The sequence below is a fragment of the Paroedura picta genome, chromosome 4 (assembly GCF_049243985.1).
Source record: "Paroedura picta isolate Pp20150507F chromosome 4, Ppicta_v3.0, whole genome shotgun sequence".
Lineage (NCBI taxonomy): Eukaryota > Metazoa > Chordata > Lepidosauria > Squamata > Gekkonidae > Paroedura > Paroedura picta.
This window is the reverse complement of record NC_135372.1, coordinates 30,727,864-30,864,289: the sequence shown is the minus strand read 5'-3', so window position 1 is coordinate 30,864,289 and position 136,426 is coordinate 30,727,864. Positions and strand designations below refer to the sequence as shown.

Genomic DNA, 136,426 nt, shown 5'->3' with positions numbered 1-136,426 from the left:
GGGCGTGTCCTTTCCCGCAAGGCTCCGCCCTTTTCTTCAGAGGGGACAGTGGCTCGGAATGAGGGTCGCCCCTGGCCGCCTGCCATAGGGTTGCCAGATCCAGCCTGGGGGGGACTCTTGGAGATTGGGGGGAGGGACACACACCAGGAGAGGGCTGGGACCTCAGTGTGGACCAATGCCACAGAGTCCCCCCTCCAAAGCGGCCATTTTCCTCTCTGTAGTCTGGAGAGGAGCTGTAATTCCAGGGGATCCCCAGGGCCCACCAGGAGGACCCCAGATCTAACGCAAGGGAACGATTTTTGCAGGGGCAGAAATGGCACGTCTGAGCCCCTCTAGCCCTGACCTGGAATGGGGGAGGGTAGAGTTGGCAGATCCAGTTTGGGGAATTTCAGGGGATGGGGGGGGGGAGCCTGGGGAGGACAGGACCTCAGTGGGGTAGGCTATCAGTCCATCTCCCATTCCCAATTGATCTCTGTTGTCTGGAGATGCGCTGTAATTCTGGGGGATCTCCAGGCCCTGCCTGGAGGCTGGCATCCCAACTCGAAATCGTGGCGGCAGAAGGGTGCGCGTCTCTCTCTCGTCTGCGAGCGGTCGGGACTTTTTGGCTTTCTGGCTCTGGGCCGCCTTCACACCTGCTTTGGACCCCCCCCCCTCCACCCCCATGGCACCAAGCGTCGGGGCGTCCAGAGGAGCAGGTGGGAAGGCCGGCGGGGTTGCCCGTTCAAAATGCACGAGTCCCTTTTGGCAAGGCAGCCTCCTGCAGCGAGCCTTCCCAGGGTTTCTGGAAGCCAGGGGACAGAGAAGGACGTGCGAACCGGGAACTTCCCCATAAACTCTTTGAAATCTTTGCCTGGCTACAGAGATCTCGTTTACACGGGCAGACGTAGGAAACATTGCCCGGATCCCAGGAGGTTTTGCACTTTAAACAATACACACACACACACACCGGATGAACAACCCCCGCCCCCAACAAACGCAGGAGAGGTTCCCGTTTAAGCTTTTGCAGGTGGCGAGCGAGGCGAGGTCGAGAGAACACGCGAGCAATGGAGGACACGTGGGAACGCGAGCTCGTCGGACGCTCTGACCACAGGCAAGAGGCAGGCTGTGGCGTGTTGCTTTTGGACCCCTTTCATGAAACCCAGTTTCTTTTGAGTCCAGAACCGCTGCTCGGGGACCCCCCAGAAGCAGATGACACATAGCCACGCCCCCCGACCCCCGCCCCGAAAAAATCCCGGTTCCAACGTGCCTCTGATCTGAGCAGGGTCCGTGGCTTGGGAGTTAGCTTGGTGTAGTGGTTAAAAGTGGCACACTCTGATCTGGAAATCCCCGCTCCTCCACTGGCAGCCAGCTGGGGCCAGCCAGTCACAGTTCTCTGAGAACTCCCTCAGCCTCACCTCCCTCCCAGCATGTCTGTTGTGGGGAGAGGAAGAGAGGGCGATTGGAAGCTGCTTTGAGCCTCCTTCAGGCAATGAAAAGCGGGGGTATAGAAAGCAACCAACACCCCCCCCCTTCTTCTTCTTCAATTCCCTTGAGAGCCCTCAGGCAGGGAGGCAATCATAAAAGAGACAGAAACCAAAACTGCATGTGGTCAAAACCTGGCAAACATGAAACACTTGACATTTGCGGGACTTGCAAATAGGTCCAGATCCAGGAGACGGAGAGGATGGCAAAGGGGTCGCAGTCAGTTGTAGCAAAACCCCAAAAAAACTCTTGGTAAAAACCAACATTTCAAAATGCAACCATTTTGAACTGGAAAATGCATTTGCTGCAATTGGGAGGAATTTCTTCCCGTGGTGCTCTTAGCATCTAGAACGCCAGTGCAAATTACTGAACAATAATTTCAGCTCTGGCTGTATTTTTTTTGGGGGGGGGGGGTGGAGTTGTCTTCCAGAAACTGATCCCTTTTCGAGCACTGGAAAGGGGATCTTGCCTCTTGCTCATTTATTAACCCAGTGTTAAAATGTTAACATCCGGGGATTACAAATGGCTCCGTTCTTTTGAACCCTTAGATAAACTGTGGGTTCCCTCCAAAGGGAGGGAGAGATAGGCTTTGCTAGGACAGCAAAGAATTACAAAGATAGGAGGAGCTTTGAAGAAGCCTATTAAAATAATTTGCCCTACAGAATTATGAATCCAGCCAGAAGAGGTTTTATACCCCACTTTTCATTACCCAAGGGAGCCCCAAAGTGGCTTGCAATCATCATTCCATTCTTGTTTCCCAACACTTCTCCCCACTACAGACACCCTATGAAGTAAGTGGGGCTGAGAGAGCTCTAAGAGAACTGCTCTGCTAGAACAGCTCTAAAAGAACTGTGACTGGCCCAGGGACACCCATGTAGTGGAGTGGGTACTCAAACCCTGTTCTCCAGATGAGAGTCTGCCACTCTTTAACCATGGCACCACCCAGCAAGCCTTCAGATATTGTTCTTATACAAAAGAGCATGTCACCTAATATATTGACCACTGAGGAAGACCCCTGTGGGTCGTAACGCATCTGGGCTATTCTGTCATGTGCAGTTAGATATGTGCTGTTTTTACTTGGTTTTTAATATATTATCGGTGTACTTTGTTTAATAAATATTTGTAATGTTTTTTTAATTTTTGTAGTTCAGCTTTTGGGTTCCTGGCCACTCTCTCCACCACAACACGCCTCTTAGGGAGAAAAGTTGAGTCTAAACGAAGCATTGAAGTAACATAAAGAATGCACCAAGTGACCACGAGACCCAAGAAGGTGATAATATGTCAATTCCAGTGTTTGCTTTTTGTTTTCTCCAATGAGAAGAAGGTTAAAGTCGAGCCCCATTTCTGAAAAATCAGTTTCTTCCATGATATGGCTTGCTAACTTGGTGGCCCAGGTTGGGGAAGATCTAGTTGACTCCATGGCATGCTTTGTTTTACTGTGAAATGGTGCTTTGTTGTTGTTAGGTGTGAAGTCGTGTCCGACCCATCACCACCCCGTGGACAATGATCCTCCAGACCCTCCTGTCCTCTACCCTTCCCCGGAGTCCATTTAAGTTTGCACCTACTGCTTCAGTGACTCCATCCAGCCGCCTCATTCTCTGTCGTCCCCTTCTTCTTTTGCCCTCGATCGCTCCCAGCATTAGGCTCTTCTCCAGGGAGTCCTTCCTTCTCATGAGGTGGCCAAAGTATTTGAGTTTCATCTTCAGGATCTGGCCTTCTAAAGAGCAGTCAGGGCTGATATCCTCTAGGACTTACCAGTTTGTTCGCCTTGCAGTCCAAGGGACTCGCAAGAGTCTTCTCCAGCACCAGAGTTCAAAAGCCTCAATTCTTTGACGCTCGGCCTTCCTTATGGTCCAACTTTCACAGCCATACAGTGCAACTGGGAAGACCATAGGTGCTACCTTTTGGGATTTCTGAAGAGAGCGCATATTGTTAAAAAGGCTTCCTGCCATCCCATTTCCCCTTGACTGGTTCCTTTTGCAACCAGAGTGTTAAACGAGTATATCTTATGCACAAACATATGAATGTGGCACATGTGTGGTATGGGATGAAGATTAAAAGAACAAGAAAAGATAACTTGCCTGCACATCATAGGATTACCTCTCTAATCCCCAAATGGTGAGAGGGTGGGGAAGGAGACACATACTTTTTGAGAAACAAGTTAATTGAATAAGAAACAGGCTGTTATGAGCATGAAATGCCAATCACTGCCCAGCCTAAACAGAGTCACAGCCTTATAAACCCATAGATTTCCATGAAGGTACCAATCTGGCCTCTTGTGGCGCAGAGTGGTAAGGCAGCCGTCTGAAAGCTTTGCCCATGAGGCTGGGAGTTCAATCCCAGCAGCCGGCTCAAGGTTGACTCAGCCTTCCATCCTTCAGAGGTCAGTAAAATGAGTACCCAGCTTGCTGGGGGGTAAACGGTCATGACTGGGGAAGGCACTGGCAAACCACCCCGTATTGAGTCTTCCATGAAAACGCTGGAGGGCATCACCCCAAGGGTCAGACATGACCCGGTGCTTGCACAGGGGATACCTTTACCTTTACCTTACCAATCTGGCATGCCCTTATGACTTTTTTTGGTGGATTGCTCCTGTTTTAACTCACTTACCCCCCTCCTGCATCAAAAGACAATCAAGTTCCCTCTCTGTTGACGGGTAGAGATCAGAGGACTACACTGGCAGTGGCTAAGTATCTCTCTGCCCTATTTTCCTCAAAGAAATAGACTCCTTATTTGCTGCTCTCTGGATCCAAGGGACTGAAAAAAGGGAAAGGAAAAGGAAAGGTATAAGTCTGCTCAGGTCACAGCTCTGGGTGGGTTCCTTTCCAACTGGCCTCCCCTGAGGGTAAGCACTGTGATTCTGCTGTTTTGTGAGTGAATTATGGTTCAATTCCCCCCCAGTCTTTTTTCAGCTTTTTTATTACTGAAAAAATATGGCAGCATGGCAGAGTTCGTTGTCCTTTGAGCATGCTTGTTGCATCTTTTAGATGTTTGAGGCTGATCCTGCATTGAGTAGAAGGTGGGCCTGTATGGCCCCTTCCCTCTCTAGGATTCTATCTCAGCCCAGGGGTATCCACAGGGTTGCCCCCTTGGAATCCTACAGGGTCTATTTTTCATGACACATAAACTGCCAACAAGTCAGCAAGAGGTCCAATGTGATTTCTGGGTGACCCTGCTCCCCACTAAAATTATTTCTGCAGAGGCTCTTGTCTCAACATGGGTTAGCCTAGGATGGACAAAGTATTGGGGGGGGGGGTCTATGCAGGAAGGAGGCTCAATCAAGGCTGCAACTCCATTACTATGAAGCAGTATTTATTTCATCTATTTGTGTCAAAAACAGACCGTGCAATTGTAGGTATAAATGGAAATCATGGGACTGGAATGGGAGGTAGTGTGTTACCAGTTTGTACTCAAGCAAATCCATGGGGGGGGGGCTCCCTATGGAAGCTTGCACATCTGGAAGGACGTACTCTAAATGTACTCTAAAGGAACATTTGGGATGTTAGAAAAGGTGCCTCCAATTTTAATTCCCAAAGAGTGCCCTGTGGGATTAGAAGTTTGGGAAACACCTATTAAACACATGATTCAATCTGTCCCGTTTCAACCAGTGTAATGTGTATAATTTTGGTGGAGTTGCACTGTTGTTCAAAATCAGGCAAATCGATTTCATTGTTGGACGGTATTTTAAAAAGCACAGTAGCGAGCGACTCTGTCTCATTTCCCAGGGCCTTCAGCACCAAGGACAGCGCCCATGAAATCAGCTGCCCCCTCTGCCTTCCTGCCACTTCAGTATTTTCTTTCAGGGTTCTTTCTTTGCCCTCTCAGGGACCGGGTGAGTTTGTAAAAGGTGTCAAGGTGAAATATGAGTCCAGCGAGATGTTGGCCTCTTCAGGGCAGGGGAGAGAAATCTGGGTCAGTTTCACCACACTTATATGGGATAAAGATTTAGGAAAGAAGAAGAAGAAGAAGAAGAAGAAGAAGAAGAAGAAGAAGAAGAAGAAGAAGAAGAAGAAGAAGAAGAAGAAGAAGAAGTCGGTTTGTATATCTCGCTTTTCACTGCCTGAAGGAGCCTCAAAGCGGCAATCACCTTCCCTTCCTCTCCCCACAACATAAAATAAATCTTTGTTGGTCTTAAAGGTGCTACTGGACTATGTTTTTGTTGTGCTACTTCAGACCAACACGGCTACCCACTTGAATCTCCCCACAACAGACACTCTCTGAGGTAGGTGAGGCTGAGAGAGCTCTGACAGAACAGCTCTGTGGAATAGGACTGTGACTAGCCCAAGGTCGCCCAACTGGCTGCATGTGGAAGAGAGGGGAATCAAACTCAGGTCGCTAAATTAGAAGCTGCCGCTCTTAACACCTCATTTGTTCTTTGTTATGCTGCATATTTATTGGATATCTTCATGATGCTGTTTTCTGATTTACTGCTAATTTACTCTCTCCTTATAGCTGCACTCTGATGATTCCTATTTCACTGTTTGAGGAAGTGTGCATGCCCGTGAAAGCTCACGTCTTGAATAAAACTTCGTTGGTCTTTAAAATGCCTTTAGACTCCAGTTTTGCTCTGCTCCTTCAGACCAACACAATACACATGAAACATTCCTTCCTGTTAACCAAAACATCAAGAATACAAATTTGGCCTGAAAGACCTTGGACGGGAGGAAAGAGCAGAACAATTTCACAAAGACAAAACTCTTTGAATATGCAAAATCTACCGTGCATGTAGACAAAGAACTGAATGGGAAATCCTGCAGGGGCAGTAGAGGGGGCGGCTAGATAGATTAGCAAGGTTAGGGACCTCGCTCTGTTTGAAATTGTTCCCCTTCTTGCCTGTGATTGGCTCATTCCATTTCCCCCTTGTTCTTCTGAGAACAGTTAGTTAGTTTTCTCTCCAGCTAGAGCAGGCAGACAGGCCCCTATCTCTTCTCCTTCCTATACAGTTTGTTGTCTTATTCAGTCAATCTATTTTGTTCTTCATCAGCCTGTGCTCAGCTTCTAGGCATATTTAGACTCTGCAGGCAAACTCCCCTAAAGCAGATAAATTGTGCACACTGCCTACAGAAGGGACTAGAAACTATGACTAGCTATCTAAACCCTAATATTCCACCTAAAACCAATTAATGTGAGCCAGGTTGGTGAAAGGGAAGGCAATTGTAAGCCACTTTGAGATGCCTTCTGGTAGAGAAAAGTGGTATATAAGTACCAGCTCTTCTCCTTCTTCAATGCTAGTTCTGGGAAGCCTGAATGGTTATGACAGGATGGCAATCTCTCATATCTTTATTCAGCTGGATGCTCCTTATCCATACTCAGTGGTCTGCTTGCCTCCACTGGGTTCTATGCTGCTTCAATATAGCCGTGTGCAACATAAACACACACACACACACACAAACGTTGAGCCAGCTTTCGTCATTTCCCGGCTTATCTGTAATAGGACTGGCTCATGGACAAGTCATCAAGTGCCAACTTTTTGGAGGCCTTTGAGAGTGACAAGTCTCCTAGTGGTAGGAAAAGGGATAGTCCCCAATATGAGATGGATTGAGAAGAAGAAGAAGAAGAAGAAGAAGAAGAAGAAGAAGAAGAAGAAGAAGAAGAAGAAGAAGAAGAAGAAGAAGAAGAAGAAGAAGAAGAAGAAGAAGAGTCATTTGTATACCCCACTTTTCACTGCCTGAAAAGAGAGCAAGTTTGGTGTAGTGGTTAGGAGTGCGGACTTCTAATCTGGCATGCTGGGTTCGATTCTGCACTCCCCCACATGCAACCAGCTGGGTGACCTTGGGCTCGCCACGGCACTGATAAAATTGTTCTGACCGGGCAGTGATATCAGCGCTCTCTCAGCCTCACCCACCCCACAGGGTGTCTGTTGTGGGGAGAGGAATGGGAAGGTGACTGTAAGCTGCTTTGAGCCTCCTTCAGGTAGGGAAAAGCGGCATATAAGAACCAACTCTTCTTCTTCTTCTTCTTCTTCTTCTTCTTCTTCTTCTTCTTCTTCTTCTTCAAATGCCCCTTTCAAAGCGGCTTCCAATCACCTTCCCTTCCTCAGTTCTCTCAGAGCTCTTTCAGGCCCACCTACCTCACAGGTGCCTTTTTTGGGGAGAGGAAGGGAAGGTGATGTAAGTCACTTAGAAACTCATGAGGCCTGCTAGGTAACTTTGGACCACGGTAAACTGCTTGGTGATTACTTTCGGTAGTAAAAAGCAGGGTACAAAAAATCCAGCTCTCTCTTCTTTATACCCCACTTTATCTTTCCAACAAGGTCACAAAGCAGCTTACAACACCATTCTTCCTTCTGTTTTTATCCTCCTAACAACCCTGCGAGGTAGGTCAGGGTGAGCGTGTGTATCTGGCCTAAGGTCATCCTGCCAGCATCTGTGGCCAAAGGGGCATTCGAAACTGGGGCTCCAAAATCCTGGGGAGACACTCTAACCCCAACACCATGCAGCCTCTCAGTCTGTGGCTGCAGGTCCCGTGGAGCTAGGGCACCCTCATCCGTGGGGTAACAGTGCCAGGAAAAACCGGATGGAAGCTCAAAGTGGACTTCAGAAGGTCACGTTGTCCACGCAACCCCTGATGACCAACCAAATTTTATTCAAGGTATGAGCTTTTGAGTGCATGGACATTTCTTCACACATACTATTTCCCAAAAGGAAAGAGCCTCGGTTTTGAATCTCTATGGTGCCAGGGTGGTGTGCCCATGTGGGTCAGAGAGAATGTGTGTATAGGACTGTCTCTCCAAGTATGTCCTAAGTAAAGGTAAAGGCATCCCCTGTGCAAGCACCGAGTCATGTCTGACCCTTGGGATGACACCCTCTAGCGTTTTCATGGCAGACTCAATACGGGGTGGTTTGCCAGTACCTTCCCCAGTCATTACCGTTTACCCCCCAGCAAGCTGGGCACTCATTTTAGCGACCTCGGAAGGATGGAAGGCTGAGTCAACCTTGAGCCGGCTGCTGGGATTGAACTCCCAGCCTTATGGGCAAAGCTTTCAGACGGCTGCCTTACCACTCTGCGCCACAAGAGGCAAGAGCCAATGTGGGCAGGCTAGTCCAGGCTAGTCCAGAGAAATTCAGCTGGCCTAGACCTTTCTGGTGCTGCCCCCTGCCTGGTGGAACAAGCTGCCAGGAAACGTCAGGCCGCTGTTGGAGTGTACTGAGTTCCGCAGGGCCTGCAAAACAGGGCTCTCCCACAGTTGTGAGGCCAGCAGAATATCAAAATATCAACGTGTAGTTGGCCTCCCTCCTGTGATTTTAAAGTACTGTTGGTAATACGTTGTTCACCTGCCCTGAGTCTGTTGAGGTGGAGAAATGCCTAAATAAAACTGTAGCCAGGAGACCCCAGGATTGTCTGACAGCCAGGCAAGAGCTGGCCTCAGAAGGACAGTTTAGAAATGCAATGAGTAGCAGCAGCAGCAGTAGTGGTAGTGGTAGTAGTAGCAGCAAATTATCAATTCTCAATTCTCGATTATCAATTGTCGATTGTTGATTATTGATCGTTAATTATTGATTGTTAATTGTTAATTATACAGAGGTGGTTTGCCATTGCTTGCTTCTGTGTCATGGCCTCTAGTGCTCCCTGGAAGAACTACCTCCAAAATCCTTGGAGGTCTCCCATCCAAATACTCACCATGGTTATCCCTACTCAGCTGCCAAGATCGAGCTTGCCTGGCCTATTTAGGTCAGGGATAATGACTGAAGTGCCAACCTAGGATCTGGAAGATCCAGGTTAAAATCCACACTGAATCCTGGATGCTTGCTGGGGAATTGTGGGGCAGTGATGCTTTCTCTGCCTTGCCTATCTTATTGGGCTGTTGTGAGGATACAATGGAAGAGGGAAGAATGGTGCTGTAAGTTGCTTTGGGTCACCATTGGGGAGAAAAACAAGTGGACAGCCAGAGTGTAGTTGTGGTCAAGAGTGGTAGCTTCTAATCTGGAGAGCTGGGATTCCTCATTCCTCCTTCATATGCAGCCAGCTAGGTGTCCTTGGCCCAGTCATAGTTCTCTCAGAATCTCTCACCTCCACCTACCTCATAGGGCGTCTTTGGTGAGGAGAGGAAGGGAAGATGATTGTAAGCTGATTTGAGTTTCACAAGGCCTGCTGGGTGACCTTGGGCCAGTCACATTTCTCCCAGAGCTCTCTCAGTTCCACCTATATCACCGGGTGTCTGTTGTGGGGAGATGAAGGGAAGGCGAATATAAGCCACTTTAAGACTCATGAGGCCTGCTGGGTGACCTTTGGCTAGTCTCAGTTCTCTCTCTCAGAGCTCTCTCAGCCCCACCTACTTCACAAGGTGTCTGTTGTGAGGAAAAGACAGAAAGGTGATTGTAAGCTGCTTGGAGACTCATGAGACCTCCTGGGTGACCTTGGGCCAATCACAGTTGCCTCAAGAGCTCTCTCAGTCCCCTCCTACCTCACAGAGTGTTGTAGGGAGAGGGAAGGTAAGAGATTATAAGCTGCTTTGAGGCTCATGAGGCCTGCTGGGTGACCTTGGGCCAGTCTCAGTTCTCTCAGAGCTCTCTCAGCCCCACCTACCTCACAGGGTGTCTGTTGTGGGCAAAGGAAGGGTAAGATATTATAAGCCTCCTTCAGGTAAAGAAAAGTGGGGTATAAGACCCAACTCTTTTTTTTCTAAACAAAATAAAGTTGGTGCAGCTCAGAAGCTGCATGAAAACACATGGGATCGGGGATTATGCACAGGCAGAACTGAAGAGCAATTGGGTGCAGAAGCAGGGTGGAGGGGGGCAGTGAAGGAAAGAGCACCCTGCCCTTCTTATGGGCTGGATCTTCCTAGATTTTCTTTTGCCCTAGGGAGGGATGAATAAAGCGCTGGCTTCCCATATTTCTCCCTTTGCTGCTGGTGCTTTACCGCGGTGACTAATATGGACCAGGGCAGAGGGTCTATATCAATCTAGCAAAGCAGAAAAATGAATGAAAATTGAATTCCTTGGGGAGGTGGAGGGGGAGGGAGCGTGGCGCTCCAGACAGAAAGATAAATCAAAAGGATGCTGAGGACGAAGGAAGAATGATGAACCAGCCCCCGGTTGCAATGGAATAATTAGGGGAACAGGTTGGAAAGGCAAAAAAAGAGGGGGGAGGGGGGGCTGGAGCCAGGGGGGATGAAGCCAGGTCTATAGGTCACTGCCTAGCAGGAATGCTGGAACAAATCCTTATTGGAGCAGAGGAGGGCTACCCCAAAACCACGAGAATAGGATGTCCAAGCAAGAAGGGAAGGACACCGTGGCACAGTGCCAGATGGTGGTGTACCCTCCCCCCAATCTTATTATGGAGATGAAATGGAAAGCAAAATATGATCCCTACCTGATGATCATTTTTCCTGTGGTGGTCCCAGAGAAGAAAGGTCTTCCCGGGCAATCTTTGTTCTCGTGGAAGGCAAACGTGCTTTGGGTGACAGGCACTTTCCAGTGCCTTCATCCAAGGCCTCTTAACTGTGGCTTTCAAATCATATTTTCCCAGGGATCAAACTCTGGCCAAGCCGCTATGGGTGTTCTTTCCCATATTGCCCATGAGGCATCTTCCTATTGGCCCACTCTGGTGATGAGCCTTACCCCAGGCCCGGTTGAAGGATGCACCAGAGCCAGTTGAAGGATTTGCAGTCTAGCAACCCACATCTGGTGTTGTTAGTCATACAGTGGGGTTCTACATTGTTATTGTTTCTTGAACTTTGATGGGATGTGCCAGCACAAGATTTAAGGGGGCTTTCTCACTTACGTGGCTTTTTGTCTGCCAGCATACTCAAGGAGTGCTGTGCATGCTCGTTTACTAACTGAGTGTGCCTATTGACCTTCTCCCCATTCTTGTTGGTCCATAAACTGCATAAGTAGAAAGACCCCCTAACAATCATAGTGTGAAGGGCCCTCACAGTTCCAACACTTCTGGAACTGCAGGGCCCATAGCACATGCTATATGTACTACTAGGATAAATTGCTTCTGCCTTATCCCACTCCCACGTATAGCACTTGTGATTCTTCCTGTCTACAGCAGGCTTTCTCAACCACAGTTTCATGATGGTCCTGGAAGGGCTTCCCAAATGGATCGGAGTTAATGAATCTTTTATATATATATATATTGTTGAATTATTAAACATTTATTGGACGAGATGACCATCTATGATCATGTTGACCCGCCCCTGCCCCCCAAATGGCCAATGATGGGCCTGGAGGACGTGGATAGGGAAGGGGCCCTGGGTAGGCACGTGCACAGCTCTGCTTCCCAATCATATTCTGCATGATCAAGCTACTTCTGGGGTTTCTCGAAGCCTGAGGAATATTTCAGGGATTTCTCAATGGTAAAAATGTTGAGAAAGCCTGATCTACAGCAATGTTCTAACTATGAAATGAGAGGCTACCAGGCTGACATCTCCCAAAGCAGAGGGCTCTTGCAGCCTCCATATCCCACTTTGTTCTTCTGACTGAGAGACGAAGAAACCCCTGCCAAAACACAAGGAAAGCCTTCTGTTTCCAAACAGTCCTTGATGGGAGGTGGAACGGGAAGTTTAACAAGGAGCATGGGGCTAGGCAAAATACCATGATGGATTTTTTAAACATCTGTTCATTTGTGGAACTCATGGCTGCAAGATAGTATTGGCCTTTTGCTTAAGCGGTATTGATGGATTTGACAATTGCCTGCTCGGGAGCCAGTTTGGTGTTGTGGTGGTGAAGAGCAGCAGCCTCTAATCTGGAGAACTGGGTTTGATTCCCTTCTCTTCCACAGGCAGCCAGCTGTCTGAACTTGGGTCAGTCACAGTTCTCTCACAGATTTCACAGTCCCACTCTTCTATTTCTACAGCAAAACAACCCTATGTGGTAAGCCCTCAAATGTGCCTTCTTCCCAACAACCCTGTCCATTCTACAAAGCAGCCATTTCCACCCAGGGAGCTGAATAGTCAGGGATACATAATGGGCCTTTAAAATATGGAGAAAGGGGATTAGTTGCCTGCATTGATTGACAGGCGGAAGCATAATGCGTAGAAGGCAGGTTGCTCTCTTCCGCCATGTCCAGCAGCAGTTGTGGAGGGTGAGATGTGCGGAAAGGTGCAGACAAAAGTGGGACAGTAGAAAAAGTGAGGAGGAGCTTGGAAGCGAGAAAAAATTTAGCGCTTTGCCATTCAGCCGGCATAACACTTTTTAAACTGATGTGCAGAAATACCCTCTCTCACTCACCACCCAGCTGTGTCCTGGATGGCCCCAGCAAGCCCAATCCCATCAGATGTTGTAAGCTAAGCAGAGTCAACCCTGGTGAGCACTTGGAAGGGTGACCTCCAAGGAATACCAGGATCGTGATATGAGGACAGACAATGGCCAACCCCCTCCAAAGGGGGGAAGAAGGGATAGAGAGGGGGGTAACAGTCTTGGGATCCTCTGCCAGACAGTCTTGGGATCCTCTGGCCAGATTATACCCATGCTGTATGATCAATAAAATAAATAGTATGCATTTAACCAACTGGAGTTGCACATAATTTTCTGCCCCTCCTGGCTCAATGAACACCAAGCTTCTTGGTCCACATCTTCAGAGCTGATTTGAGTCCCACCAGTTCTCCTCTCCTTGGTGCCCCAGAAGAACTTGCATACACCCTTGCATTGTCACCGGCAGTCATGCCAGCCCTTTGTTTAAAGTGACCCGTGTTGCCATTTAATCAGCCCAAACCTTCCCCAGCCTTGGGGGATAAGATTACTGCCAGGCTCACGGAGACGTGTCAATGTGGTCAGCATGGGATGCGATCATTCCTGCCTCCTCTCAGTGGAATGAGAAGGTACATGCCAGGCTTGGAGAAGTTCACCCCATCTCCACCTCCACACCGGAACACAAAAATCGGGAAATCAGCACCTCTTGCGAGAACATCAATCAACGGAGAAGAGCAATGCCACACACCGCCCTCCACATAATCAGTATGAAATGTGGGAATCCTGTAGCACAGCCTCCATCTTTCAAGGTAAGGAAGGAGTCTTTTAAAAAGTATAATCACAGGCTCAGGTATCTAGCAACGAAAAAGAGCTGTTTTTTTTACTCCGCTTTTCACTACCTAAAGGAGTCCCCAAGCAGCTGACAAACAAACATCTTTCCCTTCCTCTCCCCACAACAGACACTGGGTGAGCTACATGGGACTGAGAGAGCTCTAGGAGAACTGATCTGTGAGGTCAGCTATGAGAGACCTGTGATTATCCCAAGGTGACCCAGCTGGCAGCATGTGCCAGAGTGGGGAATCAAACCCGGTTCTCTGGATTACAGGCTCTTAACCGCTACACCACGCTGCCTCTCAATGGGAGAGGTGACTCTCACAATCTTATCCACCTGCCCCAAATCTTGTGGGCTTCTAAAGTGCTTCTGGGTTCAAATCTAGCTGCCCACCAGGAGGCCAACACAGCTACCCTCTGCAATGATCTTGTGAATCACAATCTCTTGGGAACATTTCCCACTGTAACAGAAGGGAGCTTCTCCAAACGGCTGCTGTTTCGAGCTCCTATTTGGGGAGGTTTTGAGGTGGAGAACCTCTTCCTTGTAGGGTCGCCAACCTCCAGGTGGGGCCTGGTGTTCTTCCAGAATTGCAGCTCATCTCCAAAACCACAGAGATCAGTTCCCCTGGAGAAAACGGCTGCTTGGGAGAGTGGCCTCCATAGCATTAGACTCCACCAAGGTCTCTCCCTGCCCCAAATTCTGCCCACTCCTGACTCCACCCCCAAAGTCTCCAGGTCTTTCCCAACCCAGAGGTGGCAACCCTAGCTCTCTGACATCACACCTCTGCTCAACGTCCTCCCCAGGCATTACTCCTCAGTCTCCAGGAATTTCCCAAGTTACAGTTGCGAGCCCTGGACCTGCAAATATCTGCAAAGAGGTAGCTGTACTTACCGGAAGGAGGACAAGGCCCATGTGCTTCTCATTTCGGGACAGGCAGAGGAAGTCCAGCCTAACCTGAACCTGAGGTCACCCCCTGGCTGCCTCTCCGGCTCCCTCCTTCCCTCAACAGGGCCCGTTTTCCTTTGCTGGGAGGGAGGGGGAAGGCAGAGGTCTGAATAGAGGTTCGGACGTTGAAAGGGAAGAAGCAACCCCTGAAAGAGCCAAGGATGGGAAAGGCTGCCGGGTTCCCTTGCAGAGAAGGTGCAGCGATGCGGGCTGAGAGGGTCAGGGGAGGAGGGGCAGTGTGTGTGTGTGTGTGTGTGGGTGTGTGTGTGTGGAAAATAACCTCGGAGAAAATTAAATTGCACTTGAGGGCAAATTCTATTAGGGAACAAGGCCTGTCTCTCAACAGCGTCCCTCCATTTAGGTAATTAGCTGCAGGCCAGGCATCCCTTCCAGGAGAGGATCTCCTGCCTTCGCACAGGTTTCGGGCAGCCTGAGAAGAAACCGGTTATGTCCCTGCCTTCTGCCTGGCTCTTGAGGAGCAGATCCTGCACTGCCCCCCCCCTCTCTATCCCTTCTTCCCCCTTCTCTTTGCTCACCTAAGTTGTGTGTCCTTACAGTGGGACCTGAAAAGGGGGCAGAAGTCATCACTCTTATATATGCTGACAAGGCCCAGACGATTGATGGCAACCCCAGGAGGCTTTCAAGGTGAGGGACCTCAACATCATGAGCTGGGTATCCCTTGGTGGTCTCCCATCCAGATATTGACCAGGGGTGGCCGTGCTTAGCTTCTGAGCTCAGATGAGGTAGGGTAGCCTGGGCACCCAGGCCAAGGCTCTTTCAAGAAGAAGGAAAAAAGAAGATGTTAGAGTGGAGAGGAGGAAAAAGAGAGGAGGAGGAGGAGGAGGAAAAGAAGAGGAGAAGGAGAGGAGGAGGTAAGGAGAAGGAGAAGGAGAAGAGGATGAGGAGGAAAAGAAGAGGAGGAGGAGATGCAGAGGAGAAGAGGAGAAGAAGAAAAAGAAAAGGGGGAGAAGAGAAAGAAGAGAGGAGGAGGAGAGGAGGAGAAGAAAAGGAAGAGGGGAGAGGAGGAAGAGAGGAAGAGCAGAGGAGGTTGTGAGGAGAAGAGGAGGAGGAGGAAAGGAAGGGGATGAGGAGGAGAAGAGGAGGAAAGGGGGAGAGGAGGAGGAGGAGAGGAATAGGAGAAGAGGGGGAGAAGGAGGAGAGGAGGAGGAGGAGAAGAAAAGGAGAAGGAGGAGCTGGGTTTTTGTACTCCATGTTTAACTACCTGAAGAAGTCCCAAAGCACCTTACAATTGCCTTCTTTTCATCTCCCCACAACAGAATCACTGTGAAGAAGGTTAGGATGAGAGAGCTCTGTGAAAACTGTGTCTGACCGAAGGTCACCCAGATGGCTGCATGTGGGGTAGGGTAGGGAATCAAACCCAGGTCTCCAGATTAGAGTCCACAGATCTAAACCACAACACCAGGCTCACTGTGGCTCTGTAACCTGATAGGCTGTTCAGCTTTAGCCCTCCCGAGCTGTGGATAAAAGAATTCCAGCCCAGACCCACAGCTTGAATAGCCCATTCTTCTGGTCAGTAGGGCAGCTGGCACTTGAGCCAGCCACCTTACCTGTGCCTGTGATGTTCAGAGATGAATTTGTATCCCAGCACATGTCAAAGCTCACATCATTTTTTTGTTTCAAAAATCCATTGAAAATTTCTTTAATAATATAAAAGTTTGGAGAGGGAAGGAGAGTCAATAAAAAGAAGAAAAGATGAATGCAGATAAAGTAGAAGGACATTGGCTAAGTTTTCACATTTCTCGGAGACAGAAACTAATACAGCAATTAATGCAAAATAATATGTCCTAGAAGAGAGACTTGCTTCTCTAAGATTATCTCAAACTTATAACCTGAAAGTCTTTCTTTTTGAATCTCTAATGATCTATTATAGACCAAGCCAGTCTAGGAGAACATCTGGTTCATTCCCTTAGTCCTCAAAACCACGTATCATCAAGTAACTTTTTTTTCTCCCTCTCGTACCGCAAGTCAGTCAGGGGTTTCCAATCTGCAAGGAACAAAAGTTACTGCCTTTTCTCTAACCCAGGGGTAGTCAAACGGCAGCCCTCCAGATGTCCGTGGACTACAGCGTCTGCTGGCAGGGGCTCATGGGAATTGTAGTCCATGGACATCTGGAGGGCTGCAGTTTGACTACCTCTGCTCTAACCCAAGAAGGAAGCTTAGCCTTCTCTGCAAATTCCAACACCTCTATGGTAGAGTTCCCTCTCTCAGATGCATTGGGATGTCTGTCTGTGTGTCTCTCTCTCAGGCCAAAGCTTCTAAATTCCTGACTAGAGCGGAGGGGGGGGGGAATCAAATGATTCTACAAAGCCAGGCCTGTTCAAAACCAGTTCTAATATTAGACGGACAACGCAGGATTCCTGTAAAACCCAAAGCAAGACGAGCGGGTGCAAACTGAAGTTACAGAAGGACATGCACCTATAGCGAGTTTGAATCCTGGGCACCCTTTCCGATTTCAGCAGGGATAGCTTTCCCTACCCCTGTATGGCCGAGGGTCTTTCTTGCAATTCCCCTCTTGCAACCAGCTGTCAAAGGATTGGGAGCCTTCTTGACATCTGGGCATGCTAGGGAGAAAAGTCTCTTCCTTCCTGGTCACTTCCTGGTCTCAGATCTCAACCTCTTTCTCTCCCCCCCCCGAATTGCTTCAAGGGGGCACCAAGGTCTGGATGCAAATATCCAGCCAGATGAGCAACTGGGGGAAGGATTCCGGAGAGAACAGTTGGTCGGGAAGGGCCGCAGTCCTGGACAGAGATTGATTGGGGTTAAGCTGCAGGACAGCTGGGGGGAGGGGGGGCGCAGGACTCAGGAGGACATGGCGCTGACCCACAAACTGTCGGGCAGGTGGCTGGCTTTAGAGAAGGATCTGATTGTTAGGGTGAAGAGAGCAGGGGGGGGGCTGAGGGCAGCACACAAAAGCCCATCATGAATGCAGAGAATGGCAAGTCAGGGAAGGAGAGGCGGCCCAATACAGACATCAGGTTGCTGGCGAGGTGTGGCAAATTGACACGTTTGGCGGAGGATGCCTGTTGGGTCTCTGCACGAGTGGCTGTGCAAGGCTTGCCTTTTTCGAATTAAAAAGAGAAGAGCTGTTGCTGTTTTTTTTAAATACCCCGCTTTTGACTGCCTGAAGGAGTCCTGAAGCAGCTTGCAAACACTTTCCCCTTCTTCTCCCCACAACGGACATCCTGTGAGGTAGGTGGGGCGGAGAGAGCTCAGATAGAACTGCTCTGTGAGAATAAATCTAAGAGAACGGTGACTGGGCCAAGGTCAGTTGGCCAGCTGCACATGGAGGAGCAGGGAATCAAACCCAGTTCTCCGGATTAGAGTCTGCCGCTCTTAACCACTGTACCATGCTTCCGTCCCCGGATTCATGACTCGGGAAGAAACTCAGCCAGTGGTACTGCACAAGGACATCTGTGGCTGGACTGTTTCACTTCGGAGTCCCCAGAGGTGATCAAATATCCACACAAAATATCCTCACCAAAACTGTCACATACACAAAAGGTGTCGGCTTCCCACGTGCAAATAATGTGTGTGTTTTGGAAGATGGGTGAGTCTTTGAGCATTTCTTTCATCTACCACCTGCACCCTAAAGGGCTTTGATCCTGCGACACAGGTGCAGCCCAAAGAGCTGGGTTTCTTTCGTTTCATATGTATTGTTCGGGTTAAAGCCAAATGAAACTGAAGCTTGTTTTCAACCATCTATTCCCAAGGATTCGGTAGCTTTGGCTTTCTCAGCCAGGGTTTTAGGAAACCCTGGGATTTCTTTATGGCACTGGAAAGGTTTTCTGAATGGGTGGGAGTTAATTAGTTTTTAATATATTTTTTAAATCTGTTAAACATTTATCAGGTGATAGGACTATATATGGTCATGTCGACCCACCCTCCCCTCCCAAAATGCCCAGTGATGGTCCTGGAAGGGCTGGGAAGGGGAGGAGCCTTCAGTGGGCATGTACCTAGCTGTGCTTCCCAACCATATTCTGCACGATTGTACCACTTCCAGGGTTTCTTGAAGTCTAAGGAATGTTTCAGGGGCTTCTGAACGACAAAAAGTTGAAAAAGGATGCAGTAGCAGATCTGTTCTGATAAGACTTAGGTGCCCGTCGTTAGACATGACTATCTCACAATATAACGAAAATGATCGTTACCCACGCAAGAAACTTCCAGAGCTGCTCTGATGACTTATCTTCTTCCTCCTCCATTTATAGCTTGCATTGTCAAGTTTACAATATATGGGCAACCAAGGCTGTGCACGAGGGGTGGGGGTTGAACCTCCTCAAAAAAAGATTAAATAAAACAAGTAATACAAAAAGCTACTCATTGAATCAATGAAAACCTATCGACAATAGTACAAAATAGAAAAATAATGGGGAAACAGTTTCAAAATCCAAGAAAAAGAACTAATTAAGTTTCATGAAGATTCTAGAATGTATTGTAACCCCTCCCTCTTCTAAAAATTCAGTGGATGGGCATATTCTAAACTGAAGTGTTGTTGTTATTTATGTTGTGTTATACATTGTTACCGGATTGTTGTGATGTTGTATTGAAACTTGTATGTTATAGATTAGATTAGATTATTATTATAATGTTCCATGTAAAATTACATAATGTTCCATGTAAACCGCCCAGAGCTGTAAAGAATAGGCAGTATAAAAATCCAAATGAATGAATGAAATGAATGAAATGAGGCAGGGACAATTGGTGCTCGCAAGTGAAAAAATCTTCAATATTTGTGAAACCCCAATGCGTTCCACATCAAGTATCCCTGGCCCTTCTGTATTAAACTATTTTCTTCCCCGCCCAACCATCACAGCCAGTCCCATCCATGGGACCCACTCCCACACATTTAAGATTATGCCTCCTGGGACATGCAAAGAAAATTGGAGAAAATATGCTGAATTCATCCATATGATTGCATATCCTTGCTTTAGGATGCTTAGGGCTGATCCTGTGTTGAGCAGGGGGTTGGACTAGATGACCTGTATGGCCCCTTCCAACTCTATGATTCTATGATTCTATACACATATGCCAGGGATTTCCAGCCAGGTTTCCCAGTAACCCTGGGGTTCTGTGAGAGTTCCCCAGGGGTTCTACAACCTTCCCCAGACATTCGGGTGGCTGCTAGATGTCTCTGGAGCCCCCTTCTCCTGTTGCTCTACAGGCCTAGTCTCTTTCCCCACGATGGAAACAATAAATGATTGATGGATTGATGGACTGATTGATCGATCGGCTGGCTCCTGTATATTACTTCTGTGTCCACCTTTCTGAAGCAGCATGTCACCAATTCTGGAGTTCGCATAAGCCTGAAAAATATTTTGAGGGTTCCGCCCAAGTTTGAAAAAGACTGGCAGATGCAGACTGCTCATTCCGTAGGCTAGAAGCCATGATTAGCAAATTAAGTTTTCTTGAATCACGTGGCTGCCTCAGAAATATGAGGGTTATAACGGATTAGGCTAGCGCAATCTTCTCAGATCTTGGAAGCTAAGCAGGGTCGGCCCTGGTTGTTATTTAGATGGGAGACTGCCAAGAATGTCGGGAGTTGCTGTGTAGAGGCAGGCAATGGCAAACTACCTCCGAACATCTCTTAGCCTGAAAACCCTCCAGAGTCACCATGAGTCGGCTGCAACTTGATGGCCCTTTACACACACATGCACATCATCCTTTGCATGCTTTATAATAAATCCCCACGGAGTGAGTTTTACTCCAGAGTTAACATGCCTCGGCTCTTTTTTGGGTTGGCTTCTGGCAATTAAGGTGAAAGTACAGATTGGTCTTTGAGACTTTAATCTCTCTGTTTTATCCCTCTTTTGTAGCCTTAATGGTTCCCCTGATTTAAGGAAAAAACAAAACAAAACGGTGTTGTTCTCAAGGAATCTGGGAGCTGGCTGCAGTCCACGAAAGCTGAGGCTAGAACAAAAACCCAGTGGCATTTAAGATGCCATCAAATTCCTGTTTGTTTGATTTGGATGCAGAGTCATTGTGAAAACATTCGAACTGCTGAAAACCATGCACAGCTCTGCTTTAGACAGCACTTTTAAGAGGGCTATCCTTTCCTGATCTTTTGGAGAAAACTAGATGACACATTTATAAGAATCCTCCTTCAATAAGGCCAGATAGCCCTTAACAGCACTTCACATAAAAAAGTAACTTTAAGCGTAGATTAAATGCAAATATTCATGTCGGAGCCTCCAACGATAGCTGACCACATTCCCTGTGCCGACCACATCAGCAACACAGGATGGCCTATTCAACAGCTTTTGAAGGCAGTAAAGAAGTGGAAAATCAATAGATTTCAACCAGTGTTATCAATAGGAAACTGTGAACCCATGAAACTTCCAAACCAGAGTTTAAAGTGCAAGGGGAAAAAAATTAAAGTGCATGCTATTTTTTTAAAAGAATTAAAGTGCATGCCATTTAATAAAATTAAAGTGCATGCCATTTTAACTAAAAACACCTTGGATTATCTTTGCATATGTCCTTATTTCCAGAGCGATATTTTCTTAACATATTTCACACTGCTGCGAGACATAATAAATGTCCATGGTTTCATAACCTCTGCTCACCATTTTATATATATATATATATATATATTAGTGTTTTGATTTTGCAGATTCTGCAGAAAAAGACTTCCCTGGGAGGATTGCTCCTGGTTGCATCATTACTTAGGGTGTTGGGGGAAGCAGAGGAAGCTGCAATGCTCGGATGTCCCGTCTTTTGATGGAGAGCTGGAAGAAGGGGGAGGAAAGGGGGGACCCAGCTTGTTGAAATGAAGATGGGAGGGTGGGCGTGTCAAATCTTCACATTATTATCACTATTGCCGACGTGTGCCCAGGGGAAATCAAGGTGAAAGGCAGCCGTGGCAGCTCTGCTAATGACGGGGGGCGGGAAGAGAGACACATCCACACACAAGCATGCACACACATGTGCTATTTATCAATCTGCGGGTTAAAGAGGGGACAGGATGGGCCAGAGATGCTAAGAAGTCCAGTGCATTGTGAACTTTCCCAAAGGTACAGGGCACTTGGTACACACCTGGCAATAAGGGTTTGGACAGTCCAGGCTAAGCCTTACCAAGGGAGGAAGCACATATAGTAACTATTTATTTATCGTATGGCAGAGTTACACCCAGGAAGCATATCATAATATAACACGTGTAGCCAAGTAGTCATGACAGTTATGAAGATAGATTGGATACTCCTCCTAAATACAAATATCTAGGTTCTCAATCCACTCAATTGGGGGAAAGTGCATAGAGCTCAATCACATCTCCCTGGAAACTACGATGCTCACATTCTTGTGTCAGAGGGGAAATAGTTTGAAGGGCTGCACCACAATTACATTCAGGACCTGATGTTTGTCCCCATTTCAGAGAAAAGTGGCATATAAGAACCAACTCTTCTTCTTCTTCAGTAATATCAGGGCTCTCTCAGCCTCACCTCCCTCACAGGGTGTCTGTTGTGGGGAGAGGAAAGGGAAGGTGAAGGTAAGCCGCTTTGAGACTCCTTCGGGTAGAGAAAAGCGGCATATAAGAACCAACTTGTTGTCTTTTTCTTCCCCAAATGTCCATGGACTACTATTACCATGAGGCCCTGCTGGTTGGCCATGCTAGTAGTATGTGAACATCTGGAGAGCCACAGTTTGGCCCCCCTGGTCTAAACTCTCATGTCCCATCTTAATTCCCCACCTCTCCTTCCTGGGAGCGTTTCTAGACATTTCTCCGAGTGCAGTTTTGGGTAGAGAAAAGTGGCATGTAAGAACCAATTCTTCTTCTTCTTCTTCTTCTTCTTCTTCTTCTTCTTCTTCTTCTTCTTCTTCTTCTTCTTCTTCTTCTTCTTCTTCTTCTTCTTCCCCTCATTTCCTGACAGGTCTTTCTGTTGCGTCCCTAAGGGGATCCCTTACCACAGCACAATTCCAAACAATTCCCTCCTCTGATCTGCGGGGCAGGTTTAGAAACATTCCACTGGACCTCCGGCTCTGTCCACGTGGTCTCCAGGAGAAGGAAGATCTTACTCATTACGTGCGGCGTGGTCTGATTTATGATGCCATCCATAGTAAGCTGAGTCAGGTTATATCAAGCCTTCCTGACTCAGATGAGGCATGCATCGATTTCCTTTTAGCTGATGCCTGCCCACCTATTGCTATCATAGCTGCCACGTTTAGACGTTTCTCAATTAAATTTAAGAAAGAGATTTGTTGAAGGAAATGTCAAGGGAATTTTATTTGTTTTTTTCCTGTATTTTCTGCCACTCGCTCTACACAGGCCTAATCTTAGCCTTGATCCGGAAACTCCAATCGGTCCAGAACGCTGCAGCCAGGGTTCTCACCAACACACCATGGAGATCCCACATCCGGCCTACACTTCAACAACTCAGCTGGCTCCCAATCGAATTCCGGATCAGGCTTAAGGTTTTGGTTCTTACCTTCAAGGCCATACGCGGTCTGGGCCCAGTGTACCTGAGAGACCGTCTCTCTGCCTATACCCCCAAAAGAGCACTATTCTCTGCCACCGCCAACCAGCTGGTGATCCCTGGCCCCAAAGAAGAATGTCAGTCCTCAAAAAGGGGCAGAGCCTTCTCTTTCCTGGCCCCCACCTGGTGGAACGAGCTCCCGGAAGAGATCAGGGCCCTGCCTGAACTCCCACAATTCTGCAGGGCCTGCAAAAGGGAGCTACTCCACCAGGCATTTGCTTGAGTCTGACCGACCCAATAACATCCACAGGTCCCCCTCAGACACCTCCTCCATGACCTCTCTGACCTCTCTGAAAGTTGTTGGTCTGGTCATATTATTGTTTATCAAATCCACCGAAATTATGTTAATTTAGAACCTCTGTTGGATTATTGTTGGTGTTATTCTATGTTATATGCTTAGGTCGTTCCATGTACTACCCTGCAACGTTATATGTAAACCACCCTGAGCCGGATGGGAGGGCGGTATAAAAATCAAATAAATAAATAAATAAATAAAAACAATAAATTGAGTTTTTATGGTTTGGACTTTTATGTTTTTTGTTGGTATTTATTGTGTCTATTTACTTTATTGTATATTCTTTCTGATGTTTTTTGTTGTTGTGCTCATTGTTCTTTTAGTTTCCTTTTTGATTTTATAATAACGTTAAGGCTTATGGCTGCAACATCTAATAAATACCTCTCAAGGTTGTTGTGAGGACAGAATGGAGAGGAAGAGGAAAGAAAGTGAGCTACTTTGAATCCTCGATGGGGAGAAAAGTGTTGTACAGATGAAATAAATATTAAAAAATAATATCACAAACGCAGCCTTGCTTGAGTCCTACTGGGTTGCACAATTAACAGCAAATGTCTTATACCCTCCTTACCGGTCTTCACAACAACCCTGAGAGGTGGGTCAGGATCAGATATAATGGCCAGCATACTCAATTCCCCAGCATAATGGGATCACCAAGTCCAACATTCTCAGCCAGTGTTCCCTCTGTGTCTGCACGGCGTTTATTAGAAAGTCAGACAGGAAAAACACTTCCTAATGGACTTGCTAATGAACTCCAACCAAACATAGGAAAGGTCCACTAAACCATGCTCCCTCTGTTTCCACCCCCTCCTGAGGAGAGCAAGTCACACCCTGAGCAGAATAGAACAGCTGTAATCCTAAAAGGGGAATGGGCTGTGTAAAAACCTGTGTGGCTCCAGATGGTCACTAAGCAGGCATCCCTGTGTTAAAGGGGGGGGGAAAGAGCTGGGTTTTTTTGTACGCTGTCAGTCTGATAGCGGCTTACAAACACCTTTAAATTCTTCTCCTCACGACAGACAGCCTGTGAAGTAGGTGAGGCTGAGAGAGCTCTGAGAGAACTGTGACTAGCCCAAGGTCACCCAGCAGGCTTCATGAGTCTCAAAGGGGCTTACAGGTGCCTTCCCTTCCTCTCCGCCCAACAGACACCTCGTGAGGGAGGTGAGGCTGAGAGAGCCCTGAGAGAACTGTGACTGGTCCAAGGTCACCCAGGTGGCTGCAGGTGGAGGAGGAGTGGGGAATCAAGCCCGGTTCTCCAGATTAGAGACTGTTGCTCTTAACCACGACACCATGCTGGCTCCCGCCCAGGTTAGAGGCAAAGCTGCCTCTGAAACGTTTCCTGGCACCCACTTCCTTGTTCCCCAGAGAAGCTCATCCCCAAATTAAAGAACCAGGCCTGGCTTCCCTCCACTGTGTCGTAGTGGGAGGTGATCCAGACGTCCACCAGGGGCACAACCTTTGCCCTAGCAAGACGAACCCATTTGGGGATCCCCTGGAATGACAGCTCCTCTCCAGACTGCAGAGATCAGTTCTCCTGGAGAAAGTGGCTACTTGGGAGGGGGGACTTCATGGCATCAGACTCCACTGAGGTCTCTGTTCTTCCCAGGCTCCATCCCCAACCCCCAGGAGTTTTCCAAATTGGATCTGACCCCCCTACCCCCCCATCCCCCGCCGGTGTCCAGAGGGACTCGACAACCCTAGGCAGTGACTCTCCAGGGTTTCAGACACGGCCTTTCACATCGCCAACGGCCTGGCCCGTTTGTCACCAGGGATTGAACCCGGGACCTCCTGCACGCCCAACAGATGCTCTGCCGGGGAGCCAGAGCTCCTCTCCAGCAGCAGAACACTTTGCTCAGGACCTGCCAACGTCGCGCCATTGGTCCTGGCATGTTGTGGAGCTGACCACAAGGAACAGGGATGCCAACCTCCATGTAGGACCTGGGGGTCTCCCGAAATTGTAGTTTGTCTCCAAAATTAGTGGCATTGTAACCCACTAAGGTCCTTATCCCCCCCAGGCTCCATCTCCACATCTCTGGGACTTTTCCCACCCAGATCTGGCAATCCTGTCCCTCTGGCCCCCACTAGGGATGCCAGCCTCCAGGTGGGCCCCGGGGATCCCCTGGAATGACAGCTCATCCCCAAACCACAGAGATCAGTTCCCCTGGAGAAAAGGGCTGCTTTGGAGGGTGGACTGGAGGGCACTGAGATCCCCGTCTGCTATCTACGAATCTTCAGTTTTCCAGGCTGAAGCTGGCGACTATGACTCTATGCCCCTCCGTGGGCCAGGGAGGAACTGGCACCCCTATCCATGAGATTGAGGAATCCTCCCCTCCCCCATTCTCTAAGGCCTGGTCCTTAAGGAGATCTTGCTTTCCTTGCCCTTTGGGGGGGGGGGGAGCCTGCACTAGTCAAATTGCCAAGACTCAGGGCTGCTGCAAGAGGTGTGGGAAAGAGGCCAGGGGAAATGGTTGGCAACCCAAATGCTGACTGTCCTTCCTAAATCACTGCAAGCACCACGGGGAAGCAAACATCAGGGGCAGTTCCACTGAGAAACCACTCTAACTGTCAGGAACGTTTCCCGGAATTTCTTTTGAATTAATTTAATCCCACTGGTTCTGGTCCATCCCTCCGGGGCAAGAGAGAACAACTCTGTTCCATCCTTTATAATATGGCAGCCTTTTAAATACTTGAAGATGGTTATCAGATCCCCTCAGTCGTCTCCTCTCCAGGCTAAACAGACCAAGCTCCCCCAACCTTTCTTCATTCAGTTGATTCGGCTAGTCTGGCTGGATAGGTGGGTGTCCCCTCCCTCACTGCTCCATGTGGGTCCCTCCCAAAACTGCACGCTCAGTGGAAGAGGACCTCTCAAGCCAGCCAGCCAAGCCGCATACCAGAGAAGGCAAAAGGAAGATGAAGAAGAGCTAGGGGTTTTGTACCGGCTTTTCACTCCCCGAAGGAGTCCCAAAGTGGTTTACAGACATATTTCCCTTCCTCTCCCCACAACCGTGTGCGGTGGATGGGGCTGAGAGAGCTCTGATAGAACTGCTCTGAAAGAACAGCTCTGAGAGAACTGTAACAAGCCCAAGGTCACCCCGCTGGCTGTATGTGGAGGAGTGGGAAATCAAATTGGTTTCTCCAGATTAGAGTCCATCCCTCTTAATCTTGACACCATGCTGGGAAGGGAAGGAAAGAGGTACACTTATGAGTAACCTGCTGGGTGGGAGGCGTTGTTTGGAAAGGGGCCTATTGCCAAGAAAGGAGTCAAAGTCAGGGACAGATCTGGGCAATGAAAATGTCCACCTCAGCTCCTCGGTGGAGACTCTGAGCTATTGGCCTCTGACAACCTCCCTTTGTTGCATTGCTTTTTGTTGGCAAAACTAGAGTCAGACCAGGCCAAAGCACTTTCCTTCTGCGGCTACAAAAAAGGCTACTCCCCCACACAGTTATAGACGTCTCTCAGAACAAGATCTAGGGCAGGGTTCTCCATTGTGGTGCCCGTGGGCACCTGGGCTCCTGACAACATTTCACAAAGCGAGCAGGGTCGTTGCAAGGCCGGGCTTGGGAGTCCTCATTCCAAAGGAAAGGTTTTGCTATAATAGCAGTTGCAGCCATCGGAGGAGGAGGAGGACGGCTCTGTGCTTTCCAGCTGTTGTGGGTTTTCTGGGTTGTGTGGCTGTGGTCTGGTAGTTTTAGTCCCTGATTTTTCACTAGTAACTGTGGCTAGCACCTTCAGAGGTAGGACGCAGCAAGGTGGGAATCTCTCTGTCACATTCCTGTCTTGTCTGGGAGTCTCCAGGGGCTGAACTAGGAAGCGCCTTTCTTGTGTTTGGTTGAAGTTCATCAGAAAGTCATACACTTACAGATATACTTGCTAATGAACTCTAACAAAACACAGGAAAAGAGTTTCCTCGTTCCAATCCAGACCTTGGGAGCCTCTCAGAAAATATTATGATATACTACACCTGGAGGCTGGCATCACTTCAATGGCCACCGTGGTGCAGTGATTAAAAACAGCGGCTTCTAATCTGATGAGCCGGGTTTGATTCCCCACTCTTCCTCCACATGCAGCCATCTGGGTGACAGCCCTGATAGAACTGTTCTCAGGATCAGTTCTCTCAGAGCTCTCTCATTCCCACCTACCTCCAGGGTGTTGCAGGGAGAGGAAGAGAAGGCGATCGTAAGCCACTGTGAGACTCCTTCAGGCAGTGAAAAGTGGGTTACAGAAACTGACTCTTCTTAGTCTTCTTCAAGAACAATACAATTTTATTCGAGGGATAAGCTGTCACAAGCATGCACACTTTAGGTACTGTGAAACCCTTTCCTCAGCTGCTCGGTCAAGGTAGACACATGTTGGTCTTCAAGGTGCCCCTGGACTCAAGCTTTCTTCTGCTGCTGCCTCAGACTGACACAACAACTCTGAAACCGTGCTAGTACGTGCCACTGTTTTTCTTCCCTGGCAGGGGAAAGATTTTGATCCGGGAACAACTTAAATGCACTTCCTCCCCTTTTGAGAATGGGCCATGCTCAGTCTGGCAATGTTGGAATCTGCAAGATCTGTTGTGGGCAGAATTGAACAAGAATATGAAGGCTGTCCTGCAGGGGGCATAGTTAGAGTAGGAACTTCCTTGCTGGAATATGCAAGATCTGCAATGCGCATGACTGAGCAGAATATGAAGAGTGTCCTGCAGGGGGCATCGGAGGAGATGTGTATTTAGCATAGTTAGAATAGGAACTTCCTTGCTGGAATATGCAAGATCAATAAGAAAAACACAAGACGGTCTCAGATAACTCAAACCAAGAAGAAAAGACCTATCCTTATAGCCTTAAACAATTAAACAATAATAAAGAATGTTTTTAAACAACATCCTTTACTGAGTTTACTTTTAGTTTATTTCATTCCAAGGACGTCAGCCAGAACCGTTTTCCATATAAAATCCGTTTTCTGTTATCTTTTCCTCGGTGGCAAGTCCTCTCTTCTTTTAAATGAAATAAATCTGAAAGTGTTTCTTCCACAACCTCAAAAGTAGTAATATAAATTGGCCAACGGCTCATAATAGTATAGAGATCCTAGTCCAAAAAGACAAGGTCTGCAGTGTGCATGATTGAGCAGAATATGAAGGGTGTCCTGCAGGGGGCATCGGAGGAGGTGTGCATTCAGCATAGTTAGAATAGATCTTGGTGCACATTGAAGATCTGCTTCCTTCCCCCATATTCACCTGCCCTAAGACCAGGACCAGGGCAGCCTGGAATGTTCTTGAATTGTCATTGATTTATTTACTCGGTATCCCCGGCAATCTGCCAGCTTTGCAGCCTAGAATTGAGATTTGGAAGATGGATCCGAGGGAGTGTTTAAGAAACGGGGTGGGGGGAGAATGGAAAGGAAAGAAATACAGTATCCATGTGGGTAAAGAGGCAATCCGTGTTGCTGAGATTAAAATAGCCTTTCTGAATTTTTTTACCGTTGAGAAACCCTTGAAACATTCCTCAGGCTTTGAGAAACCCCAGAATTGGCACAATCAGGCAGAATATGGTTGGGAAGCAGAGCTGTGGACATGCCTACCTGAGGCCCCTCCCCACCCCTTCTAGGCGCACCATTTGACTTTTTGGGGGAAGGTCGACATGATCATAGAGGGTCATATCACTGATAAATGTTTAACAAACCTAAAATATATATTAAAAAGTCATTAATTCCCACCCATCTGGGAAACCTTTCCAGGGCTGTAAAAAAAACCACACACACACACACACACACACACACACACCAGGGCATTAAACCCACTGAAAATATATTTCATGTTCCCATCCAATGGGCCAGCAAGGAAATTTGGTGTCAGAACTCAAAACTAGGGAAAGGCGGGGAAAAAACAATAGCTTACCCTTGTGTTAATTCCTTGGCGTTTTTCTTTGTAACAAATCGACCAACGGGGGGGGGGGGGGAGGTCTCCAAAGAGAGACAGCTTCCCCCCCACACCCATTGCCCAGCTAAATCTGGGTCTCCCCCCGCCCCCCCACCCACACTATCCATCAATGTGAAGATGTTAAAAGGGGCGGGGTGAAAAAGCCTCCAAATCGGATTGACACCCCCTCCCCCCTTAATAAAGTTTATTATCGGCCGGGGCTGTAATCCTTTTAAATCCCCTGCTGCGGGGGAAGGGCTGGGATTAGACGGAGCCAGCGTAATCCCGATGAATTGGTTACAGGAGGATTTAGCAGTGCCCCGGGGAGCAGATGGCCCAGGGCCTGGCTGGGGGAAAAACAACCCCTTTTCTGTAATGATTTGTAACAAGGATAAAAGGGCAAGGGAAATGGGTGCGTCGGGGTTCCGGGGCGGAGGGGAGGAAGGCGGATTGGGGGGGAGAAGAGACAAGTGTTTACTGCAGTCTGTGGATATTAGATGGGGGAGGTTCGTATGCTCTAAGCGGCTGCTCCATCCGCTCAGTTCTTTAGCCTAGTTATCACTGCAGTGGTACCCGGGGCCAGGGCAACATTCATTTAAAGTTGCCATTTGAGGAATTCCAAAAGAAGAGGAGCTGGTTTTTCTGTACACCGCTTTTTACTACCCGAAGGAGTCCCAAAGCAGCTTACAAACACCTGTCCCTTCCTCTCACCACAACGGACAACCTGTGAGGGAGGTGAGACTGAGAGGGCTCTGAAAGAACTGTGACTGGCCCAAGGTCACCTGGTAGGCTTTGTGAGTCTCAAAGTGGCTTACAATCGCCTTCCCTTCTTCTCACCACAACAGACACCCAGTGAGGGAGGTCAGGCTGAGAGCTCTGAGAGAACTGTGACTGGCCCAAGGTCACCCAGTAGGCCTCATGAGTCTCAAAGGGCCATATGATCGCTTTCCTTTCCTCTGCCCACAACAGATACCCTGTGGGGTAGGGGAAGCTGAGAATGGTGTGAGAGAACTGGGACTGGCCCAAGGAAACCCAGCTGGCTGTCTGTAGAGGAGAAGTGAGGAATCAAATCCCATTCTCCAAGTTAGAGGCCGCTGCTCTCAACCATAATACCAAGGGGGCTCTTAAACACACCTTGTGAGACTGTAACAGCTCCTCCCCCAAACCTGTGTCAGGATAGTGTGTGTGTGTGTGTGTGTGTGTGTGAAGTCATTGCCCAGGTGGCCACCTGTGGAGGGAAGAGTGGGGAATCAAACCCACTTCTCCAGATTAGAAGCTGGGACAATCTTGTATTGGAACAGATGGGCTAAGGCCAGGGTCTCTGGCTGGCTGTGGGGCTTCCGTTCAGCTACAGGCCTTGACAAATGGGCATTGCTAAGCCTGACCCTGCTCCTTCCCTCAAACAACACCATTGCTTGATTTACTTCCACTCCTGGCGTTTTCTTGCCTCCCCCCCCCCCCCAATTCACAGTACCGGCTGTCAAAAGCAGAGAAATCCGGTCATCGTCATACAACTTTGACATAAAAAGTGTCCAGTAGCCTCATTTAGGATATTATTTTTGTAAGTAAACCTAAAAGCCAGCAGGCAACTGTTGACAAGGCACACAAGCTCCAGCTGGGGAGGCCCCATGACTCAGAGGTAGAGCATCTGCTTGGAATGCAGACGTTCCGTGTTCAATCCCTGGCATCTCCAGCTAGAACAGGGATTCTCAATGCGGGGTCCACAGGAGCTCCAGATTGGGTCCACAGCCTTCCCCTCCTGCCTTAAAGGGCTTGGCCACTATCTAGGGAACTGGCCACCCTGCGTGGAGGTCTTGGTGGTTAGGCCATGGGTGTAAAAGTCAAATTGGGGGAGTCAGCTGTGGCATGGTACAGGTGTGTGTGTCTAGACTGCTCAGCCTACTCCCTTTCCAGTCTACATGAGGCAGAGCTGCTGTGTTAGTAGTAAGGACATGGGGAGGGAGAAAAAGGAGAGTGAAGGGTACACGTGGTGATGTCACTTCCGGCGACATGTGACTCCCAGAGGATGTAGCAGGGAGGCGTGGCCAGCTGACATCAATTCCAAGGGTCCTTGAAGCCTGTCAAAAGGTTGAAAAAGGCTGGGTTAGAAGGACTAGTAGTTGTGAATTTCCTGCATTCTGCAGTGGGTTGGACTAGATGACCCTGGAGGTCCCTTCCAACTCTTATGGTTCTATGATTCTATGTTGTAAAAGGCCTCTACTTGAGATCTGGGAGAGTCACTGCCGTCTGACCTGGATGCACTGATAAGGGAAGTTCATGTGATCAGTTGTGTAGTCTGCGACTCTGACACAAGGCTTCCTGTATCCATTGCTATGAGCCTATTGGAATGTATTATTATTATGTTTCTCCGGCTATCGCCAGAGGTGGTGTTGAGATGGATACACAGAGGGGAGGGGCAACCAAACCACATGATACCTTTTTAAAAATTGTTATAGAAAGGGGAATTTCTTTTGTTTTATATTTTAACAGTTTTAATAGTTTTATTGCTTTCATGTCTCATTTTGTTTTCGTAAAATAGTCAATGGTATTTATTGCTTTTTAAATGTTGACTTTTATGGTTGAGAAGTCTTTAAGTTTTACTGTTGATGCATTTTTAACCTTTTTTATTTATTACCAACCCTCTTAATCTAAAATTTTGGTCTAAATGACCATAAAATAAAGATTGATTGATTGATTGATTGATTGATTGATTGATTATGGCATGCAGCCCACGGGTAGTGGGGAGGTGGCTCTAGGAGATACCATAAGAAGGTCCCTCCTCACTCCAGATGCAGAGCCCAAGTCACGGCTGATTTATGCTGATCTCTCATGGGGCTTTCAAGGCCAAAGATCTTCAGAAGAATAGTTGGTTTTTGCACCCTGATTCTCACTACCCAAAGGGTGCCACTCTTCACCACCACAGCAAGCCAGCTCAAGGGTGGTTTCCCACGGCCTGCCTTTATGCAACAACTCTGGACTTCCTTGGTGCTCTCCCATCCAAATACAAACCAGGACCGGCCCCGCTGTGTGTCTGCGATTGGGTTAACCTGGGCCATCTCGGTCAGGGCAAAAAAGGACTCAGCAACAAGCTTACACAGATGTCTAAAAGGTCGGCATGTAAAATAACACTTTTTTCCTTCATCAGGTGTAGAGGGTCATGATCATGACATGGCATGTGTTGTTTTCTACCCTGCTTTTTACTAGCCAAAGGAGTCCCAAAGTGTCTTACAATCACCTTCCTTTCTTCTCCCCACAACAGACACCCTGTGAGGCAGGTGGAGCTGAGAGAGCTCTGAGAGAACTGTGAATGGCCCAAGGTCACCCAGCAGGCCTCGTGTGTCTCAAAGTAAAAGCAACTCACAAATAACTTTCCCTTCCTCTCCCCATGAGAGACAGCCTGTGAGACAGGTGGAGTTGAGAGAGCTCCAAGAGAACTGTGAATGGCCCAAGTTCACCCAGTTGATTGCATGTGCAGGAGCAGGGAACCAAACCCATTTCTCCAGATTAGAGGATGCTGCTCTTAACTGGCTCCTAGCCACTCTGCAGACTGGGAAATGTAGAAATTTGTCCTCACTCTCCTTTCTCCAGGGTTTTAAAGGCAAATGATGTCCAGAAATAGCAAGGGATGTCTCTTTGGGGCAACCCTGGACTTCCTTAGTGGTTTCCCATTCAAGTACCGACCAAGGTTGACCCTGCTTAGTTCCCAAGACCTGTCCAGATCAGGTTAGCCTGAGTTATCCAGGCCAGGGCCTTGCCCCACTTTCCTGTGTATAAATATGAAACACACACACATTTTAAATAACAAAAATAAATTTATTCCGCTAGCACAGAGAGAGACAGGAGAGATCTGGAGCATTCCTGCACAACTGCCACGGTGGAAGAACGTGGAGAAAAGAGGCGGCACACAGGGGTAGTCATGGGAATTGTAGTCCATGGACATCTGGATTACCACAAGTTGACTACCCCTGCACTAGACTAAGTGGAGCTGAAATGGTGAAAGCGAATCCAAAGGAACCTCCTTTTAAAACAGTTTCTTCATTGCTTCGTTATCAAACTACATTTTGAGAGTCTTGGGGGTGGGTGGGGGGCAAGGAGGCGGTACAGTAGAAGAAAGCACACTTATTCGTTTGGTTCTTCGAGGAGAGTCTTGCACAATTTCATCTCACCGTCTCTTCTTGAGGCAGACTCCCCAGGACCCGCATTTCGTTCTGCCCCTGAAACAATGATTTGGAAACGGCAAAGATGCTCCCAGGGGCCTTGGCAGGGGGGATACATTAGCCGGTCACTTTAGTTCACGTTCTGCACACACAATGCCTCCCCGTCTAGTCCCGATTCAGTCTAGGGTCCGAACACATGTAGGATCCGAGTTCAAATCCTCTGTCCCTTATGAATGTATCACGTTATTAGAAGGCTTCATGCACACAGCTCAAACCCACTGCCCCAAGTGCCTCTCTTGTGCATAATAACCATCGAGGAGGGAGTCTGTCACTGGCAAGCAGAGTATGAGAAAAAATGGGCCTGTCTCTTGAAGACTGTTTGGTTTTAACTCTTTAGGTCTTTTGTGAAGAGACACCCCAAAAAGGCACCAGGAAATCAAGCTCGATACCAAGGGTGGGCAAACTGCGGCCCTGCAGATGTCCATGGACTACAATTCCCATGAGCCCCTGCCAGCATTTGCTGACAGGGGCTCATGGGAATTATAGTCCATAGACATCTGCAGGGCCGCAGTTTGCCCACCCCTGCTCTACACAATGCTCACACTGGAGAAAATAGTTTTAATAAGCAGAGCTAGTGTGTGGTGCCCCGCTTTTCAGAACCAGAGTCTCAAAGAGGCTTCCAATCGCCTTCCCTTCCTCTGCCTGCAACAGGCACCCTGTGAGGTAGGTGGGGCTGGGAGAGCTCAGAGAGAACATTGTCTGGCCCAAGGTCATCCAGCTGGCTGCATGAGGAGTGGGGGATCAAACCCAGTTCTCCAGATTAGAGGACACCACTCTTAGCCATGGCACCAAGCTATTACCAGGTTTCCCAGTTGCCTTTGCCAGAGATTTAGATCTGCCTGGCTGCAGAATGTCAAAGCTCTCTTTGAATTTTGCATGCAATTCAGTATCCCCCCCCCCATGCCTCTGCATGCATTTCCCATCCCCATCTGTGGCACCCCTAGTGACTGTTTGGTGGTATTGAGTGTACTGTAAAACCTGAGAATATGCAAAGAGGTCAGGGGGGGTTGTATGGCAAAATATACTTCTGGTCCTCAAACCAGCATCTGGAGACCAGAGAGGTCCCCAGTGAATACAGGAATAAGCAGTCCTCACCTTAGCTGCTAAGGGAATGTGGCAAAAAGGCACTTTCCAATTATGTCCTACCCTTCTCCCCACTAGCGATAAGAACTGTTTTCCGAGTTGGCGTAAAGCACACCTGAAGGCCTGACCAACCGTAGCTGCAGAGGAAAGGACAAGCAGTAATGGGTTTAAACTACAAGCACAGCGATATAGGCTAGATATCAGGAACAAAATGTGACTGTGAACTACTCTAATAGTTCAGCAATGGAATAGGCTGCCTAAGGAGGTGGTGAACTCCCCCTCACTGGCAGTCTTCAAGCAAAGGTTGGATAGACACTTTTCTTGGATGCTTTAGTTTAGGATGCTTAGGGCTGATCCTGTGTAGAGCAGGGGGTTGGACTAGATGGCCTGTATGGCCCCTTCCAACTCTACGATTCTAGGATTCTAGGTGCAACAGATATACAAGAACACAAGTGACCACATGCTGGGAAATCAAGTTTTTATCAGAGGGTCTTAGTGCAGTGACAAGGCCAACACCGTGCCTGAAAGAAAACGTCAGGTCTTTGTAAAGCTTCACACAAACCATTTTTTTTAAGGTAACCTTGGTGTTTTTAACGAACAAACCAACAATGACATCAACAACAAAAAGAGTTTAAAACAGACAACAGAGAAAAGGGGAAAAGACAATTTGGCCGTAACACAGCTGCATTTAAAACGCACTTCATACAACACACAATCCGGTGGCTTTGTGCAACTTGCTTCTTGCTCACTGAGAGACCGGAGTAGCCAGGCACTGAGACGATGCGCAGGCAGTGCGCTCTTCTTGGCAATTGGGAGCCCACCACCCACGCATTTCATGAACACACGTCCCTGGAATACACTTTATTTTGAATACTTGCATGCCATGTTAAGAGAGCAATGTGTGGATTTCCCAGGAATGTGAAGCCTGAATTTATGTCTTTCAGGGTTCTAGCATGAGCACATGGCAGCTGTACCTGCCTGGAAAACCCAGAAGTAGAGGAGGAGTGGGTTTTTAATACTACCCGTGTCACTACCCGAAGGAGTCCCCAAACAGCTTACGAACACCTTTCCCTCCCTCTCCCCACAACAGACGCCCTGTGAGGTAGGTGGGGCTGAGAAAACTGCTCTAAGTGAGCTCTAAGAGAGCTGTGACTAGTCCAAGATCACCCGGCTTGCTGCGAGTGGAGAAGTGGGGAAGATATGGCCGGAGGGCTCCCTACCACTGCCCTAAGAACAGAATGCCAGAGTATTGCACACTATGGAATCAGTTGAAAAATCCCTTCCCCAAAGTGTGTGCAATCTACATAAGGGATGGACAACTTCAGCCAGGTTCTCATCGCTCTGTCATTGAACCTCCTTAAAAATTTGATTGGTATCTGAGGCACGTCCTGGAAAGGTTTGAAAGAGAACATGGAACAGCCATCTTGCCATTCAAAGGGAGGCTCTATCTGGAAGCATATTAACCCCCCCCCCCCCAGACCATTTCTACCTCACCCCTGCTGAGGGCATGAGGACTCCTGCTGCTCAGCTGCATGTCCCCTTCCCACCTGCTTGGCCCAGATGAAAGTGGGCACAGAAATTGGCCATCCCGACTCTACACAATGCCATAAATTATCCCTACCCCCCCCACACACACATTTCTGAGAATCAGATTGTTGCAGATTAAATGGAAACACATAATCTGCAACAACCTGATTCTGGAAGGAGTGTAGGCCTGAGCGTGGAAGACAGGTAGTGGAGGCAAAGGTGGCTATACAGGCTATACAGGAGCCCCACTTGCTGTGCCATCTCCACCGCCCATCTTCCATGCCTGGCCCCACACTCCTGATGGTGGAACTGGTCGTGGAAGACCTGGCCTGGCCAGCCGCCAACTCTGCCAGCTGTCTTCTGCAACTGGCTTGAAGAGCCCCGGTCACACCGCTGCCTCCTGTCTTCACATCTACTGGCACACTCCCTGGAGCAGGCCAAAAGTCCATAGTCATTTCCGTTTCAGGGGGTGCACCAGTAGATGTGTTTCCACATCAAAAACCCCTCTCCGGGACTCAAGCAATAAGAGAAGGGATAGAAAAGCTACTCATGATGTGTCCCCTCCAGAATGTTTTATCAGTGTGGTTCATGCCCCCTGCCCAAAACCTTTTCCAGAATGCCACCGCCAGAGGTAAAAAAAGTGGTGCCAAGCTGCCAACACCACCTAGGATTTGAATAATGCTGGGGGGGGGGCAGTGATAACAGAGACAAGACTAATGAAATAAAAGGAAGGGGCTCTCCCCTGAATGTGCTCCTAGAGGCATAACAGGGGAAAGAAAACACATGTGTCTTAATGCTGCCATTATGAAGATGTAGTTCTAAAATGGATTTCCAAGTGTTCAAAGCACTTCCTGTGTTGTTACTTCAGTAATACTTCTGATAAGCTTTGGAAGGCAGAACCAGGGTTTATCTCTCCCTTTGCTATGGACCCTGGAGAACCTGTGACTTGCATGAAGTTAGCTAGTGAGTTCCCTTACAAAGGAGAGACTAAATCCACAGAACTTCCTTGCTCACTTCTTTCTTTCTTTCTTTCTTTCTTTCTTTCTTTCTTTCTTTCTTTCTTTCTTTCTTTCTTTCTTTCTTTCTTTCTTTCTTTCTTTCTTTCTTTCTTTCTTTCCTTTCCCACGAAAGCTTATACCTTAAATCAAACTTAAGGTGCCCCTGGACTCAAACTTTGTTATGAAGCCATTTGAACATGAAAACAGCATTTTAAAACAATATGTAAAACAACCCCTGAAAAGAGCTGAACTGCCACACCATGAACAAGTTGCTAAGCTTTTTAGGTTGTCTTCCAGGGCTGCCCCATGTAGGGCACATTACAGTAGTCCAGCAGTACAGTTACAACAGAGATTACAAAAACAAGGGGCAGCATGGCCACTGATGTCAGTTCTTGTCCATACAAACTTAAAGGTCTTAAAGGTGTCACTGGACCTTTAATATTCAAGCTCTTCAACCACCTGTTTATTAGGAGGACGGAATATAAGGCACTTGTGCACAAAACAAGCATGTTGGCTGGCAAAGGAAGGTGAGGACACATCAAGCTAAAACCAGTTGGTATGATGTTAAGAGCAAAGGAGAAGAAAAGCTGGCTGGCTGGCTGGCTGGCTGGCTGGCTGGGTGGGTGGGTGGGGGACTGGTGCTTCTTCAAGGAACTCAAAGACTGCAGGATCCACCTGTATCAAATGTTGCCCCATTGTTCACCCTTCTCCATCTTGAACAGGGCTAATCTCTTCATGTTAATAACATTGGGTACCTCTTTGCTGTGACGGGAGATCTGCCATGTCTTATTTCAGAATAGTCATGATGATTGAAAAAGCCACCAGTTAGATTGTATTCTTCAGCTAAACGCCTTCTTCAAATAATCATTTGCTGAAAACAAAGCAGTACAGAGCTCACGCTGGCTACCAAGGTTCAAAACTGGCTCCCAGGGGGGGGGGGAAGGCAACTTTCTGGTGCAAGAAAACATCCTAAATTTGGTCGCCTTGTCTGACCTGTTTTGATTTTAGCAAATAATTCTGTTAAGAAGGCATTTAGGTGAAAAATAAGCTCTAAAGGGTGGCTTTTTTTGAATCCTAATTATTTCTAACTTTAATTGCTATCATGTTTAACCACGGCTGGTTACAATGCTGAAACTATTAGACAACAATGTTGTTTGGGAAAAACGTTTTCTCTTTGCGTTGTCTCATTGAAGTCGTTTTGCCATGTACAGTTCCTGCTGGGCTGTTTGATCCTACATTATCTATGTACTGTGGCTCTTTTTGGATTGGGTACATCTTGTTTACAAGCCAGATTACCAAAGGGATGACATCTCCAGCGTCACTCCATTCTGCACACATTGGACAATGCACTTTTGAAGTAGGTTTTCCTGTTCCGCACAGGAAGATCCAGCTGCAAAAACACACTGAAAAGCGCATTGTCTCACTTATCTTATGCCAACAAAACAGAGTCCAGTAGCACCTTTAAGACCAGCAAAGATTTATTCAAGGCGTGAGCTTTCGAGTGCAAGCACTCGAAAGCTCACGCCTCGAATAAATCTTTGCTGGTCTTAAAGGTGCCACTGGACTCTGATTTTGTTTTGTTGTGCTGCTTCAGACCAACACGGCTACCCACTTGAGTTTGTCTTATGCTAAGAAAGGTATCCTTATCATTCTCAAGTGCATTGTCCAACATGCATGGGATGGATGGGCTCTGATATCATCCCTTTCTGACTGTTTAGTGCATTTTATGCCTTCTTCCCTGGCACTGAAAGCTCTATGCATGATTCTCCTTTCCCCATCTAATCCTTGCAATAGTCCCATGAGGTACTACCTTTTAACCCAGGGGTAGTCAAACTGCGGCCCTCCAGATGTCCATGGACTACAATTCCCAGGAGCCCCTGCCAGCGAATGCGGATTCAAGCCCGGGATGTACCACATTGTAGGCCCAGCAGCGTCATCTCTGCACCATGCTGGCTCATCCCTTCTCTTAATACTGGAGGTGTCATTACCACAGTTGATTCATTTGGCTGGTGCCATTCCTTACTATTTTTAAGACCTCACCGTTTTATACTCTCCACCCAGGAAAGGAAGGACATGATCCAGCAGGGGCCCTAGAGGTCCTCTACAACCCTCTGGCTGTCCTGTCCAATCAGAACCCATCCTAAATCCCAGCCACCACTTCTGTTACTTACATACACAGCAAGAACAAAGTTTGAGTCCGCTGGTACCTTGAAGTCCAGCAAAGTTTTATTCAAGGTATAAGAATCTGACGAAGAGTGCATGCACATGAAAGCTTAGACCTTGAATAAAACATCACTGGACTCAAACTTTGTTTGACTGCCAAATCACGCAAATGTGTTCTCTTCAACCCCTGAAAACAGCTGAGCTGCCGCACTCTGAACAAGCTGCTTAGCTTTGGGGGTTGTCTTCAAGGGCTGCCCCACATAGGGCCCATTAAAGTAGTCTAGCTGTAAAGTTACAACAGTCCAAGTATGGGGTTACAAAAACAAGGGGCAGCATGGCCACTGGTATCTGTTCTTGGCCATACAAACCAGGTCTTAGCAGTGCCGTTGGACTCAAACTTTGCTGCTTCAGACCACCTGAATCCATGCGCACAAAGAGTTATGGTTCTCAAGGATAATTATCCTGTGCATTAGAACCAAGCAGCCAAGTCGATGTTCCAAAAATCACCATCAAAAGAAGACATTCCCCACCCAGCCACCTTTGCCCTGGTTCCTTTCTTTCCTGTCCCATGGATTTGCTGGAATTCTGGGAGACTGGAGGAGGGCAGTAGGTATAGCATTGTGAAGGCATAAGGAACCAGGGGGTCAAGGACCAAGGCAAGAAGTAAACAGGCAGGAAAGCTCAAGGGAGCAGGTTTAGGTTGGCGGCAGCAGCAAAAAATGGAGGAAGGAGGGCAGCGTGAGAGAGGCAGACAACAAACAGAGGCCTGCTGCAATGCAGCAACCGTCTGCAGAGGGACTCCATAAACTTGCACATCTGTGCCACTATAGGCACCGTATGATTTTTTTAAACCAAAATTATACCCTGAGGGGTGGGGCGGGGAGGAGAGTTCTGTGTATGTTTGAAAGAGAGAGATCCGCTAGAAGCTCAGCAACCCCCTCGCATGCTGGCTTTATTGAATACCGTTCAGCAATGGCTCAGCAGCTTTTTGAATCCAGTTCTCTTTAGAAACAAACAAACGTCTCGAGGGATCTCCCCGACAGGCCAGTTTAGACTGTGCTTCTGTTTCGAAATTCAGGATGGGCCAAAAGGGGATCCTTCAGGCGAGAAAACGGGGTTCAGCGCCGCCTCGACTCGCCATGTAAATGTCAGATTGGCACCTGCGAACTCCCATGCTCAATAGTCTCTAATCTGGAAATAGCAGCTTTTTAAAAAATGACAAAAGAGTTCTCTGTCCAAGGAATAGTTCAATGCAGCCCCTTTGCTGCTGGTCCCGAACTGGCTGCAGTAAAAACACCTACCAGCGCACTCTTGATTCTCTGGAGGAGGATCATGCTACATGTGTCTAGGGAGATTAGGATGATTCTGGCTAATTTTTCCAAAGAAGATTCCCCCACCACCACCCGCAGAATCTCTCTTGCTCAAAACGGCCTGGAACAGAAACCCCCTCCCTTTGGACATAAAAGCTGACTTCTGGCGCTACAATTTGTGCTCTGGAACATACATACAAATGCAAAATGCATGCATTCCATGCCACAGCCAAGCTTCCTGCATTACTGACTTTTCCTACAGAAGCAGGCCCCCCAATGCCCCTCTCCTACTTGCCACATCTGTGTGTTTTAAAGCAAGGAGCAGCGAGCATGACTGACACGGCATGTGCGCATCGCTGGACTTTGTTTCTGCAAACCAGAGCATGAATTGTAGGTGAGAAGCTCCCCCACACCGGACACCCCTTCTCCTGTGACCCTACCCTATTGGTTGCAGCTTGCCAGCTTCTCTTTCAGGCCAACGGGAAGCTTGGGCGGCCCTTGCGGTGCCGCATGCGCATGCGGAAGAAAGTGTACATGCCAAACAGGCACATGGAGGAGATGAGGTACAGGAGAATGCACAAGCTGACATCCAGCTGGGAAAAGCCGACTCCCAGTAAGTGGAACCATTGGCTCCTCCTCCGGGAAGTCCCGCCCTCTCCACCCACTTCCCCTTCCATGATCTGCTGGGCTCCCAAGCCCTTGTGCTTGAGGCGTTCCCAGACAGCGTCGTAATCAAAAGGCTCGCCCTCCATCGGCACCAGCCCCGTGTCTCTGCGACTCCGCCTGTTTCTGTCGCTAGCCTGGGGGGCCGCTTTCAAAGCTTTGCTCTTGTAATGCTGCTCGCTGAAGGAATCCAGATCGACAATGTCGTCCTCCAGCTCTCTCGCTTTGGCCGTCTTGCCCATCTTGATAATGCTCGGCTTGCGTGGCTCAGAAGCACCGGACCGGTCCGAGCCAGAAGGCTTTTTCTCCTCCTTCCCTCGTTCGGGCTTCTCAGTCCTCCTGGTGTCTCCTTCAAACTCCTCCTCAGCTCCTCGGCGGTTCTCCTCTCCTCCTTCCTCCAGGTTTCCTTCAGCTTTGACGTCGCGCTCCTCAATGTCGCGACCATACCTCCCCCTCTCGAAGGTCATGTAATCCAAGTAGATGTTGTTCCTCGAGAAGTGCGACTTGAAGAACCTCAGGACGGCCCTCTCATCCCACATGCGTCTCCCGTTGATGATTAACTGGCACGACCAACACAATATCTGGGGAGGCCACTGCATCTTGGGAAATCGGGGGTCGTCACTTTCGGTACCTGAATAATAATAACAATGAGTTAGTTTTTAGACACCGCTTTTCTCTACCTTATGGAGTCTCAAGAAAGCTTGCCAAGTTCTGCCAGGACTGCAAGATGGAGCTCTTCTGCTGGGCCTATGGTTGAGGCCAGCCAAGACATTATACCATGTAAATATCAGGCCTCCCTCCCCTGCTTAGTCAACATCAGAAATAATTAACATCATTCCAGTCTCAGTGACAACCACTGGTGCCAATAACGATTTAAATAGCATTTTGAAATGCACTGTTATTGTTTTATTATGTTAGAATTAATTGTCGCTCACCATCCAGTGATGGCAAGTCCGAGAAGGGGAGTATATAAATCAATTAATTAATAAATAACATTAAATTGACCATCGCCTTCCTTTCCTCCAGCTCCATGACATGCACCTTGTGACACAGAGAGAGCTCGGACTGGCCCAAGGTCACCCAGCTGGCTGCATGTGAAGGAAGAATCATAGAATCACAGAGTTGGAAGGGACCTCCTGAGTCATCTAGTCCAACCCCCAGCACTATGCAGGACACTCACAGCCCTATCGCTCATCCACTGTAACCTGCCACCCCCTTGAGCCTTCAAAGAATCAGCCTCTCCGTCAGATGGCTATCCAACCTCTGTTTAAAAATCTCCAAAGATGGAGAACCCACCACCTCCCGAGAAAGCATGTTCCACTGAGGAACCACTCTGACTGTCAGGAACTTCTTCCGGAGGTTTAGATGGAATTTCTTTCGCATTAATTTCATCCCATTGGTTCTGGTCCGTCCCTCCAGATTAGAGGCTGCCACTCTTAACCACTACACCACACTCGCTCTCAGGGAAACCAAAGTGGATTTTAAGAAGTTGCCATCATGAAGATGACAGGATGTGTTCTCTGTGGACTATGCTCACCCTGGGCCACTACTCACACAGCTTTCATTCCCGTCACCCTGTAATCTAGCAAAATCAAAAATTTAATTGGATCTAGTATAAAGGGGAGAATGAAGACAGAGGGTCTGCCTGGACACTCTCCCCCCCCCCCCATACCAACTATAGAATTAGACTCCATTTTTCAAAATGGTAGGACACAATTTGCAAACCCAAACCACTCCTCTCCCTTGTAAAGGGCTATCGGTTTTGTTTCCCAGCTAAGACATGCTGTAGCACAGGGGCAGCCCTCCAGATGTCCATGGACTACAATTCCCATGAGCCCCTGCCAGCATTTGCTGCAGTTTGACTACCCCTGCTGTAGCATTACAAGGAAGAAAAGCCATGAGCTAGATAGCCCAGGCAAGCCTAATCCCATCAGATCTCAACAGCTAAGCAGGACTGACCCTGGAGAGTATTTGGATGGGAGACCTGCAAGGATTTAGATGGAGTTCCTCCAAGGAATACTAGGAGTCATGACACAGAGGCAGGCCAAGGGCAAACCAGCTCTGAATGTCCCTTGCCTGGCTTGCAAGACAATCCTCAGACCTCCTCAGACCTCATAGATCATCATTGTATGATTTTTGACTAAGATAAGGAGCAGCAGGGGCAGTGTGGGTGTGTCCACACCGTTTCTGCTCCACTTGTTGCCTATGCCATCGCAGGGGATGCTTTTGAGGCCCTCCGCAAACATGGAGGCAGCCTTACATACCGGATTAAGTTCGTATATGTATCATATAAATATCTTCCTACAATGTATTGCAATGTATTTCAGCAAGGGAGATCCATGTGTGGATGAAGACTTATGTGCAAGCATCTGTCACAGAGGGAAAAGACACAGGATGGTCATCTGCAGGGATGGGCACAAACCCAACTTTTGTGGTTTACAGGTATACCACAAACTGGCCAAAATTCATCACCGACAAAGGTTTGTGAGCCAGCTTATCCTCATCTCTACTCACCTGAGCTCCCAATTGACAGGATGCATCTTTTGCTCTAAGTCTGGCTAAGGTTCCAAAACTCTGTAACTCCCTCCCCGCAGTGAGTTTCACCTGTCTCTCTCTAGCACTTTTGCCAGCAGGTGAAGCTATTTTGGGGGTGGAAAGGCAGCAAAGTTTTACAGAAATGAATGAATAAATAAGGTTTGACATCGGTGTGTCTGTAGTGAGGGAAACAGCTTCCAAGTTGCCCAGAATTCTCTCTTTCTCTCTCTCTCTGCAAAGGGGGAACCACCTGTCAACTGCAGCTGCCCCAGGCAAAAGCCTTGCCCAATTTCCTGAAACATGAAGCAAGGCCACGTTCAGGAATGGCGCTCAGAAGAGCCACAGGTGCCTCCAGAGCCACTGAGTGATCATCACTGCCCTCAATATGCATTCCAAGCGTACAAATGCCCAGTCATTCTCAGGCCCTGGAATGGCAGCCCAGAGAGGGCACACTACCAATATCCATTGAAATGCTGAACCAGAATCACAAAGGGCTGGAAGAGAGCCCAAAGAGCCATCCAAATCCAACCCCCTACTTTCTTGGGGACTTAAAAATCAGATGCTTTTGTGTTTTTCTTTAACAGATCATCAAGGGCCTACATAAGCCTTTCTCAATTTTTTGTTATTGTTAAGAAACCTCTGAAACGTTCTTCAGGCTTTGAGAAACCCCAGAAGTGGCACAATTTTGCAGAATGTGCTTGGGAAGCAGGGCTGTGGACACGCCCACCTGGGGCCCCTCCCCTTCCCACCCCCTCCAGGCCCATCATTGGCCATTGGGGGAGTCAACATGTCCATATATGGTCCTATCACCTGATACATGTTTAACAAATCTGAAAATACATATTTAAAATTCATTAACCCCCACCCATTCAAGAAAACATTCCAGGGCCATCTGAGAAGAGTTCTTTCACATCACCTACTCTCTCATACTTTAAACTGGAGGTGCCGGGGATTGAACCTGGGACCTTCTGCATGCCAAACCTACCTTCTGCTGTTGAGCCAAGGTCCCACCTCCTGAGGACACACGGCTTGGGAAAGGCAATTTTCCCACAGCTCACAGCCCTGTTCGTCCTTGCAGGGGGAGAGATGCCAGTTTGCCCAGCACTATCCCAGTCAAAGCAGATCTGAACGAGGGCCTCCCCCAGAAAAAGCCAACCTGCACAGACGCGTACAAGCATTCTGCACCGGGAACAGAAGACCGGCCGCCAACATTTTAAATTAAATCAGAGGTCGCAGGGCTTTGGCCACAAACGGGGTAGGGGGATGGGGTGAAAAGCTTTGGCTCAGTCCTGCTTAAACCCGCTGGAAAGAAAAGCGCAAATAAAATTACACGGGAAATGAAATTACAATGGCCGGGGCTCGATGCGCGCATGAAAGCTGGACATGCTCTCCTGCAGAGCGACACAAAAGGGCCCCGTTCCAGTTAACAGGAGATCCACCGCGCTCAATTAGGCCTGAGGCCCACCGAGGCCAATCGGTCGCTTCTAGCAACCTTTAGCCGGATGCCTCTGGAAGCTTGCAAGCGCCAATGCCAGTAGACAGAGACCTGTTCCTGCTTCCCCTGAAAGGTCGGATGCTCAAACAGCCTTGGAGGGATATTCAATTACACCCGGCCGGCCTTGTTTCAAGCGGGAGTGCAGATTAAAATGCTGGCATGTTCAGGGACTACAGGGAATCTACTTTGCAGCCATCTTTCTCATGGTAATTGTAGTCTGTGGGCATCTGGAGAGCCACAGCTGGGCCATCCCTGGCCTCAGTCATGAAGAAGATTAGACAGAAAGTGTGAAGGGTGTATATTTTTACATGCATTAACTTGCATACTAGTGGACGCTTTTAATACCCATTACAAGGAAAAAAGTTGGCGTTTATACCCCACTTTTCAAGGCCCGAAATAGTCTCAAAACGGCTTACAGTTGCCTTCCCTTCCGCTCCACACAACAAACACCCTGCGAGGTAGGTGAGGGTGAGAGAGCTCTGACAGGACTGCTCCATCAGAACAGCACTATCGGGACTGTGACAACCCCAAGGTCACCCAAGATGGCTGCATGTGGAGGAGCAGGGAATCAAACCCGGGTTGCCAGATTAGAAGGCGCCACTCCCAACCACAATACCACGCTGGCTCTCAAGAGATCTACTCGGGGGATTTGCTGATATATTGACAGCCCAACACATGTCTGGCCAATGCCCCAAAGGACGGTGTCACAGCGGCGGGGGAACATCAGCCAGGACCATCCACTGGTCCTCTGTCAGCCTAGCTTTCTTGTTTACAGAATAACAGGCAGTTAGGACTTGTCGACGTTCCTTCGCAGCTGCTGACAACTGCCTCACTGTTTTAGGCCGGACACCCTGCGTGCCTCCGGCAACACTGAAGAGGATTTAATATGCTGAAAGTGGCCGCTCTCCACTCCAGTCTCGAGTGAATAACCGAGGATGGGGAAAATCAGATGAAAATAAATAAAGCTCAGCCGCGTGAAGCAGCGTTGAAGGACGTGCTTCGGCAAGGTGGCGCTTGTGTCCCGGGGGGGCGAGGGAAGAGGGGAAGAAAAGGAAACAATTCTTTTGATTGCCAGACTTGAAAAATGAGGCCCTGCCCCCTCCTCGTCTGTGAACAGAAGTCGCCCGCTCCTCCCCGTGTCAGAGGCAGCAGGCCCGGGGGACAAGGGACGGCATCTGTGCATGATGGCGTGTGGGCGGCAGGGGTGGGCCGAGAAAGGCGCATGGGAGAGCTAGCTTGGGAGGAGAGCCCTTTCAGGGCACGTGTCTGTTAGCCTTTAGGAGACCCCAGGCCAAGAAGATTTAGTAGCTGCCCCCCCCCCTGGCTGGGCACCACCAGCTGCGTGTTCTTCTATTGTCGAGGGCCGGCTGTCGGCCCGCCCACCTCTCCCTCCCTTGACTCGACCTTCCTCCACAGCCACCAAGAGGAAATAAAGGGCCGTCCCCTGAGGCCAGTGGAGGAAGGGAAGAGTCTGGCCGTTCCCTGTTTTCCTCCAAATTCCTGTGCCCCAAGACTGGCAAGCCAGAGACTTACAGATCAAGAAATGAGGACACGTCCTGTTTCTTCCTCAGACTGTTTCTGCACTAGGGATATTGTTCGGATTTGCATTTTTAAAGGGTCGAGTTTTTTTTGTTCATTTCCTCACTGAAATTTGCCTCTTTGGGAGCAGATCTGAATTGCCCCCTGATTTGCCCCAGAAAACCGGTTCTCATTTTTTGAAGCGGGGACTAATGGAGTATAATTCAGGGCAGCCAAATATGAAAATGCATGCAATCGGGTTTTTCCCCACAGCTGTTATTTTATGTTATTTGGGAATGCCACTTTCCGTCGGTCCTCCCCCCCTCCCCCCCCTTCCAAAACATCTGTCTTTTTTTTTTAAAGGTGATCATGTTACAACACTGTTTCAATGTTTTTTAAAAAGCGCATTACAATGTTATAACTCTGGGCTTTTAAAAAAACATTCAGGACATATGGGGAAGGGGGAGAGGCGATTAAGGGCACAGAAGGGTGGGATTAAGGGGTGCAATGAAAACAAAGGTGCAAACAGGCACTATTTTGCCAAAAACAAATTTTTGGAAAAGCGAAAGGGAGCAAAGCATGATGGGAGGCTGCCTCCAGTGGACTCAGCACGTAAAGCAGGTTGTGAATTTCAGCCTGGGAAATAAGGAGAGAAAAGCCCAAATGCGGAAAGCCTAAAGTCGACTCACAGCATCCAATCCAAAGTGAGGATAAACCAAGGTAGGTATCCTAATGCAGAAACAGCCTCAGAGGAGACAAAGGGAAGGCGATTCAGGAAAAGAGGGGCAGTTTGCTTCCACGGGACCAGGCTTTAAATCGGAAAATACTTTTCTCCCTGTCTTTTGCTGACAGCAAAGTAACAAGCCAGACCAGAGCATTTCAGAACCCAATTTTATGGTCTTCTCTCTCCTCACCCCACCTCATTACTCAAGGCCAAAGGCACGGCAGTTGGCACTGCAATAAGGCACCGTGCTGAGGGAAATGGACGGCGAAAGCAATCAGAAGTGCAGCTAGAATGAGGGAGGGTGGTGGCAGCGGCATCTGCAGATCACAGTGCGAATGAGGAGGAGAAGATGGAGGAGAAATGAAGGAGAAGGAGAAACAGTAGAGAATTGTTTTGTACCCCGCTTTTTACTAACTGAATAAGTCTCAAAACGGCTTACAATAGCCTACCCGTCCTCTCCTCACAACAGGTAGGCGAGGTTGAGAGAGCTCTGAGAGAACTGGGACTGGCCCAAGGTCACCCAGTTGGCTGCAGGTGAAGGAGTGCGGAATCAAATCCGGCTCTCCGGATTAGAAGCCGCCACTCTTAACCATGACACAAAGTTGGCTCTTGCCAGAGAAAACAAAATGTGACAAGGCCAAGACTTTCTTTTAGGCCACTTTCCCCAAATAATATCAACAGGCTTTCATATTTCCCCTTGCACTTTCAACCCAAATACTGTATGTCAGGGGAAATCATCTCACTCTATGAAGTTTGAGAAACAAACAGTTACCCATAAGGGTAAACTGGCAGGAAGTTTGGGGGTGGGGCAGGCGGGGGACCTGTGACATTGCTGCATCACTTCCAGGGGAAATGATAGGGCAGTTCTAGGAACCACCAGAAACTCTATGGTTAAAATGACAGAATTTCTGGTGATTCCTCGAGCTCCCCCATGTCACATCTGGGTTTTCCTGGAAAGTGACACAACAATGTTTGGGACATGGTTGTCCTTCTGCCCCACTGCTGCTCTCAGCAGATGGGGGGGCAGTCTGTGCCCCCCCCCGCCCCCTCCACGGCAGGAGATACTTGGCATCTGTACAACTAACTGAAAGTTCTGTTTGGGTTTCCTGCGCACGGAAAGATCCAGTCAAATGTGGCTGAAGCTTCGACCACCTTAAGAAAAAAATTTTTTTGCAGGAACCTAGAATGGAATTTACAATTGCTGCTGTAGCCCATCTACTCTGGAGTAAGATGAAAGAGCATTGTGCGTTAAGCAAGCATGGAGAAAGTCCATTTAGGTTTAAAATGCGACGATCAGATTGAGAAACAGCTTGTTAGGGCTTTTATCTTGTCCTTGCTATTTACCTTCCCTCCGTATTCTAATCATCGCTAGAAGCATAGAATCTGCAGCAGGGGTGGCCAAACTGTGGCTCTCCAGATGTCCGTGGACTACAATTCCCATGAGCCCCTGCCAATAAATGCAGCAAATAGCCCCGGATCTAGAGCAAGGGAAGTTCTAATTCCACTCTATTCTGCGTTGGTTAGACCTCATTTGGAATATCGTGTCCAGTTCTGGGCCTCACAGTTCAAGAAGGGTGTTGGCAAGTTGGAACGGGTTCAGAGAAGGGCGACTTGGGTGGCTGAGGGGCTGGAGTCCATGCCCTACGAGGAGAGGCTGAGAGAGTTGGGTAAGCATAGCTTGGAGAAGAGGCGGGCCAGGGGTGATAGGAGAGCTGGGTTTAACTATGCAAAAGTCAATGTCCAAGAGGGGGCCAGCTGGTTTATTGCCAGGAGCAAGGGGTTCCAATAATAGGAAAGGAGGTTCCATTTAAATATCAGAAAGCATTTTCTGAGGGTGAGGGCTGTTGGTAGCTGGAATATGCTGCCTTGGAGGGTGGTGAACTCTCCTTCATTGGACGTTTTTAGGAGGAGCCTGGGCGTGCACCTGTCAGGAGCATGTGGTTTTTAAGCCTCTGAGAAGGTGGGGGGCTGGATTGGATGGTCCTTTGCAGTTTCTTCGAGCTGTGTGATTCTGATTCTGAATCCCATCCTCAGTCTATCAGGTCCACTTTGAACATGATCTTGGTAAGACAGCCATCTCCGTGTGACTTTACATGGGCTCAGCATCTTCTACGAAGCATCTGCCAGTGTTTTGTTAGCGCACTGGAATAATATCTGGAAAAGCCAGGGTTCTCCGGCAGAGAAACATATAACTTGTCAACGCTTAGCACAGGTTATAGCTCTGCTAAAACAAGGAATGCAGAGTCTGTGCAAAGTGACCTCGGGGAAGCATCATGTTCCATATCAAGCCTAAGGAACAAGAAGTTGAATTTGTTTTCCAACCCCCTTTGAAGGACCATGGAACGCCAACATGCCCCACCGTTTCCCCCACCCCACTGCTATCTTCAGGTGATGCAGAGAAGGAAAACTCCAAAAGAAAACAATGAAGGGTCTGTGCTACTGAATTATAGAGACTTTCTGTCCCCTGTAAAGCTATGCTTAAACATTAGCATGAGTGGTGCTACCGCCTATGTTGCTCCCACGTTAGTCCAGACAAAAGTGTGCGTGTCTTGCTTTTGGCCCATACAATTGGGTAGACTGTGTGGGTTATGGACCATGCTAGTGGTGGCTTCTCCTCACAGGGCTGCACAGGACCAAGGACAAGCACCAAAGCTTTGATCTCCAACACGGAGCTCCTGGGCACCATAGTGCCCACAAGTGGGCTTCTGTGGGCCTATCTGCTTATCTCCCACAGCGTCTTTCCCACAAAATGAAGAGCTGATCCTGGCTTCCAGGAAAAGTCAGAAATGACTGACTTAGTGTAACGTGACCAGATTGTCCCACTTTTGGAGGGACATCTGGGGATACCTGGCAAATTGTACTTATGATGATACTAAAAATATATATATTACAATACAATTTTTGCATTCTTTGCGTTCTATACAACTTTTTGTTGATCCATATAGACCAAATTTTTAATCAAGAAGCCCCCCGGTCAATGTTTAACATTTACCAATGTCAAAATCTGGTCACCTTAACTTAGTAGGATGAGTGACTTTCAGCCTCCCAGTGTGTTGAGCCTGGCCCTAGTATACCGCAGCGGCCATTTTCTGACCATCTCTCCACGGAGGCCATTTTGTGGTGTCGGCTGCTGCTTGTTCTCAAAATTCCAAAAGTGCTCCCAGGCCCGACAAGATTGGGGATCCCAAATCAAGGTCACATACAGGCAGGGTCTAACCTTCCAGAAGGCTACCTCACCCGAATTCTTTCAAAAGCGCACAAAATAAAAACAGTGGTTGTCGATTCCGGACAATGGCCAGTGATCTCTCACGGTGAGACGTGGCAGCAGTGCACAAGGCCCTTACCTGACAAACGAGCATTGACTCGGTTGTGCCTCGACCACAGCCAGAGAACCGCACTGTCTTTGTTCTTTATCCGGTGCATGGATTCGGCAGCCATCCCTTCAAAGTGCTCCGCGCACTCCCGGCAGCCAAAGAAGTAATGGATGTACCCTCTCATCGTCGGCAGGACTTCTGAGGGTGCTGGAGGCAAAACCAGAAAGAGACAAGCCTGGTTCATCAGGGAGGAATTGACCGAGGAGGGGAAATATCAATTTTTATCTCATTCGGAGTGAATCCGGACTCCGTTTTCTTCTCTAAAGTAGCGATCCCCAACCTGTGGGCCGCGGACCACATGTGGTCCTTCGACTAATTGGAGGTGGGCCCCGAAGGACACCTTCTCCCCCCCTCCTGGCCCTTTACTTCATCCCCCCCAGCCCTTTACAACACACTTCATTGTTGTGGCGTGTCTGTATCTTATTTTGAAGGGATGTTTAAACATTACCACAGCGACCAGAGAGCGCTAGGGCAGTGGTTGAGAGTAGAGGAGTAAACTACCCCCCCCCACCGGGCCTCAGTAAAAGGCGTTGAGTGGTCCCCAGTGAGTGGTCCCCGGCGTTGAGTGGTCCCTGGTGATAAAAAGGTTGGGGACCACTGCTCTAAAGCACCATTCCCTCTGCAAAACTGCTTTGGAGGGAAGGGCTTTTGCACCCGTGCTTCCACTGAGCACCTTACTACAAAAGGGGGGGGGGTAGGGACTTCAACCCTGACAAACCAAAAGCGGCCGAAACACATTTGGTTTAAAACGGATTTTTAAAACATATTTATTCTATATTTCCTCTAATTACACCTCATACCCCTGATGGGGGACTTGTTGAACAGATAGGGGGTGGCTGGAGGATTTAAAATGTCATCGAATCTAAAGTAGAATGGTTTTTAAAAAAGGAATGGTTTGACATTTTATTGTGAGGGTTTATTGTGGTAACCCACCGCAAGGCAGCTTGCTGGGAGTGGCGGGTAATAAATCAAATTATTATTATTTCAATTATATATTACATTAAAGCTTTGTTTAAACCTTATGACCATTAGACTGTATCCTCTTAAAGCACACACACAATCACACATGTTTATATGCATACGGACATAGCTGAATTTGGGGAAATGTGCATCCTTCAAAAGCTCTCATGCTGAGTGCTCTGCCCCAGTCTCATGGGACGCTCTGCCGAAAGAGATCAGGGCCCTGTGGAACCTTAACCAGTTCGGCCGGGTCTGCAAGATGGAGCTGTTCCACTAGGTCCCTGCTGGCAGGGGCTCATGGGAATTGTAGTCCACGAATATGTGGAGAGCCACAGCTTGGCCACCTGCCAAAATATAGTCAAAAAGGTGTTTTACTTACAGAATAGCCTGGGGCTCTGCACGGCCTCCTGGACCGTGAGCAGGTGGAAGAGAGTCCAGAGCGAGCATGGAAATCCTCGGTACTGTTGTTTGCTTCCTTGACAACCCACCCAGTTCGGGGACTCTGGCAGCCTGGCATAAGGACGCTGAAAAACAGGGCAGAGAAAAGCCGTCCTGGTACACTGGGGTTGCAGAGCAAAAGGCCTTAAAGACATTTCAGGCAGTTTTCTCAGTTGGGTTCCAAAACTGAGGGTTAGGGGAAAGGCAGAACAAATGGGGCTGAATATCCATTAATAGTCATTTAACAGCCTATAGCAGGGGTAGTCAAACTGCGGCCCTCCAGATGTCCATGGACTACAATTCCCATGAGCCCCTGCCAGCAACTGCATGGCCTGTATGGCCCCTTCCAACTCTATGATTCTGTGATTCTATGATTCTATGACGGACCAGAACGAATGGGATGAAATTAATGCAAAAGAAATTCCATCTAAACATCCGGAAGAAGTTCCTGACAGTTAGAGCGGTTTCTCAGGGGAACAGGCTTCCTCGGGAGGTGGTGGGTTCTCCATCTTTTTGAAATGTTTAAGCAGAGGCTAGTTAGCCATCTGACGGAGAGGCTGATTCTGTGAAGGTTCAAGGGGGTGGCAGGTTACAGTGGATGAGCAATAGGGTTGTGGGTGTCCTGCATAGTGCAGGGGGTTGGACTAGATGACCCAGGAGGTCCCTTCCAATTCTATGATTCTATGAAAATCTCTGGGGCTATGCTATAGCTGTTCTCAATCCACATGAGAAAATATCGAGACCCACCAGACCTGATATAGGGATGCCAGTCTCCAGGTGGGACCTGGAGAACCTCCGGAATTACAGGTCATCTCCAGACTAAAGAGATCGGTTCCCCTGGAGAAAATGGCTGCTTTGGAGGGGGGACTCCCTAGGGTTCTACTACACTGAGGTCCCTCCCAGCCCCAAATCTCACCCACTCCTGGCTCCACCCGCAAAGCCTCCAGGTCTTTCCCAACCCAGAGCTGGCCATCCTATCTGAAAAAGCTGTCTATATGCTCTCACAATGGCCCCCAAACAAGGGGAGGCCTGCCTCCTTAACTAACAGGGAAAGCTTCTAGGGGCACTCCCTAGCAATACACTCCACTGAAGTCCCTCCCTGCCCCAAATCCCACCCACTCCCCATCCCACCACCAACATCTCCAGCCTTTCCCAACCCAGAGTTGGCAACTCTGGACCTGAATCCCTGCAATAACTAACAGTCCATCCCTGAATTTACTTCCACAATCCTTCCTACTGCACAGGGGCATTCCATGGTAGATCTTCAGGCCTTTCTTTGGCACACTAACCGGGATAAGAAAGTTCCCTGGAAACGGAAAACTAACAGAACTGGAAAAATGGAAGGAAGTGATGCGAGCTTTTAGGGTGGGAGACAGTTGCTTGTTTGCTTGGGTACCTCTCTTTTGTTCCTCAGCGCTTCTTCCCATTCACTCTGCGTCACGTTGGTCCTCGGCCCCAGCCAGTGGTCCAGGTTGCGAAGGTAGTTCATGACAATGAGGCGGCCGGGGAAATACTGGCAGAGAACCAAAGCAAGAAGATTAGCCATGAGGGCCGGTGAGGGAGACCCAAGAATCCAGTCCCTGCTCTGCCGTGAAAGCTCTCTCGGTAGCCTCAGACTGGTTGCAATCTGTCTCAGCCTGGCCTACCTGAGAGGGTTGTTGTTGGGAGGGTAACACAGAAGAGGGGAGAAAGACGGAAAGTCAGTTTGGGTTCTTGCTGATTAGGAAAGTGGCGTATGAACAGAGACATTTCCGCAGAATGGACTACTGACAGAATTCTGCTCTAGAGACTGAACTCGCAGTAATCTAGTCTGTAGAGAAATGAGATCCCTGAGAAATTGTTTTTTTTTTTTTTAACTCAAACCTTGAAATCATCAAAAGTCCCTCTGCCCACAGGTGGGGATACGAGAATATGAAGAGGAAGAAGAGTTGGTTATTATACTCTGCTTTTCACTATCTGAAGGAGCCTCAAAGCGGCTCACAATCCCTTCGTCTCCTCTGAGATAGCTGGGGCTGAAAGAGCTCTGACAGAACTATTCTGTGAGAGCACCATCATGACTGTGACTAATCCAGGGTCACCCAGATGGCTACATCAGAAGTGTTTGATTTTTATATTGCATTTTTCACCACCCAAGGGAGTTTCAAAGCAGCTTACAACCAGCCTCCCCTTTCTCTCCCCACAACAGACACCCTGTGAGGGAGGTGATACTGAAAGAGGTCTGACAGAACTGCTATGTGAAAACAGCTCTGACAGGTCTCTGACTAGCTCAAGGTCATCCAATTGGCTGCATATGTTAGAGTGGGCAATCAAACACTTCCTCTCCCCACAACAGACACCCGGTGAGGCTAATACAGCTCTGAGAGATCTGTAACTGGCCCAAGGTCACCCAACTGGCTGCATGTGGAGGAAGAGTAGGAATCAAACCCAGTTCTCCAAATCAGAGGCCACTGACCTTAATCACAACACCAAGCTGGCTCTCTGTTCCACTGAAATAGGCCCATACACCTTCCAGATTTCCTCCTAGGTGTGAAAGCCGAACATTCTTTAAAAAGTGGAAGTGAGCAGCCCTGCTCCTCCACAGTCACAGTTCTCTCTGAGCTCTCTCAGCCCCACCTACCTCACAGGGTGTTTGTCATTGTGAGAGAAAGGGAAAAGTGTTTGTAAGCTACTTTGGGACTCTTTCAGGTTGGGAAAAGCAGGGTATAAAAACCAGCTCCCCTTCTTCATCTTCTTTTTAGTCCTCTTCCCTGTCTGCCACTTCTCCTGCTGGGTCAAAACTCAACCCCGGGTTCCAGAAAAGCCCGGAGGATTTGCACAAGCTTCCTGCCTCCTCCTAGTTAGCCATCCACTGCTTTTGCAACGGGCTGTGTGTGGCATTCCTGTCCGAATCCATCTTGGCGGCTGTGTGCTAATATCGGGAGATCCTCCCCCCCCCCCTTATCCCTCCTCCCATTTGTATTCAAGATGCTGCCGTAGCAAAACAAGCAGGTCCCTGCGGGCCAACAGCCAAGATCCAAATCTTGCTCGTAACTCCAAAATAGTCTCCAAGGAACACGTAAAGCTACTTTGACAATAAGTCAACTCAAATCTGATTAGCATCAGCACTTTAAAACCACAAGCACTCCGGGGAAGCAGGGGGGGGTGAAGAGCGACTCACAGAGGAGGAGGAGAAATACACAGCCCAGGAAGAGAGACAGGCAAAGTGAGAAAATGACAGGCTGAGCTAGGGAGGGGGAAAGCCGAAGGGAGTCGGGACAGGAGGGGAAGAAACCAGGAGAATTGATTGGAGGGGGGGGACGGATAAAAGGAAAAGAGGTTTAAGAGCCCTTTGTTATTGATGGATGCACCTGCTATGCTACCCAATTAGCAAGCGCAAGCAGTTCTCAACAGGAGGGGAGGCCCCTGACTTCCCGTACCGGGTTTTCCGTTAGGGAAAGGGATTCTGTTCTCTCTGTCCCTTTCCCAAAAGAGGGGGCAGCCCAAGACAATCAGTGTAGTGCGGTGGTTATTCGAGCCAGCTTGATGTGGTGGTGAAGAAAAACGGCCTCTAATCTGGAGAATTAAGGTTTGATTCCCCATGCCTCCTCCGCATGCAGCCAGCGCGGTGACCCTGGGCCAGTCACAGTTCTCCCAGAGCTCTCTCAGCCCCGCCCACCTTGCAGGGTGTCTTTTGCGTGGAGAGGAAAGGAAGATGATTGTAAGCTGTTTTGTGTCTCTTGAGGCCTTCTGGGTGACCTTGGGCCAGTCAGAGTTCTCCCAGAGCTCTCTCAGCCTCACTACCCTCATAGGATGTCTGTTTTGGGGAAAGGATGCGAAGGCAACTGTAAGCCGCTTTGAGACTCCTTTGGATAGTAAAAAGTGGGGTACGAAAAAAATTGCTATTATTATTATTGGGGGCCTCCAACCAGGTACTGGAGACCCAAGTTCAATATCCCTCCATTCTACCATGAAACTCCCTGGCCACTCTCTCTCGCTCTCCCTCTCGTCAGCCTACCTGGCAGGGTGATTGTTGCGAGGATCAACGGGAGGAGGGGACACTAACGTCATTAGCTGCTTTGGGTCCCCATGAGAGAGAAAAGCAAGGTATAAATCAGGGTGGCCGAACTGTGGCTTTCTAGATGTCCGTGGACTACAGTTCCCATAAGCCCCTGCCAGCACATGCTGAATTGTAGTCCACGGACATCTGGAAAGCCAGTTTGGCCACCTTGGTATAAATAAACAAAATGTGTGTGTGTGAGAGAGAGAGAAACAGAGACAGAGATCCAATGGCTGCTATACCCAGAGGTCTCTTTTGCATTCCACACTTGGAGACTGAGAGCATGCTGCCACCTAGTGGTCAAAAGCCAGCAGCACAACTTCAAGCTGGCATGAAACGTGAATCCAGGGGCACCTTGAAGGCCAAGGAAATTAGATTCAAGGTGCAAGCTTTGTTGTGCACAACACACTTCCTGAGACACATTGAAATAGAGATTACAAGTCCACATATATGGGTGATCTGTACATTAGTACACAGCATAATGAAGCTCGATATGCAAACTTGTAATTGCCATTTCATTGTGTCTGACAAAGTGTGATGCGCATACGGAAGCTTTACATCTAGAATAAAAAATTTTTGGTCTTCAAGATGCACTGGGCTCAAACTTTGTAACACTGCTTCAGACCAACACGGCCACCTACTTGAATCTGGCACAAAATGGTATTTCCCAAACCGCTTGGGATTTTCCCAGAAAAGCAGTGCTGCCTACAAACACCCACAATGCCAATAGGAATCTTAAGGCTATTTATTGGGAAGTTAAGTATGAACTCTAATCCACAACGGATGACGTAGTCTCTGTTGGCAGTTCTACCTGTGTACAAAGGCACAGAGAGTGAGAAACATCTCAACAGTGCTGCCCAGGGGGGATACATAAAGTATGATCTATTTTGAAATGGAGCATAATTATTTAATGCGCATGCTCTTTCCAAACAAATGTCATGCACTGCACTGCTTGCACACTGTACCTGTGTGCATGTGGGACAGTCACATGAGCAGTGCTCTTCCTCCTTGTTCTCCCATTTTCTTCTGAAGATGTTCAGCGGAACAGAGCTAGCAACCCAAAAAACACTCCCCCTTTTCTCTTTTGAATTGCAAAGAACGAGGGAAACATACACACCGTGGTATTGAGAAAATAAAACAGATTATGATTGTGCAGCACACCTAAGTAACGTCAATAGTTTTAAGATTAGGATGGCTTTTACTGCACTGCCTTTCCAGACTGTGCCCACTGCCTATCTGAAAGGTAGATATGCCTGGATACATGTAGATTTAAGGATTTGTGTCGATGGGGAACCAGCTGTAGAAGATCTAATTCATTGTCCTCTCTGTCTAGGACCAGGATCCAAATTTTGGGGAGAGGTGCTTGATATGTGTCATGGACATACAGAGGATGAAATACTATGCATGTTGAAATATGAAATATGATGATGCATGTTGTTGTCAGATGTAGACCCCCCCATATATTACTTATAAAGTTGCCTTATTTGCTTTAGCTGCAAGAAAAATCAGGGAGAGATTCGTGAAACATAGTTTGATGTGACTTGTCCAGGCATAGTTATTCTGCATAAATGGTTTCTATGTATGTAGCCTGTATAATTTTGAAGTGGCTTATTACCAGGCTTTCAACGGCCACGGGCTATATACAACAAACAGAACTCATACTTGAACTTTCTTATACCGCCGTATGGAAGGGCGGTATAAATATCCAAATAAATAAATAAATACAGCAAACTGAACTCGTACTTGCCTATGGTCAGGCTTGCAATGGCCACGGGCTATATGCCACAAACTGAACTCAAACTCATACTTACGAGTTGGTACTACTGAGCGTATCTAATTTCTGGCCTGAGATACTAAGAGCTGCTCTCGGACAGTGTCCAGGATACCAGGCGGAAACAGTGCCCTACAAGCAAATTAATTGAGCGTGACACAACAATGTTCTGCTCTCAGGTTTAAGGGGGGGATGTTCACCTCTGCTCCCCTGGGCCAAGGCCCAGTCTGAATCAGGGTGCCCTGCACAGCTTCTGAGAAAAGCTCATCCCATGAACTCAGATCTCCCAGTGTACTGCCTGGTTAGATCTTTGCAGCATGGCTGAGTTCAGAGACACAGAGCCCGTTCCCACAAAAGCAAACCTGTTCGGTTTCTATCCCTGCTTGTACTCCCTCCCCATACTTGTACTCTGAAGCTGTCCTAAGTCACAACAGCTGTAAGCCAGCTGTGCTGGTCAAAGCTATGACGGATGAGAAGAAGAGCTGTATTTCTGCGCCCTACTTTTTACTGAGAAGGAGAAAGAGAAGAGGAGGAGGAGCTGTTGTTTTTGCACCTGGCTTCTTATTACCCAAAGGGGTCTCAAGATGGCTCCTTGAGTCTCAAGATGTCTACCCTTCCTCTCCTCACTACAGATACCCTGTCAGGCAGGTGAGGGCAGAGAGAGCTCTGAGAGAACTGTGACTGACCCAAGGTCACCCAGCAGGCCTCGCGTGTCTCAAAGCAACTCACAAACACCTTTCTCTTCCTCTCCCCATGACGGACACCCTGGTGAAGGAAGAGTGGGGAATCAAACCCAGTTCTCCAGATCAGGGGCCACTGCTCACCACCACGACACCAAGCTGGTGCCCAAGCAAGGAAGGAAGACATGGTGGGACTGTATCAGGCAGAGAAGGTTCCCCATGGCTAAATAGTTCCCAAAATTCACCTTGATCAGGACAGCCACATATTGCTTCAGCACAGACAGGCGCTCTTGGTCGAGGAAGAGGAATCGCGCCGCCTCCACTCTCAGGGTGTACAGGATCGCGGACTCCAGGTCAGCCATGTACAACTTTTTCCTGTGGCAGAAAAGCGGTCAATGTGTGGAGAAAGGGGAGGGAGAGAGAAAGCTCGGTAAACACCAGCAAACAGGGGCCCCCAAAGTTCTTGAGCTTACAGACTCCTTTGGAATTCAAAATCGGTGTGGTGGGCCCAGGCGGCTGAAAATGGCGGCCAAAAGAGGCGGAGCCAGCCACAAAATGGCTGCTGTGGCTTCACTTCCCTCACGCAGTGAAGATCCATGTGCAGCGGTGGGAGCTGGGGCTGCAGCAATGTTTTAAACCATTTGCAGACCCAAACATACTTCCGATGGTTAATAAGAAACTTTGCTAGGCCAATCCCACTTTTGAAAAACAGCAGCAAAGGGGTCAGCAGGCACCATCTTGGAGAGTCCAGCTGTAATGATTTAATCTCGCATAGGAAGGAAGAAGGAGGAGGAGGAGGAGAAGGAGAAGGAGGAGAAGAAGGAGAAGAAGAAGAAGAAGAAGAAGAAGAAGAAGAAGAAGAAGAAGAAGAAGAAGAAGAAGAAGAAGAAGAAGAAGAAGAAGAAGAAGAAGAAGAAGAAGAAGAGCACCCAGATGGCTGCATGTGGAGGAGGAGTGGGGAATCATACCCGGTTCACCAGATTAGAGTGTGCCGCTTTTTAAACACGCTGGCTTTGGCAGCAGCTCTCCTGAGCCCTTGGTCCAGGTCTTCCCTGCAGCTGCCACCTGATCCTTCTTATGTGGAGTTGTTGGGCACTGAACTTAAGAGCTGTGTCTCCTCCCCGTTTGCTAAGTGCCTCCTATCCACCATACATCTTTCATTTGAACCTCCCATTCAACCTCTGCCATCCAATGGGTTAATCCTTGGCAACACAATCCCAGCTCTTCTACCGGTCAGTCGTCATGCGTTTGTTGAAGAACAAAAAGAGTTGGTATGCTGCTTTTCTCTACCCAAAGGAGTCTCAAAGGGACTTACATTCACCTTCCCTTTCCTCTCCCCACAACAGACACCCTCTGGGGGAGGTGAGGCTGAGAGAGCCCTGATATTACTGAAGAAGAGGAATAAGAGTTGGTTCTTATATGCCGCTTTTCTGATGAAAGGAGAACAGAGAAGGCGGTTCTCACCTGTCCGCCACCTTCCAGAACGCGGGGGTGGTGGTCTTCGGTTCTTCAGTCGGCTGCACGGTGGGAATGAAGGTGTTTACTCGGATGACACCAGGTAATCTCCGCAGGTAGCTTGTGTAAAGGGCTCTCGAATCGCCAGGCCTGCGCAGAAAGGGAAATATGAGGAGCGATTTGTCTTACATTAAGCAGTTTCCAAAAGATACAAATGTGACCAAGAGAAATCATTTTATTTTTAAGCATACATTTTTAAGCATACATGAAGTCCGCTCCACAAATCTCACGGGTCAGAAGAAAGAGGTGCCTTTCGACTCCCAGCTCCTGGATAATCTGAGCGTTGTGTTGTGATACTCATTCATTTATGCCTCTCTTTTGTACACAGGACCATTTGCCAAAACTTTCTAAACTATCCCAAAGCTCAAAACCCGGTCCTCAGAAGAAAGTTGGCAGGGGGGGGGATGGGAGGACAACAGAGAAAACCTAAACAGATTCATGTAAAGCGAGTCATTTGCATGCTGTTACTGCCTTGCTGCATAATTCATTTTGCGGGCAGAAGCTGGAATTGTTTCGTGCACAGCCATGTGGTCTCCCCTCCCTCCCTCCCTCCCTCCCTTTCTGGCACAAGACAAGGAAAACTCCTTGGGCTTAAAGAACGTATAGCCTTTGGAAGGCAAATAACCATGGTCTTTATTCCTCCTTCACAAATGGGGTGCTTATGACACAAGCCATGGGTGGACTTAGCCTATACAGTTACCAGAGAAAAGCAAACTGCAGGTCACAAGAAGAAGAGGAAGAGCTGTTTTTTTATACCATGCTTTTCACCACCCGAAGGCGTCCCAAAGCAGCTTACAAACTTTCCCCTTCCTCCCCTGTAAGGTAGGTGGGGCCGAGAGAGTTCTAAGAGAACTGCTCTGCAAGAACAGCTCTAAGAGAAAAGCAACTGGCCTTTGGTCACCCAGCTGGCTGCAGAAGACGAGCCGGATTTCTCACTAGCCAATGGAGTCTCAAAGGGGCTTACAAACACCTTTCCCTTCCTCTCCCCGCAACAGACATTCCATGAGGTTGGTGGGGCTGAGAGAGCTCTAAGAGAACACCTCTATGAGAACTGTGACTAGCCCAAGGTGACTAGTCCAACTGTGACTAGCCCAGCTGTATGAGGAAGAGCGGGGAATTAAACCTGGTTCTCCAGACTGGAGTCCACTGTTCTTTGACCACTACACCAGAGCTGCTTAAGAGGCAAGGGATATCACTGCCAGCATGGTGTCACAGCTGGAGTGTCCACGTGACCCAGGTTAGACTTTCCCCTCTGGCAAGGAAACTTGCTTGGTGAGATTGCGCACACTCTCAGCCTAAACCTACCTCGCAGAGTTCTTGTGAGGATAGAAACGGGGTAGATCAGTGGTTCTCAACCTTCCTAATGCTCCCTTTAATACAGTTCCTCCTGTTGGGGTGACCCCCAACCATAAAATGATGCAAGTGTTCTTTCCCAGAAATTAAACCGAAACTGACCAATGGCGTGAAGATCCATTTGTTCATGATTGTATATAAATTGTTTTTTTCCCCCCCGGGGTTTCTCAGTTCAGTTCTGCCTCTTGTCCCACGATGCCAATCTCGCTCTCTTCCACTGCTCCAAACAGACAAACGCTCTACCTCGATCTACCCCACAAGACTGTTGTGTGGATGGCACCCCACCCCCCACCGGCCAAGCTGCTTGTCCTGCTGCGATCCCTGTAAAAGGGTCATTCAACCCCCCTGGTTGAAAACCACTGGGGTAGAAGAACGTGCTGTAAGCTGTTTCGGGGAAAGGAGTATACATATCTAAAATTAATCAGCTGGTCAAAAAGGAAGGAAGGAAGGAAGGAAGGAAGGAAGGAAGGAAGGAAGGAAGGAAGGAAGGAAGGAAGGAAGGAAGGAAGGAAGGAAGGAAGGAAGGAAGAAAGAAAGAAAGAAAGAAAGAAAGAAAGAAAGAAAGAAAGAAAGAAAGAAAGAAAGAAAGGAAGGAAGGAAGGAAGGAAGAAAGAAAGAAAGAAAGAAAGAAAGAAAGAAAGAAAGAAAGAAAGAAAGAAAGAAAGAAAGAAAGAAAGAAAGAAAGAAAGAAAGAAAGAAAGAAAGAAAGAAAGAAAGAAAGAAAGAAAGAAAGAAAGAAAGAAAAGGAATCAACTGGCCAGGTTGGTTCAGGGGCCGCTTTTCCTGCTCCACTGCTTCCACCAAAACTCTGCGTTATTTTCCCTGCTTTGCTTTGCATCCAACCTCCACCTAGACTTAGAAATCTCAAGGGCAACGTCCCGAAAGCCGCACCCACCCATCATTACACCCTCAAGAACAAAACGGTGCAAGATACTGGCAGGAGACTTTGATTACTATGACAGAAGAAGGGGACTTCGGCCCGCAACCCCAAGGCAGTGCAAAAACCCAACAAAAGCAGCCAGCTACCACAAGAAACCATGCGGCTGGCATCCAAGCCCCCCCCTCCCCCAAAGCCCCCAAGGGCGACTGAGCCGGGTGCAGCCAGCCGACACGCTGCTCTTCTCATCTCGCTGCTTTCACGGGCAGATGGCGAGGGGACTGGCATCATCGCAGGCAATTTGCTCCTCCGCCGACCTGGGTGGCGAGGGGGAAACGGCGGCGCTCCTGTTGGGCGACGCTGGCATCAGCACAGAGGCACGACGCCCCTTCGGGGTGGCTTGTTTGCCCGTCGCCTTAGACGATAGAAGGAGAGTCTGCAAATTCCATTCACATTGATTGGTGACACTCAGCTGCCCCCGGGAGCATAGGGGGTACCCGACCTTTCTGGACAGGAGCAAACAGGGCCAGGACCTCCTTGAGCCCCCTTCCCTAAGGAAAGTACCCTGCCAATGGGCCCTTTTGCCAGCCACACAAGCGCTACACGGCCAGGTGGGCATCAATCATCTGCTAAGACTCTGGAAGGAAGGGCTGGGGGAGGAGAAGGCAGAGAGAGAGAGACACCATCTGGCTGCTCTTTCTTGTGCCATTCAGCTGCAGGAAACCACCCGGGGGTGGCGGTGGGGGTGGGCCAGCACAGGTGCCATTGTCCTCCGCCACCATCTCTCCGAAGCAGCCATTGTCTGGCTTCTAATGAACTTTCTCGCAATTAGGAAAGGCAAGCGGAGGAGAGGAGCAGCTGGGCGAAGAGTCAGGGCTGGTGGCACCGGGGGCATGAAAGCGCCACGCTTGGTCGATCGCTGGTTTTCGAAGGTCTGTTATGACAATCACTTCAAACGTTCAGGGAAACAAAGATTCTGCTTCACGGGCTAACAGACTGTGGCGACTTGCAGTTTGCAGAAATAAAATGGAAGTTCCCCACTGCAAGAGGAAGGTTTCCTTAAGAAGAAGAAGAGTTGGTTCTTATACGCTGCTTTTCCCTATCCGAAGGAGGCTCAAAGTGGCTTACAGTCGCCTTCCCTTTCCTCTCCCCACAACAGACACCCTGTGAGGTGGGTGAGGCTGAGAAAGCCCTGATATCACTGCTCGGTCAGAACAGTTTTATCAGTGCCGTGGAGAGCCCAAGGTCACCCAGCTGGCTGCATGTGGGGGAGTGCAAAATCGAACCCGGCTTGCCAGATTAGAAGTCCGCACTCCTAACCACTACGCCAAAGTGGCTCCTAAAATGTGGGCAGCAGCTGTTTTTTACATTATTGGTCTCCCCCCTCCTTTCTTTCCATTCTCCCTTGCCCTGCTGCATCTTTCCTTCTTCTCCCATTGCAAGGAACCTCCAGAGAAAGAGAGAGGTGATGCAGACCTGCCAGTTGTTGACAGAGTTAATATGCAAAGGAACAAAGCGTCAAGCAGGTTTAACAGCTTCACTTTTCATCATGCTGGCAGGGGCTCGTGGTAACTACAATCCATGGACATGATAATCCATCGGCCAGTCTTTCTCTCCTCTCTCTTACAGAATTAATGTCTGACCTCTCTCTGAACAAGCGGGGAAAGTGGGGAGAGTTATAGAACAGAATGGCATATTTTTATTATAATAATGGGGTATTTATGGGGTTTTATGTGATCTTACTGTGATTTTATATTTTATTGTGAACCGCCATGAGATCTTTTGGCGAACGGCGGTATATAAACCCAACTATAATAATAATAATAATAATAATAATAATAATAATAATAATAACAACAACAACAACAACAACAACAATGACAATGATAATGAGCCATGTGGGAAGCCAATATAAGAATCTAATAACTGGCCACCTCCTCCAGCTACCACAGGAAGGGATCCTACCGGATCCACCACTCCACTGAGCAGAACAGAATTTGAGTCCACTGGCACCTTTAAAACCAACAAAATTTTATTCACGGTACAAGCTTTCATGCGTATCTGATGAAGTGTACAAGCACATGAAAGCTTCTACCTTGAATAAAACTTAGTTGACCTTAAAGGTCCCACTGGACTTAAACTTTGTTCTGCTGCTTCAGACCAACATGGTTACACACCTGAATCTACCCACTGAGGACCTCAACGCATCTTGTCTTATATACACACAAGACAGATTTCTAGAACATGAGAACAAGAGTGTTCATATCTTTTTTGAATGCATTAATTCAAGCAGACATACAAGAATGGATTACATTTTTTCTCCTCCCCCCTTGATGAAGGTCAAATGCTCTAGTAATTAGTGATATCATATGTGACAAAAAGGGTATTTCGTAGGTTCACTTACCAGGGCCCCCCAAAAACCCTTTGGCCTCCCTTTTTCACATTTTTCAGTCTGTGGCCACTGCAACTGTGCCATACCCCCCCCCCCCCCCGGTTTAGAATGGCTGCTCTAGGACACAACTGGGTGAAAAATAGCCCAGGGTTAGTAGCTAGGTAGGATATCATGAACTCACACAGGAATAGAGACACAAGAGCCGTTGCTGTAAAGCAGGAGGCCGGAAGGGATGGTGGTGACGTTGAATGCCTTCACCAGCTCCTCGTTGCTCTGCAGGACTCTCCTCACCGCGATGTTCTCAAACTGGACCATGTCCAGCGTTACCTAAGGTTAGAGACACATCATGCATAGGTTACAGTTATGAACGGTGCAGGGATTTCTCACAGCTGCAATCCAACAAGTTTGCCCCTCCACGCCTCTAAATCCAAAACCCCATCTTCCAATGATCTTCTTCCCACTCCGGAGCTTATTTGGCATGGCCAGCTACCACGAAAACCTTCTGAAACCCTCCCTGCTGTTCTAGATAACAGCACATTTTTTTCTGTTGGATATTGGAACTCTGCAGACGAGAGGATCTGGCCTCAGAAGGCCTGCACTAAGGGAAGACGGATTCTTCTGCATCTATTTTCCCTCCTCCCTTACAGATAGGATTATTGTTGCTCTCCTGTTCTTTTTTTTTAATTTTCCCCTTGTTCTTCCCCGCTCGCCAAGACCAGGAGTGGCTTAAGGGTTTGCTGTAGCACCAGAGCCAGTTTAAGGATTTGTGGGGCCCAAGCAGAGTACAGTTGCGGTGGGAGGAGCCAAAAAGGGAACAGAAGCCCCCACACACACACACAATGGAAAGGGGTGTCACTCTGAGTGTCCTTAAAGAGGGAAAAGAGGGGAGAACAGAGGCTAAGGCCTTGATGGGGGGAAGCACAGCATGGGGTCCCTGAAACAGTGGGGCTCATAGCACATGCTACATGGATAAACTGGCCCTGCCCAAGACCAATGACAGTATGCATACGAGAGGGGGGAAACTAATGCAGTTAAGAAGCTGAGCTGCAACAGAAATGATTTACTGGGATTTTCCATATGGCAAGAGAGGCATGACTGTTAGCACAAGTGTAGCTCTCTTTGCAAAGAAGCAACTTGCGCCTTGGGACAACAGCAATGATTTCAAGGCAGCTACCACCAAACCAAACACCAAAGACTTAACACACAAAGATATTCTCGGCAGTTCTGGCAATGCCAGAAGGGGCTGACTACAGGGGTTGCTTGAGATGCCAGTCCCTGGAATTATAGCTCATCTCTAGACTAAAGAGATCAATTCCCCTGGAGAAAATGGCTGACTTGGAGGGTGGACTCCATAGCATTATACTCTACTGAGGTCACTCTCCGCCCTAAATCCTGCCCACTTCTGGCTCCTCTCCCAAAGTCCCTAGGTATTTCCCAACCCAGAGTTGGCAAAGCTGGTGGCTGCTTCTGTTGAGAACCTTAAGTAGAGGAGAGTTAGGTGCAATCTCAGCAAAGTTGCATCCTTCAAAGGGCCCACTGGCTTCAATGCACTTAGAAGGGTGTGACTACTTAGGAATGCCTTGGAAGTTTCTCTTGCCTCACTCTCTTGTTTAGAAAACTGCTAGGTAGAAGCCGTCTTGCCCCCGGAGAATTCTGGGCAACCAGAGAATTCGTGGACTAGGACTTCAAGCCGACTCAAACTTTTGAAAAAACACAATAATTTTTTCCCATGAACAACTACTTTGCTGTGTCATTTTCACACAGGGAGACATTTGTCTAAAGCAGGGGTAGTCAAACTGCGGCCCTCCAGATGTCCATGGACTACAATTCCCAGGAGCCCCTGCCAGCAAAGGCAGGGGCTCATGGGAATTGTAGTCCATGGACATCTGGAGGGCCGCAGTTTGACTACCCCTGGTCTAAAGCAAACTCCTGGGCCCATAACCTCATATGATGGATCTGGCCGATGAAAGCTTATGCCACCACACATTTGTCACTTTTGAAAGATGCCAATAAGGCTCTGCTTTTTAGCAATCATATAGAAGTCAGAATATCCACACAAGCAGGGGCTTACACCAAAAAAAGGCCCTGTCTCATATGGGATGGTCTATTGGCAATCAAAGCACCTTGTGCAAAGTGCCCAGCCCAAATTGGATGTTGTCTTGGATCTTACTCTTTAAAAAAGAGAAACTTCAAACAGAGATATCCTGGCTTTGCAGAAATGGAAGCCAAGTGACTTCCAATGAGCTTACTCATAGTAAACAAAGTATATGTGTGGGTACATATTACAGAATGGGTGACACACAGCTAACTCAGGTACAGCAGGAACGAAGCAGGTGTGCCAGATCAAGAAGGAACAATCTTCTGCCCCAACCCACCCACTAAAGCATAAAACCAACCAGGTAGAGCAGCAGCCACCTCCAAAATTGGTTATCAAATGCTTCATTTGAAATTGTTCCAGACTGGAAAAGTGCTGGAAGTCAGAGGCCAGGTCTGTTAAAGCCCAGCAAAGCAGAGAAGAGCTTGCGATTCTCTTCACTATTTGTTTTAATTTACCATCACTTTTTTTCCAGGGAGTTTCCCATGTTTATATCCACTCATAGTAAGTCTTGCTTGAAAGAGTACTGTCAATACCTGGCTACATGGCATTATTTCTGAGGGGCCATGTTGTCAACTCTATAAGATAAAGCATAAGACCAGGGCACCCTAAAGACGAACAATGTTTATTCACAAAAGTTTGTGCTGGAATAAATAAACATTGTTATTGTTTTTAAGGTGCCCCCTGGACTTCTGTTTTAAGTATTGTTAGAGCCGCCGCATGAATGCTCTTGCCTGCCAGTCAAAAATTTATCCCCAACATAGAGATACAGAAAGCTGAAGGAGATCTGAATTATTTAGGATATATTTCTCAACTACTTTTCTCTATGAAAATTCAAACAAAAGAAATTTCACAATGGGAGCTTCCACACAGAGGCTTTGCCCCAGCTTCAAATCCAAAGCAGAATGTTTGACATTTTTTAAGTCAGCTTGAAGAAAAGTTCTTTATACAGTTGTCAGCTTAGATATTCTTTATTCCAATGGATTCAGTTTTAATATTCTGAACTCCAATTAGAGTCTCGAATTGTAGTGACAGTTCAGCTTGTTTTGATCATTCTTCTTCAGATATAAACATCTTCATATAAAAGGCAGTGCCTTTAATGTGATCTTCCAGTGCTTCAGATCTATTAATGCTGACAACCAAAGCTACCAATAAAGATAATTTTCTGGCATGCTCTAAGTCCTTTACCCACCTTTACCCACAGCACTTCCATCTTGTCTGGATTAAGTTTCAGTTTGTTTCCCCTCAATCAATCCTTTCAAACATTGGTTTAGTTCACTCTTTCTCAACCAGGGTTTCACGAAACCCTGCAGTTTCTTGATGGCCCTGGAAGGGTTTCCCAAATGGGTGGGAGCTAATTTTTAATTAAAATTAAAATTAGTTAAACACCCAATAATGGGCCTAAAGGGGATGGGAAAGAGAGAGGCCAAGGGTAGGCATGTACATAGCTCTGCCTCCCAACCATATTCTGTACAATCATGCCACTGCTGGGTTTTCTTGAAGCTTGAAGAATGTTTTAGGGGTTTCTCAATGGTGAAAAAGTTGAGAAAGGCTGGTTTAGTTCATTTACGGGCTTCTCCTGGGAAGGAGAGAGGGCTCGATGCCTCATCAGCATTCGCCAGATCTCTAGATAAAACTTCCAAGAGGCTTCACATATATGTTAAAAGAAATCTGCTTCAACAGACAGAGGCTGACTAGAAGTCTCCAATGCTTGCCCTCTAGGAAGAATCAAAATTCATCTGCTTAATATTACCTCCTCAAACCTCACCTGTACTGGTTATCCAGAAGGATACCGAGGCTGATGGTACTGAAAGCCACAGAGAGACGTCCAGCATGCAGATGCTCTCTACTGGTCAGCTCTCATGCAGGGCAGGCGACAAAATCAATGTCTGTACTATAACAGGACCTGAATCTAGGGTACTATCTGCACTCACGTTTCTCCCCTGATCAATCTGAGCATGGATAATGCAACAGATCTGCAACATTCCTTTTTCCAGACTCAAAATATCTTTCACCCAGATCATTTTAATCATTCCAATTGTCAGTCTCCACTCTCCTCCCTGCTTGATTGAGTGGGGAATCAGACATGTGCCAGTGCCTCTAGGCACCTTTTACTGTCACCTCCCTTCACAGCCAGAACTGAACCTAGAGTGAGTGTATGTGAGAAGTGGTGGTTGTGTGAAGCTCCAGCTGACATTGAAGGAGCATGAGGTGGCTTTATTTCCTGCCTTTTGTCCCCTGGAGGCTCTACAAGCAGGGGGGAGGGATAAGTGCAGAAAGAGCACAAGGCAGCTTGTTGATTTTTGTTTTCCTGTCTAGCTCTGCAGCCAGAGCAAGTGGGGGAACGGGAAAGTGGAGGCGGCAGCCACAGGGAGAACAATAGAGGCACTGCTGGGCTAGGAAGGGGGCGGAAAGAAAATTCAAAAGGTAAATATCTGCACATGGAAGAGTGGCCTTTCAGGACACTTGTCTCCAATTAAGCAGATTATATCCACTCTCAGATATCCCAGGGGAAAGGTGGTGTGAATCTAGAGTGAAGCCAGGACATTGCAGACAGAAAAATAAACCCGAATGACATCCGTCTAGAAATTGGATCAGGTGCAGATTACTTTTTTTAAAAATCCAAGCTGATAGAGGATAAAAAGCCCAGTGCAGATAAGACCCAGATAAAAAAGGATCTAAATATTGGAGCTGTATCTACATGGCAGGGAAACTCTCTCTCTGTTGCCACTGCAAAAAATGCACAGACATTCATACTGGCAACACAACATCTATTATGGGGTTCACTTTCCTCCCTCATCCCCCATCTATCCTGCTTGTTTTCCCTGCCATGCCACTGGAGGGCTTTAAATGTTTTTCTTTTTAAAACTACCGGCCTTCATTATGGTGCCATACTGCAATCACACACATGAAGCTGCCCTATATTAAAATCAGCTCATTCGTCTATCAAGGCCAATACGGTCTACTCCAGGCCTTCATGAAACCCTGGGGTTTAATGGGCTGAAAGGGCCCTTGCCCTGGCCAAGGCCAGGCGAACATCCCGTGGACGAGGGATCATCAGCCCATTAACAGTTACAGAGCGCAAGGCCCTGAGTGGAACACAGAGAGTTAGCCAGTCCCTCAAGTACACTGGGCCCTGACTACAGATAGCCTTAAAGGTCATCCTTGTGTTTGCACAAGCACAAGGGATACCATTACCTCTGTAATCCACGCTTATCTAGGGATGTACTGTTTGAATAAAGGATAGACTATTCTATCCTCTCATTTGAGAAGCTATTATGAATAAACAGAGCTTTCCCTACATCCTTGAATACACTACCTGTTTGTTCTTCAACTAGGAAATAGTTGTTTGAATTAAGGGCGTTTGGATTACCATTATTTTGCTTTCAGGCCTGAGAAAGCATACATTGGAAAGTTACCTGTTCAAACGCTTGCCTGTCATTTTAATACAATATTTATCCAAAAGGAAAGTAAGCCTCAGTGTAAACTGGTCCACCCTCCGCCAAAAAAGATATATACAGTTTTTTTAAAACTGTACATGTGTGTGCCATCTGGAGAGCCACAGTTCGGCCATCCCTGCCCTACGGTGTCACGGCCCATGTGACTTGGATGCTTTGGGTTTCTGCCCCCACTTCTCAAGGTAGGGAACTGCGTTACCAGAATGTTGATGGGCAGCAGATGCAGGACGGACACAAGGAAACACTTCTTTACACAGAGGCCCATCGGAATGTGGGATTTGTTGCCAAAGGCTGTTGTGATGGCCCCAGGAATAGTCAGCTTTAAAAAGGGATTTAACAGATTCACGGTGAACGGACCTGTCAGTGGCTATCAGGTAAGGTGACTTAAGGGTGCCTCCACATTCAGGGGCAGTAAATCTCTCAATATCAGTGCCAGGAGGTGACATCAGGAGAAAGCCTTGGCCTCTCTGCCCTGTTGGCACTCCAGAAGATCTGGTTAGGTATTGTGTGAAGCAAGACACTGGACTAGCTGGGCCACTGACCTGATCCAGAAGGGCTCTTCTTAGGTTCTTACCTTGGCTTCTATGCCTTGATGTTGGCACTCTGGAGGAACTGGTTGGCTAATGTGTGAGACAAGATGCTGGACTAGATGGACCACTGGCCTGATCTGGCTGGGCTTAGGTTCTTACTAGAAGAAGCCTTGGCTTTATGCCCTGTTGTTGGTCCTCCAGAGGAACTGGTTAGCTACTGTGTGAGACAAGATGCTGGACTAGATGGACCACTGGCTTGATCCAGCAGGGCTTAGGTTCTTACTAGGGGAAACCTTGGCTTCTATGCCCTGTTGTTAGCACTCCAGAGGAACTGGCTGGCTAATGTGTGAGACAAGATGCTGGACTAGATGGACCACTGGCTTGATCCAGCACGGCTTTTCTTATGTTCTAAGGCCATGCAACATGAAGCTACCTATATAGGAATAGGTACCCACAAGTGTTCTTTATCTGGCCAACCACCCTTAGGGAGACCTAACTGAAGACCACCTGGTGTTTCAAGACCCACATACAAGCTTCCTACCCTCCCTCTAGCCCAGATCATACCTTCTACCCATTCCAGTTGTAGCCCATTTCCTATCCCAACTAGATACTATCAGGAATTAGCATCTCAATATACTAGCGCATTCCCTGCAGGCCAGGTTGCTCCCTTAGATATGGGGAGTGTCTGGAATGAACCCCCAAATAGGCGTTTGAGCCCTAAATACCATGAGTTACCTCTCTCTCTATTCCACCGCCCTTCTTTTACCCATTTGGTGCTTATGATTCTAAAAAGGGGAGGTGGGTTGTATTCTGTATGTATATATTTTTACACACTTGAATAATTTTACATAATTTGAACGCTACCAAGTATAGTGCAGGCTGTCTCAACCAGGGTTACGTGAAACCTTGGGGTTTCTGGATGGCCCTGGGAGAGTTTCCTGAATAGACAGGATTTAATTAATTTTTAATATATTTTTGTTAAATATTTATCAGGAGAAATGACCATATATGATCATGTTGACCTGCGCCCTCCCCTCCCCAATGGCCAATGATGGTCCTGGAGGGGTGGGAAGGGGAGGGGCCCCAGGTGGGCGTGTACACAACAATGTTTCCCAACTGTATTCTGCACATCATGCTACTTCTGGGGTTTCTCAAAGCCTGAAGAATGTATCAGGAGTTCCTCAATGGTAAAAAAGTTGAAAAAAGGCTGATATAGTGATTAGAACATGAGACTAGGATCTAGGATTCCCAGGTTCAAATTCCCAGTGATCTTGGGCCAGGCAATGCTCTCAAGCCTACCCTACCTCACAGGGTTGTTTAAGACCTGAAGTGATGCCAGTTGGCCATGCCTCCCTGCCATGCCCCGGGAAGTCACAGGTTTACAGTGTTTGTAGATTAAAGTGCTTGTGAAATAAGAAGTTAGTTTCATTTTTGCGTGTGCAATACCTTGCCTGAGTAAAACAAGGAAGTGTTTATCTCAGCGGTCATAAAGCCTACCATGCAAAGCAGCAATTCTCCTCGGGGGAAATGATCTGTGTGACTTGGAGAACACTTGTAACTTTGAGAGATTCCCTAGGCAGAATATCTGAATCCCTTTGCTTGCAATAGCCTTCCCCCAGCTCTTTTCTTCTGGTGGGGGTCTGAGAAACAATTCTGAGAGGAGAGAAATGGGAGAAGCCAGTGGGGGGACTGCATAAGATTCAGCTCTTCCCTCCCTTTTCCTTTTTCATTGTGTGTGAAATCAACAGACTGGATAGATGAGCAGAAATCCACTCTGTCCTCCTGACTCCTCCCTAGGTTAGTTAAAAATAACTGGAGTAACCCCATCCCGAGCTATGGAGGAACCCTGGGGTTATTAGTAACCCTGGTTGAGAATTATTGGGCTAAAACCATTTCCCAGATTCATCAAGTACATTTTTGGTACTGTGTTAGCATCCACCACTCCTCATGGGACCTATTCCGTGCCTGAATAAAGGGATATCCTTCTATTATAGAGCAAGGAGGGGAACCCGAACACCTTGTAATGTAGTCTTGCACGTAAGTTCCTAACGGGTAGCATTCCACATTTTTATCAATCACTTTCCAACAAACATCTGCTCTGTGTCATTTAAGGCAGGGGGTACTTTTTCCCCCTAGCTCATTACCCATAAATAGAGGTCTATTGCATACTGGTGCAGTGTAAGGCATCAATTAATTAAAGAGTTAATCAATCAGTTAATTAAAGAGTCACCTCTCTGCCCAAAAAGGAGTCATCCTTCTCGAATATCAGGGCCAAGTACGCCACGCTGTTTGACTGGAAGAAGCTGTGAAGTTCTGCTGCACTGCAAAAACACAAAAGAACATCACATCACATGCTAAATATTGTTCTATATATGGGCTAAAAGGCCCTCATTGGGCAATGGTTGACTGATCAGGCAAAGGCTGACTTCCACCCAATGGTTCAGAAGTTTTCACTGGTCACTGGAACTGCAGTGAACCCATAATCGAGGGGTGGCCAAACTGTGGGTCTCCAGATGTCCCTGGAATACAGTTATCATGAGCCCATGCTGGCTAAGGGTCATGGTAATTGTAGTCCATGGACATCTGGAGACCCACAGTTTGCCCACCCCTGGCATAGTCTAATTGGATTTATCATATTTGTGAACTGAAGTTTATGGCTTGTCAACCAGCACAATCTTTCCACTAACTGTCAAGCAGTGGCAGTTCGTGAATGGATACATGTCCAGGCAGACTGTCTCAGCTCAACCAGACTCATTACCAAACTTCAAAGAAACGGAGGAGGGGGAGGTGGAATTCTCTGGTGTTGGAAACACCAATAAAGGTCCTCCAAAACTTAACAGGCACTGCTCTCTGCCAATAACAACATTCCCATTCTCATCTATGGGATCAAAATGCTACATATACCGTTCAGTTGACATAAGGCCGTCACTTAACATCACTCACCCCTAACACGCTTAACACCGGGGGGCCCAATCTTCCTCATTGTTGCGCCAGCCTTAACCATAGACCTGGCAAAAGAGCTCTGTTCTGCAGGCCCTGCGGAATGCCACAAGCTCCCACAGGGCCTACAGCTCCTCTGGAAGCTCATTCCACCAAGTAGGGGCCAGGACCGAAAAGGCCCTGGCCCTGGTCGAGGCCACGCATGGTTCTCTGGGGCCGGGAATGACCAACAAGTTGGCACACGAGACCGTAAAACCCTGCGGGGAGCGTAAGGCGATAGGCGGTCCCTCAGGTATGTGGGTCCCAGACCGCGCAGAGCCTTGAAAGTCAGAACCAAAACCTTCTCAACTTTTCAACTATTGAGAAACCCCTGAAACATTATTCAGGCTTCCAGAAACCCTAGAAGTGGTGTGATCAGGCAGGTTGGGAAGCAGAGCTGTGGATACGCCCGCCCGGGGCCCCTCCCCTTCCCACCCCCTCCAGGCCCACCATTGGCCATTTTGGGTGTGGGGCACAGGTCTACATGACCATAAATGGTCATATCACGATAAATATTTAACAGATTTTAAAATATATATAAAATTTAATTAATTTCCACCCCTTCGGGAAACCCTTCCTGGGCCATCAAGAAACCCTAGGATTTAATGAGACCCTGGTTGAAAAAGCCTTCTCTAGAGTAACCTAAATAGACAAAGCCATGCAAGCAAATACATAAGGTTTAAGGATATGGCTGGGGAAGTATCAAATAGATTTCAACCACAAATATCAGGATAAAGTTGTACCCTTTGTATTTTTGACTAGGTGCAATTGCTGCAATTAATTAGCTGGGTGAAAGAACTGAAAACAGTAACCAAAATAAAACATTTAAAATGTTTGTTTGAATAATAATAATAATAATAATAATAATAATAATAATAATGTTTTGTTACTCAAGTTTAAAGTGTCACTAGACTCCCATTTACTTATGAAGCAAGAGAGAGCCAGTTTGGTGTTGTGGTTAGGAGTACAGACTTCTAATCTGGCATGCTGGGTTTGATTCTGCGCTCCCCCACATGCAACCAGCTGGGTGACCTTGGGCTCACCACGGCTCTGATGAAACTGTTCTGACCAATCAGTGATATCAGGGCTCTCACAACCTCACCTCCCTCACAGGGTGTCTGCTGTGGGGAGAAGAATGGGAAGGCAACTGTAAGCCACTTTGAGCCTCCTTCGGGTAGGGAAAAGCGGCATATAAGAACCAACTCTTCTTCTTCTTCAGTAATACCAGGGCTTCTTCAGCCTCACCCACCTCACAGGGTGTGGGGAAAGGAAAAGGAAGGCGATTGTAAGCTGCTTTTAGCCTCCTTTGGGTAGAGAAAAGCGGCATATAAGAACCAAGTCTTCTTCTTCAAATTCACATGCTAATGCCTCTGGAACTGTTCTCAAAGCCAACTGCTCTCTCAAGTAACTAAATGTTAGCGCTGTGATGTTTAAAAATCCTAGTATTCGCCCCTGAAAGGGCCGATACAGATCTGCTTAAGTGAGAAAGTCCTCGAAAGATTTATAAAACCATTTTCGGGAAACCCAATAATTAAGAGATGCTTCAGTAAATGATGCACAACTGTTTATCATCCTTCCCACCTGAACATTCCTTATAGTGAGAGCAAATGATAATCATCCCTTGTGCTCTGATGAGACAGATGGCCCTCAATAGCACACACAATAATTTGCTTCTTCCTTGAGTAATTGGCTAAAAAGTCTCTTGATTGACAGCTCGACTGATGACAAAGATCCGAGCAAGGGCATCTTATCTATGCTTCAGGGGTGGGGGTGGGGGTCAACTGCTCAAGGCATCTGATTTATTCGTTTGAAAGATTTATAACCCGCCTTATCACGGGGAGGCTCTGGGCGCTAACAAAGTCAACCACAAGCGACAAATGCAGAAAACGCAAGAAAGCAACCAACGTTTCGGGCAGGGCTCCCAGGCCGAGGCAAACAAAACAGCATATTGTCAGCGGGATAGCATTATTATGAAATGCTCAGTTATTAGTCGGCATGAGTCAAATCCGAAATTCACTGCCAGGACTGGAGTCTTCTCATGATAAGGCGGGTTATAATGCACTATAATGCAGGGAAGTGGATATGTTTTTCTCGGGTCTGGGAACAGAGGAGACACAAAATGCTCCATTTCAAAGATGGTGATGCCCTAAGATGCTTCTATGCTTGAAAGGAGAGGAAGGACAAGGTCTCAGCTAATTGCTGTCAGCACCTGATTCTATATCTGCTCATTACTCCTTTACTGAACCCAAGATATTACCCATATAATCCCATCTCAAGCGAATACAAACAAATCCAAGTTGCTGTTTTTTCATATATATCTTTGGAATCTGTTAACCATTTTCATTATGGTATGTGCCAATTTACTCTTAAACTTTGCCTAAAAGAAGATGAAGTTGGTTTTTATACCCCATTTTTCACTACCCGAAGGAGTCTCAAAGCGACTTAGAATCTTCCTCCTTTCCTCTCCCCACAACAGACACCCTGTGAGATAGGTGGGGCTGAGAGAGCTCTGACCGGACTGCTCTGTGAGAACAGCACTATCAGGGCTGCGACTAACCCAAGGTCACCCAACTGGCTGCACATGGAGGAGCGGAGAATCAAACCCAGCTCGCCAAATTAGAAGCCGCCGCTGGTAACCCATGCACCATGACATTATCCCTGAGGAAATGCGCGTGCACAGGAAAGTTCATACCCTGAACAAAACTTTGTTGGTCTTAAAGGTGCCATTGGACTCAAATGTTGTTCGGCTGCTTCAGACCAACATGGCTACCCGCTCAAACCAAAAGTCAGGGCGAGATAGTAGTGAGACCAGGGTAAGACCAGGGCCTGGAAGACCAGCATTTCAACCCCAGTTTAGCCCTGATGTTTGCTGGGCGACTCTGGAACAACTCTGTCCTCCTAGCCACATTCTCACAGAGCCATTGGAAAAAATAAAACAAAGGGGGGAGTGGGGAAGAATTATGTTTGCAGATCTGAACACTCTGCAGGAAGGGGTGGGATAAAACTAGATGCTTTCCACAATTGCCTGGCAACCCCAAAGAAGCCCCTCCCACCTCCCCCTTTGTGAGAACAGGTCACCTAAAATACGGTGATGGTTTCACTGGGAGCCAAGCCTGGAAAATGATGCACAGGTTCCAAGCATCCGAAAGGTACTGATGGGGAAAAAAATGCAATACAATTGCACCACTCATGTTTTATTGTTGTGGAATGCTGCCCTGACAACCACCCTAAATTGCTGCGATACCTTAGATCCAGTCCCACACAACCTGCAGGAAGTCTCGACCGGACTGTGACAGGTACCATAAACTGGTACCAATTTAGGCCTCCTACCTTCAGCTCTGTATAAGTAGTAACTTCTAGCCCAGTTATTGTCCTTGTGGGGGGCGGGGACACGGAAGGTTCACCGGGAAATCCTGTTATCGGCTTGCCACGTTCCTTAACTGCATGCCTAACAGGGCAATCAATAGGCTGGAATGTTAATGGTTTTGTGCAAGGAAAAATCTTATAACCCATAACTCTGGAAGGCTTTGATGTCGGAATCCATTTTTCCCCCTTTCCTTAAATGATGAAATCCTGTTCAGCATAACACTGCTAGGGCCACACTGGAGTATCAGCATGGTTAGTTTGCGGGTGTCCAAGGTAGTGCCCAGGGGCACGATGGCGCTCGTCAGGGTATGAACTTTCATGTGCACCTCAGGGATGCACGGAGAGTGGGAGCAGCCATGAATGTAGTACCCTTGCTTCAGTATGATCCTTGGCTCACAGGGTTGATTCATTACTCCCATTTTACAGATGTGCAACCGAGGCCAAGAGAGGGTTGCCAGGTGATGACAGATCCCCAACTGACAATTTATAAATCCCATGCCGACAAGCTTGGTTACAAGGCCACAGTTGAAGTTTTAGTAAAGTAAAGGTATCCCCTGTGCAAGCACTGGGTTATGTCTGACCCTTGGGGTGACGCCCTCCAGCGTTTTCTTGGCAGACTCAATACGGGGTGGTTTGCCAGTGCCTTCCCCAGTCATTACCGTTTACCCCCCAGCAAGCTTGGTACTCATTTTACCGACCTCGGAAGGATGGAAGGCTGAGTCGACCTTGAGCCGGCTGCTGGGATCGAACTCCCAGCCTCATGGGCAGAGCTTTCAGACTGCATTTCTGCTGCCTTACCACTCTGCGCCACAAGAGGCTCACTGTTGAAGTTTTAGTGAGCGCATTAAATGCATTTGCTCTGATTTCTCTCTTAATACCCTCATTTTTCACTCCTCCCTCCCTCTTTGTCTTTTTCACTGTGGGCTTCAGCCTGAAAAATAACTTTTGTGAATAAAACTGTCTTTAAGCAGCCTGGTGCTCCAATCTCACTGCATACAGAAACCCCGCCAACAGAGACTTCCATGTGTAAGTGGCATGCTTGCGAGTCAAGGATCATACAGAAACAAGGCCACTGCATTCATAGCTGTTCCCGCTCTCTGTGCATTCACTGAATGCGCTGAGGTCTTGAGACAATGCACGTTAGATGTGGGAATGCAGAAACTCCTAGCAGTTTCCTTGCATACCCATATCAGAGGACTGAACGGCCAACTACAAAACCCTACATGAAAAGTTCTGGAAGCACATTATGCACATAGCTCATAATGTGTCATGATCCTAGGCACCTTTAGATTGCTGCGGTACACACGTATGCAACAGAGGGCCATGCAATGCACAATGCGCCAGTATACCGGATTAACACATTACAACCTACACCTATATAAACACAGTAATTTCTCAAGGAAGCGTCCTCTTCGTAGGAATGTTGTAACATGAAGCCATGACGCAGAACACGATGCCACATCAGAAGACGAAATAAGAACAAATCCTTCCATTGTCAAAACTGCACTCGGAGAAACGCTCCCAGGAAGGAGGGGTGGGGAATTAAGATGGGACATGAGAGTTTAGACCAGGGGGGCCAAACTGTGGCTCTCCAGATGTTCACGTACTACAATCACCATGAGCGCCTGCTAGCATGGCCAACCGGCAAGGCCTCATGGTAATAGTAGTCCATGGACATTTGGGGAAGAAAAAGACAACAAGTTGGTTCTTATATGCCGCTTTTCTCTACCCAAAGGAGTCTCAAAGCGGCTTACATTCGCCTTCCCTTTCTTCTCCCCACAACAGACACCCTGTGAGGGAGGGGAGGCTGAGAGAGCCCTGATATTACTGAAGAAGAAGATGAGTTGGTTCTTATATGCCGCTTTCCTCTACCCGAAGGAGTCTCAAAGCGGCTTACGTTCACCTTCCCTTTCCTCTCCCCACAACAGACACCCTGTGAGGCGGGTGAGGCTGAGAGAACCCTGATATTACTGAAGAAGAATGAGAGTTGTTTCTTATATGCTGCTTTTCTCTACTTGAAGGAGTCTCAAAGCGGCTTACAATCCCCTTCCCTTCCCTCTCCCCACAACAGCCACCCTGTGAGGGAGGTGAGGCTGAGAGAGCCCTGATATTCCTGCTTGGTCAGAACAGCTTGCTCAGTGCTGTGGCGAGCCCAAGGTCACGCAGCTGGCTGCATGTGGAGGAGCAGGGAATCAAACCTGGCTTTCCAGATTAGAAGCCCACACTCCTAACCACTACAAGAAGTTGGGAGCCACAGTGTGGACACCTCTAGACTTGATGGTTCTGGAAGGTTTCCCAAATGGGTGGAAATTAATTCATTTCATAAATAATTTTAAAATGTGTTAAATATTTATTGGGTGATATGACCATATATGGTCGTGTCAACCCTCCCCTCCCCCCCCCAATGGCAATGATGGGCCTGAAGGGTTTGGGAAGGGTTGGGGCCCCAGTGGGGGTGTACACAGCTATTTTCCCCTAGTGTTTGCCTAGTTTAATTCCTCTCCCAGGCAGATTCTTTACACTGTGGGGATATTCAAGTGTTATCTTTGGTATGGAGCAGGGATACCCAACCATGGTTCCAGTTTCCACAATGAAATTTGTAAATAACTGATTCGTTGGTAGCTGGCTCCCACATCTTACTTCCATGTTCACTTCTCTGAAGGGGCATGTCACCACTTCCAGGGGTTCCTCAAAGTCTGGAAAGGTATTTCAGGGGTTTCTCCTCAGTCAACGGATTGAAAAAGGCCGGCATGGAGTAATATGCTCAAAGAAAGTTATCTGAAAGCAAGTATCTCTGCCCAGAATGGAAGTACGAGTCCCTCTTGACTCTTGTTATTGTCAGTGTTTTGTTTTGTTATTAAAACTTTGAATCATCTTTAACACTTAGCTGCTGTTAATATTTGAGCAGTGGCCTCCTGGGCGGAGCTGGTCTGGCCTCTGCTTCCAGTCCACAGGCCAATCAGGATGCGCACAGTCCTGATTGGCCTGTGGACCAGAAACAGAGGCTGGCCCGGCCCTCAACGAACACAGCGAGGGGCAGTCTGGTACAGTTGCCACTCGTCTGCCCCTGACCACCTCCAGGACAGGAGGTCAGTGGGGCTGGCTGCGGGGTGGGGGGCAGGGAGGAGAAGGGAATTCCCTGCCCCGAAAAGTCCCACTGAGGCTTGGAGAGTCTGTGGCAGGCCTTTTCAGGGCATGGGGGAGTGCTGGTAGGTGGTCTGCCTGGGGAGGGGGAGTGAGGAACAGGGATGCTAGCGCCCCTTGAGTTTACAGATGCAATGGGCTTTAAATCTAGTCATATCATGAAGTTACAAGGGTCATCCAGTCCAACCCCCTGCAGAATGCAGGAAATTCACAACTACCTGCCCATCTACAGTGACCCCAATTGCATACCCAAATGATACCCTCCCTGCCCTAAAAAACAAACAAACCCAGAACCCCTGGCAATCTGGCCTGGAAGCAATTCACTTCCCGATCCTAAAGTGGCAATTGGCATTACCCTGGGCATGCACGAAAGGGCCTCAAGAGCTCTGACAAGAGTCCCTTCTGCCTTTTTAAAATCCAATTCAGAAGCAGCAATAGTATCATCAAACCAAGCTAAAAGTCTGTTTATTCTGCCCTCCCTTCTGCATTTCCCCCTCTTCAGTTACCTGAATGCTTCAAGTGGGGGGCAAGCCGGAGGCCACGCATCTTCACAGCTCTCCACTTTTCGGATAATGTCCTCCCTCAGACTTTGAATCCCATCCCCGTTATCTGATCAAAGAAAAACACACACACAACAGGAAATCACAACTCGTTCCCAGCCATTGGAGACAACCCAGCAGGTTCCCTGTTTATCGGATCACAGCCATGATTTTCAGAATTGTCGATTCTATCCCATCAGGGGACCACTGTGGGACAAGGACGCTCGTCCACTTTTGAAAGCACCATCTTGCAAACAGCTAAACTGGGAACTGCCCATTCACACGCATTCCCTGCAACAGCGCCCACATTGGGCATGGGCTGGCCTGAGGTCCTTGGGGCAGCCTTCCTGCTTCTGCTTTGCAGAAAGTGCAAAGCCACCGTGTTCACAAGGACAGGCTTACAAAAGAATCGGAACTATGATTCCAATGTTTATTATACATATCATCGATTTTAATGCAAGGCAGTGTTTTCACCATGGCCTTACACGAAGCCAAGCCTTGAATGGCTGTGTTACTTCAGACCAGGGGTAGTCAAACTGCGGCCCTCCAGATGTCCATGGACTACAATTCCCATGAGCCCCTGCAAGCAAATGCTGGCAGGGGCTCATAGGAATTGTAGTCCATGGACATCTGGAGGGCCGCAGTTTGATGACCCCTGCTTCAGACGGTTTCACGCTGGAGGAGAGGGGGAAAGGGGAGGGGAGGGGAGGGGAGGGGAGAAGAAGACTGCCATTCTTCTTCCCACAACAAACACCCTGCAAGGTCAAATCTTGTCAGTTTATGATTTGCAAATGCAAAGCTCTTTTAATAACAACGTAGTTCCCTAATTATTATTATATATTAATTGTATCATCTTTTTAATTATCGTTATTAATCATCTATGCCAAGATGCTATAATCTACACGTATTGTGGTATTTTATTTATTGGTCGGAATGCACTGGTCAATGATCCCTGATGTAAGTAAATAAATTGATGATGACACCCTGTGAGGTAGGTGAGGCTCAGAGAGCTCTGAGAGAAGTGGGACTGGCCCAAGGTCACCCAGCAGGCTGTGGGAGATGGGGGAGTTAGGGAATCAAATTTGGTTCTCAAAATTAGAGGCCACTGCTCTCAACGGCTACATCAAACACTACACCGTTAGACCTCCTTTGCTTTCTGATTGAATGGGTTTCATTTTTATCTGCCTCAGGTCTCGAATACTTGTGGAGATCCCTTGGAGGGGGTAAAAAAAATCAGAGGGGACCTCCTCCCATCATTTTTATATTTACCCTTCATTCTCTCCAGTGAGGATCCAAAGCAGCCTATCTACTCCTGTGAGGGAGATCAGGGTGGCAGGGGGAACTGGGCCAAGGTCATCCAGGGAGCTTCCATGGCACAATGAGGATTTGAACTCAGTACTGTTTGCTTAGATCAGGGATTCCCAACCAGGGCTCTGTGGAAGCTCTGTGATCTTTCCACTCCTGACTTCATGCACTTGACCGCAAGCTAGGAAAATGGCTACTTCCGTTACACCTCCTCCTGAGTGTGAGCTGTCTCGTGGTTTCTGGGCCTGGGAGGGTGCGGAGCCTATATGCCTACTCCCGCCTTCAGCCACCTCCTGTCTATTCCTCCTTCAGTTCTCCACAAGCCTGCCTGTTAATGTGGGGTGGTGATGTCACTTCCAGTGACATGTCACTTCCTGGATGTATAGCAGGGAGGCGTGGCCAATTGACAGCACTTCCGGGTCTCCTCGAAACCTACAGAATTATTTCAGGGGGGCTCCTCCTCAGTCAAAAAGTTGAAAAGGGGTGGCTTAGACCAAAGTTAGCTTCAGGATACATACGTAAGAATTTGACGCCATCGTCCTGATTCCTGGAGAAGGGCTTGAAAAACTGGAAGGAAACAGAGAAACCAAAAAGTCAGGGTTTTTTTTCTTTTTTTTCTTTTTCTTTTCCTAAGACCTTTTAGCAAGATTGCCAGAATACATGAGTCCCAAACTGATTTGTCAAAGATAAATGGTGTAAGTAAGCCACTCGGGGGAGAAAGGCACAGTCTAAATGAAGTAAATAAATGAATATTTCGGAATGAAGATAATCCAAGTTTTGGTTGTGCTTGAGTATATAAAAAGGAGGCTTTTCTTTTGGGTCTGAAGAACAAACAATCAGGCAAAAAACTAGTCATTTAGTCATATGACAAGCAGCAAGGCTATCATAAACTCAAAGTTCGACATTACCCACAATAGAGGACCGGTTGGTGAAGATTATGGAATTTCCAGCAATAGACCAACTTTTATTTATTAAATAAAAAGCAATATCTATATTCATTAGGAACCGAAAACCCCTTATGGATTTTTTTTGCATGAAAAGGAATAAAAATGGACGGTTGATTTGTGGTTTTGACAACTAAGGGGGCGGGAGGGGGGAAATAGATTTAGAGAATAGAAAAAAGAGGGCTTAGTTATAAACCTCAAGCAAGTAATAAGCTTGAAACTTTGCTTATATTTGACGTTGATAAAATCGGAAGCCCCTCCTCTGTATATCAGTACCTCTCTCCTTTCTTTTTTCTCTCTCTAGTACTGTAGTTTTTAATTCCCCTCTATAACCACAGTGAAAAGCTAGCTATAAAAATACACTTCCACTGCACCCATTTCTGCCTGATGCCCAACTGAGGTATTTTTTTTTTAGCATCCCTAACCTCTAGGGTTGCCAGCTGTAGGTTGGGAAACACCCAGAGATTTTGGAGATGAAGACTGGGGAGGAGAGGATTTGGGGAGGGAGGGAGGATGACTGTCCCCCCCCCTCCCAAGCTGCAATTTTCTCCAGAGGCACTCATCTATGCCAGCTGGAAGTCAGCCATAATCCCAGATGATCCCCAGGCCCCACCTGGAGGTTGGCAATAGTATTACCAGGCCTCGCCCGCAGTAAAGAACATTTGGAAACCAGAACAGGCACAGAGAGACCAGAGATAAGGAAGATTTCCTGCTTTCCCAATAAGTCCCAGTCATGCACAAGTTTCATTGTGGCCAACTGAAGGCCCATCCTGCCTTGAAGCCCGAGAAGGTTAGGTTTGGCTCATGAAAATGAAAGAGAGAAAATTATCGCAGCCCTGAAGCCAAAAGGGAAGCAGAAATCAGCAGGGCACTTCCACCTCTGCCTCTTGGTAAACGTCCCAGTGAATGAACCGATCCTGAAGCAGTAATGGGTGGGGGACAGACAACCTCCCTGGTTAGAATCATAGAGTTGGAAGGGACCTCCTGGGCCATCTAGTCCAACCCCCTGCACTATGCAGGACACTCACAACCCTAACACTCATCCACTGTAACCTGCCACCCCCTTGAGCCTTCGCAGAATCAGCCTCTCCGTCAGATGGCTATCCAGCCTCTGTTTAAAAATTTCCAATGATGGAGAACCCAACTTGCTGTCCCCCTCCCAAAATGGCCGATAATGGGCCTGGAAAGGGTGAGGAGGAGAGGGGCCCTGGGTGGGCATGTCCACAGCTATACTTCCCAACCGTATTCTGCACGATTGAGCCACTTCTGGGGGTGTCTCAAAGCCTGAAGAATGTTTTAGGGATTTTATTTTGGGGGGGGTAGCCTGTACAGAGCAGAATTTGGGGCAGGGAGGGGCCTCAGTGGGGTACAATGGCATAGAATATATTATACAAAGCAACCACTTTCTCCAGGCAAAAGGAACTATCAAGTGGGGATAAATAAGGGTGAATAAGCATTCCTATTTTATACAAGGTTTTAGATCAGTGGTTCTCAACCTGGAGGTCGGGACCTATTTAGGGGTCAAACGACCCTTTCACAGGGGTCACGGCAGGGCAAGTAGCTTGGCCGGGGGGGCACCATCAACACAACAGTCTTGCAGGGTAGATCGAGATAGAGCGTCTGTATGGAGCAACGGAAAAGAGCGAGATCGGCATGGTGGGACAAGAGGCCGAACTGAACTGAGAAACCCCGGGTGAAAAAACCATTTATATACAATCATGAACAATGGATCTTCACGCCATGGGTCAGTTTTGGTTTAATTTCTGTGAAAGAACACTTACATCATTTTACGGTTGGTGGTCACCACAACATGAGGAACTGTATTAAAGGGTCATGGCATTAGGAAGGTTGAGAACCACTGGCCACCAGTATTTTAAATTTAACAGAATCGTAAAAAATTTTAAACATCATTTAAAATAATTTTAATCCTAAAATGGTTTTACTTTTTATTATTTCTTTTATTATTATTATTTTACAGCCACACTTCTCGGATAATTTTCAACTGTACATCTATGCTACATGTTGTACGTTTTGAACTGAAATGTATTTTTTTTACTTGTAGTGCCAATGGTTATACTGCTCAGGATTGCCTCAAATAAATGTCTTGTCTATAATCAGGATCTCAACTGTAATTCCAGGAGGCCTCCAGGCCCCACCTGGAGGTTGGCACCCTACCTGGCACCTTAAAGACTACCAGGATTTAATTACAGCATAAGCATTCAGAAGCCTATGTCAGAATCAAATATTGTTAGTCCTTAAAAGAAAATATTGTTTGACCTTAGAATCAGAATCAGTTTATTTCTAGCTATAACCAGTCTGGTGATAGCCAGAAATGGAAGATACAAGATTTACCTACAATAGAGGACTGGCTGACAAAATTGGCAGATTTGGCCAAGATGGTCAAATTGACATTGATAGTCAATGGACAAACGGATGATGTCTTCCAAGAACAATGGGGTCCTTACCTGAACTATTTAAGAAGATAAGTGACACGGTGACAGAATGGGGTTTTATACTAAAACGTTTGTAGAGTATATAGTTCATATAATTTTACTAATGTAGTATATTAGTATCAACATTTTGTCATATTCTAATAGAATAAAAAAATCTGTATTAAAAGAAATCAGTTTATTAATACGGTATACAACCAGGATTCACATTACAAATACGCTATACAAAGATTAAAATAGGAAAAGATCCCAAACTGTGGGAGTAAATAAAACTTCCAATTAAAATACAATGCAGAGCTAGTGACACCATCTTCACTCCAGTTTCCCCAGGTCTTCCTTATTTTAGTCACCCTCCATGCAAATTTAGCCACGGCAGGTTAGATCTCATATTTAGCCACTAGACTTATTAATTTTTGTTGCTGCAGACTAAGACACCCCACACCTCCTCGTGGACCGATGAACTCTCTTGCAAATCCCCCTGGCGCTCTCCGACAGGTTGGCTACGTCCAGCCTGCCCACAGGTACGCAAGTCAAGTGTTTGCAGAACAGGTTTTCTCTGTCATCTTTGTGCTGGGCAAGGCCTCAGAGCTCTCTGCAGGAGCAAATGCAAGCAGTGCAAAGAGAGAGGCCACGTCAGCAGGTTTCCCCAGGAAATGCACGAGACTTGTTAGAAGACTGAGCACAGAAGGAAGAGAAGGAGCTCGGCTGACAGGACGTCAAGGAAGCACCGGTGAACCTTCACCTTATCCCTGGAAAAAGTGGGATTGAATTCCTCTGGTGCTCATTTTTGTTTAGCAGGATTTTCCTGCTGTCTGCTTCTTGGGGGGAGGGGGGGAGTTCCCTTCTTTATTCTATTAATTTTATGTCAACCCCACCCACCCCCTTGGATTGCAGCACGATGAGGGATTGCTCTTTGGTCCTGTCCCCCCAGCTGCTTTTTTTGGGGGGGGGGAAGCGTGGCTGCAATTTTATGCTCCCCACACACTCTTGGCTGCTTTTTGTTTTGGGCTGATTTGTGTTTGTCTTTACTTTACTGACCACTGCTCTCCCCACTGACCTGCATCACCTGGGGGGGAGCGGTCTGTATTCAGGAGGGTAACCCACAGAACAGACAGCTACCCACAACCCTGTGGGTGGCTCCAGGGCCAAGGGCAGGGTGGGAGGGTTGGTTCTGCCCCATAATCATGCTGTCTGTCAGCAGAGGGAGGGTGGGTCCAGGGAGACACCATCACCCACTGTCCAAATTGTTCCTGGGTCTGGTGGGATGTGCAGCCTGGCCCTATAATCATGTTGTCCACCCGCAGAGGGAGGGTGGACCCGGAGTCATGCAGTTACGGGTGGCTCCCAGGGCCAATGCAGGGCAGGAGGATTGGCCCGGTCTTGAAGTCACATTGTCTGTCTGGGGAGGGAGGGAAGGCCCGGGCAGGGCCCTGTGGTTGCCTTGCTTGTAGAGGAAGGGTGGGCCCAGGGAGTCAGCCACCTTCCCTGCAGGGTTAATGTTAGCCCTGCCCTGCCCTGTCCTGCAATGCACTACAGCATCCTTCAATGTGGGTGACTCCCAGACCAGGACAGAGACGGTCGAGCCCTGTATTCATCTGGTTATTGGAAAGAGGATGGGCCCAGCTAGGGACATGTCTGTCCGCCACTGTCCTGGCAACCGTTCTCTCCTGCATGCCTCCAAGGGAAGGAGCGCTGTTCATCTCAGAGAAGTCCACTGGCCCCGAACGTGCATTCGTCCTACACTTATATAGATCCTAGTCCCATTGTCCCTCTGTCAGGAGCCAGCTAATGGCTTGCTTAGATCCACAGTCCCAGGGCCAAGAGGGGGTTGCAAAATTGCTGGTTCAAATTTCCCTTCAGCCATGAACTCAGCAGGTGGTCTCAGGTGCACCAAGAAACACTCAGTCTCAACTTCGAGAGCCAGCAGGTGCGTGGTAGTACCAAGACCAGCCTTCTTCAACCTTTTGAACCCAGAGGAGCCCCTGAAATATTTTTCAAGCTTCAAGGAGCCCCAGAAATGGGCTAGAAGTGATGTCAGCTGGCCACACCTCCCTGCCACGCCCAAGGATTGAGGGAGGAGACAGATTGAGGCAAGAGGGGCCTTCCAGGCTCCACCCCCTTTCCCACATGTGCTAATCACATGGGAACCCCACCCTTAGGTCAGTGGAAGCAGCCGGTTCCCTGCTTTCATGACAAACTTGGGAATAGCTTGTGGATGAGTCCATTAAGGCAGTATATGGGGGAAAGGTCAGGGAGCCCCTGGGGAGCTCTCATGGAGCTTTCGGGGTTCAGGGAAGCCCTGATTGAAAATCCCTGACTTAGAATATTGGACTAGCTTCTGGAAGACTCAGGTTCGAAATTCCACCCATGCCTTGGGAGCAAGGACTGGCCTTGGGCCAGTAACACTCTCTCAGCCTGACCTACCTCCCAGAGTTGTTGTGAGGAGAATAAAATGGAGGACAGGAGAATGATGTAAGCTGTTTTGGGTCCCCATTGGAGAGAAAGACCAGGTGTGAATTAATTCATTGCATTAAATGAATTAAGCCTTCTCATCTGCAATGTAGGGGATAAAAAAGTTTCAGGTGGTTAGCTGCATTAGTTTGTCGTTTTGTAGAACGAAACTACAAAAAATTAAGTCCAGTAGCATTTTGATTATCCACAACGTTTTCTGGGGTATATGTTTTTGTGAGTCTACGCTTACTTTCTCAGATAATAATATAGTGGAGGTAATATTACTGGAAATAATACTGTGGCCTTCCTTACAGGGATGCTTAGAAGTTTACTCAGATAATGCTCATGAAATGTTAAGTATGAAAAGAGCGTAAATAGATTAAAGTTAGTTTTCAATAATGGAATCCGATATTTGGGCATGCTCTCTATACAGAGGCACAACATTTAGCAACCTGCCTGAAAATAGAATTTTCCCCTTGTCACAGGAGGAACTAAATTTTCCTTTTTCTGAAGTACCACCGGTCTTACAGAGTAAAAGGGAGTGTAAGCTTTTTAAGCTTTTCCTATTGCAATTTGTTTTGCTGTTGCTGTATATACATATCTCCAGTTGCTTGATACTTCTCTTTTATACACTGTAATACAGTGGTCCCCAACCCCTGGTCCGGGGACCGGGACCGGTCCTTTGATCAGTCGGTACCGGGCCGCGGCTCCTCCTTGTCCTCCTCCCCAGCTGCTGCCTTGGGAGCTGCCCTGCCACTCTGCCGCCAGCTCACCTTTGATGCTCTCTGGCAGTTGCCATGGCTGGGGCTCGCCCTCGGTGTGGCATTGCATGGCTGCTGCTGGCAGCACCTCCCAGCGGGCAGCGGGAAGTCAGGGGCACCAGCAGGAAAGCAAGCAGAGCAGGGGCTCAGGCAGCAGCAGCGATGTCCCTCGGCAAAAGACTACCCTTCCCCCAGGCCTCAGTAAAATTGTCAAGCCTTGACCGGTCCCCAGTGATAAAAAGGCTGGGGACCACTGCTGTAATGCTATGGAATGCCACTAAAGGGGATGGAGGGAGGGAGGGAGGGGAGATAAGATGAGCTCTAGAGTGGACGTCTGAAGAGCACACGATCTACAGCAGGAGTAGTCAAATGGCAGCATTCGCTGGCAGGGGCTAATGGGAATTGTAGTCCATGGACATCTGGAGGGCTGCAGTTTGACTACCCCTGATCTACAGTTTTCAAAATTACAGGAGCAAATTCATTCAGCTCTGGGGATTTTCTCATATCGACCGGCTAGAATCGCAGAAGGGAGAGCTGAGCATCTCACCAATGTGAATACACTTCAGTAATTTTTTTATCTCCAGCTGGGATTCAGCTGGGGCTTGAATATATATCTCACACTTGGAGATGCCAAATATTCTGGGAGTACCAAAGGTCCACCTCCCTATATCCTCGATCCTTTGTTTGAAACCTGACTTTGCTTGACCTTTCCCCATCCCTAGCAGCATCAAAGGAGATAAAGCCCAAACTCCCTATTCTCTTTTCTGTTTTGAGTGTCTCAAAAAAGGCATCATGCAAACCGTGTATTCTTCTCTTGAAGGAGATGTTTTCTCTAGGAAACGTTTGAAGCCAGACCTACGTATCCATTTTCCACTGAGGTTTTGGCTTTTGCCCCAAGCGCTCCGAAAGACTCTAATTTTCCTACCCACTAGCACGTTTTAAAGTTCCCACAGGAATGAGACGCCCTTCAAGCAGCAAGCCGGAAAAAAAACGTGGCCTTGACAGGGAACACGAACAGGGAGGGCCCCGCCACCAGTTTCACCACAGGCGTGAGGCGGAATGGACATGTGATTAAGTATATACGGGTTGACTCTGCGGGCTCCTGTTCAGCAGCCTGCACGAAACGCAAACTCAGGGACAAGCGGGCTCTCCCCAAAGGATTTGCATCACATTTCTTCCTGTGGAAACGGCTTAGGGACGCTCCCAGAAGTGAGGAAATGCATGCGGAAAAGGCATGAGCTGGAAACCAAGGCCTATGTTTGCAACACAATGTGTGAACTTTCCTCTCAAAATAACTCTTCTCTTGGAATTTAGACTGGGAAGAGGGGATTTCTGGGCATGAGGCCATTAAATCTTGTAACTTCAGAGAAGAAGAGTTGGCTTTTAAACCCTGCTTTTCATTACCAGAAGGAATCTCATCGACAATCGCCTTCCCTTTCTTCTCCACACAACAAGACACCCTGTGGGGTTGGTGGGGCTGAGAGAGCTCTGACAGAACTGCTCTGACAGAATAGCTCTTTTAGGACTGTGACTAGGCCAAAGTCAGCCAGCTGGCTGCATGTGGAGGAGCGGGGAACCTAGCCCGGCTCTTCAGATTAGAAGCCGCTGCTCTAAAGCACTACACCAGATTGGCCCAATCAACCTAAGAAAAAGTTTAGGGACCTCATTTTGCTTTCATACATGCACAGAAGCTAGAGGCACACGCCGTGGGAGGAAGGGATTTACATTTGATAAATGGACGTCTTCCATCAGTTCCATTTTTATTGAGCTTGTTATTCCTAGAAAATAAGCTGAATTTTTCTTTTCTCACTGGCTGCATTTTCTAATGTATCACATGTGAGTGCAGGAAGAAGACCCCTTTTGGGGTCAAAACGCGTTAGGTCTATCATTGTCTGTGGCATAGATTGTGATTTCAATGATTAGCCTATGGGCTCTGTCCATGTTTTCAACTTTATAAGTTGTGCACAATCAATGTTAATTTAATTTGCATATTTATATCGTGTGGACACCTAACCTTTTGGGTTCCTAAATACTGGTTGGTTAAGTTTGTTCTTTTTTGTAACGGGCTTGGGGTTAGCTGGCCTTTGTGTACTATCCATGCCACAAATGAATCTCTAGCAAAATAAATACACGGCTACAATTCCTGTAGTTCCTTATTAAGGGATGTTTGCTCTGAGGCTTTATTTAAATTAAAATAGCTTCTTCAGGCCTTATTTACACAGGTTCTTGAGGTCCTGTTGGTATGGGACAAGGGGAAAGCAGGTACACCTGTACAAACGCCGCATACCTTCCCCGCCGCAGGTAAATGCACTTGCCGCATGTACAGACCCATCCACAGATAGCATCAGTATGTCCTGCCGTCGCCCTGGGCTGATCCCTGTATACATTCTCTTATCTGCTTTTCCTCGAAGTATCTTACAGAGGTGTAACTTACTCTCCCCTCCTATCTGGGATTTCTCCATTCCAAGTCCAGCACTCTATTATGCCACACAGGTCTGTTGATTCCTTTATATACTTAGAGATTTTACTTGCTACCTCCCAAGGGATCTATTCAAACTGTCAACAGGTGAGGATTAGGGTTCCCTGGTCCATTGGGAGGAGATGAGGGGTGTGGTTGCTAGATCCAGGAGCACTTGGGGATGCAGCTCGTGGAGGATAGGGCCCTCAGTGGGGTATAATGCTATAGGCTCCACCCTCCAAAGTGTCCATTTTCTCCAAGGGAGCTGATTTCTGAAGTCTGGGGATGAGCTAGTTAGTTGTCTATTACAGTATAACACCAGAGCAAACAACAAAAACAGTTCAGTTAAAACACAATAAAAACTTACCATTAACATACCAAAAAAAAAGATGTTAGCAATTGGTGAGGAAAATTGAGAATTATTTTTTTAAGCAGATTTGAACTAAAAACTAAGTTATCAAGATAATACTGGGGAAATATAACCTTGATCCATTTAATGGGCTGTAAGAGGCAAACAGGTAGATATTCTCAAATGCTCAGTTCACAAAGCCAGTTTGGTGAAGTGGTTAGGAGTGTGGACTTCTAATCTGGCAAACTGGGTTCGATTCCACACTCCCCCCACACGCAGCCAGCTGGGTGACCTTGGGCTCGCCACGGCACTGAGAAAGCTGTTCTGACCGAGCAGAAATAGCAGGGCTCTCTCAGCCTCACCCACCTCACAGGGTGTTTGTTGTGGGGAGAGGAAAGGGAAGGCAACTGTAAGCTGCTTTGAGACTCCTTCGGGTAGACAAAAGTGGCATATAAGAACCAACTCTTCTTCTTCTTCTTCTTCTTCAAAGCACGACCTATCAGTTCCACGATCTCTGAACTATCAGACAGAAGCTGGCTACTGATTTGGTATCTACTGGGGGATTCATGAGACACTATTTTGTTAAATACGGCTGTGTTATTTATAGCTGTTTACAAGGGATGAGCTGTAATTCCAGGGATCCCCAGGTCCCCCCTGGAGGCTGGCATCCCTAGTAAGAACATATGTGTATGGGCAAACGAGAGGAAAACTTGAGGGGAAAAACAAGAAGAGTTGGGTTTTGTACACTGTTTTTCACTAACCAAAGGAATCTCAAAGCAGCTAGCCATCATATTCCCTCTCCCCACAACAGGTACCTTGTAAAGTTGGTGGGACTGAGAGAGTCCTGAGAGAACTGTGACTGGCCCCCAAGGTCACCCAGAAGGCTGTATGTGGAGGAGAAATGGGAAATCAAACCCGGCTCTCCAGATTAAAGTCCACCACCCTAAACCAGTGGTCCGCAACCTTATGGTTGCTGCGGACCGCTGCTCCGGAGTGGCGGGAGAGGGCGCACGGGCAGCAGTTCCAGCGCAAACGCGCATGTGCGGACTGCTGCGCATGCGCATTTGCGCCCAGCAGGGCACAAACACGCGTGCGCGGCAGTCCATGCATGCGCGTTTGCGCCTCTGCCATGCCGGCGGGCGCGGCTCCCTCTCCCGGCCCATCCGGGCCGCCAGCAAAGCGGCCGATTACCTTGTGGCTCGGCAAGCTTCTCTTCCCCCCCCTCCCGAAACAAGAAGCTTGCCGGGCTGCAAGCTAATCACGGCCTGGCGAGCTTCTTGCTTCGGGGGGGGGGGAGAGGGAGCTGCGGCCCGGAGCCAAGGCCTTCGCGGCCTGGCCCCGGGCCACGGCCCGTGGGTTGGGGGCCACGGCCCGCGGGTTGGGGACCACTGCAGCCACACTTGCTCTCCCTGTTCCCCTGGCCCACGCTCCCAGGGCCAAACGAGTCTTGACTTTTGTGGCAGCCCCAAATTACACAGGCCCTCTGGCAGACGCTTTAGCTGTGTGTGAACCTTGGCAGATGGTCTGTTAATATTATACTATTTCATTTACTCAATTAGCTATTGGCCAAGAGACCAAGAGCTGGGACTACCGTTCGGCTGCCAACTCAAACAACCGGGCTACTTCTTAAAGCAAACAGCTTCCTTTCATGCACACAACACAGCCATCTGCCACGCATGGGATTGCGATGGGAAACCTCGAAACGAATCGGGTTGTTTGAGACCTACAGCTCCCGGCCTGGATTGCACAACACAAAGGGGAAGGGGGGAGAGGCCAACACACGTTGAGCGGGGAACTGACTTCAAATCTTCATTATACCCAAAGCTGCGGGAACAGAGGCAAGCACAAGATCCCAAATAAGTTCTACAATGCTTTGCACATAAGCCTTTAGCCCTTAAAGAGCCAGGGTGGTGCAGTATTTAAGAACTGTGGCCTCTAATCTAGAGAGCAGGGTTCGATTGCCCGCCCCTTCACAGGCAGCCAGCTGTATTATCTTTGGCCAGTCACAGTTCTCTTAGAGCTGTTCTTGCAGAGTAGTTCTCTTAGAGCTCTCACAGCCCCACCTATCTCACCGGGTGTCTGTTGTGGGGAGAGGAAGGGAAGGCGATTGGAAGCTGCTTCGAGACTCCTGTGGATAGTAAAAAGCAGGGCATAAGAACCAACCTTGTTATCAAATGCTCTTGTTTGACTGCATTTTGAGCATTAATGTCTTTTTACCTATTTTCAAATGCTTTGGGCCTGTCCTCTTAACATCAGGCTTGTAACTAACAGCTTTCTCATTCATAAACAGCAAGTGAGAATAATCTTCACGCAGAGATTTCGTGACCTGGAAGAAGAGTGGTGTGTGGCTTTCCCCGTTGCCAACACGCTATGAATGCCTGACACAGAGAAAAATAAGCAAGGCAGATGGAAGAATTATCTTAACATTGGAGGGCTTGTCATGAGACCATACCAGGGCCTCTGACGGTTCTGACCCATGGTCCATCTAGTCCAGCATCTTGTCTCCCACAATGGTCAACCGATTTGTTTTTATTATCTCTGAACTTCTAGTCTGCCCTATCTCCACAGCCTTGGAGACTCAACCAACTGGACTTTAAAACAAAAACCATCACCAAAAGACCTTGCGGGACCTGAAATCACCATCAGAGGAGTTTTCCATTAGCTAAAGATACATTCTATTTGGACAGGGGCTCAGGATCAAGAGCAGCTGTAAGATGGCTTAGGACAACAACTGCATAACTCATGTTTTCTCCCAGCATCCCTTGCTGCGAGGAAGCATGGGAACTCATTCCATTCATGGAGGAAGTGGGTGAGACAGGGCTTCAGATTGACATGGAGCCTCCTGCACCTCTAAGGGAGCCAGGCTCCATCACAGCACATGGCAAGGAAATACGTGGGATCAAAGGTCGCCCACAATGTCGACATCTGTCACCAATCGCTTTGGCCTCAGCAGACGCTCCAACGCCAAGGGATGCCAGCCTCTAGGTGAGGCCTGGGGATCTCTAGAATCACAGCTCATCGCCAGATTACAGAGATTTGAAGGGTAGATCCTGTGGCACTACACCCGCACAGCAGTCCCTGATCTCCCCAAGCTTCACTCCCTTCACTCACCTCCCTTTCTACCCCAAGGGTATCTTTACCTTCAAAGTTGGGTAGCCGGTAATTTTAAACTCCGAACATATTTTCTGGTTGGTTGTGTCAGCACAATCGATCACGCCCAGCATCACAGCAGGTCTCCAGTCTGGGGAAGGGAAAAAGAGAGACAAATAAGAGTCATTAAAGGTCCCTCCCTCTTGCTAAGAAACAGGACTCTGGTGCACGTGGACAGTTAACAAGACACAGCTTCACATCAGGGGAACAGAATGAAAGGACATCCAAATGAACACACTAGGACAAATGTGTTAGTCCGAGACTGGATGATGCTTAAGCAATAAAGCGGAGCACCTCCCTCCATCGCATCTGGTGTGTTCTGAGAAAGGGTAGAGGGTACCACCACAAAATGGCCACCATGGGGAGCAGAACAAATCACAAAATGGCGTCCATGGGGTGGCGATTGGAACAATACTTGAGGAAAGAGGCACTGTTGGTTTCAGTTCTCAAAGAAAGAGGAGGGTTTGCTTCCCATGTTACCACAGGGAGAGTTTTCTAAGCCCAGAAACACACGGGAGCCTGTAAGCATGTTGACTGCCCGTGTCTCAGACACACCTGTTTCAGATGAGTGCAACCCTTTGCAGTCTGTCAGCTGGTAGGGAGCCAGCCCTGAGTTGGGAAATTCCTGGTAAACTGGGCACAGAGTCTGAGGTGGGTGGGGTCTTTGGAGGTAAGAGGCCTCCCCAATGTGTAATTCCATAGCATTATACCTCCAAAACATCCATTTCCACCCCCCCAAAGCAGACATTTTCTCCAGGGGAACAGATCTGTAGTGAGATAATAACCCTGTGTCCCAATTCAGGCCTGGGGAGTTCTGAATTTGTGAATGAACTCAAAATCAGCACCCTTTGTAACCTCCCTTTGAAGTCTCTGGGCCATTTCGCACGGCTTCAAAATAGCACAATGGTTGCTAATTGGAAACGCTACTAATTTGCCATAACCCACGACGTCGTAGACAATCTGCAACAATCCTGAAACCGACCCGCAAAAAGCGCTTCGTTGTAGCGCTTTCAGGGGAATCCAGAAAAGTGGATTCACCCTCCGGATAGCGATACACTCCTGCAACCAATCTGCAACAGTAGCACTAAAGACCTGTGCGTTACCATTGTTGCTGGTTCTTCGAAGTCCCTCCTCCTGAGCCTGTCCTCCAAACTTCCGGCGAAGCGATCGCCATTTTTTTTTCTCGGAGCGAGCGGGGATAAACGCACCAGCGAGCCTCTTTCTGTTTAGAGGCTTCCCTGGCTTCAGTCCTTCACCTTTAGTCACTAAGCACAAACCACATAAAAGCCCGTTTGCTGAAATAAAGTCCCTTTATTTTTTACACATAAATTCAGCCGAAAATCGGGCCCGTGAGAGGGGGGGGGGGATTTTTTTTTTATCACTCGAGGCAGCGTGCCAACGATCATACAATCAAACGACAGCTCACATTAGGCAGCTGGATGGGTCTCTCCGTAGCAACGAATCTACCTAGATTCGTTGCTATGGGTCTGGTTTTTTTTTTTAAAAACCTTTCTTAAAGGGAAAGGGGCTGTTTGGGAGCATGCTAACGGCTGCCCATTGGCTGCTTGACGGCCAGGGGCGGGACGAGCTTGGCAATAGCGCTTCCTTTCTAGCGATTTCTGCCGAGACCGGAAGCCTGTGGGAAACGCTAAAAAACGCAACTGATTCCACTACAAAGCCAGGTGTGCAAAACGACGAATTCTACTATTTTAAATGGCGATTTTTCATTCAGTGACCAATTTGCAACAAAGATCCCCGTGCGAAATGGCCCTCTGTGTTTTGAGTCATCCTAAGGGATTCTGAATTTGTGAATGAACACAAATCTCATGCCGTGATCTCCCTTTGAAGCCTCTTAATTCACCCAGCCTAGATGGTGTGTATTTTACTGCTGCATAGATGTCCAGGAACCTGGTAGTGATATTTGATGCCTCTCTTTCTATGGAGGCTCAAGTCACCAGAGTCGTTCAGCATGCATTTTTTCACCTGTTCCAAGCTAAGCTACTAGCACCCTATCTGGCCCGAGATGACTTAGCCACTGTCATCCATGCAATGGTCACCTCCAGATTATACTTCTGTAACATGCTCTACATGGACCTTCCCTTGTCCCTACTCATCTTTTTTAAAATTCAGACGCAGAAATAGTATCACAAAACTACATTTGCTCTACTTATCTTTTTTTTTTTAACTCAGAAGCAGAAACAGTATCACAAAACTAACCTAATTCTGCTTATTCTACCCTAATATGGTACAATCCTTCTGCATTTCCCCCTCTTAAGTTACCTGAACGCTTCAAGTGGAGATCTTTTCCATCATGGTCCTGACCTAGTAGGTATTCTGACTTAGGATATTCATGCCCTGTAGGACTTGTCTACATGGAAGACGAGAAGTTATTCCACCATTACAATAATGTAATTCTGGTGGACTCTACTAACATCATGGTTGATTTTTTTGCTAAAGGCTGTGTGTTAAATTAATTGGATTTTAACTTAATTGGCTTCTGTTAGAATTATGGTTTTATTATTATTACTGGATTGTATTGTTGTTAAGTCGGGAGCCGTTCTGAGCCCCAGTCTGGGTGAGGGTCAGAATAAAAATCTAATAAAATAAATAAAATTTAACAAAGTTTACACGTGTCCCTTATTACCACCTGCAAGATCCTAAACATTTAGACAGCTGCATTCTGACTTTGATCAAATGCAGAGTCACACACCGTGAACACAAATTCAATGTAATACTATTTGCGCACGAGTTGATTTTGCTACACATGTTCTTTGGAAACTGCCCATTGCTCCCCACCCTCCAGAACAGTCCATTTTGTTCCCGGATGCTCATCAAAATACACCTGGGTAGGAACAGGACCTGATAGCACACAGAGTACAAAAAGCTCTGCCCCATTTTACCCAGATATTTGCAATGTACAGATTCGTCATAAAGGGTTTTAGCTTTAAAAAAGAGAATAAAAGCAACATTTGTAGGAGCTAAATATTATTTATCCAGAATACCAGCATACCTGTCTGACACTAACGTCAAACTCAGCCTTTCTCAACTTTTTTATTGTTAGAAAAAAGTCCTGAAACATTCTCCAGGTTCCCAGAACCCCAGAAGCAGTGTGATTGTGCAGAATATGATTGGAAAGCAGAGCTGTGGACATGCCCACCCACTGAGATATCGACCCGGGCCCCCGCCCCTTCCCACCCCCTCTAAGCCCACCATTGGTCAGTTTAGGGTGGGGGTGGCAAGTCAACATGACCATATATGGTCATATCACCCAATAAATGTTTAACAATTTTTAAAAATATCTTACAAAATAATAACTCACACCCATTCAGAAAACGCTTCCAGGGCCGTCAAGAAACCCTAGTTGAGAAAGCTTGGTTTAACTCCAAGATTTTTCTAAATTAGGTACTGGGAGGCGGGGAGCAGTGGAACGCGGGAGAGAGAAGTGAGACACATAACAGAAGATTATGGAGGCCACCAAAAACACTTTTGTCCACATCTCCATCTGAAATAAGGCCTAAGAGCATACACCAAAGGCTTAGAAGGAGAAGGAGAGTTGGTTCTTATATGCCGCTTTTCTCTACCCGAAGGAGGCTCAAAGCGGCTTACAGTCGCCTTCCCTTTCCTCTCCCCACAGCAGATACCCTATGAGGGAGGTGAGGCTGAGAGTGTCCTGGTATTCCTGCTTGGTCAGAACAGCTTTATCAGTGCCGTGGCCAGCCCAAGGCTACCCAGCTGGTTGCATGTGGGGGAGTGCAGAATCGAACCTGGCATGCCAGATTAGAAGTCCACACTCCTAACCACTACACCAAACTGGCTCTCACAGATACCCCACAGATCAGAGCCCAGGGAATGCCAAATGTTATTTTCCATTGCCAGGGTGTCTTCCTGCCTTTCTGTCTCCACCACGAAGCTTGGGCAAGCTTCTTTCAACTCCATTTCCTAATTTTACAAAACACCAAGGTGAGGATAATCTTGCCGCTCTGCTAAACGGAGCTTCCGAGCATCGTGCTTATACCTGCTCTTCTAAATATAACGTGTTACTCATCCTTCCCCAGGGAATCGCCCTTTGACCCGGGGCACCCCGTGGATGATCAACATCCCGGTGAGTCTCCACGGAGTGAAAAAAGGCCTACCGATTCACTACGCAGTTACAACCACTGTTGCTACAGCTGCTGGACATCAGATGCTTCGTCAGTAAGTCAAAACAAATACGGAAGTCCAAGACAAATCTGGATGCTGCTTGTTGGCCAACGAACAATATTTGTTTATTGTCACTCTTCCTATGTCTGCCACGATGGTTTGCAAGGCAGGTCACGAGAAGAACAAGATCAGCTGATAGCTGGTAATGCCATGGTAATGACAGATGCCAGGAAGTGTTTCACAGCATTAGAGAAGATATTTTCTGAAGGCTCCTAATCCATAAGGCCTGAGAGAACCCCTAAGGCAAATCAAGGCAAGGGATCTGTTTTTGGAATAGCAAAGGCTGTCAAGACACCCAATAGCTGCAGCAGCCCACTGTGGTGGTCCAGTGTGGTGTGGTGGTTAAGAGTAGTAGACTCCAGTGTGGAGAACCAGGCTTGATTCCCCACTCCTCTTCCACATGCAGCCAGCTGGGTGACCTTGGGCTAGTTGCAGCTCTCTCAGAGCTCTCTCAGCCTCACCTCCTTTCTCAGGGTGTCTGCTGTGCTGAGAGGAAAGGAAGGTGATTGTAAGCTGCTTTGAGACTCCTTCAGGCAGTGAAAAGCAGGGTATAAAAGCCAACTTTTCTTCTTCTGGGAAGGATTAGGTAAAAGGTGAACTGGATGGGATCGTATTCCTGCTGAACTCCTTCCCAGGCTCCATCCAGAGCTGTCCAGGAATTTTTTAACCCAACCCTTCCCCAAAAGTCTCCCTCTTTGGAAGGTTGGAAAAGCCTTCTCCTGCTTCTCCTAGCCATGGGATTTTCCATTGCTTGCTTTCTCTCCCCCTTTCCTCATCTCTTCTTTCTCCTCAACGAGGACCCAAAGTGACTTTTACAAATGACTTTTTCAAATGTCTTTTTCAAAGACCTTAATTTTTTTCCCCCAGACTAAGATACTCAACAACCCCAAACGAAGTGTAGTTTGTTTTGAATTTGCAGTAGACCAAGCACCAGGAAAGAGGTGTGGTGAGGCCCTAGTGACGAGACATGGGAGCCAATGGGTTGCAGGCCCCAAAGGTTTGGGTCCCACTGGTGTAGTGGTTAACAAGGAGCTCATGAGCCTGCAGTCGCTCACCAGCTGCTGCAGAGTAGCTCACAAATCTCCTAGAACAGGGGTAGTCAACCTGTGGTCCTCCAGATGTCCATGGACTACAATTCCCATGAGCCCCTGCCAGCAAACGCTGGACAGGGGCTCTTGGGAATTGTAGTCCATGGACATCTGGAGGACCACAGGTTGACTACCCCTGTCCTAGAAGACTCAGGGGAAAATTCCCCAAAATATCCACTCTAGGCTGCTGCTGGTTTTTAAAAACTTTTATTATTTTATTTTGCTCTGCTTGGAGGATAGCTTAATTTCTTGTCCCACTAAACCTTTTTCCTGGCCCATGTTCTGTACATAGGAAAGAATGAAAAACTAGGAACGGGCTGGGGGTGTTGTTTATTACTCAGGAGTAGGTCTCATACCCCCCCCCCAAAAAAAAAGGTTGTCACCTACTGGCCTTAGAATACTTCATATCTATAATCCTCCCGACAGCACTGCGCTGTGGGTCACCACACATCCGGGGATGAGGTTTAAAGAACAGCAGCTTGCCTAGATCAGCTAATGTCCGAAGTTACGGTGGTGCACTCTGATGCTCCCACTCCTAATCACTGGGAAGCACAACAGCTTTCTTTCCCACTGGAATCAAGTTCTCACACAAAGGCTCCAGCTCCTCAGCCTCACCTTGGACTGCCTTCCTTTAGTCTCCCACCAGGAAGCCATGAGAATCATTAAGAAATGTCAGTATCATTACAACAGTACTATCTGTGGAGCACAATGCATTTGTTCTGCTCAATTTGCTGGCACTCTTCCCCCTGATTACTGCACATATCTGACGGTCCCTCACCACAGGCAGGCCTCATGCCCGTGTGCCTTAATAATGCCTTACCACCTAGAGCAGGCTTTTTCAACCTTTTGACTGTGGAGGAGCCCTTGAAATAATTTTTCAAGTTCCAAGGAACCCTGGAAGTGATGTCAGCTGGCCACGCCTCCCTGCCACACCCCCGGAAGTGACATGACATCACCACCTGCATTATGGGCAGGCTCAGACTGAGGGGGGAAGAGATGGGAGGCAGTTTAAGCCAGGAGTAAGCATACAGGCTCCTGGGTGTAGAAATTACAAGATAACACATTCATAGGAAGGGGGGGGCAGTAGAAAGGGCCAGTTCCCTAGCTTGTGGCTGAGTCCATGAAGGCAGGAGAAGAAAGGCCACGGACCCCCTCTGGAGCTCTCATGGACCCTTGGGGGTCCACAGACCCCCGAGTTTTGCAAGAGAGGTGTCCTAAAATACCATACTCTGATAGAGTATGCAAGTGACTGTGGTGTAGATAGTGTAGACCAGCCTTTCTCAACTTTTTTTTACCTTTGAGAAACCCCTGAAACATTATTCAGGCTTCAAAAAACCCTAGAAGTGGCACGATGGTGCAGAATATGGTTGGGAAGCAGAGCTGTTGACACGGCCACCCGGGGCCCCTCCCCTTCCCACTCCCTCCAGGACTATCATTGGCCATTGGCCATTTTGTGAGGGGGGGGGGAAATAGGTTGACATGACCTTATATGATCATATCACCCAATAAATTTAAAAATTACATATACAAATTAATTAACTCCCACCCATCCAGGAAACCCTTCCAGGGCCATCAAGATACCCAAGGGATTCACAAAACCCTGGCTGAGAAATCCTGGAACCATTGAACGCAGCTACTTTTCTGAGCCTAGAAATCTTTTCTTCCTTTGCTCCAAAATACAGAATGAGCCGAGGTTTTGTACCCCGCTTTTTAACACCAAAAGGCATCTCAAAGCGGCTTACAATCGCCTTCCCTTCCTCTCCCCACAACAGACACCCTGTGCAGTAGGTGAGGCTGAGACAGCTCGGAGAGAAAGGGGACTGGCCCAAGGTCACCCAGCCGGCTGCATGCGAAAGAGTGGGGCATCAAGCCCAGTTCTCCAGATTAGAAGCTGCCGCTCTTTACCATGACACCGAAACACAAATGATATGGAGGCTTTGCTTCTTCATTCAACGAAGACAACTGGAGACCTATCCCTCTTTTAGCTACAAACCTTTATGCGTTTGGAATAGATTCTCACAGCCATTGAAATGGTGTAGAATTAACAAATTAAGAAGCAGTAGGAGTTAGAGAGAGACTTGGCATAATCCCAGGAAAGACCCACGGAGGGCATGGGAATGCCAAGCCAGGTCCTCAAGAAGGGGGCCAGGCTAAGGATGCACAGATCCTGCTCTTCCAGTTCCTCTGTTTCGGAACTCAGTCTGCTGGACAGATGCCAACATAAACACTGGTGCTACTTTTCCCTGGCCGTCTCACGGTTTAGGCCTGCCAATGCGCTTCACTTAAATGCAGCGCTTAGGTTACAATTCACCAAGATTCCACGATAAGAAGGAAACAGTGACAGCTCACTCATACGGCAGAAGGAGGACACGGTAAAGGAATACCGAAGCATGAATGAAGGCTGTGTAAAACCACCCTTATCTTGGCCCCTTGATCAGAGATTAAGGCTGAAAGATCACAGTCAGAGTAATTAAGAAGTGGAATTTCACTGTCAGAGCTGTTCAGCGGTAGAATCGGCTGCCTCAGGAGGTGGGGAGCTCCCCCTCCCTGGTGGTCTTCAAGCAGTGGCTGGACAGATCCTTATCCTGGATGCTTGAGGCTGGCAGAACATTTGGTAGAACATTTGTTCCGCCTGCATAATGTGCCGAGTTCATGCCTCAGCTTCTCCAGCATTGTGTAGTGATTAAGAGTAGCAGCTTCTAATCTGGTGAGCTGGGTTGGATTCCCCGCTCCTCCACATGCAGTCAGCTGGGTGACCTTGGGCTCGTCACAGTCCTGATAGTGCTGTTCTGATGGAGCAGTAATTATCAGGGCTCTCTCAGCCTCACCTCCCTACAGGGCATCAGTTGTGGGGAGAGAAAGGGAAGGCAATTGTAAACCTCTTTGAGACTCCTCCAGGCAGTGAAGAACAGGGCATAAAAACCAGCTCTTCATCTTCTAAAAAGGATCAGGCAGAAGGTAATGTGAAAGACCCCCTGCCTAAGACCCTGGAGAGTCACAGATGGTTGACGTAAGCCAATGGCAACCTCAGGAATCTGACTCAGCAACCCTGTTCAAATGTTGGAGGTGCATCTTTTGAATGTACACATCTTAGTAAGTAAGAAAGAGCCAAAGCGTGCATGTTTGCAAAATCAAATTTGGGGAAGGTACCCGAATAGATGTGCCGTACACGCACTGGATGAATTACAAGATTTACACATGCACGTACAAATAAAAATAAAACAGACTTGGATTTGGTATAATGCGTATACATGACGGCAGCGTGAGCCCCACCCTCAACTCCAGCAGCTGAAGGCCAACCCAGGGGCTTGATGGGAGCAAGAAGAGCCTGGAGCTCAGACTCCTGTCAAGGACAAAAAGAGTTCTGCAGCATAGCTTGCAGCTCTTGAAAAACCTCAGCGACTTGCGAAAAGGAAGTGATAATCTGCAAGTGTTGCAAGAGAAACTGAAGGCTAAGGACAATGTGTGCTCACTTCCAGGCACGAAGCAGTCCCCGCTCTGCACAGAGCAGAAAATAAATCTATCCCCCACAGAGAGATTTTGCAGAATGTAATTCAGCCGTCTGGAGGCCCAGGACATAGATGCCTCTGATCAGAATCTTTGCTACCGAGATTCCTGATGGAATACCTTTGTTTAACAGACTTCTGGAAGTGTGCGGAATTGAAGAAGATGTTCCAATTTTATAGCCTGTTTTTTTTTCCACCCTAAGGAACTTCAAAAGCAGCTTACAGGTCTTCCTTTCCTCTCCTCACAACAGGCACCCTGTGAGGTAAAGTAAAGGTAAAGGTATGCCCTGTGCAAGCACCGAGTCATGTCTGACCCTTGGGGTGACGCCCTCTAGCGTTTTCATGGCAGACTCAATACGGGGTGGTTTGCCATTCCCTTCCCCAGTCATTACCGTTTACCCCCCAGCAAGCTGGGTACTCAATTTTACCAACCTTGTAAGGATGGAGTTGACCTCCCAGCCTCATGAGCAGAGCTTTCAGACTGCATGTCTGCTGCCTCACCACTCTGTGCCACAAGAGGCACACCCTGTGAGGTAGGTGAGGCTAAGAGAGTCCTGAGAGAGAGAGAACTGGGACTAGCCCAAGGTCACCTGAGTCCTCCTGTATATCAAAGCAGTCTGTAATTTCCTACTTTTCCCCTCCCTACAGCAGACACCCTGTGAGTTAGAGGAGGTGAGGCTGAGAGAGTCCCGAGAGAACTGTGCCTGTCCCAAGGTCACCCAGCAGTCTCCATGTGGAGGAGAATTGGGGAATCGAATCCAGTTCTCCACACTAGAGTCTGCCACACCACGCTGTCTCTCAAATCCTCACCAAAATCCCATGCATACCAAAGCGCAATATGTCACTGAGAAATATTTGGGGGTTTCGCCAGCACTTGATCTCAGTCTTGTTGGCAAAAACTGAGAAAACTAACTGGATGGGGGTGGGGGAGGAATCATAACATGGATATTTTTTCTTCTGAAGGCAATAAACAATATCCTCTTGCTTCCTATTTGCAATGCCTTCACATTTGATGTACTTCTTCTGCAAGGGCCACGTGCTTCCCCAAGGCACATATAGGACCAAGCCCTATGAAGATAGGTTGAGGGACTTGGGAATGTTCAGCCTGGAGAAAAGGAGGTTGAGAGGGGACATGATAGCCCTCTTTAAGTATTTGAAAGGTTGTCACTTGGAGGAGGGCAGGATGCTGTTTCTATTGGCTGCAGAGGAGAGGACACGCAGTAATGGGTTCAAACTACAAGTACAACGATATAGGCTAGATATCAGGGAAAAATATTTCACAGTCAGAGTAGTTCAGCAGTGGAATAGGCTGGCTAAGGAGGTGGTGAGCTCCCCCTCACTGGCAGTCTTCAAGCAAAGGCTGGATACACACTTTTCTTGGATGCTTTAGGACAGTGGTCCCCAACCCCCGGTCCGGGGACCACTACCGGTCCGTAGATCAGTCGGTACCGGGCCATGGCTCCTCTTCTTCCTCCCCCCCCCGGCTGCTGCCTTGTGGGCTGCCCTGCCACTCTGCCGTTGGCTCAAATTTGGTGCTCTCCAGTGACTGCCATGGCTGGGGCTCCCCCTTAGCATGGCACTGCGCAGCTGCTGCTGGCAGTGCCTTCCAGCGGGTGGCGGAAAATCAGGGGTGCTGGTGGGAAAGCAAGAGGAGCAGGGGCTCAGGCGGTGGCAACGTCCCTCGGCAAAAGACTACCCCCTCCGGGCCTCAGTAAAATTGTCAAGCGTTGACCGGTCCCTGGTGATAAAAAGGTTGGGGACCACTGCTTTAGGATGCTTTGGGCTGATCCTGCGTTGAGCAGGGGGTTGGACTAGATGGCCTGTATGGCCCCTTCCAACTCCATGATTCTATGATTCTACGACACACGTATGGAAAGGCTGATCACAGAACAAATCCAGAAATGGGGCCAACTGATCTATGGGAGAATGAACACAGCACATCCAAAATGAGAGATCTGGGCCAAATATCCGTAGATTATGGGGAGGCTTCAGAGATGCCAGAATTGAAGATCTCGTTCCACTTTCCACGGCAGGATCACCTTGCTCTTATCACCCGGCTTCCTACTTTTGTCATTCCCCTTTTCTGCATGGTTTGACACATCATGTCTGACAGAGGCTCTGCCAGCTTCCATTACACTGTCTGCCATGTATTTCGTGGCATTTGATTGCGTTATCTTGTGTTGAGTCATGAGCTTCGAGTCTCCGCGAGAACGGCATGCTCTAAAGAACCTAAAAAGGTCAACACCAAGGAAATGAACTTAAGCCTATACAGGGTGGAACACAATTTTGATGAATAAATCAAGTTAAAAACCCAGGGCTTTCGGCATAGCCAATGAAATCAATGCATGTAGACATATGAATGCCTCGACGGATCAGATGCATTTGGGTGTTACCACCTTTATCAATGGTCAGGCAACAAATAAAACCAGCATAAAACGTACAACAAACACAATAATTCTTATAGCCAATAGGCTCCTTTACATAAAAAGGTATATTCAGCAGCAGTCCGCAAGCTTTCGGACGCTGCAGACCGCTGCTTCGAAGTGGGGGGAGAGGGCGGCCCGGGGGCCCGCGCACGCGCAACAGGCCCAGTGCAAACGCGCATTCGCGGACTGCCGCGCACGCACGTTTGCGCCGCCACCATGCCGGCGGCCGCGGCTTATCCTCCCGGCCCCTCCGGGCCACCAGCAAATCGGCGGCTAAAGCTTCTCTTCCCCCCCCCCTCCCGAAACAAGAAGCTTGCCGGGCCACGAGCTAATCGGCCGCTTTGGCGGCCGATTTGCTCGCAGCCTGGAGAGCTTCTCGCTTCGGGGGGGGGGAGAAGGAGCCGCGGCCCGGCGCCAAGGCCTTCATGGCCCGGCACCGGGCCGCAGGCCGCGGATTGGGGACCACTGATATTCAGGACATTACAGACCTGTAGTCAATTCTGTAGAGCCTCTTGTGGCGCAGAGTGGTAAGGCAGCAACATGTTGTCTGAGGCTGTCTGCCCATGAGGCTGGGAGTTCGATCCCGGCAGCCGGCTCAAGGTTGACTCAGCCTTCCATCCTTCCGAGGTCGGTAAAATGAGTTCCCAGCTTGCTGGGGGGGTAAACAGTAATGACTGGGGAAGGCACTGGCAAACCACCCCGTATTGAGTCTGCCATGAAAACGCTAGAGGGCGTCACCCTAAGGGTCAGACATGACCTGGTGCTTGCACAGGGGATACCTTTACCTTTACTAGTCAATTCTGTATTGTATATTTTACATACGCTAGTTTTATTTCTGTGGAACAGAGGCATTTGCCATGTTAGAGGTTCCAAGCCCATCTAGGAAAATCAGCATCACAGAATCACACAGAGATGGAAGAAACCACAAGACTCTTCGGGCAGAGAAAAGCGGCATATAAGAACCAACTCTTCTTCTTCAGTAATATCAGGGCTCTCTCAGCCTCACCTCCCTCACAGGATGTCTGTGGTGGGGAGAGGAAAGGGAAGGCAACTGTAAGCTGCTTTGAGACTCCTTCGGGCAGAGAAAAGCAGCATATAAGAACCAACTCTTCTTCTTCTTCTTAAAAACCACACACTCCTGACAGGTGCATGCCCAATCTCCTCCTAAAAACTTCCAACAAAAGCGACTCCACCACCTTCCAAGGCAGCGTATTCACCAAAGAATTAAAAGTTCAGATCCCGCAACTGTGAAAAGAAGATTTCCAGCTGCAAAGAGGCAGCTAATCAGCTATGTCCTATGTCGGTTCAGTTGCAGTTAGAACAGGATGTGACCTGTCATGGGACGTTCTTTTGGTTCATACCTGAAGGCCGGGAAGGGTGGATTAAGATATCTGTGGGCAAAACAGCCAAGGTGACCACGGGGTCTCCTCTTCACAAATGTCTGCTAGAATTAGGAGGAAAAATCCCTGACACAAAGTAAATTAGAATGGAAACTGCAGCTTTTTTCCTCAGTGGGCACCCAAAGCTGACTCACTCTAGTTTATCCTCCCAACAACCCCTGTGAGGTAAAGCAATCTGTAAAGCCAGTCTGGAGGAAAACAGAACAGGAGACGTTAAAGGTAAAGGTAAAGGTATCCCCTGTGCAAGCACCGAGTCATGTCTGACCCTTGGGGTGACGCCCTCTAGCGTTTTCATGGCAGACTCAATACGGGGTGGTTTGCCAGTGCCTTCCCCAGTCATTACCATTTACCCCCAGCAAGCTGGGTACTCATTTTACCGACCTCGGAAGGATGGAAGGCTGAGTCAACCTTGAGCCGGCTGCTGGGATCGAACTCCCAACCTCATGGGCAAAGCTTTCAGGCGGCTGCCTTACCACTCTGCGCCACAAGAGGCTCTCAGGAGACGTTAGGGACTGGTTCATGTTGCTTGCGCTCTTGCTTCACACGTATGCGTGAAAGGAAGCTTGTTTTGGACGAGATGCAGTCAGAACAGAAGTGGAAAGGACAGTCCTGGGGTCGTAGCAGAACTGAAACTTTTGCCCAGCCAACTGAAAACACCTCATTCTTTCAGAACAGACCGTCTGGCCAAGAAGGCTCAGATCAATGCACAGAGGGGAAAGCACAGAGAGAACCAGAATCGCACACAGTTGGAAGAGACCACATAGGGCCATCCAGTCCAGCCCCCCACCCTCTCAGAGACTTAAAAATCACCACACGCCTGACAGGCGCTCATTCAATCTCCACCCAAAAAACTTCCATCAAAGGAGAGTCCACCACCCTCTGAGGCAGCATATGGCATCTATGAAGAGCCCTCACCATCAAAAATGCTTTCTAATATTTCAGTGGAACCTCCTTTTCCATAAATTGAACCCATTGCTCCTAGGCCTCATCTCGAAAGCTGCAGTAAACAAGTCGGCCCCCTTTTCCAGCATTCCTTTTATGTAATTAAGCATAGCTATCCTATAAGCCTTGGTCCTCCTCTTCTCCAAACTAAACCTATCCAACTCTCTCAGCTTCTCATCATAAAGCATCAATCCCAACCCCTCAACCATCCTGGTTACCCTTCTCTGAACAGATTCCAGCTTGTCGAAATCCTTCTCGGACTGCAGCACCCAGAACTGGACACGATATTCCAAAAGAGGTCTAACCAAATGCGGAGCAGAATGGTGTTATAACTTTCCCTTGCTCCCGTTTCTATGCTCCTAGTAATGCAGTCCAATATCGCATTAGCCTTCGTAGCTGCTGCATCACACCGTTGGCTCCTATTCTACTGTCCACTAGAGCACCACATGTAGAAGAAGAAGAGTTGGTTCTTATATGCCGCTTTTCTCTACCTGAAGGAGTCTCAAAGCGGCTTACAGTCACCTTCCCATTCCTCTCCCCACAACAGACACCCTGTGGGGTGGGTGAGGCTGAGAGAGCCCTGATATCACTGCTCAGGACAGTTTTATCAGTGCCGTGGCGAGCCCAAGGTCACCCAGCTGGTTGCATGTGGGGGAGTGCAGAATCGAACCCGGCATGCCAGATTAGAAGTCCGCACTCCTAACCACTACACCAAACTGGCTCTACTATTATCAAGCCATGTATCCCCCATCTTATATTTATGCACGCTCCAAACCCCCAGCTTGTTTTCACATTCCCAAGGTGTCTGAGAAGAACAGGTATTCCTTAATCTCTACAGGTGAGCTAACAGGAATGGTTTGCATGCTTTTACATGATTATTTGCTACTGCAGTGTTTACAACACTGGCTTGACTAATAAATCTAACCCTGTTGCATGTGAGGTTGAGCCTTGCTCTCACTGGAACCTGAAAAGGACCTGTGAACTGCTCCGCAGGGCTGGCCACACAGGGACGTATGGGCCTGCTGGTTTCAAGCAGAGGGTTAAGGCATTTTCTCTGCCCCACGGAAACTGGAAGGAAACAGAGAAGTTTTATTTCATCTGAATCACATTCTGAACTCCCGATCCACTGAGGAGATAGCATGTCAAACATTGGGAAATGCTTTAAAAGGGCTAAATGTGAACGAAACACAAAGCCCACATTCATTGAGGCTCAGCCCTCCCCTCCTAAAGAGATGTTTCAAAGCTGATTCACAAATTCCTATATCTCCAGTTAACATTGCAGAATTTTAACAAAGAAAAAAATGGTTAAAACAAATGCTATAACCTTTGCTTGGGTCTGCAACTTGGATCAAAACAATACACAAAACAGAATCGGTGCATCAAGATTCTGGCACACAAGTCTGACTTAATAGGCATTGTATAGCAGAGTGTGTGTACATCGATTCTGCCTAGTACATTAAGATTTTTCTGTTCTTTTGAAGGGCAAAATAGTCAAGGACCAACAATCCGTCTTCTTGAATATTGGTTGGTCATCATTTTCTACTGTTTTTAACGCCCAGGCTTGCTTTTCATGGCATGTTTTGGTTTATGTTGATACTTTATGGAGAGTGAGGTATAATTATGGTATTCTTTCACTTGTAATCCACCTCTGGCAGGACTCAGGGGAGTCAGGTTAGCATCCTCCAGGTGCAGCCTGGGCATCTCCAGGAATTGCAACCGACCTCCAGGTGACAAAGATCAGTTCCCCCAGAGAAAATGCCTGCTTTGGAGTATGGGCAGAGCCTCAAACCCCAACCTCCCCAGGCTCCGCCCCCAAATGTCCAGGATCTTCCCAGCTTGGAAATGGGGAAGCTGCATACGATTTTCCAAAATAAACCAAGTAGTTTTTCAAAGTGAATGTTTACTTCTTAGCAATATCAGCAATGCTTCAGGCTCCAACAGGAAATACCCACAGAGGTGTCATTTGTTTTCAGATTATGTGTACAGGCCGCTGTTCACGACAAACTTGTCCTAATGTACGGGAGAGGTGACGAAGTGCAGTTTAGGCTAACAGCTGTATGGGGAAGGGACACGCATGCTCCAAAAGCCCCAACCCATATTGCTAAATTCAGAAGGGAAGGTCAGAAAACACCAAGGCAAAAGTACTAGAACAAAAACTTTGGTCTATCATTTTAGGCACAAAATCTGCACGGGGCAATATTCTGTGGGTCCACCCAGCCACGTGGGAGAGTGGTTACCTCCTATATGTTTATACCCCCCCTCCCCAAAACGCTGTCTACCAGTTGCCAAGGATATTTAAGCACAGGGAATATCTATGTAATAAAGGAACGATGTGGTTTATGACAGATTATTCCATGTTGATCAGTTCATTAATACCCAGGAATGCAGACGGACTTCCTATTTGCCTCTGCAAGCCTTTTCCTTGAAGGACAAAGGCAAAATATCTGATGGGTGCAACCTTGTTTGTCCACTGACCTTTGATGACATGGGCCCACAGGCAGTCCCGCCCCCAGCCCTGCCACTCATTATAAAGCAAGAGTCATTTCATAGAATCATAGAATAGGAAGGGACCTCCTGGGTCATCTAGTCCAACCTCCTGCACCATGCAGGACACCCACCCATAGGGTTATCACTCATCCACTGTAACCTGCCACTCCCTTGAATCTTCACAAAATCAGCCTCACCGTCAGATGGCTATCTAGCTTCAGTTTGAACATTTCCAAAGATGGAGAACCCACCACCTCCCAAGGAAGCCTGTTCCGCTGAGAAACCGCTGTCAAGAGCTTCTTCTGGATGTTTAGACGGAATTTCTTTTGCATTAATTGCATCCCATTGGTTCTGGTCCATCCCTCTGGGGCATCCATCCTCCATATGGCACCCTTTTAAATACTTGAAGATGGCTATCAGATCCCCTCTCAGTCATCTCCTCTCCAGGCTAAACAGACCAAGCTCCCCCAACCTTTCTTCATACGTCTTGGTGCCCAAAACTGAACACAGTACTCCAAGTGAGTAATCCAAACCAGAGCAGAGTAAAGCGGTACCATCACCTCCTGTGATCTGGACACGATACTCTGTTTGATACAGCCCAAATTCCCATTTGCCTTTTTAGCCACCGAGTTACACTGCTGACTCATGTTCAATGTGTGGTCTATTAAGACTCCTAGCTCCTTTTTGCATATGCTACTGCCAAGACAAGTCTCTTCACATTTTCTGCTCGGACATCCCGGACAGTGCTCCGTCCACAGGGGCTTTCATAAATATTAATCGGAAAATGGTAAGGATTATTTATATTTATGACCCACCACTCTCTGGTAACCAATAAAAAAACCCAACATGGTGGAAACTGTCCTTCCCCAAATGGAACGGCTGCCACCGGGCTGCAGAGGGCATTGTCAACATGCATCCTGAAGATGGTCAAAGGATGAGATAGTTCCTGGGGGGGGGGGGGGGGGGTTAGAACAGTAATTTTCTACTTCCCCCATAGAATTCATAGGTCTGACCAGCCATCATTTCTGCCCCGTACTGGCTAATCATTTGAAACCTGCTATTCATCCGTTCTAGCTTCTGAGAAAAGTGTTGAATTCTGATCTCTTGCCAGAGGACGATTGCTGCTTTAAAAAAACAAACAAACACCACTTAAGAGGGTTTTAGAAGGACACAGAAACTCTTTTATGGGAAGCCAATTTTGAACTCATAGGAAGTGGCAGGAAAGCAAAGCTCAACAGAACAAACAAGAGCTAATGCAAACAAGCAGGCCAGCAAAAGGAAAAAAAGGAGAGAAGAGCTTTTATAGTTACATTGCAAAAATCACTTGCCACATGAACTGCTTCAAACTTGGGGCTCTTGTTCCTCTGAGAATTTTTGCATGTCACTCAGCTGTTATTTTAATAAACACCCAGGATGGCTCACAACCAATGGAAAAGGATAAGAATGAAATCAAACAGATGGTTTAAACACAAGCAAACACACACAAAATTACAGCACAGCAAAGAGATAAAAATAGCAGTAGCAACATAAACTGTAGGAGTAATAGCAGGCAGCGAAAACTATAAAACCATCAACAAGACACGGGGAAAAGTAAAACAAATTAAATACTAGTCGGATAGAAGGTAAAGCTAGCAAGTATGGTTTGGATGCAACTGTACTGACCAACTCCCTAAGGTCCGAAATTGAGGGGGCCAATGAGCTTCCTGCACCACGGAATTCTATTCCCCTGGGGGCCACCACTGAAAAGCTCTGCTTTGGAAGCCATCAAATTCAACACCAGCACCAAAAGCACAGAACACAAGCTGATCACAACCAGTTTGGTGTAATGGTTAGGAGTGCGGACTTCTAATCTGGCGAGCCGGGTTTGATTCTGCACTCCCCCACATGCAGCCAGCTGGGTGACCTTGGGCTCGCCACGGCACTGAGAAAGCTGTTCTTACTGAGTAGTAATATCAGGGCTCTCTCAGCCTCACCTACCCCACGGGGTGTCTGTTGTGGGGAGAGGAAAGGGAAGGCGATTGTAAGTCGCTTTGAGACTCTTTTGGGTAGAGAAAAGTGGCATATAAGAACGAACTCTTCTTCAGTAATATCAGGGCTCTCTCAGCCTCACTTGCCTCACAGGGTGTCTGTTGTGGGGAGAGGAAAGGGAAGGCAACTGTAAGCCACTTTGAGACTCCTTCGGGTAGAAAAAAGCAGCATATAAGAACCAACTGTTCTTCTCAAATACCAATACTTATTCTATTGCTAAAGCACAATGATAGATATCATATTTACTGAGGAAGAAGAGGAGATTTTTATACCCCGCTTTTCACTGCCTGAAGAAGGCTCAAAGCGGCTTACAATCCCCTTTCCTTCCTCTCCTCACAACAGACACTCTGTGAGGTAGGCGAGGCTGAGGGAGCTCTGAGAGAGACTGCTGTGTGAGAAAAGCGCTAACAGGAGTGTGACTAACCCAAGGTCACCCAGCTGGCTGCATGGGGAGGAGTGGGGAATCAAAACCAGCTCGCCAGATTAGAAGCACTGCTCTTAACCGCTACACCAAGCCATTAAAGAGAAGGTATGGTTCATTGAACCCAAACTTCAGTACAGGCATAATACCTAAATCCCCTCTTGTAGGCGTAAAACAGATAGACACCTTCTGCATTTCATGCTCTACGTAATCCAGGCATCAGTGCTGTGCTTCACTGAACAGCTGGTATGCTCTCCCCAAGAGGCGGCCACAGCTTCTGTAGAAGGCAGACAGTCTCGGACTGACCTAATTGCAGCAATCAATTTGTGAGAAATTAATACATCTCTAGAGATCAATTGGCATGATGGCCAAAACCAGTCTTATTAAACCAGGCATATGGAACTTCACTCTGTGAACCACCCCGGCCTTGTCTTCAATCTGGAGAGCCAGCTTGGTGTAGTGGTTAGGAGTGCGGACTTCTAATCTGGCATGCCGGGTTCGATTCTGCACTCCCCCACATGCAGCCAGCTGTGTGACCTTGGGCTCGCCCCAGCACTGATAAAACTGTTCTGACCGGGCAGTGATATCAGGGCTCTCTCAGCCTCACCCACCCCACAGGGTGTCTGTTGTGGGGAGAGGAATGGGAAGGCAACTGTAAGCCGCTTTGAGCCTCCTTCGGGTAGGGAAAAGCGGCATATAAGAACCAACTCTCCTTTTTCTTCTTCAATCACTGAAAAACTATGGGGCGAGGGGGGGCGACAAAAGTCAACAGGAGAAAAAGATAAAATTCTCCCAATGTAACTCAAAACCACACAGTCTTCCACAGCTTAAAAACAAAAAACTAAAAATGATAACGAACCTTACTGAATCGATTGACCCGGAAATTAAGCACAAGGACAATTTTTTTTCTTTTTCTAATGTCAAGTTGCAGCCGATTTGTGGCAACCTCATATGGACTCTCAGCAAGAGATCGTAGAATAGAATAATGGAATCATAAGAGGTGGAAGGGAACTCCAGGGTCATCTAGTCCAGGGGTAGTCAACCTGTGGTCCTCCAGGTGTCCATGGACTACAATTCCCATGAGCCCCTGCCAGCGTTTGCTGGCAGGGGCTCATGGGAATTGTAGTCCATGGACATCTGGAGGACCACAGGTTGACTACCCCTAATTTACAGTACCCACTGGGGTATAGCGATCCAAACTGCCATACTGGAGAGGGGCAGCAGGTAATCTCCCGTCCCTGTGGCATGATAAGTCCAAGGTATGTAATTGTGTTAAGATTCCCCTGCCCCCTTTGTTTGTAGAAGACCAGAGGGAGATGCAGCAACTAGATAGGCCTCTACGAAGTGTTGGAGATATGACTCTGACTGGAGGGGGAAATTCATTGGCGATTCTCCACTTTGTAACTGACACCCTTGGGAAAGGAGGAGGTGTTGCAAAGCAGAAACTAGAGGAAACTATGGGGTCCTTCTGATCTCCTGGGGTCCGATCAGAAGGAACAGGGACAGTCCGTCAAATCCATTCTTTCACAATATAAAGTTGATTTCCACTTCCATTATCGATGCAGTCTAAGCCTTGTGCTGCTTTTCACCTACGGACATAGCTCGGTTGGTTCTGTTATCCAGATGAAGGTACCGGAGACTTGAAAGACCCAGCACTAGATAGGGTCATGTGGCGTGAGAAAAAATAGCATTGTGTACATATATGCATGTATACACCACTCTTCCCATTCTTTAGAAAGGGGGACAAACTTTGGGAGTGATGTTGAATAGGTTCCAGGTGAGAAGCTGTTCAGGAAGTATAGAGGAAACTCCATGTTTTGGGGAACATGCATCTTGTTCCAGTGTCTCACTTTGAGTAAGCAAAGACACTCATTCAAGAGCGACGAGGTGGTGAGGTTGCATCATCACTGCTCCTGAAATACAGGCTGTTCCATTTGTCCTGCTGCTGTCTCTGGTCAAGAGCCAGCTTGGTGTAGTAGTTAGGAGTGCGGACTTCTAATATGGAGAGTTGGGTTTGATTCCTCACTCCTCCCCCATGTGCAGCCAGCTGGGTGACTTTGGGCTCGCCCCAGCATTGATAAAACTGTTCTGACCCAGCAGTGATATTAGGGCTTTCTCATTCTCACCTCCCTCACAGGGTGTCTGTTGTGGGGAGAGGAAAGGGAAGGCAATTGCAAGCCACTTTGAGACTCCTTTGGGTAGAGAAAAGCAGCATATAAGAACCAACTCTTCTTCTTCTTCAATAATATCAGGGCTCTCTCAGCCTCACCCACCTCACAGGGTGTCTGTTGCGGGGAGAGGAAAGGGAAGGCAATTATAAGCTGCTTTGAGACTCCTTCGGGTAGAAAAAAGCAGCATATAAGAACCAACTCTTCTTCTTCTTCAATAATATCAGGAATCTGTTGTGGGGAGAGGAAAGGGAAGGAGATTGTAAGCCGCTTTGAGACTTCCTCGGGTAGAGAAAAGAGGCATATACGAACTCGCTCTTCTTCTTCAAGCAAGGTAGGGTTTTTTGTTTTTTTTAAGTACAACAAATAGCTGTCGTACTGGTTCATGCAAAGAAAACAGTGGGACGACTACAGGCAGTGACAGCTCAGCTAGTAAAAGAATCTTCCAACTGTCTCCAACTTGCCAATGAATAATTCCTCAAAATGGCCAACTTGCCCATTTTAACAAAAAAAACAAAAAGAGGTTTCCCATTGCCTTTCACCACCACAGTAGTGAATCCTTGCTTGAAACACTTACCAAGTGTTGCAGTTAAAGAACAGGGTGAGCTGTGGGGAGGATCCTACCGAAAATCCGTCAGCGAAGGAGTAACCCGTATCAGCAAGTGCTGACCTTGATCGACTGGGCTTAGAAGTTTGCATCGGAGAGTCTGATATGCACATCGCATTGTTCAGTGGGGAAAGAATCTCTTCCTCAATGGATGAAGCACCATTTCCTCCTTTCACCAGTAGGGGAAATCATGCAGTGGATCAAATCAAGACGGGGAACATTAAAAGGGTTTAAAAATTCATTTTCTGTCACGGCAATTATGAGATTTGTCTTTTTTTTTTCTTTACATTAACTGGGTTGTGAATTGAAACAAAACTTGGTGTACTGACTAGAACAGGGTTTCCCAGCCAGGGTACAGCAGTGTACCTCAAGAACCCCGCAGATGTACCATGGCACAGAGGAATTCCAAGATGGCGGCCACAGGGAGTTGGTAGCCAATGCCACAGCAGTGCTGCTTCTTCCCCTCTGGCCGGGGTAAGTTGGACCAGTGAGTCTTGGCTGGGGGAGGCATATTTTAATTTTATTTTTATTTGATTTTGGGGCATTAAAGGCAAAATGTGGTGGGTGAGGAGACAGGAGCTAATTTGTATGTTTATTTGCATTTTTTTTAATTTTTCTTTCATTTGTGTATGGGGACATGGCCAGTTGACATCACCTCTGTGGTACCTGGAAGCCTGTAAAATATTTCAGGTGTCCCTTCACAGTCAAAAGATTGGAAAAGGCTGAATTAGAGTGTCAGACTGTGATCCGGGAGACTCCAGTTCAACACATACACCCCACTGAGGAGAAAAGTAGGATATAAATGTCAAAATAAACAAACATTTGTAATAGTTTCAATATTAGAAAATATCAAATCAATCAGAATTTAATAATCAGTATCAGAAGTTACATTAAAATGTCCCAAAATGACAAAACATGGTGGCGGCAGGGGGAAGGGGGGGAGAGATCCAGTTTAGCAAGAAAAAATGTGGTACAAGCGATTTCAAAACTTGGACATTAAAGCCTGTTGCAAAATACGGGAAGTTGACTGAAGTAATTACATCAACACAAGATGGCATCCAATTTTAGGAAAGCGGGCCTCATGACAATCATCTACCAAGGCAACTGGGAAGGCCCCTACCTCCTGATCTTTAAGAACCTATTTGTATTAAGATTCATTTATACCCAGCCTTTATCCCCGACAGGGACCCAAAGAAGCCTTGAAGCTCCTCACCCACTTTATTCTCACAACCCTGTGAAGGAGCTTGCTCTGAGAGTACGTAACTGGCAGCTAACTTCCATGACAGAGTGGGGATTTAGCCCTGTATCTCAGTCTGACACACTAACCACTACACCTGTCGTCAACAGGATTCAATCATTCCCCACTATGACTATTCAGGAACCAATATCCACCAACAAATGTAGCTTCCTTCCCTATAAGGACCCCAAGAGACAGATCAAAACCATTTGATGTTGCTTTGGGCCCAGCCAAAAGTCCTCTCTCCTTAAATAGCCCATCTACCTGGGAGAGGAGAGTCCCAGTGAAATCATGAGGAAGTTGGTGGAACAAACACACTGTGGCAAGAACAAAGGATGCAATCACATTCCTGTTATCGAGCATCTACCTTGAATGCAAAAAAGCCCCATGTTCAGTCCCTGGCATCTCTGCTTAAGTAGCAGGCAATGAAAAAAACTCTGCCCGAGATCTCGGAGCGCCAATGGCAGTCAGAGTAGAACAGTCCTGAAAGGGTTTTCTGAACAGGTGCGAGTTAATTCATATCCTTACCACTTTGTGGCTCTAATAATTGGAAAGAGTTCTCCTGGGAGGAACATGTCAGGCCTCGGTTTCAGGCTAGACATGCTCTGCCGGCCAATCAGGGCACGCCCAGCAAAGCTGTGTGCACCCTGATTGGGCCAGCCCCCACAAGCCAGCCATGCACAGCATCAGGGCGCTTGCCACCAGACGCAGCCTCATCGCCAACGGAGCCGGACTTCCAGCATCCTGCCGCAATTGCTGCTCACTGCCACCACAGCTGCAGAAGGGGATGGCTGGCCTCAGGGTGGCTGTCCTCCTGCTCAACAGGGCCAGCCACCACCTATGCATGGATGAGGTATGGCAGCTCCCGGTCTAACGCTGTTGCCTTCTCTGCAACGGGCTTCCTTGGTAGTGTGTGTGTGTATATATATACATACATATATATATGCATGATAGCACCATTTCTGGGGTTTCTTGAAGCCTGAAGAACGTTGAGAAACTTTGGAGGTGACACTTGCCTTTGGTTTGACTTGGTATAAGGCAAGCTTGTGTTTTTATGGGTCCTGCCATCTCAACATTTTTATAGACTGCATTCCCTCCTGAACTGCAGACTCCTGGGCCCTATATGGCCTGCCGATTGGGACTGCATGGTTGTGCACCCAGGATGGCCGCCATCTTCAGAACCCACTCAGTTCATACAGAAGCAACTACAAATTTGGAGAGCCTTTTGTAGTAAGGAGTAACAGGCCAAGTGCGATTACTTCATGTAAACAAGGCGCCAAGTCGAGAAACGCTGTTCAACTGACCAAATTAAGAGAGGCGGGCGGTTATAAGAAGCCCTTAATTGGAACAACTGCCTCAGAGAGGTCTCTTTTTTCCCTAAGTTAAGCTCAAGTAGAATTAATTACAATTAATGAACTGATTCCAGGCATTCCTGCTTGGAGATTTAAGTAGTAGATTTTTACAAGTTCGCTCTGGCTTCAAGGCACAGAGATTGCGGCGAGGACACGATGTAGGTTCTTGAGTCCTGGATTTACCGCGCAAGCACAGGGTCTACGGACAGAGCAACAGGTCTACCCTGGCCTAATCCTGCCCTTGAAAAACAGCAAGGAGTTGAAAACAGAACATAAGGCAGTCAAAGGTTTGAAAAATAAGTATCGGCGTTGGTTATGGAGAATAAATGGACAGCGGAGGGGTAGCTGGAGAACTTCCCCAACAAAACAGAAACTACTAGGAAGATGAGGAAGAAGAGAAGGAAAATGAAGAAGAAGTAGAGTTGGTTTTGATATCCCATTTCTCACTACCTGGAGGAGTCTTGGCATACAATCAAGTTTCTTTCCTCTCCTCACAACAGACACTCTGTGAGGTAGGTGGGACTGAGACAGCCCTGATATTACTGGTAATAGCATTATCAGGACTGTGACTGGCCCAAGGTCACCCAGCAGGCTGCATGTGCAGGAGCAGGGTATCAAACCCGGCTCGCCCTCTCCCTCTCCCTCTCCCTCCCTCCCCCTCTCCCTCCCCCCCCTCCCCCTCTCTCCTCCCCCAACCTACCTCAAAGAGATGTTGTAAGGATAAAATAGAAATGGGACATATGGATGCCATCCTAATGTCCTTGTAGAAGGATAACAATGGGATAGATAAGAAGCTGTTTGGAATATTTTGGCTGGGCCACATGCATCTGGCAGAATTTGTCAACTCCAGCTTGGAAAATTCATTGTGTGTATATATATAGATGTATGCGTTTAAATTTTGTTTTCTTCTTTCCAGAGTTACCTAAGGTAGGAGAGAACTGTGGCACCAGCTTTTACGGTAGCAACCCATTTTGCAAGAATATGAAGCTGCCTTCCAACTTGGCAAGGTTGTAATATAACTCAACATGTCACAAGCTTCCAACTGCTGAGATATACTTACCTTGTGAATTAATTGCAGGTGCCCTTCCGCCTTCCGCCCGAAAAGGTTTATTTTATATAATCAGAATTAATCAAGAGGAAAACATCTATGACTTTCCAAGGGAGTCAGTGATCTGAATGCAACTCATAATTGGAAGAAGCCTAATCGGGAGCAGTATGTCACACACAGATCCAGCAGGGAGCTTCCCCAAGAGCAGGTGAATGGTGCGGGACTGGGAGTGATCAAATAATCTAATCATAGCTAGTCCCAGTGGTGCATAGGCATTTGCTCTCTGGAATTCTGCATCCATTTAATCATAAACATTTTTCACTTGTTCTTCTTCTGCTTCAAAGTAAAATAAAAACTTATATATACGTTATAATAAATGGATATAATCTTTTTTTTGCTTTTTAATCAACTCTTTGAACTGAGTTTTCTCTTAGGGCTCCATTCTTGAAACTGATAATAACCTTTGGATATTAATTTCTTCCTCGCTAATATCTTGCCAAGTTTTGAATTTCCCCTGAACGTTTAGCATATTGCCATAGGTTAAAAGTCACTTTTATTTCTCATATATTCTTATCATGATAAGCTTCTACTAGGGATATAAGTGGAGAATTTGGATGACACAATAGATTCCACCATGAGAACCACATTCGCAATAAACCATCTCTAATTACATGACTTTTTTCTTGTGTTAGAACCATTTTGATTGATTTCTTTATCCATAAATAATTATCATGCATAGATGGAACTTTTTATCATATATGTTGGCCTGTTGGGGAAAAAATGGATCCGTAGCTAATACGTATTCTGTACATGGGGAAATCCAATATTTATTAAATGTAATTAAATGTATTAAAATTTAAATTTCCTGTGGAAGCTAAGAATACTTTGTTAGGAATATCACCTGAGAAATGACCAAAACTTTTGAAAGAGGTATTTGAATATATGGTGACAGCAGCTTGAATCATCTATACAGCAAAAGGGAAATCTGATCTCTGTCCAAGATTAGAAGAACTGAATTGGCCTATTAGGGAACATTAACAGGCAAAATTAAGAGTATATTTGAAAAAGAGACCAACTCAAAATCTGAGGAAAGATGGAGAGTTTGTTTTGAAAGCAGAAGACAAATTTAGAATTTAGAGGACAGGAAGGCCTGGAGGATCATTGTCCATGGGGTCGCGATGGGTCGGACATTACTTCGCACCTAACAACAACAACATAAATATATAGCAAATTTATGATAATGTTAACGCAGAATTAAAACAAAACTTAAACATAAATGTATAAAAAATTAAATTTGAATAACAATAGTTGAGTTTTTCCTTTTATTCAGATGACACAATAGATATTCTTTTTGGAATGTGATATATTAAGGGTCACAATTAATAAGTTACAGTTGATATGCAGAGTTGATGAGGCGTGTAATATGGAAATGTAAACTAATGATATAGTGGCAAAATAGCTAGTTGTGATGTTTCGAATTTACAATATTTTAAATGAGAAATATTAAAATTATAACGAGAAGGATGTTGGGGAGAAATCTTGCTTTCCTGTTTGTTTTGGATACCTTGCAATATATAGTAAATTTTGAATACTAGAATTTGTTATATATAATCCTCTTTCTTTCTTTCTTTCTTTTTTTCTTTCTTTCTTTCTTTCTTTCTTTCTTTCTTTCTTTCTTTCTTTCTTTCTTTCTTTCTTTCTTTCTTTCTTTCTTTCTTTCTTTCTTTCTTTCTTTCTTTCTTTCTTTCTTTCTTTCTTTTTTTCTTTCTTTCTTTCCCTCCCCTCCCCTCCCCTCCCCTCCCCTCGCCTCTCTATATTTTTTGAATAAGTGTTAACATGGTAGTACTGGCAGTAGCAATCCCTGGACCCAATGTGATTCCATCACTTTTGTAAATACGATTTTCGATTTTACGCCGGCCTAATCTTAATGTGAAGCATTACGTATTTTGACAGCTACCCTGTATGGCAGGTTAGAACAGCCAAACTGAGTGACACCATCACCTGGAATGTTTTGCAATCTTCCAAAGAGACGTTCAACAAGAACAGGCGCCTCTACGTTACGGCAACAGCCCAACACCAGAATGCTACGAAACCTGGGATCCTCCTAGAGCCATGCCACACAAGGGCAAACTTTTATGCAAACAGATCTGACACCGCATCCACGCTAATCGTGTTCTCTCTAATTTTCATATTGCCAGGAAACAAAAAACAAACAAACACACACCAAGCCAGCCATGTGACGTTACAGAGCTTTTCACAGAGAGGCCAGTGGCCTGGATCACACTGAGAGGGGTAAACAAACAGTATGCATATAAGTCAGCTAGAAAAAACGCAAGGGAGAGGAAGGAGCACTCCAATCCAAAACACAGATACTGTTTTGCCAGGACTGGTTGCAGTAGGCACCCCCTTGATCCCCTGGTAGCCCCATCACCAAATCCGAAGAATGAACAAACACGACTTTCATCTGCTCACATGTTTAGAACTGTGTGAAGAAACTAGTGTTTACTAGGGGTTCTAATTCTGTGCTTACTAGGGGTTCTAATTCTGTCTTATGATACGGCACCCAAACTGGAGGCCAGAAGCCCTCTCACTGCCATGCTTTGTCAAAAGACCATCAGAAGAGCCCTGCAGGGGTCCATCTAGTCCAGCATCCTGTCTCACATGGTGGTCAACTGGTTTCTCTGGACAGCCAACAACAGGGCACAGAGGCCGAGGCCTTCATAAGAGTATAAGAAGAGCCCTGCTCGATTAGGCCAATGGTCCAGCATCCTCTCCTACAGTTGTCAACCAGTTCCTCTGGAAGACCAGCAGCAGGGGAGAGAGGCCGAGGCCTTCCCCAGATACAAACATAAGAAGAGCCTTGTTGGATCAGATCAATGGTCCATCTGGTCCAGCATCTTGTCTCACACAGTGGCCAACCAGTTCCTCTGGAAGGCTAACAGCAGGGCAGAAAGGCCGAGGCCTTCCCCTGACAGGAACATATGAAGAGCACCGTTGGATCAGACCAGTGGTCCATTTAGTCTAGCATCTGGTCACACACAGTGGCCAACCAGTTCCTCTGGACAGTCAACAACAGGGCATGGAGGCCCAGGCCTACTGCAGAGGTTGCCTCCCGGTCCTGGTATCCAAAGGTTTATTACCTCCAAATGTGGAGGTTCCCTTTAGTCCCCACAGCTAGTAGCTAATGATAGACCCATCCTCCACGAAGAAGCCAAAACCAAGAATAATCCAGGAAATGTAGGCGCTTCAGACCAGTTTCTTACATTTGTGCATTTATACCCTTCCTTTAAGGAATTCAAGGTGGCACACTTTTTTTTCTCTTCTCCTCACAACAACCCTTTAAGGAAGGTTCAGCTGAGAGAACCTCACGTTCACCCATCAAAGTTCAACAGCACAGGGCAGGACTAAACCCGGGTTTCCCAGATCTTTGTTCAAAACGTTAACCACAATGTAACACTGGATCCCAACCAATTTGAAACATTATCGCATAAAAGTCCCATTTAATGGTTACATTTGATTTCGTGTACCTAGGAAGAAATTCTACTTTCAGTCAAAGTAGGAGAACTGTGTGTAGTAGGTTTGTTCCACATGCATGGTTATAACCCCATGAACGTAATTCCTGGAAAAGGCTACAACAGAGGCGGCCAAACTGTGGCTCTTTGGATGCCCATGGACTACAATTACCATGAGCCCCTGCTGGCAGGGGCTCATGGTAATTGTAGTCCATGGGCATCCAAAGAGCCACAGTTTGGCCACCTCTGGGCTACAGTTGCTCACTAATTGCCCTTTTAGCTTTCCTGTAATTGAGTGCGCAATCCATCACAACCTCTCCCGTGAAGGTTTCTTCGAGGTGTAAACCTCTGTGAGCACGCACCCTTCCTCAGACACAATGAAATGGGAACTCCCAGTCCAAACATACAGGCCGAGGGTGAGCGATAAACCCCCGGACACAGCCTAATGAAGATGTTTTAAGAGATTCAAGGTAAATACAGAAACAACAAGCTAAATTCATAAGGTTATCATTCGTCTGGGTGTTTTGTTGTGGAGGGTGGGGTGGGGAAGGTGCGCATGTGTGTTTTAAAAATCAGACTTTAATAAAATTGTTCTCGTGACTGATAAAGAGCAGGCCATTAAAAAGCCTGGCGCACCACAGGCTGTCCGAAAGAATCCTGGAACTGGAAAACTTCAGATAGCAAAGTTCTCCAAGAGCACATGCAGTCGTCAGAGGTGTGTCTGTCACTCATATTTGTAGTGCCTGCCAATTTGGAATATACAGTCGAGCACAGTTCCAAAAAAGGATGGATAGAGAGCCAGCTTGGTGTAGTGGTTAGGAGTGCAGACTTCTAATCTGGCGACCCCGGTTTGAATCTGCACTCCCCCACATGCAGCCAGCTGGGTGACCTTGGGCTCACCACGGCACTGAGAAAACTGCTCTGACCGAGCAGGAATATCAGGGCTCTCTCAGCCTCATCTCCCTCACAGGGTGCCTGTTGTGGGGAGAGGAAAGGGAAGGCGACTGTAAGCCGCTTTGAGACTCCTTCGGGTAGAGAAAAGCGGCATATAAGAACCAACTCTTCTTCTTCAGTAACATCAGGGCTCTCTCAGCCTCACCCACCTCACAGGGTGTCTGTTGTGGGGAGAGGAAAGGGAAGGCGACTGTAAGCCGGTTTGGGTAGAGAAAAGCGGCATAGAAGAACCAACTCTTCTTCCTGAGGCCTTCCGTTCATCCCCTGTCCTCTGTGTACTTTTTCCTTGTCTTCAATTGGACACTGTAAGAGGTGCTGTAGAGTGCAAACGAAATAATTCAGGCCACGGAGAAGTTCTACAAATCATGACAATGCTATTCCTAGCCACGTTTGAGTCAGCTCATCAGTTTCTAAAAATGCCACTCTACCCGTAGTGCATCCACAACTCATCCCCAGACGCTTTACCTAAAATATCTTCCGCCTTTAAAACGTTAATTGCGCATATTGTCAAGCAGAGTATTTCTCGGATGAGGAAGAATTACCCATGTCCCTCTTGGATAAAAACAGCCGAATGGCAGAATGCCAATTATATTACAGAGGAATAAGAGAATGTCGGCTATTCATAAGAAACGCAGTTATAGAGAAAAGGGCATTCTATCAGAAGGAAAAGAGTTGGATTTTATACCCCGCTTTTCACTACCCAAAGGAGTCTCAAAGCAGTTTACAATAGCCTCCCCTTCCTCTTCCTACCACAGACACCCTGTGAGGTAGGTGGGGCTGAGTGAGAGAACAGCTCTGTGAAAACAGCCCTAAGAGAACTGTGACAGGCCCAAGGTCACCCAGTTGGCTGCATGTGGAGGAGGAGTGAGGAAATCAAATCCAGAGTCTGGAGATTAGAGTCTGTCTATTTAACCACTTGAGTCTCTTGTGGTGCAGGGTGGTAAGGCAGCCGACATGCTGTCTGAAGCTCTGCCCATGAGACTGGGAGTTCAATCCCAGCAGCCGGCTCAAGGTTGACTCAGCCTTCCATCCTTCCGAGGTCGGTAAAATGAGTACCCAGCTTGCTGGGGGGTAAATGGTAATGACTGGTGAAGGCACTGGCAAACCACCCCGTATTGAGTCTGCCATGAAAACGCTAGAGGGCGTCACCCCAAGGGTCAGACATGACCTGGTGCTTGCACAGGGGATACCTTTACCTTTACCTATTTAACTACTACACCCCACTGGCTCTTCAGAACAATAAAGAAACTGCCAAGAAGCATAGATGCTCCACCAAGAGCCCAATCAGGTGACCTCAGTCCTAGAGATGAGCACAATCACACCTGAGCACTAGCATAAGCAATACATGTTACTGGAAATCTGCCAAAGTTGATAAAAACCCAGGCTGGCAGATGCAGCTGCTGACATGAGAAATCTGCCAAATGGGAGGAAAAGAAGACAGCCCCAGAGAGCACACAGGGAAAGGGGCCCTTGAAGGAAAGGGCCACATGGAATTCCTCACAAAGACTCTGCACGGCACAGATTTGAGGGGTGGCAGAGGGTCATAACTAACCATCCGCACTTTGTTGATTAACCTGCAGTGGGGGGATTGGAAGGAGAGCGTTCGTGCCTATTTTTATTTCTTCCTCATGAAGGACTAGAAACTTGCTCTGCTTGTTTAAAAAACGAAGTCTAAACATTCCAGAAGAAGACGAAGACAGAGTTCATTTTAATACCCCACTTTTGACTTCCCTGAGGAGTCTCAAAGCGGCTTACAATCGCCTTCCCTTCCTCTCCCCACAACAGATAACCCTGTGAGGGATGTGGGGCTGAGAGAGCTTTGACAGGACTGCTCTGGGAGAACAGCACAATCAGGGCTGTGACTAGACCATGGTCACCCTGCTGGCTGCATGTGGAGGAGCAGGGACTCAAACCCGGCTCACCAGTTTAGAAGCCACCATTCTTAACTGCTACACCAAGCTGGCTATCTCTCCAGGGTTAGAAGACAACTTCAGGGACTCACCTTGACCTCTGAGCTGTCTGCTGGCCTTCCAGGTACAATGGGTAAGTCACACTGGATGCGTGCAAAGAGCCGTCCAGCTGCTTCCAACATCTGGTGACCCCCTATAGGGCATTCAGAGGGGGTTTTGCTGCTATGTTGCAATCCCAGACTTCCGGGAGAGGGGGCACCCATCCAAATGCTAACCAGAGCTGACCCTAGATCCAGGTGGGTCACCATGTTGGTCCAAAGCAGCAAAGTCTGAGTCTAGTGGCGCCTTGAAGACCAACCAAGTTTTAGTTAAGTTATGCGCTTTCCTGTGTGCACACTGAAGACGTGAATGCGCACACAAAAGCCTATTCCACAAATAAAACTTTGCTGGTGCTCAAAGCACCACTGGACTCAAAACTTTGTAGTGTTGACTCTGCATAGCTTCTGTGAGTCGATGACGTTGGGCTTTCCTGGGCTATCCAGGGCAGGACAGACTAACCCTGTTCACAACAAATGCATGTGCAACACACCTTCCTTTATGCGTGCATTTTAGCAAGTCTCCTGCTGCATTCGGCATATGCGCAGGTGAACACGAGATTGACACCGCAGATTTAAGAAGGTACCGGCCCCCGGTTTCATGAGTGAATGCCTGGTGGCTCTTCCTTACAAACAGAGCAGGGAATTGCAGTCCATGAACATCTGGAGAGCCGCAGTTTGGCCACCTCTGAACCACAGGCACACAGGAATAGGCCGAGAAAGCACATGCCTTCACTGGGATGTAAACAAGGCTCCTGTAAAGATCCTTGATTATCTGGACCTCCCTTCTGAAGCAGGAGGGATCTCTCTCATAGAATCCTAGAGTTGGAAGGGATCTCCAGGGTCATCTAGTCTGCAGAATGCAGGAAAATCCACAACTACCTGCCCACCTACCTTCCTTAGTCGTATAAAGTATTTCATACCCAGGGGTAGGAGGGGTTCCTCTCCCTGCATCTAAAGACAGCACTTCTGTCTCCCTCCCTAGGGGTGGGTGGAGGGGCTGGCAGAGAATAGAACAGGGGTGTGGGATTCTTTCAGAGGTGCAAGCTAGCACAGAGATGCCAGGAGCCAAGAGCAGGCAGGGAAGCGAAGGGCACACCGTAAAAAAGAGCTTAAATAAAACTGCAATGGCAAGCAGACACACTCCCCACCACACTGCCACCCAAGCGAACGGGAAAGGGCTGGCATCTCAGTGACCGACCGGGGAAGAGGTAGCAGCCGCAGGTGGCATAGAACCATAGAGTTGGAAGGGATCTCCAGGGTCATCTAGTCCAACCCCAGGATGCAGGACATTCACAACTACTCGCCGACCCACAGGGACCCCCATTCCATGCCCAGGTGATGCCCCTGCTCCCGCAAACCAGAATCCCTGGCCAGTCTGGCCTGGAGGAAATTCGCCTCCCGACCCCACAGCGGCGATTGCCATTTCCAGGGGCAGGCAAGAAAGGGCCTTTCACCGAGGCTGAACCTACAGAGGGCTCCCGTGCCGCATCCCTATGCCCCGAGACCCCAGGAGCGGAGTGCACCTGAGCGCCGACAGAGGGCTTCCCCCGTCTCATCTCTCTGGCCAGGGAACGCCTCTGAGCACCTACAGAGGGCTCCCGTGCCGCATCCCTCCGCCCAGGGACCCCAGGAACATGGTGCCTCTGAGCGCCGACAGAGGGCTCCCGTGCCGCATCCCTATGCCCCGGGACCCCAGGAACAGAGTGCCTCTGAGCATGGCCAGAGAGGTCCCCAAGCCCGGAGGGCTCGCCGGTGGCCGGAAGCGGGGTTCGGGGAGGCTCGGGGCGCTTACCCTGGACGTCGCGGGCCAGCTCCTTCCAGACGGGCGCGAACTGTATGCAGTGGCCGCACCAGGAGGCGTAGAACTCGACCACCCAGGCGCTGGGCGAGCCGAAGACGCTGCGCTCCAGCGTGTCGGCGCCCAGCAGCGCCAGCGGGTCGTCGGGCGAGTAGAGGCCCAGGCTGAGCGCCCCGGGCGGCGGCGGCAGGAGCAGCAGCAGCGGCAGGAGCCAGCGGGCCGGCGGCGGGGCCAGCGCCGGCCGCGCCATGACGAGCCGCGGACCGAGCGGGAAAGCCTCCCCGGCGGAGGAGCGCGGCGGCGAGGCGACGGAGCCCGGGCGATAAGTGTAGGCGCCGGCCGCAGCCCGCCTGCCTAAGGAGCCGCACGGCCTCTCGCGGGAGGAGCCGGGGGAGGAGCGCGCCGGACAAGATCCGCCCCGGGCCGGCCTCCAAGCGGGTCCGCCTCCGCCTCCGCCTCCGCCGCCCGCGCGTCCGGCTGGGAAGGGAGGATCGAGCGGCCCTGGCTTCCGCGCACGGCACCCGGCATTGAGGGGGCCAGAGGTTTCCAGGGGTTCCGTGCAGCGGCGGGCATCAGGGTTTTGGGGGGCTCCCGAGTCCGGGTGCGCGGGGAACAGAGATCTGGGGATCCCTCGGGATTACAGCCTCTTTACAGGCAACACCCTGTGAAATCCGGAGGTTCAGAGGCGGAGACGGACCCTGGGAGTGATTGGAGGTCTTTATAGCGAGCCCAGGGCCGTGCAGGGAAGAACAGAACCGGAACCACCCCCAGAAAAAAGTCCAACACATGTGCACAAGCAAACAATGGATCTTCCCCTCCGGCGCGCTATTGGTCAGTTTCCGTTTGAAGTGAAGAGATGGGATCGAGGCGCGCATTGGTCAATTGCACTGTAAGCTGCGGACCTCAAGCTCGGTGCTCGGCAGGTCTAGAGACGCAACAGGGACATCGGTCCCCCTGGAGGAAACGGCCGCTTTGGAGGGCGGACTCTGTGGCCTTGTCCGCCGCTGAAGTCCCTCCCCGCACATGCAAAGGCTCCAGGTGTTTCCCAGCCCTACTGCCGAGCCAAAACCCAGGCTCGAAATCCAGACTCCCCGCCGTTCCCCATCAGCCCTCCATCCCTCCATTCCCAAGGGTGGCCAGGGCTCAGGGGAGACAGCAACTGAGGTTGCCAGCTCTGGGTTGGGACATTCCTCAAGATTAGGAGTGGGGGATGATGGGGTTCAAGGAGGAGAGGGACATCAGTTGTGTATAATGTCCTAGAATTAGGGGTGCCAGGCAAACGGCATTGCGGTCCCAGACTGACCCAGCAGGAGATGTCCCATCTGGCCCTGTGTAGCTTCTGAGATCTGACAAGTTTGGGCTAACCACACTAGCCCTATTCAAAAGTGACAATGAATCCACACAAAATCCATTTTTCTCCATATGTGCCTTAAGCCAGGGGTAGTCAACCTGTGGTCCTCCAGATGTTCATGGACTACAATTCCCATGAGCCCCTGCCTGCGTTTGCTGGCAGGGGCTCATGGGAATTGTAGTCCATGGACATCTGGAGGACCACAGGTTGACCACCCCTGCCTTAAGTCACTCTCACGTTACGGTCCATAAGTGTGCAGGTGAAGACATGATCGACATTCCAGATTTAAGAAGGTCTGGGGATTCCCTTGACTTTACAGTTAATTTTTATTTGTTTATTTCTTGTAATGAATCTTCAAACTAAAGAGATCAGCTCCCCTGGAGAAAATGGCTGCTCTGGAGGGTGGACTCCATAGCATTACTCTCCCGGATCCTGCCCATTCCTGGCTCCACCCCCAAAGTCTTCATAGTATTTTCCAATGCAGAGCTGTACTCTACTGTTTTAATTATGCTTTGTAATGGCCTTTGGCTATATATATACAATAAATGTTGTCGTATCGTATTGTATGCAGAGCTGGCAACCCTAGGTGGGACCTGGGAAAAACCTGAAGTCTTTGGGGGTGGAGCCAGGAGTGGGCGGGATTTGGGGCTGGGAGGGACCTCAGTGGAGGATAATGCTACCGTGTCCACCCTCCAAAGTGTCCATTTTTTCCAGGGGAGCTGATCTTTGTTGAGTCACCTGGCGTCTTCTCAACCTTGCCTTTGGGACTGTCTGTCTATGCCAGGGGTAGTCAAACTGCGGCCCTTCAAATGTCCATGGACTTCAATCCCCATGAGACCCTGCCAGCGAATATTGGCAGGAGGTCCTGGGAATTGTAGTCCATGGACATCTGGAGGGCCGCAGTTTGACTACCCCTGGTCTACACTAAGCAGTCTGGAGGTCTCACCTGGAGGATGGCAACCTTAAGCTGGCTGTCCAGGTGTCAGACAGGGCAGGTGTGAGCAGTAGGCATTGCCAACTGAATTGCCTCTAGTCCACACAGGAAAATCCAGTTGCTGATGATGGCTGTCCTATAATATCCCATCAAAAGTGGACCCAGCCCAGGTGAGAGTACACAGCATGCCCTGACCTGGATAGCCCAGGCTGGCCTGATATCAGAACCGAAGGAGGGTCAGCCATGGCTAGTATTTGGATGGGAGGCCTCCGAGAAAGGTCGAGGTCGTGACGTGGAGGCGGGCAATGGCAAAGTGCCTCTGAACATCTCTTGCCGGCGCTTTCCGCCTCCATCAATACACACTGCACGAGGCTGCCCTTAAAGGCTGTTCAGAAAACTCATGGGCTGCAACAGTGGCAGCCAGGTTGGCCGCTTCCACAGGTGTCTGGACATCATTCAAAGCACTGGTGCTTACCTTCAAAGCCCTCAACAGGCTAGGGGCAGCCTTTTTCAACCTTTTGACCATGGAGGAGCCCCTGAAATAAATTTTCAGACTTTGACGACCCCCGGAAGTGATGTCAGCTGGCCACGCCTCCCAGCCACACCCCTGAATGTGACGTGTCACCGGAAGTGCAGGCCACCGGAAGTGACATCACCACCCACACCCTTTGCTTTCCATTTTCTCCTTCTCCCTGCTCTTACTGCTACTACGGTGGCTCCACCTCGTATCGGCCAGAAAGAAGAGCAGGAGCTGAGAAGACAACCCAGATCCCCTCATACCACAGCATAACTGACTCCCCCCCCCTTTGATTTTTACACCCACGGCCTACACACCAAGTTCTCTGGGCTGCCGGTTCCATAGCTTGTGGCCAAGTCCATCAAGCAGGAGGGGAAAGGCCACGGACCCCCTCTGGAGCGCCCCTGAGGATCTGCAGACCCCTGGTTGGGAATTCCTAGTCTTGCTCCTCTAACAAATTGCCTGCTATTAAGATATTCTTAGACCTAGCCCTCTACTACATTTTTATGAGACCCTTCATGCAAAGGACTCCGGGTAGTGTTGTCAGGAATCAGGCTGAGCCCAGCCTGCAGAGTCCGAGATAAAGGCGCATCCGAAATCCAACAGTCAGTTGTAGATTTCAAAAAGAGCTTTATTAGACAGAGTCCACAGAACGCTAAAGCGAGCCAAGATCTTCCTAAGCAAAGATCTTGATAATAACAAGGTACAAAAGAACAAGCAAGGCAGTTATAGTGCCCACCAAATAAGGGAGGGGGACACGTAGGTATTTTGGCGGGAGAGCGAGGGAACAGCAGAGGTAGGTTGATTCCCAAGCGGCCGGATGGCCCGGAATCTTATCAAGCAGTTGGCACTTTGTTGAGACTTTGGGTTGTCTCCGCAAGGAGATACATTCGCATGGAGCCTCTCCCGCTGCGAAAGGAAGGGAGTCAGAAGACCAGCCGACAGGTTTATTGCTTTATGACCTTGGCCAGAGCCGGCTGGTGAGATCTGAAGGGTGTGGGAAGTGAAAGCCTGGATGGCATGAATTTGGGTTCATGACAAGTGTACACGATTCTCCCTATCCCATTTTATTCACACAAAGATGCTGCAAAGTAGCTTTGTGTGCCCCGCTCTTTTTGAGCCTGTGGGCACATTTGGAATTCTGACATGGCATGTTGGGCGCAGCAGCAAAATGGCTGCCACAGGAGGCGGAGCCAGCCATAACATGATTGCTGTGGCTTATCTTCAGTAATAGGGTCAATCCTTGCGATATAAAATCGTCACAGCCATTCAAATCTCCAGTAGTCCAGTTCATTTTTTCACCTGTGGTGGCCCTGTAAAATAATTTGAGCGTTCTGGATAAAAATACATGAGGAACTGCAAAGAATTATAAAGCTTATAAGTTTCATTAGATCCTAAATCTATGCGGCTAGGTATATTTCCTGTCAATTGGCCTGCATCCGCAAGATAATTTTTTTCTCTGCCATGTCCGCGGCCAGACTCCTCTTTGCAACACCTGCCCAATTTGAACTCATCCAGAAAAAGAAATACCCATCAGCCAACAAGAAAGCAGAATGAGGAACACAGGTGGGCGAGGCAAAAAATCAAGGGCCAAATCTTCTTTATTCCAGTGTAGGAGGCCAAAACGAGCCCTGGTAAGCACTGCTCGTTTTCGAGGAAAATGCATTCATCAGTGGCTATAATATTAGAAAAAGTACACCAATATTCCCTTCTGCAGCATACCAAACACTTGTCAATTTCAACAAGTGATTAAGTGATCCCCCTTTGAATGAACCCATGGTCTACTTGATAATTGAAAGGGAGTGATCACATGTTAAGTAATGTATAAAATGATCGTATCATTTTGATTTGATTTTCATGAAGCGTATTGTGCTTATAGATAAAGCTCTTGGGGGAAAGAAATCAGGGGGCGTCATATGAAGATTCTTTAATTTAAGGAGGCAGGAACCGCTCACTGAAACTGAGAAGAAGAAGAAGAAGAAGAAGAAGAAGAAGAAGAAGAAGAAGAAGAATAGATGGTTCTTATACGGCACTTTTCTCTAGCTGAAGGAGTCTCAAAGCAGCTTACAGTCGCCTTCCCTTTCCTCTCCCCACAACAGACACCCTGTGAGGTAGGTGAGGCTGAGAGAGCCCTGATATTACTGAAGAAGAAGAAGAGTTGGTTCTTATATGCCGCTTTTCTCTACCTGAAGGAGTCTCAAAGCAGCTTACAATCTCCTTCCCTTTCCTCTTCCCACAACAGACGCCCTGTGAGGTGTGTGACGCTAAGAGAGCCCTGATATTACTGCTCGGTCGGAACAGCTTTATCAGTGCTGTGGCGAGCCCAAAGTCACCCAGCTGGCTGCCTGTGGGGAAACGCAGAATCAAACCCAGTTCGCCAGATTACAACTCCGCACTTTTAAGCTGCTTTGGGACTTCTTTGGGTAGTGAAAAGCGGGGTGTAAAAAACAGCTCTTGACAGAAATTCATGCATTTTGGGAATGCCGGTGCAAGATAGCGGAGGACCTACTGACATTTCTCCCTTGTGTTGGGAGATTGGATAAATAAAGCAGAGCTGGGCCCAGTCATAGAAGCGGGGCAATGACCGCAGTAAATAAATCACACAGGAACTATATAGAAAAAAGTAAAGACTTACATGTCTTCAAGTCGATCCCGTTGCAGTCGAAGTGATGCAACGTCCCTCCCAGTCACTTACTCCGACACTTTCCTTCTCTTTTTACGCTCAACAGAAGAAGATCGCCGCATTTGCCTTCACCCATGAAGGTGCTCAAATTTGTTGCATGGTCTCCCACAGCTGACAATGGAAACAGCAATGAAAACTGCATGATCTGAATAGCAGGGCGGAGACTGGAGAAGATGGTCTCCCCACCATAAAGGCAAAGGTAAAGGTATCCCCTGTGCAAGCACCGAGTCATGTCTGACCCTTGGGGTGACGCCATCCAGCGTTTTCATGGCAGACTCAATACGGGGTGGTTTGCCAGTGCCTTCCCCAGTCATTACCGTTTACCCCCCAGCAAGTTGGGTCCTCATTTTACCGACCTCGGAAGGATGGAAGGCTGAGTCAACCTTGAGCCGGCTGCTGGGATCAAACTCCCAGCCTCATGGGCAGACAGCCTCAGACTGCATGTCTGCTGCCTTACCACTCTGTGCCACAGGAGGCTCCCCACCATATTGAACAATAAATTCAGGTTTTGATACGTTTATGTGGGCCCACCTTGACAGCAACATTCTGCAATTCAAAATGTCTTCATATAGTTGAGGTCCGTCAACACCAGAACTGTACGATGTGCCCAAATTTTCGCACGTCTTTCTTTAGGTTATTTCTGTTGGTGCCGTAACGCAGCCTCTTGACATTTAGAAGGAACCCACATCTGGCATCGGAGTCCTTGCCAACGAATGAAGCTTTCCCCCATTTCACCCATTTCTGTGTGAAGACAGCCTAGTGTTCCCTTAGTGACTCTTTCCATTTTCTCCTTAGCTCCTTTCTCCTTAGCTGCTAAGGAGTTCTTGAGTTCTCATCAGCCATTCGTTTCTTTCGTCTCTGACGAAGTCCGCACTCCTAACCACTACGCCAAGCTGGCTCTCTACACCAAGTGCTCGGCATACTGCAGAATGAAATATCGATTTTTTACTTCTTCCAGTATTGTAGCCACTGCTGAAGGTATATGCCTCAAAAATGAGCAGTGCATACCGGAGCTCGCTTGGCTCCTATGTGTGAATAAAAAAGAATTCAGCTTTATTAATTACTTTTTTGCCTCCCCGATTTGGACTCAAGGCTGGAGAAGCTTAAAAGAGTTCACTGTGATGGCAAAACCGACTCATCTAGTGAACAGGTGATCACCAGGAGAATCTCAAGAGCACTGGGTTCTAGAATATGGGGATGAACGTGGGGCTGTCGAATTTATCCTTGTTCTGTTTTCTGTTACGTAGAACCTAATAAAACTATAAAATTTTAAAATCCCCAGTAGTCAACCAGAAGCCCTTTTGTGCTAAGGCCGTACCTGGACCTGCCCACTTCATAAAAACACTTGGCAGGAGCTTCTCAATTGGGATATCTTACCTTTGGGATGGTCTCTCTGCACTAAACAAAGCCACCCCTGTTGTGTTTGTGGTTCTACCAAAGACCGAACCTGAGGTCCGAGGCAGGATCGAAGCCAGCAATGTAGTTGACCAATGCATGGCTAGATGCATTGGATCCGGTCAGTGCAAACTGAAACTGACCAATCGCGCGCATTGGTGGGAAGATCCTTTGTCTGTATATAAGTTGCGGTTTTTGCAGGGGTTGGTTGGCTCAGTTTTCTGGTTTCTTGTACCTTGCTGAGGTCTTAAGAAAGAGCTCAAATCGCTTCCAGTGTCTGTGTCCACCTCCGAACCCCCGGATCTAACAATCCCTGTTTCCCCAGGTGTTTTCAGAATGTTAACTGGAGGTGGAAGGGTTGCTTTTCAGGCTTGCTATTTTAGTCCATGAGTTTTTATGATGCTTTTATTATGCTAATGTTCAGGTTCTGTCACAAGCCACAGCTTTTACTGGAAGTGGTTTTGCTTCTAGCAGCCGTTTTAATTTGAGATTATTGCTTGTATCTTTAACGTCTGCAAACTGGTTTGGGGCTTTTTTCCCTTCTGAAAAGGTAAAGAATACTTCAGATCAAAACACCTGCTATGTTAGTCTTCTCACATACATGGATTTGTAGCCCAAGTACTCTAAAACAAAACAACAAAAGAAGTCAGCTTGGTGTGGAAGCATAGAGTTAGAAGGGGCCATAAAGGCCATGTAGCCTGACCCCGTGCTAAGTGCAGGATCACCTTAAACTGAAAGCATCCATGTAGAGGTTAAGAGCAGTGGCAACAGAGAACCCAGTTTGATTCCCCACTCCTCCACATGCAGTCACTTGGGTGCCCTTGAACCAGTCACAGTTCTCTTGTGGGGAGAGGAAGGGAAGGCAATCGGAAGAGGCTCATGGTAATATAGAAGAAGATTTAGTTCTTATATGCCACTTTTCCCTACCCAAAGGAGTCTCAAAGCGGCTTACATTCACCTTCCCTTTCCTCTCCCAACAACAGACACCCTATGAGGTAGGCAGGGCTGAGAGAGTCCTGAGATTACTGCTCTGTCAGAACAGCTCTATCAGGACTTTGACCAGCCCAGGGTCACTCAGCTGGCTGCATGTGGAGGAGGAATGGGGAATCAAACCCGGCTTGCCAGATTAGAAGTCGGTACTCCAAACCACCACATCAAGTTGGGTCTCCAGATGTCCATGGATACTTGGAGAGCCACAGTTTGTGTTTACTCTAAACTATGAAGCCTGAGAAGAATCTCTGCTGGAAGCTTTGGACAACCACTGCCACGTAACCCTAGGCTAGAAGGGCTTCTAGCTTAACTTAGGTTGGATCTACTTAGAGGGATGTCCAGTGGCAATGGAGCCATCTACACACACTACATTTCCCAATGCTTTCTTTGACGCCCCCCCCCCCCACTGCTGCCATTCTTCACCAGCTCCACTGGAGGGCTTTCTCAAGCCTTTTAAAAGCCAGTGATGGACACATCACCATAGAGTTAAGTTATAGTGGCAGGCCGATAATGTTTGGGTTTTGCTACAGCAAAGCAGTGAGGGATTTCTTGGGGCTAGCAACCACTGGCATTTTCCTGTTGCTGCAATACTGTATCCCACCTACCTCATTGCAGTGGGGTTTCCGGCTGGAAGTGAAGGAGCAGAAACCCATATTCAAGCAGATAGGGCAGTGGGGTATATAAGATATGGCCCGTACGGCCACATGTCCTGGGTGCCACT

General features: G+C 47.9%; 1 protein-coding gene across 1 annotated transcript; it reads right to left on the bottom strand.

Moving 5' to 3' along the window:
- Positions 1-34,809: 34,809 nt before the first annotated feature.
- QSOX1 (quiescin sulfhydryl oxidase 1) lies at positions 34,810-128,592 on the bottom strand. Its single transcript, XM_077332220.1, has 12 exons — positions 127,830-128,592; positions 94,644-94,744; positions 82,609-82,657; positions 80,753-80,855; positions 72,988-73,078; positions 64,856-65,001; positions 60,002-60,142; positions 58,783-58,912; positions 53,447-53,563; positions 51,992-52,136; positions 50,623-50,799; positions 34,810-41,637 (listed from the first exon to the last, which is right to left on the bottom strand). Exons 1-12 carry the CDS (start codon positions 128,083-128,085, stop codon positions 40,814-40,816), a joined length of 2,280 nt encoding a protein of 759 aa, XP_077188335.1. The 5' UTR covers positions 128,086-128,592; the 3' UTR covers positions 34,810-40,813.
- Between the last annotated feature and the right edge of the window lie 7,834 nt (positions 128,593-136,426).

Coding starts and splice junctions, on each gene's coding strand:
- QSOX1 (XM_077332220.1), bottom strand. CDS start 128,085: ATGGCGCGGCCGGCGCTGGCCCCGCCGCCGGCCCGCTGGCTCCTGCCG. Junction 52,137..53,446: donor CGCTGAGGAACAAAAGAGAG/GTACCCAAGCAA, acceptor CCTGTTTTTCAG/CGTCCTTATGCCAGGCTGCC. Junction 50,800..51,991: donor GCAGAGCCCCAGGCTATTCT/GTAAGTAAAACA, acceptor TTTTGCCTCCAG/CACCCTCAGAAGTCCTGCCG.